The sequence below is a fragment of the Triticum aestivum genome, chromosome 1A, assembly GCF_018294505.1.
Source record: "Triticum aestivum cultivar Chinese Spring chromosome 1A, IWGSC CS RefSeq v2.1, whole genome shotgun sequence".
Classification (NCBI taxonomy): domain Eukaryota; kingdom Viridiplantae; phylum Streptophyta; class Magnoliopsida; order Poales; family Poaceae; genus Triticum; species Triticum aestivum.
Window position 1 is genome coordinate 596614634 of NC_057794.1, and position 144179 is coordinate 596758812.

At 43.9% G+C, this 144179-nt stretch overlaps 3 protein-coding genes and 1 pseudogene across 3 annotated transcripts; 1 reads left to right on the forward strand and 3 right to left on the reverse strand.

The window, feature by feature from the left end:
• Positions 1-33529: 33529 nt before the first annotated feature.
• Positions 33530-37568, forward strand: LOC123071094 (UDP-glucose 4-epimerase 1). The gene is made up of 9 exons (XM_044494574.1): positions 33530-33824; positions 34613-34662; positions 35162-35297; positions 35924-36025; positions 36149-36376; positions 36540-36624; positions 36733-36815; positions 36920-37011; positions 37145-37568. The coding sequence occupies exons 1-9, from the start codon at positions 33630-33632 to the stop codon at positions 37236-37238; spliced, it is 1065 nt and encodes a 354-aa protein (XP_044350509.1). The 5' UTR covers positions 33530-33629; the 3' UTR covers positions 37239-37568.
• A 129-nt stretch (positions 37569-37697) lies between these two features.
• Positions 37698-38816, reverse strand: LOC123071105 (pathogenesis-related protein PRB1-3). Its single transcript, XM_044494585.1, has one exon. The coding sequence runs from the start codon at positions 38745-38747 to the stop codon at positions 38013-38015; it is 735 nt and encodes a 244-aa protein (XP_044350520.1). The 5' UTR covers positions 38748-38816; the 3' UTR covers positions 37698-38012.
• A 7042-nt stretch (positions 38817-45858) lies between these two features.
• Positions 45859-47124, reverse strand: LOC123060607 (two-component response regulator ORR42-like). Its single transcript, XM_044483420.1, has 4 exons — positions 47086-47124; positions 46515-46529; positions 46183-46389; positions 45859-46056 (listed from the first exon to the last, which is right to left on the reverse strand). Exons 1-4 carry the CDS (start codon positions 47122-47124, stop codon positions 45859-45861), a joined length of 459 nt encoding a protein of 152 aa, XP_044339355.1.
• Positions 47125-69750: 22626 nt separating this feature from the next.
• On the reverse strand, positions 69751-105038 carry LOC123060677 (60S ribosomal protein L13-3-like; annotated as a pseudogene).
• Positions 105039-144179: the final 39141 nt, after the last annotated feature.

A 144179-nucleotide genomic window follows, 5' to 3' on the forward strand; every position in this document is an offset into this window, starting at 1 on the left:
TCTCCTAACAAAGCTTTCAATGAGGAATTTGCCGCTCTCATGACCTCAAAGTTCGAGATGTCCTCCATGGGAGAGTTGAAGTTCTTTCTAGGGTTCAAAGTGAAGCAAAGAAGAGAAGGAACCTTCATCAATCAATCCAAATACACTCAAGACATGCTCAAGAGATTCAAGCTTAGTGACGTCAAGCCGGCCTCCACTCCAATGCCCACCAAGTGCCAACTTGACTTAGATCCCAATGGTAAAGTGGTGGATCAAAAGGTATATCGTTCCATGATTGGATCCTTGCTTTACCTTTGTGCATCTAGACCGAACATCATGTTGAGTGTGGGAATTTGTGCACGGTTTCAAGCCGCACCTAAGGAAAGTCACTTTGTGGCGGTCAAACGAATCTTTCGATATTTGGCTCATACCCCAAACTTTGGCTTATGGTACCCAAGAGGATCAAACTTCAAGCTTGTAGGGTACTCGGATTCCGATTGGGCGGGAGACAAAGTGGATAGGAAGTCCACTTCCGGAGGGTGCCAATTCCTTGGTTGCTCTTTGGTAAGTTGGTCTTCCAAAAAGCAAAGTTGTGTGTCTCTCTCGTCCACTAAGGCGGAGTATGTTGCCGCCGGTAGTTGTTGTGCACAACTTCTATGGATGAGGCAAACTTTAAAGGATTAAGGTGTCACTTGTGACAAAGTGCCTCTTTGGTGTGACAATGAAAGTGCCATCAAGATTTCTCTCAACCCAGTGCAACACTTCAAGACGAAGCATATTGAGATTCGGTATCACTTCATCCGGGATCACATTAGGCGAGGAGAGATCGAGCTCAACTATGTCAACACTCATGACAACCTTGCAGATATTTTCACGAAGCCCTTGGATGAAGCAAGATTTCGCGAGTTAAGGCATGAGCTAAATATCATTGATTCGAGCAATGTGGCTTGAACCCGTGCACACCCTACCACGCTCAATTTGGTGTCTAGTTTAGGTGTAGGCATGGACATAGGGGGAGTGTTGTTCTCTCAATGAACTCTCCCTCCCCCATTATGCATAAATTGATCAAGTCTTTCACTTTAGCCATTGTTGATGGCACTTGTGCTTAAAAGACGAGTTTTGGGCATGGGCCCAAGGTTAAAATCTTCGCGGTGCCATACCTTTTGAATCAAACATAGGTGGCCTCGGCCACCGCCCTCTTTTGAAGAGGTGTGTCTTGGTCGTTTGTTGGTGTTTTTTTTTCTCTTGCCGTTTTTGTCGTTTCGTCGAGCTAAAGCCGTGTCTGTTTAGTTATCGTGGCGTGCTGGGCGGTACTACCGTTGGTGGTGCGCGGTACTACCGCTTATAAGCGGTACTACCGCCCCCCAGCGCGGTACTACCGCTGAGGGACGGGACCAGGGGGTTAAGTCGGGGCAGGGGGAGGTTTCTTCTCCCCCATACCCATTCACTTCGCCCCTCTTTTCTCTTCCTCTCTCCAGCCTCCTCTCGCCGCGGGAGGGCTCCAAAGGATCTCCGTCTCCGGGGTGTCCCTCTCCATTTCCTTTGGTGGAGTCGATCCCCACCTCGTCCTCTTTCCATGGATGCCGGTATTGCCCCCGTTCTTTCTTTTGTTTTGTCTCTTTTTAGTTCTTGTTTCTTAGGGGCAATGGTGGTTGCATCTCTAGATTTTTGGCAAAATCTAGGCTTGAGTTGGTTGTACAAGGCAACTAGACTATCTCGATTAGAGTTTGGTACGGTAGTGCCGGATCTGACTGCGGTAGTAAGAGCCCGCTGTTTCACCGCCTCGTGCTATATGAAACTGTTGTTTCTCCGCCTCAAGCAGTACTACCACTCCTCTTGGAGCGGTACTACCGCTTGACCTAGAGTGGTACTACCGCTGAATGCCAATTTCCATCATTTTCCTGCCTTACCTTGATCTTTTTGTTGAGTTTGTTGGCTTATGCTCGTTCTTTCTGGTTGTTTTGCGTGTTCTTGTGTTTGGCTCCAGGTGATGACCGTTCCGAGCAGCAAGGTCACCGTATCAACCCCAGGCGTGCCACATCAAAACGTACCGCACCTCAGAGCCAGCCAGTGGTTCCTCGAGCACCCAACCGCCTCCAACAAGTGTATCTGCAAGTGTTCCTCCACCTCCTCAGCAATTGAAGCGAGCCGCCAAAAAGCCAAAAGGGAAGACTGTGACTGAGATGACCAACAAGGAGTTTTGGGAGAAGCGTCGCCGCAACACCTATGCGGTGGACCAAGAACCCACTTTGGTCAACCACCCGTTCTGGAACCGTTTTCAGTTTGCCATCTACTTTGATGTGATCAAGGCCAAGAAGAATCTTTTTGTTGATGTTCGCTACATTGACACTGATGCTATGGAGAAGGACCGGGAGTACTTTGGCGAAGCTCTTCAGATGTGCACTCAGCTGAACATTCTCAGGATCATGCAATTCAACAAGGATTTTGATGCGGATTTGGTGGCTCAATTCTATGCCACCGTCCATCTTGGGACGGATGTCGACAGGACTCTGACATGGATGACCAATGGCAAGCTGCTTTCTGTCAAGTGGAAGGCTTTCATGGAGTTACTTGATGTGGTGGATACCGGGCTTGAGACTCCTGTCGGTTTCCGTCCTCACCGCAATGCTACATCCACCCACAAGCAAGCCCTTTGGCCCTACTGCACTGTGAAGGTTCACCCAGTAACTGAGAAGAAGACCTATGAGCTGTCTCCGTATCTGGACATTCTTCATCGCATATTCCGTGAGACTCTCTTCCCTCGGATCGGGAATCTGGATATGGTCCACTCTTACCTCGTGGACATGCTCCTTTTCTGTCAGCATGAGAAGGAAGCAAGCACTGGAGAGAGCCTGGCTATCTCTCATGTCATGTGGTCTGAACTTCTATCTGCCGTGTCTGAGCGCAAGTGTCCTATCTATGGTCCATTCATCATGAGGCTCATTGAGAGGGCCTGGGCACAGACTTATCCCAGAGTGCTGCTAGAGACTGGAGACTTGGTTTCTCATGAGATCAAGCGTCTGAGGAAGAAGGACAACTGGACAGTGCCTCACACAGGGGGTCCATCTGCTACTGCTGCCACAGGGGGCCCGTCTGCTGCTGCTGCTGCCATGGGGACCGAGGGTGAGGCTGCTACCGATGCTCATGAGGAGGACTTTGGCCCCTCTAGTGCAGAATCGTCGTGGGCACAGAAGCTTAAGCGCAAGATGAAGAAGCTTTTCTACATGGAGTCCCATGGTCAGTACATGACTCATGTGGTGGAGAAGCATGCTAGGACGCGCCACAAGGAGCTCATGCGTCAGATGGGAGCAACAGTTGCCAGTGGGTCTGAGGGTCAGATCACTGAAGAGGAGGACTGGATTCATCATAATTGCCACTGGACCGACTCCGATGCCGAGCAGTTCTCGACCCACGACGAAGATGCAGAGATGTGATGTTCGAGATCTTCCTCCTCCCATCACCTAGAGTCGTAGTGTCACTCTTCACCCTTTTTGGTGTCTCACTGCCAAAGGGGAGAGAGTGTAGGGATTTGCTTCTTGTGTCGTGCTTTGAGTCGTCTTGTGTTTTCTTGTGTGTTCCTTCTTTGGTTTGGTTTGGTGTGAGTCCTAAGTTCTAGTCATATGGTGTAAGACATATGCTCCCTATCGCTACCTTATTACGTATGTCATTTCAGAGTACTGTAGTTTATTATGAGATGCATGCTTGTCCTGTCTATTCTCTTCTCTCATATATCTTGTGCTTAGTATTGTTGGACTATAAAATATAGGGGGAGTGTTGATCCGAATGTGTGTGCCGTGCCATCTCTTGGTGCACACATTCTGGGGGAGCCCGTCTATATTTTGTAGTTCTTAGCTTTCTTCGCTTTATTTCTTTTCCTTGCACAAATCCCTAGTTGTCATCAATCCACCAAAAAGGGGGAGATTGTTACGGCATATCTCACTCAAGGTAGTTTTGGTGATTGATGACAACATGTTTGCGGACTAATCTTGTTCTTTAAATTATTCAGAGATTCTCCCCTGGCACGAGACACCTTCTTCCCCTTGGAGTGTATTTCAAGACGATGTAGCTCTTTCATTTCTTTCTCGGTGGACTAGTTGCGTAGAGGGCACCGTACTATCAAGAGGGGGTCCGCTGGGGTTTTGCATGGGTGGAATCATCACGTACACAGCAGCTTCTCACCCTCCGAGCATTTCCTTTCCATTGAAGAGATCTCTCCTCTCTCTTCCTTGTCCTGGCTGGGTCAAAGCGGTAGTACCGCGCACCCAGCGGTAGTACCGCTGAGAAGCCACAAGCGGCAGTACCGCTCCGCAGCGATAGTACCGCCCGTGGCTCCACAGCAGTAGTACCGCTGGGGGCCTGGCACCTCCGCCTTGTCCTCAGCTTCTTTTAGAGATTTCTTCTCTCTCTCGCGCGCGCGCCCCAGCGGTAGTACTGCACTGCCTGCGGTACTACGGGCGAAGGGTCACAAGCGGCAGTACCGCTCCATAGCGGTACTACCGCCCTTGACCCCACTGCCGTAGTACCGCTGGGCAGTCTGGTTCCTACTGCCTGATTCGAGAGGTCATTTTCTCGTGTCGGGTTTTGCGGCACTAGTCACGGTTGTAGTGGCGGTAGTACCGTTCCAGGAGCGGTAGTACCGCCCTACCACCGCGGTAGTACCGCATTTGGGTCCGTTCCCTACTTGTCTCCCCAGCGCGGCATTACCGCTGGCTGGCGCGGCAGTACCGTTGTCCTGGCGGTAGTACCGCCCCATCTCAGCGGTAGTACCGCCCTGTGCGGGGCTGGTTGGTGGGGGCAACGGGATTGTTGCCCCCACTATAAAAGGGAGTCCCCTTCTTCCTTCTCACTAACCTCTTCCTCCCCCAAGCTCCATTTATTGCTCAAGCTCCATTAAATACTCCAAGCTTCATTTTTGCCCGATCTATCTCTCTAGCCAATCAAATTTGTTGATTTGCTCGGGAGTGGTTGAGAAGGCTCCGATCTACACTTCCACCAAGGGGTTTTCGATTCCCCCACTCATCCCTAGCGGATCTTGTTACTCTTGAGTGTTTGAGCACCCTAGACGGTTGAGGTCACCTCGGAGCCATATTCCATTGTGGTGAAGCTTCGTGGTCTTGTTGGGAGCCTCCGATTAAGTTGTGGAGATTGCCCCAACCTTGTTTGTAGAGGTTCGGTCGCCGCCTTCAAGGGCACCAATAGTGGAATCACGGCATCTCGCATTGTGTGAGGGCATGAGGAGAATATGGTGGCCCTAGTGGCTTCTTGGGGAGCATTGTGCCTCCACACCGCTCCAACGGAGACGTACTTCCCCTCAAAAGGAAGGAACTTCGGTAACACATCGTCGTCTTCACCGGATCCACTCTTGGTTATCTCTTACCTTTACTTGTGCAAGCTCTTTAGTGTTTCTACCCTTGCTTGCTTGTTGTTATTGCATCATATAGGTTGCTCACCTAGTTGCACATCTAGACAACCTAATTTGATGCAAAGTTTAATTTGGTAAAGAAAAGCTAAAAATTGGTAGTTGCCTATTCAACCCCCCCCCCTCTAGTCAACCATATCGATCCTTTCAACAGGCAATCCAAACTTCAAATGATATAAGTGAAGCACATGAAGCATTCTATAAAGCCGTACTCAAAAGATATAAGTGAAGTACATAGAGCATTCTATAAATCAACCAAGGACTATCTCATACCAGCATGGTGCATAAAATAAAACTGAAAACTAAATGCAAAAGACGCTCCAAGATTGCACATATCGCATGAACGAAACGAATCCGAAAACATACCGATACTTGTTGAAGAAAGAGGGGATGCCTTCTGGGGCATGCCCAAGCTTAGACGCTTGAGTCTCCTTGAATATTTACTTGGGGTGCCTCGGGCATCCCCAAGCTTGAGCTCTTTCCTCTCTTCCTTCTTCTCACATCGAGACCTTCTCGATCATCGAACACTTCATCCACACAAAATTTCAACAGAAAACTCTGTGAGATCCGTTAGTATAATAAAGCAAATCACTATTCTAAGTACTGTTGCAAACCAATTCATATTTTGTTTTTGCATTGTGTCTACTGTAATATAACTTTTTCATGGCTTAATCCACATATGTGAATTGATAGTTTCATCAAAACGAGCAAACTATGCATCAAAAAACAGAATCTGTCTAAAACAGAACAGTCTGTAATAATCTGAACATTCACCATACTTCTGGTACTTGAAAAATACTGCCAAAATTAGGAAAAATAAAAAATTTGTATAGAAATACAGTTCAAAAATAATCAGAACCATTTGACGTTCCAGCTATAAATGTAAGATCGTGCACTACAGCCAAAGTTTCTGTCCTGCACAGTACAAACCAACGAGCAAATGTAAACATCCTAAAGGCAAACCTTGGCACATTATTTTTATAAAACAATGGAATTGTACAAGAGGATAATTATTTTTGTTGAAAAGTTTATGTAATCAAGATTCACAAAGTTTCCGTGAGCATGAACAAAGTTCAAGGAGCTCTCCCACTTCAACAATGCTTGTCTTTCTCACTATCACTTTCCTTTTTGAAATTTTTTTGGGTTCCCCTCTTTATTTTTGTTGTTTTTAAACTATATAAAAGCACTAAACAGAAATAAATGACTCCCTAAAACTTCCGGGTTGTCTCCCTGGCAGCGCTTTCTTTAAAGCCATTAAGCTAGGCATATAGTCCTCAAGTAGTGAATCCACCCGGATCCCAAGGTATATCAAAGCCAATTTTAATTAACAATGATTTATAATTTAGTAGTGAGCACAAAGTAACATATATCATGCAACAACGAAGTCTAACTCTCTTCCTATGCATCGGCATGTCATCATAGAACAATTCATGCACACAAAGTAAAGGCCAATGCATAGTATAAACAGTTTCTTGCAATTTTTATAGTGTGGGAAACATAGAGAGGTGGAGATATAGTTCCTCTCTCATAATAATTGCAAGTAGGAGCAGCAAACACATGCATATTATATCTATCAAAATCATCATGTGTAACGGTAAAAGGCAACCCATCAATATAATCCTTAATAAGTGCAAACTTCTCCGATATAGTGTAGTTGGGAGAATTCAAAAAGATAATAGGACTATCAGGCGTGGGTGCAATAGCAACAATTTCATGTTTAACATAAGGAACTATAGAAAGTTCATCTCCATAAGCATAATTCATATTGGCATCTTGGCCACAAGCATATCAAGCATCATCAAAAAAGGATATTTCAAGAGTATCAACGGGATCATAACAATCATCATAGCAATCATCCTTCGGTAAGCATGAAGGGAAATTAAACAATGTATGAGTTGAAGAGTTACTCTCATTAGAAGGTGGGCACGGATAGCTAATCCGCTCTTCCTCCTTTTGTTCTTCGCTCTCCTCCTCATCTTTTTCATCCAATGAGCTCACAGTTTCATCAATTTCTTCTTCCATAGACTCCTGCAAAATATTAGTCTCTTCTTGGACAGCGGGGTAGTCCTCAATATATGGTTCAACATAGGCATTAGAAGCATAATTATCATAGCAATATTTAAGTATGGCAAAATTTTCAGATTTGTAAAGAGTAGCATCATATGTTTCAATCAAAGAAGCAATTTCATAAGCACCCTTAAAAGCAACAAATTCTTCAATTTGTTGAACATCATAGTAACTATAAACACCCTTAGCATACGAAGATACGATTCCATTATCACTAAACTCACATTGATAGGGAAGGTGTTTCTTAGGGTTTTCAGAACAACAAGTAATATCATATTTCGCATAAATTCCAAGCATAGCATTGCAAACGATGAATTTGACCCAGTAAAATTTTCCCTTTTTCAGATATTCGGTGTCGCACATAATAAGCATGCTCATCTAAAGATTTTCCCTCAACTAAGCTAGTTGGGGTTTCAGCACGAGCACATAGGGATCGAAGATGATCCAAGTAATAAGCTTCAGTAGTGTGATAGATTTTGAGTGGTTCTTAAACCATTGGTTTAGTAGGTATAACTAATTTTTTTTGGTATTTTGCGTTTCCTACCCATAACTAAAGATAGAAAACAACTAAGAACAGCAGATAAAAATTACTTAGTGATAAAGCAAACAAGCACACACGAGAATATTCACCCCACGCTATTGCTCCCCGGCAACGGCGCCAGAAAAAGGTCTTGATAACTCACAAGTATAGGGGATCGCAACAGTTTACGATAAGTAAGAGTGTCGAACCCAACGAGGAGCTAAAGGCAGAACAAATATTCCCTCAAGTTCTATCGACCACCGATACAACTCTACGCACGCTTGACGTTCGCTTTACCTAGAACAAGTATGCAACTAGAAGTACTTTGTAGGTGTTTTTGGATAGGTTTGCAAGATAATAAAGATTACGTAAATAAAAAGTAGGGGCTGTTTAGGTAAAGACACAACTAAATTAGTTTTAGTAAAGAGCTTTTTGTTACGAGAAAGTTATTTGTCCCTAGGCAATCGATAACTAGACCGGTAATCATTATTGAAATTTTATTTGAGGGAGAGGCATAAGCTAACATACTTTCTCTACTTGGATCATATGCACTTATGATTGGAACTCTAGCAAGCATCCGCAACTACTAAAGATCATTAAGGTAAAACTCAACCATAGCATTAAAGTATCAAGTCCTCTTTATCCCATACGCAACAACCCCCTTACCCGCGTTTGTGTTTCAGTCACTCACGCAACCCACTATAAGCGAATCATGAACGTATTGCAACACCCTACAGCAGGGATCCCTCATGCTTGCGCGACACGGAGAGCACCATAGGACAGCACCAATAATAAAACATGCAACTCAAACCAATCATGATCATCAAATAACCATTAGGACAAAATGGATCTACTCAAACATCATAGGATAGCCATACATCATTGGGAAATAATATATAGCATTGAGCACCATGTTTAAGTAGAGATTACAACGGGTAAGAGAGAGGTTACACCGCTGCATAGAGGGGGGAAGAGTTGGTGATGATGGCGGTGAAGTTGTTGGTGAAGATTGCGGTGATGATGATGGCCCCCGGTGGCACTCCGGTGCCACCGGAAGCGAGGGGGAGAGAGCCCCCCTCCTTCTTCTTATTCTTGACCTCCTCCCTAGATGGGAGAAGGGTTTTCCCTCTGGTACATGGCCTCCATGGCGTGGGAGGGGCGAGAGCCCCTCCGAGATTGGATTTGTCTACCTGTCTCTCTCTGTTTCTGCGTTCCCAGATTCTACCCTTTCATCGTTTCTTATATTCCCGGAGATCCCTAACTCCGATTGGGCTGAAATTTTAACACGATCTCTATCCGGATATTAGCTTTCATGCGGCGAAAGAAGGGCATCAACCGCCTTACGGGGTGGCCACGAGTATCAGGGGCGCGCCTGCCCCCCTGGGGCGTGCCCCCTGCCTCGTGGGCCCCTCGAGCATCGTCTCATGTTGATTTCACTTCCCAAAAATCACATATATTCCAAAAAAATCAACATCCGTTTTTATCCCGTTTGGACTCCGTTCAATATGGATTTTCTGCGAAACAAAAAACATGCAACAAACAGGAACTGGCACTGGGCACTGGATCAATATGTTAGTCCCAAAAATAGTATAAAAAGTTGCCAAAAGTATATGAAAGTTGTAGAATATTGGCATGGAACAATCAAAAATTATAGATACGACGGAGACATATCACTTAGCTAACAGTTTCTTAAGATCATCTCTATCATTACAAGCAAGAAAGTCTCTAGCAGTTTCTCATCCATAATATAACCCTCAGGTACAACAGGCAATTCATATCTAGGGGGAGAATCATAATATTCAGTTTCAATAATATCATCAGTTTTAGTAATTTCATTCTCTCTAACCCTAGCAAGTTGTTCATCAAGAAATTCACCTAATGGCACAGTATTATCAAGCAAAGAAGTAGCATCATCATAAGCATCATGCATAGCAGAAGTGGCATCATCAATAACATGTGACATATCGGAATCAATAGCAGGTGTAGGTGTCACAAGCTTACTTAAAACAGAAAGTGAATCGAGTGCAGAGCTAGATAGCAGTTCCTTACCTCCCCTCGTAGTAGAGGGAAAAATCTTGGTTCTTGTATCTTTCAAATTGCTCATAGTGATCAACAGATATAAATCCCAAGTGACTCAAAGAATAGAGCTATGATCCCCGGCAACGGCGCCAGAAAAAGGTCTTGATAGCCCACAAGTATAGGGCATCGCAATAGTTTTCGAGGGTAGAGTATTCAACCCAAATTTATTGATCGACACAAGGGGAGCCAAAGAATATTCTCAAGTATTAGCAGATGAATTGTAAATTCAACCACACCTGAAAGACTTCATATCTGCAACAAAGTAGTATGGAAGTAACGGTAACAGTGGCAACAGTAATAGTAGCAGTTTTGTAACAATCATAACAGTGGCAACGGAAAAGTAACGGAGCAAAGATCAATATGAAACGAACTCGTAGGCAATGGATCAATGATGGATAGTTATGTTGGATGGCATTCATCATGCAACAGTTATAACCTAGGGTGACACAAAAGTAGCTCCAATTCATCAATATAATGTAGGTATGTATTCTGAATATAGTCATACGTGCTTATGGAAAAGAACTTGCATGACATCTTTTGTCCTACCCTCCCATGGCAGCGAGGTCCTATTGGAAACTAAGGGATATTAAGGCCTCCTTTTAATAGAGTACTGGACCAAAGCATTAACACTTAGTGAATACATGAACTCCTCAAACTACAGTCATCACCAGGAAGTGTCCCGACTATTGTCACTCCGGGGTTGCCAAATAATAACACGTAGTAGGTGACTATAACTTGAAAGATAGGATCAAGAACACAAACATATTCATGAAGACATAATAGGTTCATATTTGAAATCATGGCACTCGGGCCCTAGTGACAAGCATTAAGCATAGCAAAGTCGTAGCAACACCAATCTTAGAACATAATGGATACTAGGGATCAAACCCTAACAAAACTAACTCGATTGCATAGTAAATCTCATCCAACCCATCACCGTCCAGCAAGCCTACGATGAAATTACTCACGCACGGCGGTGAGCATCATAAAATTGGTGAGGGAGGATGGTTGATGATGATGATGGCGACGATTTCCCCTCTCCAGAGCCCAAAAAGGACTCCAGATCTGCCCTCCCGAGGAAGAACATGAGGCGGCGGTGGTTCTGTATCGTAAAACGTGATGAATCCTTCTCTCTGATTTTTTTCTCCCCTAACGTGAATATATGGAGTTGGAATTAAGGTCGGTGGAGCCTCGCGGGACCCATAAGACCACAGGGTGCGCCCCAGGGGGGTGGGCGCGCCATCCACCCTTGCGGACAGGGTGTGGGTCCCCTCTTGTTGATTCTTTCTCCAATATTTTCTATTTATTCCAAAAATAATCTCCGTGAAGTTTCAGGTCATTCCGAGAATTATTATTTCTGCACAAAAATAACATCATGACAATTCTGCTGAAAACAGCGTCGGTCCGGGTTAGTTCCATTCAAATCGTGCAAGTTAGAGTCCAAAACAAGGGCAAAAGAGTTTGGAAAAGTAGATACGGTAGAGACGTATCAACTCCCCCAAGCTTAACCCATTGCTTGTCCTGAAGCAATTCAGTTGACAAACTGAAAGTGATAAAAGAAAAACTTTTACAAACTCTGTTTGATCGAGTTGTTGTAAATATGTAAAGCGAACTTTTAAGTTTTCAACAGAGATTATGAACTAACCATATTCACAATAACATTTAGGTCTCACATTTACTCATATCAATGGCATAGTTAACTAGCAAGCAATAATAATGAATCTCGGATGACAACACTTTTTCAAAACAATCATGATATGATATAACAATATGATATCTCGCTAGCCTTTTCTGAGACCGTAAAACATAAATGTAGAGCACCCCTGAAGATGAAGAACTGACTAGACATTGTAATTAATGGTAAAAGAGATCCAGTCACAGTCATACTCATTAATAACAAAGCATACAAATGACAGTGGTGCTCTCTAACTGGTGCTTTTTATAAAATGATCATGATTCATCAATAAAAGTAAATAGACGGGCCCTTCACAGAGGGAAGCAGATATTTGCCAAGGTGCCAGAGCTCGAGTTTTGAAATAGAGATAAATAATATTTTGAGCGATATGCTTTCATTGTCAACATAACAACCAAGAGATATCGGTATCTTCCATACTAGATACATTATAGGCGATGAAGACGTATCATTTCACATAGAGGAGTAGCCCGCCCGGGCCTGCCCATGCACTAGGGACCTCCTATATTGCGCTCTGCACGCCGGGAGAAGAAGCAACTCACATGTTTGGGCCGGCTCCATGTTCGGGAGGCCTGTATTTTAAATTCTGTTTTTCTTTTTTATTTTTATTTTATGTGTTCATTTTCTTCTACTTTAAATAATTTGGGACTTCAAAAAAGATCTGAAAGTAAAAACAAATGAGAATTTTGAAATAAAAGGTTTAAACATAATAGAATGTTTGTGGATATAAAACATGTTCGCGATCTTACAGAAAATGTTTGCTTATTTAAAAAATGTTCAAATTTTGAAAACAAATGGTCAGGAAATCAAAAAGTGTTGATGATTTTTTTAAAAGTTTGTGTATTAAAAATGCTAATGAAATTAAACAAATTTCGCCAATTCAAAAAATGTTCATGAATAAAAAAATATCCTAAAATTTTAAAAACTGTTCGTGCCTTATAAAATAATTTATTCCTTCATAAAATGTTCGTTGACTCAAAAAATGACCATGCATTTCAAAAAATGTTCGCTAAAGTACAAAAATGTTCGTGAATTTGAAAAGGTGTTCCACCAATTTTCTCGAACAATGTTCGTCCTTTCTAGAAATGTTCGCCGATTCAAAAAATTTGTTAGAAAATATTTTCACAATTTTTAAAAATGTTTGCAAATAGTATAAAAGTTCATAATTGCAAAACAATCTTGATTTTAGAAAAATGTTTAGAAATTTATAGAAGTGTTCATGAATTTGAAAAATGTTCATGATTTTGTATATGTTCATGAGTTTAAAAAAATGTCATGATTTGATGAAATTGAGAGTGATAGCATATCTCTGTGATGCAGCAAAATGTGATCATGACCATTGAAGATTATGATTTTTTTTCCTTCCATTGCAACGCACTGACCCTTTTGCTAGTAAGAAGAAAGCGAAAAAAAGAGGAAAGTGACAAAAAGAAGACTTGTGCCTGCGTGCGCTGTCGCCGCCATTGCAGCCAGAGCCACTGCGGTCATCTGCCATGGATTAAAAGCGGAGAGGAAAAGACGAATCGAAAAAAGGAGAGAACCGAGAGAGTGGAGTAGGCTGAGCGGACTGCAGTCCACGGTTCATTGAAGAGGACATATGTGGAGTTGGAGTCAGATAGGCTGACGAGACGGACGCGCCCAGGCCATCCCATATGAGAAGCGTCGGACAACCCAAACGTTTGAGAACGGTTTGAGTCGCCTGAATGAATCGGATTTTTATGACCGGTCACTGACCGATCAGCCGCCCGAACGTTTAAGATGGGTTTAAGGCCTCGGCTGTGCATGCTCTAGCGTACTTTTACTTTGGGCGTGGGTATATTATATATGCCGCCTCGTTCAATTAACCTGTTTCTTTTAATTTCTACCATGCATTGCGTGTATATTATATATGCCACCTCGTTCGATTAACCTGTTTCTTTTAATTTCTACCATGCATTGCGTGTAGAAAATAAGAAGACGACGTTGCGTGCGTGCGTGCGCCGGCCGTTGACAGAAATAAATTTCTGTGTGGAGTTAACGTACGAGTAGTAGCCAGTATGCAAGGTTCTCGACGGGTCGAACAAAGTTTGATTTGTTACCAACGTGGGAGACAAGTCAAGGGTCTCTTTGATTTAAAGGATTTTTATAGAATCTTTGAAGAATTAGAATCTTTAAAAAAAAATTCTACGTTGGTCGTTTGATTCGTAGGATTAAATCCTGTAGGATTTTTTTTCAAGGATTTATTTGTACTACATTTCACAGAAATTTTAATATCCACTCCAATCTCTTGAAAGAAATTCTTTGTTTTTCCCGTGACACAATCAAACAAACTCAAATCCTATATAGGGATCCAATGAACATACCATTCTAATCTTACGCTCTCTCCATTCCTATGTTTTTGCAATTCTATGAATCAAAGAGGCCCTAAATTAGCAAAGTGTCGGGTAGGGTGTCCGTGCCATGCATGCATCTCCATCCATCACCGTCGATCATGTCCGTCCTATCCTATCTAGGAGTAGTACTTCACCTGCGACTCCTGGTTGGCTCCTCGTCGTCTAGGGTCTAGACTTCTCTGCAACCTCTCTCTGGCGGCTTCGGCAGCCGGCCGGAGAGTCGGGAGAGAGAGGGATGGACGTTTCTCGTCTACATATCATGTGTCCGTACCGGACTTGCTATTAATCCTCCCTAGCTAGATTTTTTTTCTTTCGGAGTAACCCTAGCCAGAATTACAAAAGAGAAAATGTATGGGTGAGGCTTTTTGAAATTTTCCAAAATTTAAATAATGGATTTTAAGTTTTTTTAAAAAAATACACAAGTACGTATAGATGTGTACTAGACGATGACCGTCTACTACAATAAGTTTTGTCCGCCTCCGACAAAGGCGGGGTGATGACGGCAGCGCGCCTTCGGCTCGTTTCAGTGCTTGTAGTCGTCGTTAGATGGTCTATAGCTTAAGATGTATTTTTTATTATTTTGTGGGTTTGTTGTACTGCCATGATTGATAATGAATAGATCGAAAGTTTTCACTAAACAAGATGTGTTTAAGATTTCATCGTGAAAATATGTTTCGATGCGAGGTGTAAAATAAATCATGTATTTTTGTAGTGAATAATACATGTGGTACACATACATGGTTTTGTTATTTCTTTCTGCAAGTAGCTCGCATAATATAAAGGAAAGAAATAGCTGATGTGCACGTTTGAAGATACACTGTTTTTGATGGCTAGTACTATATCATTTTTCCTAGACAATTATAATTATAATTTGATATAAAAGGAGTTTTCTCTGTCTCTCACTCTCATTGGAACATGGCATTGACCGGCCAGCTGATTCAACGTGATAGTATTTAATTTTGAACATGGTTTGGACCGACGTGATGGATGTAACGTGTGGACGGTGCGCGGTATTAACTGAGTAGTATAGATAGAGATGGTAATAGCGATTTGGTGCGACAATTAAGCGAAGGCGACGGGTGGATGGATGGATATGTACACGAGCGGTGTCATCTCATGGCTCATCGATCGATCGTTATCTTGTGAAGAAGGAGAAAAGGTCATCTCATGCATGGTTCCATCGTACACACACATATATGGTCGGCGTCCACTACCGTTAATCAGCTGCGACATGTGACCGTGCCTGCGTGGCACAATGCTTGCTACTCATCTTCATCCAGGAGTAGCTGCTAGCTAGCTTAACGGTCGGTCGGTCGGTAATTCCAACCAACTTTGTAAATTTGTTACACGTGTGTGTCTGTGTGTGTGGCCTGATCCACTCCTAACCACTTTTCTATCTAGCTAGCTAATTCAAGTACAAGCAATTAACCGGTAACAAGCCTGGCCACTGCTAGCTCAGCACAATCTCACCGACCATGGCATGCAAATTAGTCTGTTTTCTTGTTTCGTTCTGCCTTTCCCTTTCAGGTTGGCCGAGTAACAAAGTTACTCAAGTCAAGGCCTCTCCCTTAACCCACACGTCCTTGATTAGACCTAGCTACTTGGGTTGACCCACTCCATCAATTTTGTTTCTCCTACACCTTGATTAGTATATAAACTTGCTGATGCGCCAACTTAACTTTACTAGATGAAACAATGCACGTTGCTGTGAAAATATGTTACTATATATTTCAATGAGATTTGGTTGTATGAAAAACATATAATTTGTTGTGTCATATATAGTTGTCAAATGTTTATTTAAGATAAATGACAAATATAATGGAAATTCGCATGCATGTTTGAATCTTAATTAAGATGCGCTTTCTTCTATTAACATGGGTTTGGTCTAACTATTCAGATATGGAAGATTCTACCACATGACACGTGTGGTTAGCAAACTACAAATTCACGTACGTAGGTATAGAAGATTCAACTTTTTACCCCCTATTTGCAAATTTGTGGCAGTGTGTAAATTTCGTTGCCATCTGTTACCGTGAAATTGAAAGGTTGTTATACGATTTTTCCATTTAGCACATGTATGAATGTCATACTAGCTCGAAACCTACATTAGTTGTGTGTGTTATACCTTCTCGTATATGCCTTCGTACCACTCAAAACAGCTCAACTTGCAATCAACCCAAACTCACTTGCCTAGTCATCTGTACCGGGTGGCAACTTTGAAAGGAGAGGAACGCCTGCATCTTTAAACACAAATTACTACGAGATTTAATTCGAATAAACACAGAATAAGTCATGACGGCAATAGCATAGTAGATAAATAGATCAAATTTAGGGCACAAACTTGAAACATGAATTCTACCACGACCTCGAACAGGAAAAACAAAATTGAGGAAGAGGTTGTCGCAGTCGGGGAAGAAGTCGTCGTTGGTGAAGTCCTCGCTGCCAGCAGTCGCGTAAGTGCGCTCCTCAAAAATCTGATTGCCCCTTTCCCGTACAGGATCACAAGAAGCAGGGTTCCGGAGGCCTGCAGACTTGCGTGGCGACGCAATGATCTGGAACGGTGGTGCGAAGCCATACGATGCGGCAACGGCTAGGGTAGACGTCTGCCTGACTATATAATGTGGGCCGGGTAGGTCATGGGAGTAAACCCCACGTCCGAGTCATGATCCAAAAGAATAAAAACGGTTCAGTAATTAACGTGTCCGTTAATTATTCCCGCAACACGCGTCATGGCGTGGCGACAGTCACATGTGTATATGAATAGACCAAGAGAATTTTAGTTGGGCTTCGGACCTAAGGCCCACTTGCAAATTCCAAACATAAAGCGAGCCCTCCCACGGCAATCCTCTATATCATCAATGAGGAGCTCAGACTCTGGTCCAATGCTGCCTCCTGACGAAGGAGATCTCTTCAAACCTACTCCCTCCGTTCCAAAATAGATGACCCAACTTTATACTAACTTTGTATAAAGTTGGATCATCTATTTTGGAACGGAGGGAGTACTACCGTAACATTATGTACATACCTACTTGCTAACTTGAACACTGTAACCTGGCCTTCTTGGCCTTTCTCTTAATGAAATGAAATCAGCGTCCGCTATTTTTCGTCAATAAAAAAAGGACTTGACTGGGGCATTTCAATGGTTTGGTCAAAATAGATCAACCCTCACGCTCCAGGCTTCGATCGACATTTCGAGCTCCAACCTCTTCAAGAAAATCAAAATCTTGGCATGCCTGCTCGTTACTGACCGCCTCAGTACCTGTATCGACCTCTTCGGAAAGAATTGCACCTACCGCCAGGGTCGGGTGTGCGAGGTACTCTGAAGATGAAGACGCGACTCACCTATTCGCCCTGAACTCTGTCGCCAACATCATAACAGAGGATGGCAGGGAGGAGAGGCGACGAGCCATTGTTGCTTGCTAGCTACTCTCTCCGTTCCAAATTACTCCCTCCGTTCGGAATTACTTGTCTTGGAAATGAATGTATCTAAAACTAAAATACATCTAGATACATTCATTTTTGCGACAAGTAATTCCGAACGGAGGGAGTACTCGTCATGGTTTTAATTCAAATTTGAACTAAAACCACGGCGAGTAATTTGGAATGGAGGGAGTAGATTCATATTGTGAGCTAGAGCTAGTTGTGCATCGGGCGGGAAGCGTGCCAGAGCCTTGTGGGTATACGCTAGCCGAGCTGGTTTACGCTTCCGGGTTAGCGTGCCAAATCGGCTTGATAGGTTGGCCTATTTCATCGTTATAATTACTAGGAATTTGATACTACACATTTTGGGATAAAATGTGGTGTTCAATTTTAAATATGGTACATTTATGTCACAAAATCTAGAAACAGTAGAGGGTGGAACAATGGAATTTTCTCTTGTCCCTTTTTTTCTATGAACAAAACCACTAGCCAAACAAATACACTCTCCCTTTCACAATGCGCCACGTCACACACATGTATAATTTTTGGAAAGTCACACTTCATCGCCATTAACCAATATTAATATCATTAGATACATTGTGAGACATATTTTATATTGTTTTTTTTGTAAACGTGATCAAACTTGAAAAAAAAAATATAGACCGTTGTATGATGTGAAACGGCGGGATTATTGTGGTCGGCAGCCAACTCCGGGGGGTGAGGCTGAGGCTGACAGCTGCCCGTGCCCGTGTGGCACTCCCTAAGTTAACGGTCGGCCGTTGGGTCGTTCCAACCTACTCCACTTTGTTACACGTGCGTCGTGCATCCACTTCTCTACGCGTCTCCTCCCATGCCTACGTACGACTACTCTTTTGACCAAGCTTAACTTGGTTGTTTCTTTCTGGTAGCTTTTGACTAGCTAAGCTACTTCCTCCGTTCGGAATTATTTGTCGCAGAAATAAATGTATCTAGATATATTTTAGTTCTAGATACATTCATATTCAAGACAAATAATTCCGAATGAAGGGAGTACTTGATTAAGCAGTAACACTGCTGGCGATGGCCACGATGCATGCGTGTCAATCCATCTCTTCCGTGCCATGGCAAAAAAGGGGGACACGACGGGGCATCACTTAGTCCACACGTACGTGCTCTAGTTTGCGTACGTACTCCGCGGGGTTTATTCAACCTCATTGTACTGTACTTTAGGTCAAAGTTTGATCATACATTTGAATAGTCGAAAATAAGTTATATGCCACAGAAATAATACTATTGGAAACTTCTTCTGAATATGAATCTATCAATATAACTTTCGTGTGACATATAACCTCTATTCTGATAATTTAATCTATGATCACAGTTCAACCAAAAATACGATGGGGACCAATAAATAAATCACGACGGGCAAGGTGAACTATCTATGACCCTCGCGTCGCCCCACGCCGGGTGACTCGAGGGGAACCCCAGCCGCCGCCCCTTCTCCCGGTCACCCCCGCGTCGCCGCTGCCGGAGGGCCGACCGGTGAAGCCGCGCCGGACCCAGTGATGGCCGTTCTCCTCCGCCCCCTCCCACTTTGCCCCACGCCCTTTTCCTCCACCGCTCCTCCAGGCTCATCCCCTGTCAGCTCTGGCAGCTTCCTCCGGCGGTGGGAGCGCCCTCCCCCGACGGTGTCTTCCTCGCCAGCCGCTAGAGTGACGGGTCTCCCTCCGGATGCGGCTCCCCCCTGCTGCGTTGGTCCCGCCTGCCTCATTTGGATCTGGGCTCAGGCCGGTGGTGGTGCTCTCCGGCCAGCTTGCCGTGGCGGCCGAGTGCGTCCTCCTTGCTGCGTCCACCCCCTACCCCGACCCCCACCACTCGTCCCTCTGTCGTCACCGGTCTCTGGTGGTCGCGCTTCAGCACCAGATCTGACCGGTTCAGATGGCCTCGTCAACCGGCTCCCCGTGCTCTCTTGTTGCGGCCTCACGCTAGCCACGGTGCACCTCGGCCTCGCCTTGTTCTGCATGCAGCGGCCCGGTGTGTTGTTGCTTCTTTGGCCCTCCGTTGCTCGCTTCACAGCTCATGGCTGCCTAGGGCTACGGTGGTGGTTGGCCGACTTGCTCCGGTTGCGAGGTGGAGGAGGCGCTGCCGGGTGAAAACTTCATCGACAATGACGGCTACAGCTGCCATTTTCCCTTCTTGAAGGCATCGAGTTTGGCATTGTTTCCCCCCCCCCCTCCCAAGCTTCTCAGATCCCGAGAGAAATCTCGGACCTCGGGTTCCCCCGTGTCAGATGGTGTCGACGTCTCTACGTCGTTTCCTCCTTGGGGCCATCTTCTTGGATTTCTTCTGCTTCGGGTGGACTCGCCCCTTGCTGCTTCATCTCCACCTCGGCTCTGATCCTGGCTGGCCATTGTTCTTGGCGACTCGAGTGGATCTTGCTTGGACATCCTGGGGTGGCCTCGACGACACGCTTCCCTTCGACCTCGGCGGTAGTACACCGATGTTGCGCCCTTCGGTCTCGGTGGCGCGTTGCCTTCTCGGCTTCGCTGGCGGCACACCGGTGCCGCCGCTCGAACTCGGCTATCCGACGCTCTTCATTCGCGCCAGTGATGCTTCTTGGTATGCTTCTACTTCGGTGTCTCCTTTCCGTCAGGCTTCGGCGTTTTTGCAAAAAAAATAATGTTGAAATAACATGGCTCATGACTCCTTGAGGCGTACGACATTATACCGTTGTATTCCTCGCCATAACCCAAATCTAGAGAGGAAACCCATCAATGATCATTGTCATGGCTAATAGTGCAGTCATCTGCTGGCTATAGGATGTTATCATGTCATCTACTATTACTAATCTAAGAGCCAACGTGTGTAGTAGTTAGGTACAAATAAGTACTACTCCATCCGTCCCATATTGTAAGACGTATTTTGACACTACACTAGTGTCAAAAAATGTCTTACATTGTAGGACAGAGGGAATGCTTTATTAACACATGACCCACCTCACATTCTCACAAAGCTTGTTGGAGCCCGTACTATAACTAGCTCTTAATCTATGAGCCACTTTTCATATGTGCTCTCCTTTTCAACTCAAAGGATAGTAATATTTAAACACTTCTAGCCCACTAATTACATAATGTTATTATACTTGCTTATTATACTTGCTTTTAGAGTCGGAAGATCTCGATCAGTTTGAGTTTATTAGTGCTTCTCGCATTTTGTGTCAAATTTTGGCCGTAATTTTAACTAATATAAAATCTACTATGTTTTATGTAGTCTAAATAGTACCATTAAACTTTTTTGAAATACAAATCCAATTTGACATATTGCCAGTTAAGCTTACGGTCAAATTTTGACCCAAAATACAAAGTCGGACTAGTAAAGCCGAACGAAAAATGTATTTTAACAAAAAATATTGACAACTCACGTGGATGCAGGTGATATAGGTAAGCCCGGGAGAAAGAGTGCTAGCTGAAAGAAAGAGCCCTCGTTCTAACCACCAGCCTTCAACTTGTGTGTAAAGGAACTAACGGTGCCACGACCTTTGTGTTTCAATTAATTTGAGGTGACATATTGCTACAAGAAAACAAAATTAAGAGATGCCATCACATCTCACACGTTGGACACGGCACATATCCATTCACGGTGCAAGGGACAAGACAAGGAGGAAAGAGATGGTTGGGTTGGTTGCCAGTTGCCACGTGGGGGGTGAATGTCCGTGTGATCCTGTAAGAAAATAAGTAGAAAACGGACAAGTGATCGCTCATGACACCACCACATGTGAATTTGATCGCATCAAAGGGGGTCGGGCAAGCTAGTTGTCTGCCTGTCTTTTTATTTTAGATTAGATAGCTACCCGCTTATTCTAAGCGGTGTCTAAATTTAGTACACAACTGGTGGTGTCATGGAGCGGAGGTATTACTATTTGTTTGTTTTTTCAAGAAAAAAGAAAAGATCAGTTTCTGAAGAAAAACAATAGGAGGTCTTCCCCGTGAGGCAGCGAGAGAAACACATGGACCGTAATGAATGAACAAATAGCGTTGAGAAACGCCATCCCGCCATGTATGTGTGGAGAGCAACCCAGGCGAGCAACAGTTTATATGTCACACATAGGCAGCAACAAAGAAAAAACAACAACGTGGCAAGCCTTTGTAAAAGCAGTCTAAAATTAGACAAAAATAACAAAGAAAGAAAGAATGGTGAATGAAATAAATACACCTCCCCAGATATTGAGAAGAGAGAAATATACTAAAGACGTCGTCAATGGGGGGTATCAAGTAATTATAAACCTTTAAAAGGGAAATCAAATCCTAGAATGTGGTGTTCGTTGATATTTGTGTAGCATATTTTGGCAATGGGAACAAATCACTGTGTTGATTGTGACTTCATTTTTTGTGGTGGAAAAGATATCTTGTATTACTCAGAAATTAAGGATTACAATCATGGTGTCTAAAGATGTCTAAGAAGTTCGGGTTGAGATGTACCAAAGGTCACCGTATAATGAATAGCAGTATTCTAACAACGTCTAATGCGAGTAATACAAGAATCATGCTCCTTCATGCCTTCTTTTATATCCTGAATAAGAAGGGCATATCTCGGTTTGTTTCTAATCTTGCTCTACACCACCGCGACGGCGTCCGAACAATCATACTCAATGTTAATATGAAGGTTACTCCACTGTAATGGCAAGAGACAATCCTTCTCTGAGAGCAAAAAACTTCAGCTTCAAATGCATCAACGCAAGAAAATAACTGCCGGCATGAACTGAAAATTACTCTACCCAAGTGGTCCCTCAAAACCATGTAGCTCCCTCAGAACCATCAAGAAAGGTACCATATATATTAAATTTGACAGTCCACAAATTAAAATATACTGAAAGAGGAATATTTAAGTTGTGCGTTGTATAAATGGCGATTTATATTGTACATACCATTGTATATATCCACAAGACGTGAGGATGTACTAGAGGAAGGAGGGTGACAAAATATTTGTCGCAGTGTAACCACACTGATTGGTTGGCTGAATTTGGTTGGGATCATCTAACTAACTGCGTGCGATGCAAAGAGAAAGGTTGAGGTGCCGATAATTTGCATAGTCCAAGTTTGCTTGGAGTAAAAGAATTTGTCAAGGGATGAAAGAAGGGAAAGCTGTCTATCATGCTTCAAAAAAGAAAATTAAGAAAGAAATAATATATTTTCTATTTTTTGGTCGTAATTAATTCCGTTGCACGATCGGGGCCCGTGAGTTCACTGTGCGGGAGAGGGCATGATATACGACGTCAATCAATGGATGCATGGATCAATTGTAGCAATGAAGGAAGGATGGAAAGATACGACCAATAAACCAAGACGAAGGAGGTACATAGTAGGAAAACTTGCAGGGTGGTAATGGATACATACGATATCTTGAAAACCCCATAGAAATAAATGGTACTCCAACTTTTGTTCGGTTTCATTCAACTACAAAACGGTTTGAATTGGGGAGCGTAGCACGTCACGTCTGTGGAGGCAAGGACCACCCACTATATGTTTTGCGGAAAACTCTCTGAGTGGTGGAGTAATTGGATGAAAGGTCCTCGAGCCGTGGGAGCCGATGTGCAATTTCTGACAGAGACCCATATTATCACATATTCTCACATAGGACTCGCAAACCCTCCCCTAACCCTTATCTCTTCGCCTCCTTGTCTCATATCATACTCACCAAGGCAAACGTGGGGAACGCCGATTTGGAGCTCGCTGACAGTGATCAAGGTGGCATGGAGCCAAGCCTGCGAAATCTATGGGAGTACCCTCCTGAGTACGGTATGTCGTGAATCCAGTACTCCTCCACTACAACCCCTTACGCTTTCATTAGCCTTTTGGCCAATGAGAGTTGTCAATGTTGCCCGTGTTTTAGAATGAAAAGTGATATTTTTCTTTTGCCGGAGTTGGACATACTAGAACATAGAAACTTACCCTATATTTCCATTTAGTCTGGTTTTGGCCTGTCCACGGAGCCACTGCAAGCGTGTAGTCAAGGATGAGCCACTCGGTTAACCTTGCATGCAGTTAGAAAAGGTCGAAGCCAAAAGAAACAAATCTAACATTCTTAAGAAGTTGCTCCCCACTTCTATCAATTCTCTCAACATGCACACTGTCTATATCATCATCATGCCACATCATCATCTAGTTTGCAAATTCTCTTAACATGTAGCTACTCAACTCAGCCATGCAGCCACATCATCCAAGCGTTTCCAGTCACCCTCTCCCTCGGTTTGCTTCCGGTGTTGACGAGCATATTCTCCCGGTTCTCATGCGTAGCAGCTTAAGATTCTTTAACAAAGGCAATAATATTTCTTGCATTGGTTAAGAAGACAATTCGTTACAAAGGAAGTATAAAATGGAAGATTGGAGGCATGAAGAATATTTACAAATTAGAAGAGTGGATGAAAGAAATTGTGTATGTAATGCCATATGCTTTAAGTTGTGGAGGCTAGCCATCCACATCTCTATGGAACTAAAGATCCTCCCGTTTCTTTTCATTCCTCAGGTGGCACCAACGTAGCATAACCAAAGCATGTAAGTCTTTTTTGCGAGGTGGCTAAAATGGCAATCGGCCCCTCAGTCCTCCACGTTGTTAGTCAGCAGAGAAGGAGCGAGATCAGCTGGGAAACTAAAAAAGCGCAAGGCGAAATCCCAAACTGCAGAAGGAACCGAGCAATGGTAGAAGAATATCACACATTTTTTAATTATTCATTCAGTTACCTCTGTCTCTGTACATTCTTATCAAAAACTGTGAGTGAAACACTTATCAGTATTGAACAAATATAATTCCATGGATGTGAGTTAAGTTCTACATACGTTGCTAGATCTATGAATATTTGGCCGACCATAGTAGGCAGACGCCGAGACGCGTACCATCATATTTTCATGTTCTTTTAGAAAATTAATACTTTCAGGTATCATGAATACCAAATATGTTATGAATTTCCAAAGCTCTGATGTACAGTCATTGTCATATGAAACTGGACCTTAATATTCTTCAACCATCATATGTCAAACAAGTCATCGGAAAATCCCACAACAACGCGCAGGGCATTGTCTAGTATAATAAGGTAGTCTCAATGCAAGGAGCTTAGAGGGTCACTTGTGATGGGATAGATGGGTGGATGTAAATATGTAACAGTCTGTGGATGATGTGCGGCAGTAGTAAATGATGACAATAGCAATTTGGTGGCGATATATGACAGAAAAAGATGGAGAGATAGCAACACATATATACAAACCTCTTTTTTTTTCGTGGGACAATATACAAACCTCTAAAGAGAACACAAAAGGAAATAAAATACGAAAGCACTCTATAGATTTTGCAAAAAGGGTCATTGCAACTAGACTTTACACGTTTGTGCATCTACTCTTGTACTCGTCTCTACGTAATACTCTACTGACCCTACCTTTTCCTCTAATTAATCAACCATTAATAACCTAGCTAATACTCTCTCTGTAAACTAATATAAGAATGTTTAGATCACTATTTTAATATTCTAAACACTTTTATATTAGTTTACGGAGGGAGTACTAAATAATCTTTCCTTGTGGTTTGACTTTGTTTCTTGTATCTTTAGTTATGGGTTTTGGCTGAGCACAAAGTAACCTGCACCTGCAGCAGACGTCAATCCATCTATGTTCCGTGTCCTGGTGAAAAAGGATACGTCCTCGCTTCATCCGCACACGTCCACTTACGTGCTCTACTACTTTTGCGTACGTATACGAGCTAGTTGACCGACCCGATCCATCTTATCTCCATCAATTATATATTTCCTGATGATCCCTTGATTACCACTTAATTTGCTTTCATTTTTATCAAGCTTCCGATACTCTCTCCTTTCTCGAGAATGAGAGCCAAATCTCTATATTTATTTTTAGACAATCCAATATTACAATGATATTTTTTCAGGAAAAAAACAACCAATCCATTCATAAAAAAAAAACTCTTAAGGTAGTACAAAGAACAATAAAAGTAAAAGTTACAGCAATATATGTAGACCACAAAGCAACGAGTACAAGCATTGAAGCGAGCTGAAGACGCTCCGTCGTCATCGCTCCTCCCTCATCGGAGGCAAACATTATTGTAGTTGACAGTTGGAAAGACGAAGGAAGGTAAAAGTTGGACAGCCGAGTGTGTCTCTCCCTCCTTCATCTCTCCTCCAAGGAAATACGGCTGGGCTTCCTGCCTTCCGTCAGCGGCGCCGCTGGTCTGCCATGTCTCCTATGGCCTTAGGGCCATGAGTGTACGGTGGATTCTGGCCCTTGCCGGCAGGAGGGCTTCGTTTTTAGGTGCTTTTTCAAGTTTTGTTAGGGTTTGTGTCCTGCTCAGGAAGGCGAGACAACGGCAGCTTGAAGATAGAATAAGGTTCTCTTCAACTAGCCTCCATCCCGGTGGTGCGTCTAGTATCGTCAGAGGGCGTGTGGTGGTGTGTCTCCGGCGGATCTCGCGGGATTCGGTCGGTGGTTGTCTTGATGGGTTTGTTCGGATCCTTTCGATCTAAACTTCTCTTCTTCGTGACGGTTGTTGTTCTGGTGCGTTGGCCCTATGGGATCATCTTAGTACGATGACTTCCTGACGGAGATTGAGGCTGGATGAAGGTCCTAATTTAGTGGTATATAGAAAAAAAATGGTAGGGTACAGAATTTGCTCCTCGTGCACAAAAAATATTCTTTTTTTGTAAATTGCAAAATTTATTCTATAGAAAACCTGCTCTACACGAATATGCCGAGATATTTTTTTGTGGGGAGGAGGAAAAAAATAAACGCTACACATGGACGGACACTGGTGTGAGAGAGAGACTCTTTCCGATGAAAGGGACGGAGGCTATGGGCTCTGGTAACGTGTAGTTAATACTGGAGTATATAAGAATATATAATGGGAAAGAAATCGTAGTCGATGGTGATATATATCCACAAGAGATGGATGTAGAGGACGGTGATTGAAGGGATGACGCGCGCGGTATATTCATTCACGAAGAGAGTGATATACTTATTGGAGATTTATATTGTCTTTGCGGAAGGAAGGATATCCATCACAAAGATTTTTCACTGAATTATTTTGACAGGGATCATGTAAATTCAGATTATGTGAAGTTGCATTCAAACAAAAAAGGCGGGCGCCTCCAACTCGTGTGTAAACCACAACACTTGTGTGTAAGAGTACATTTTTGAGTTGATATGAATAATAAGAGTGCTGAAATACACAGTCGCCTCCAACTCGGTGTGTAAACCACAAGGTGCCATCTCTTTGCTTTCCTATCATGTAGGTATAATATACTCCCTCTAATCCAAAAAACTAAAGCTGAACTAAAGTCACGACACTTATTTGAATCACACACAAACACGTTGGATGGTTGTGGATTGCCGACAGGGGCACATATTAACCATGGATATGGATTAGGATCGAAAGGGAAAAAAAGGAGGAAAGAGACGGGTGGATTGGTTGCCACGTGTGATTAGAAGAACGATCCATCCGTTTGAAGCCAAGAAAGATGAAAGAAAACGGACAAGTGATGAGCTGACACCATCACATTTGGTTGCATCAAATCAAATGTAGCCCGACCAGCTAGCCCTGCTGCCGGTCCTAATTTAGTACTCCCTCGTGGTACTGTAGAGAAAAAAAAAGAATGCAAGGTACAGATTTCCCTCGTGGTGTACAATTTTTTTGGCGGAAAATACAAAATTTTGGCCTACAGTTTCTATAGAAAAAAACAGCTCTACACATGTTCAGGGATTTTCCCACACAGAAAAAGAACACGCCGAGAGATTTCAATTTTTTTTTTGCGGGTGTGAGAGATTTCATTTGTGACAGAAGGAAGAAATAAACTATAAACTAGTCAATAAAAAAATACTAATGAGAGAGAGGAGATTTTTTTTAGGGTAACTAGGGATTTATTCAACGCTCAAGACATCCGGGATACAAGCAATGTCGGGTAAATTCCCTAGCCACACATGGCGACCCACCGAAAGAGACGCAGCTCCTTTAGCTATCGAATGGGCCTCAAAATTATTTTCTCTACGTTCAAAACGGAAAGAGACAGTATGAAAAGTGTTCCTACTCACAATAATTTCCTTTAGGATCGGAGCATAAACTGGTGCTGCAGTGTTGTTGATGTTCGAGATCACCTCAAGGCAGTCCGAGGCTATTACCAGATTATGAAGATTCAAATCCCGAGCAAGCGCTAGACCTTCACTGCATGCATGCGCCTCCAAACTTACTGGATCAATCAGGCCATCAAAAACCACAGCAGAAGCTCCTAAATACCTGCCTGTACTATCACGGCACACCGCCGCCGCTACTCCTTTCTCCCCAGGGATGAGATTCCACCATCACAATTCAGTTTGGCTTCGTTTTCTCCAGGTGGGAGCCACACCTTCACTCTAGGCACCCTAGACAGAGGAGGATTACCTCGCGAGGTACGAACAGTGGCAATGTCCAGATCCTCTAAGAATTGCCTTATGAAGCACACTGTGGAGAGTGGGCTCTGAAATTCATCCTCATGAATGGCTTTCCTCCGTGCCCACCATATCGCCCACATGGTGACCAGCACCCGGGCCACGTCCTCTTGACTTGTGGTTTCGAATAGCCAGAACAACCAGAGTCTTGCATCCTCACTTCGATTCGATATCACATGCTCCAGTAGTTCATCATCCCCCAACGCCCAGACACATCTAGCCATACGGCAGCTAAGTAGCGAGTGCCGCCATGTATCATTCTCTGCACCGCATATTGGACAGCTGGGATCATCCGCCATGTGCCTATCATGTCGAACTTGGCCCGTCGGGATCGATGTATGTGCCAGTCTCCAGACAAACACCCGCACTTTTGATGGTACTTTCACTTTCCAAAGTAGAGACCAAGACTTTTTCTCTGCTGCAAGATTAGAATGACCTGTTCTATGCTCCAACCAATCCTCCCGTTGGAACTTGATTGCAGAAAGCATTCTGTAGGCCGAGCGGACTGAGAAAATTCCCCGTTTATCATAGTGCCATGCCCAAAAATCGTCCTGAACCCGGGTGCTGAGGGGTATGTTGAGGATCACTTCGACGTCAGGAGCAATGAAGTGCTCATCGAGAACTTGCTTGTTCCATGTCCGCGTAGGAGGATTAATAAGCTCTGAGACAAAAGATGGAGGGTTTGTCGATCGAGCGCAAAGAGGTCGCAGATTATAGTCCCTCGGCATCCAATTATCGTGCCAGATATTAGTGTCTTGGCCCGACCCAGTTCTCTTAATTAGTCCCAGAGCAAGAACATCTCGCCCCTCCAAGAGGGAGCGCCAGACTTGGGAGGGCGCAAGACCTAGGTTGGCTTCCATCAGATCCCCTTCAGGGAAGTACTTCGCTTTGAGGACACGAGCGCTTAATGAATCAGGGTCATGCAATAGCCTCCATACTTGCCGCGCAAGCAGGGCTAGATTGAAAAGCTCCATGTCTCGAAATCCCAAACCACCCATGAATTTTGGTTTTGACATAGTTCTCCACGAGACCCATGCTGTTTTCCTCTGACCATTCTTGCAACCCCACCAAAACTTCCGAATGATTTTATTAATATGGTCACACAGCCCTCTCGGAAGTTTAAAGCATGCCATTGAGTAAGTTGGGATGGATTGGGCTACAGATTTTATAAGAACCTCTTTCCCTCTGCCTGATAAGCACTTCTCCATCCAACCTTGCACTTTCTTCCAAATTCGGTCCTTCAAAAACTTGAAAGAGCCCTCCTTTGCCCTGCCAACATCCGATGGCAGGCCCAGATACTTCTCTGACAAAGATTCAGTGTGGACACCCAGGGTGTTTTTAATGGTGTCGCGGGTAGAAGCAGATACACCCTTGCTGAAAAAAACTGACGATTTATCCATGTTAACCCGCTGGCCCGAAGCATTGCAGTAGGTCCTCAAGAGCTCATTTATACGTGCATCACTTAACTCATTTGCTTCAAAAAAGAGCAAACTGTCATCGGCAAATAGCAAGTGGTTCACCGGGGGGGCATTAGGTGCCACTGTTATGCCCCGCACTCCTCCTTCACCCTTTAACAGACAGGAGAGCCCTTCGGCTGCGATCAGAAAAAGATAGGGCGAAATAGGATCTCCTTGTCGCAACCCTCTGGTGGGCCTGAAACCATCCAAACTTGCACCGTTAAACAAAACAGGAAAAGAAACCGATGTAACACACCTCATGATTGTATCAGTGAAACGGTGACTAAACCCCATCCTGAGCATCACCGCCTTCAAATATGACCATTCCAACCGGTCGTAGGCCTTCATCATGTCCAGTTTTAGTGCACAAAACCTATTTCCCTTCACCCTCTTTGTTTTCATATAATGTAAACATTCATATGCTGTAATGAAATTATCCGTGATTAGACGCCCAGGGACAAAAGCGGACTGCTCTTCAGAGATGATCTCGGGGAGGATAGTTTTCAGCCTATTTGCTAAGACCTTTGAAGCAATCTTATAGATCACATTACAAAGGCTTATTGGCCGAAATTGTCCTAAAACTTTTGGACTTGCAATCTTGGGAATCAAAACGATGAACGTATTGTTAATCTCCTCCGGCGAATCTACTCCATCAAGCACTCTGATAATCATCCTTGTGACTTCGTCACCACATAAATCTCAGTGTTTCTGAAAAAAGTGTGCGGGAAAACCATCTGGCCCCGGGGCCTTAGTGGGGAACATCTGAAAGAGGGCATCCTTAACTTCCTCCTTACTGTAATTCTCATTCAATCTTGCGTTCATATTACCATCCACCCTTGTTGGGATATGTGACAAAACCTCCTCAATACCAACAGTACCTTCAGATGTATATAGATTGGAATAAAAGGCAGTTGCCATATTTGCCAACTCGTTCAGATCTGTACAGGTGGTTCCATCCTGCCGGTCTAGCTTTGTAATGCTGTTTTTAGCCCTCCTTGCACTCGCCTTTCTCTGAAAAAATTTGGTGTTGCTATCCCCCTCCGACAGCCAGGTGATGCGTGACCTCTATCTTGCCATAATTTCCTCCCTATAAGCAAGCTCTACCATGCGGTCCTCTATTCTCTTCTCCTCATCAGTAGGGCCGGATCTCAAGGGGTCCGCCTGAAGTGTGGCAAGTTCTTGTCTCAGAGAGCGTAGCTCATGTCGAACTGATCCAAAAGTGAATCTGTTCCAATGAGTCATAGCCCTTGACATGTTGTGAAGTTTTGTTGCCAGGTCAGAAACTGACGTTGCTGGACCATCACCATTCCATGTTGTCTCCACCAAACCTCTGAACCGATCATCTTGCTCCCAAGCACACTCATATCTGAACGGCTTTTTCAAGCCAAGGCGTATGTTTCCTTCATCAAGTTCATTTTTAAGAAGGATAGGGCTATGATCACTCTTGACCGCGGTCAGATGCTCAACACTTGCAAAAGGGAACATATTCGACCAACTAGGCGAAGCAAGAGCTCTGTCAAGACGTACCCTGCAGAAGTTACCTCCCGTCACCCTTTTCTCCCATGTCCAGTCTAGCCCTTTGTATCCAAGGTCGGCAAGGCCACAGACGTCAACTGCTTCTCTAAACACTTCAATTTGTGCACTGTCACGTGTGTTGGGACCCATCTGCTCCTCCTGACGCAAGATTTCATTGAAATCCCCGATGCATAGCCACGGAAGAGTGCTTTCTCCTCTCAATCTTTTCATAGTATCCCATGTTTTGTACCTCAAACTTCGATTAGCCTCACCATAAAAGCAGGTAAGGCGCCACTGCTCCCCACCTAGTACCGAGACCCAAGAGTCAATATGATTCTGAGAGAAATTTTTTATTACCAACTTCACTTCTGTCTTCCAAAAAATACATAAACCCCCACTACGCCCACTACTAGCTACTGCGAAACTACTCTGAAAACCTAAAGATGCCGCCAAACCTTCCACTCGATTCTTCGCAATCTGAGTCTCAACAATGCAAAGAACCGACGGCGCACTGGCCCCCACGAGTTCGCGGAGCTCATGTACTGTCGCTGGGTCGCCAATCCCGCGACAGTTCCAGCACAAAGTTCTCATCTGGTCCGGTGGTCCTCCTCGAGGGAGACCGCCTCATTTGTTTGAACTGCTTCATCCTCTGCTCCGTCCTGACGCCTCCTCTTCACAATGGGGTCCTTTTTCGGAGGGGATACCGTAGCTTTTGAACTTGTCGCTGGAGTAGCGCCTTCAATCATCATAACAGTCCCGGCAACCCGGCCAGCCAGATGGTTTAGTTGTTGCCCACGCACATTCAGGGTGCCGTCCACCTCGACCAACCTCTTCCTCGCTCCCCTGTCCACTCTTTCTCCTATACCATCTCCCTGGACCTCCACCTCCATCTGCTGCGCTCCAAAGGATGGCACCCCTGCTCCAGGGTCGGCTCTCCCCCTACCTCCCATCGAACCTCTACCACCTCTACCTCCTCTGTCTCCTCTTCCTGTATCCCTACCTCTCCCTCTACCACCTCCCTCTCCTCTACCTCGTCCCCCTCCACCCTGAACCACCGGTACCTCCGGCTCCCACAGTAGCCACTCTCCCCACTCGAAGGAGTTCGGATCGTGTATCCCATCTCCACACTCATCTGCAACATGACCCATCTTACCACAAGCAAAGCAAAAGTCCGGTAGCTTCTCATAGAAGACACTGTATCTTCTATACTCCTTCAGTGTTATTGGCACAAAACGGACAAGCGGAAAATTGACATCCACATAAACCCTCACACAGAGGGTGCTTGCTGGGTTGATCCTCCCCTCGTTGATGATCACGGTGAAGGGTGGATCACCAACCTTCGCTGCAACCTTCTCCGCTAGTTCTTTCCTCCTCGTGAGACCATCCGGTAACCCCTTCACCCTTGCCCAAACTGGAATTTTATTTAGGCTATAACCTTTGACATCCGAAAATCCATCATACTCCTGGATCACCACCGGTGCCCTTCTAAACAGCCATGGACCTCCCTCCATGATCCTTTTCCAATCCCCCAAGCAGTGGCACTGAACCAGAAACAAGTTAGGCCCTTTGATGTTGAACGTCACCCCTTGTGCCGCCGACCATGCATTACGCATCTGAGACAATAGCGCGGCATGACTAAAGGGTTTCGTAGTGTGGACTCGGAACAGGGCAAGCCAGCGAACATCCTTGATCAGATCTTCAACTTCCTCCGAGAAGTCCAGCTCTTCCTCCTCCCTTCCATGCAGTGTCATCCCCGCGAACTGGTCCTCCAGATCTGGATCGGGTCCGAGGTAATCCCCGAACTCTTCTTCGTCTACTTCAGCTTGGTTTCGGACGTCCTGCAATCTATAGCCAGACCCTTCCCTACGTCTATCTTCCTCCGCACCCGCTTCCTTTGCTGTTCCCGAACCACTCGGCCTCCCTGCCGCCGCCAAAGTTTCCGTCGTCGCCATCTCTCCCTCCTCGCCCCCTAACACCTGTTGCGATGGATCCGCCATGCACGCACGCGCGCGTGGCAGTAGAAGGTAGATCTCACCCGTGGCCGGGCAAGCCGATCCGCCGGTGAGGTTTTACGTGGACTCCGGTGCGTAGTCGCCGGAGGATAGGTGGAACCCTAGAAACCCTAGGGGAGTTGTTCAGAATTTATTATGAGATGGAGGTATATGAGAGAGAGGAGATGAGACTCTTTCAATGGGAAGAAAGGGATTGAGGTAGTAATAAATAGTACCATCCCCGCTCCTAAAAAAAATAATAAAAAAAATAGTACCATCCCCTAAAAAAAGGAGGAGTAGTAGTAAATAATGGGGAAAAAAATTTAATCACGGTCGATGGTGATGTATATCCACAAGAGATGGATGTGGAGGACGGTGATTGAAGGAATGAATGACGCGGGTGATTTTTATGATGATCCATGGCGGATGGTACACGTGTACGGCCCATATTGTAGCAGAGCAGAGCAGAGAGGAAGGAGGAGGATATGCCAAGGAACGTGGGCGGTGGAGGAATCAGGAATCGTCCCCTCCCCTGTCGACTCCTCCATATATATCCCACCCTGCGCTCGCTTTGCCTCCTCCCTGCAACTGCTCTTGTATCGCAAGGAGAACACCCCCCATATATATAAAACCAAAAGAAACAAGAGAGCAAGGAAGAAGAAGATGGTGTCTGCGGTGTTGAGGACGATCCTGGTGACCGGCGGCGCGGGGTACATCGGCAGCCACACCGTGCTGCAGCTGCTCCTGCAGGGCTTCCGCGTCCTCGTCGTCGACAGCCTCGACAACGCCTCCGAGGAGGCCATCCGCCGCGTCCGACAACTCGCCAACGCCCCGCAAAACAGCCTCGACTTCCGCAAGGTTCCCTCTCTGTTTGTTTTTTCTGTTGCTTCATTCAGTTTCCGTTCCGGTTCCGATTCCGATTCCTTCTCCGGCGGTCGCTTCATTCAGTTTCCGTTCCGATTCCGATTCCATCCTCCTTCTCCGGCGGTCCCGTCAACCGTGAATTGGTTCCCTTGCCCTCTCTCCATCCTATTCCTTCTCATAAGCAAGCAACTTCTTCTTCTTCTTCTTGTAACTGTAATTACTAGTAAGAAGATAGACACAAGTAGCTACAACTCTCTAGAAACAAGGAAAGAAAGAAAGAAAGAAAAAAGTCGATTCCTTATTTTTTTTCTTTGTTTCTTGGTGCATGCGACGCGTGCCGAGTCGTTGATTTTCCTTCCTTCCTTTCCGCCTCCGCCATGTGAGGGAAAAAACGCGTGTCTCCATCCACACAGGACACAGCCCAACTCCAATTGACCATCCTTCCTTCCTCCGTTGCTCTTTTCGAAACGGAGGCATAAGATTTGCCTCATCTACTTTCTCCATCCGGAAATACTTGTCATTGAAATGGATGTATTTAGATGTATTTTAGTTCTAGATACATTCATTTTCATCAATTTTGATGACAAGTATTTCCGGACGGAGGGAGTATTAAATAAGGAGGTTTTGATTGACCAAGGACGGATTCATTACGTACATGTGTCAGCCAAATTGGTTTCCTATAATTACTACAAATTTTCTTCTTCTATCAAATTATTGATGATTTATTTTATTTTGCTGCATACGTATAATGCAATAATATGTGCGTGCGTGCGTTGCTGCAGGTGGACCTTCGTGACAAGGAGGCGCTCGACCAAATCTTCTCCTCCCAAAGGTATCTTCTACTTTTTTCCGCAAAAAAGAAGTATCTTTTTTCGGCTTATTATTAATAATTAACTATAGTATATTATTGAGTCCACAAATGAAAGGTTGATTAGTCCGTCCGTCCGGCCGTCGTGCCAGCCAGCCAGCCGTATCTGCTGCTATACCAAATACGACTCTTTTTCTTTCTGCATCGTCGTCGTCGGTAGGTGTCATCTGCTACTAGTACAAGCCTCTCTGATTGATCCATCGATTCATGCCTCTCTCTCTCTCTCGCCCGAGCTGGGCTGGCTGGAAAGTTGTCTCTAGCAAGCAAGCCAAGCTATCTGCAGCTGGACCTGCCGGTTATGCTCTTCCATATTCGTTCCTTAATTCATTTTCTCCATGCATGCATTGGACGGACACTTGTCATCATCAACACCATATTAGCATAAGAAAATAGGCTTAATCAAGCTACGAGTGTTTGTTTTATTATGCTCATCGCTCATCATCTGGCTGGTCTGGTCGAGCAGGTTCGAGGCTGTGATCCACTTTGCCGGGCTGAAAGCCGTCGGGGAGAGCGTGGAGAAGCCCCTGCTTTACTACGACAACAACCTCATCGGCACCATCACCCTCCTCCAAGTCATGGCAGCACATGGATGCAAGAAGGTACCACATACCCGCCTTTTCTTTTTTCTTTTTTTTCCTTTTTGTATTTGTATTGTATTGTTGGGTCACTCTCTCTGTATGTATGTATGTATGTATGTAACAGTTGGCCTGTCTGTCTGAATAATGGACGGTGTGACCTAGGTTCAGGCCCATTGCTTGTTCTGCACTAGGCAATACTACAGCAATGGCCTTGGCATTCTCGACTAGAGTACAGCAATGGGAGGGACAGCTGGTCTTTGTTTACTCTCTCATCAAGCCTCAACAATAGACAGCATGCATGCTGGTGTGTGTAGGCTCAAGCAAACATCCCATTACACATTCCTACTTGTTCTGCAATAACCAATGATGCAAATACCTTGGCAGCATACTAGTTAGGCATTCCTTCATTATTGGGTTCAGATGCAGACAGTTTCATTACAGTTGGTTATCTGTTGGGTCTGAATAAGTTAGGCTTAAGGACGGCGCTACAGTGCACTGCAGGCCATATATGCTCTGTTCTGCAGCATCAATTAGTTATGCTGCTACCTTGGTGTATAAGCATATGATTAAGTACACCGAATCGAATGGTTGTCATCATCATCATCTGGTCTGGATGTTAATAAACTGCTTTCATTTCAACTCCACAGCTTGTCTTCTCATCATCAGCCACTGTGTACGGGTGGCCCAAGGAGGTGCCCTGCACCGAGGAGTTCCCGCTCTCGGCGACCAACCCTTACGGCAGAACAAAGGTACCACCCAGAGCCACTATGACTTGCTTTATGTTGCCTGTCAATGACAGATATTTCTCTTGCACAGCTGCTCACTAAGTACATTGTGTGTGTGTGTGTGTGTGTGTGTGTGTGTGTGTGCAGCTTGTCATTGAAGACATCTGCCGTGACCTCCAGCGCTCGGACCCTGACTGGAAGATCATACTGCTGAGGTACTTCAACCCAGTCGGCGCTCACCCGAGCGGCTACATCGGGGAAGACCCCCTTGGAGTCCCCAACAACCTGATGCCCTATGTCCAGCAAGTCGCTGTCGGGAGGCGGCCTGCGCTGACGGTTTATGGGACCGACTACAACAGCAAGGATGGAACAGGGGTATGTATGTGCAACATCCAACCCTTAACTAACTAACTAACCAACCAACTGATGAATCAATCAATCAATCATTCATTCATTCGTGCATAATTGAGAGCTAGCTAGAATCTCGCTTGCTGCCTCTAACTAACTAGTATTGGTATGCAACACATGATTATGGCAGGTACGTGACTACATCCATGTTGTTGACCTGGCTGACGGCCACATCGCCGCCTTGAGGAAGCTCTACGAAGATTCTGACAGAATAGGTGCGTGCCAACCATGAACATGACAGCTGACAATGATGAATGATCTTATACTTAACTGAAGAAGGGTTGTTGTTAACGGATGAATGAATGGTTTGCGCTTAATTGCAGGGTGCGAAGTGTACAATCTGGGCACTGGAAAGGGGACATCCGTGCTGGAGATGGTTGCCGCATTCGAGAAGGCTTGCGGAAAGGTAAACCAACTTTTTTACAGAAAGTAGTAGAATCATCATCTCACATGCATATGTTTATATGCTTTGCTTTGCTTTGCTGATACCAATACTGATAACTTTTACAGAAAATCCCTCTGGTTTATGCTGGAAGAAGAGCTGGAGATGCCGAGACTGTGTACGCTGCCACCGCCAAAGCAGAGAAGGAGCTCAAGTGGAAGTAAGTTACTCTTTGTTGTTTTGGTTGCTACTAAGTTGGATCTTTTCTCGAGAGTTTGGTTGTGATGGATGGTGTAACAATAACAATAACAAGGCAATAACAATAACAATGATGATGTGATGAACATGAACAGGGCCAAGTATGGGGTGGAGGAGATGTGCAGAGACCTGTGGAACTGGGCCAGCAAGAACCCCTACGGCTACGGATCCACCGACAACGGCCACTGATTAATAGACCCCAGAGCCAGTAGCAGTAGCATATATACACCACCATCCATCTATATATTTATCCACCACAGAGAGCAGAGAGAAGAAGAGGAAGACTACTACTGATGTGTATAGGGAGTGAGTGAGTGAGTCGGATCCATCAGTAGCTTATAATTAATTATATTGTTCGCGTTAGAAAGCTAATCATATCAATCTCCCTTATGGAGTAGAAGAAATAAGGTTGGTTCCCTTGCCTCATAGAAATATATATATATATATATATCTTGTCGCTCATGGAATAACTTACTTTACCTACTGATATAAATATATATGCTTGGTTCATTTTGTTGATTCTTGGTCTACCCTGAGTTGAATTGGCTGCCTCTACATATGGTCTCTGTGCTGAATGAACTCTGTTGCTGAATTATTGGTGATCTCTGTGCTGAATGAACTCTGTTGCTGAATTATTGGTGATCTCTGTGCTGAATGAACTCTGTTGCTGAATTATTGGTGATCTCTGTGCTGAATGAACTCTGTTGCTGAATTATTGGTGCGTGCTGGAACCATGAAATGTCTATCTTTTTGTCTTGTTGCTCAAGATGCACCGAGCATAGTTCATATTTGACGAGTAAATTAAGTAAAAAAAAGTCGAGTAAATTAAGAAGACAAGCTAGTCCGCTAATAAAAGAAAATGAAAACTTGAGGTGTAGTCCAGCCCAGCCCAGCCCAGCCCAGCCCAGCCCAATATGAAGAGGCAAATGGGCTACTACTGAATGAATTAACAAAAAGAAAGAATTAGGTGAGCGGCACCTCTCCCTTCCAGTTCCCGGGCGGGTCGTAGGAGCAGGTGATGAAGACGCCGCCGGCGAGGCACTCGGCCCGGCCGCAGCCGACGTACTTTGTGGTCCGCCAGACGATCTGGGTGAAGTGCTCGCAGACCTGGCCCGGGTGGCAGGCCTGCGCCCGCCAGTCGTAGAAGGAGGACTCGCTGGCCCAGTCGCCCACGGCCTCCACGGCCTTCCAGTCCCACCCGGTGCCCCAGAAGACGTTCTCGCCGTAGGGGGAACCCACCGAGTGCATCATCACGCAGTCGAACCGCCGCGCGTCCGACCACCGCCGCGCGTACCGCGCCAGCTTCTTGCTCCACCGCAGCGGCGGCACGCCGTACTTGGCCCGCACCTGGTTATGCGCGTCCAGGAACTCCGTCGTCATCGTCTTGTACCCGCCCCGCCCGCCGGTGAAGGACCGCAGCCCCTTCTTGGCAGCCTCCGCGAAGAAATCCGCGGCGTTACCGTCCGGCCATGAAGGCTTCTCCTTCTTGTCCTTCTTCTCCTTGTTGCCCGCCGGCGGAAGGTAATTGCCGTCTGGCCACGAAGGCGAGGAAGAAGACTGCTTGTCCTTGTGCTTGTTGCCCCCGAGGTGGTCGTGCGAGTGGAACAGGGCCGCCGCGATGTCGATGTGGACGGCGGCAAGCGCGTCCACCAGCGCCAGGAGAAGGAGGCCGAGGAGCACAACCCCGCCGGGCGCCATGAATGATGATATGATCTCCTTGCTTTGCTTTGGTTGCCTTGCTTGCTGCGCTTTGTCTCTCGTGGCCGGCCGTATGCAGTGGAATGGATCAAACTTACTTGTCTTAAACTTGCATGCTTTTTGGTACCAAAATTAGCCTGCCTTTTGCTGCCAAGCAACAAGCATGCATGCAGTACGTCCCCAGAATTGGATGCTGCCATGCACCACCCAGCCAAATCACTTCCTGTGAGCCCGGCAAACTAAGGACTTCCCAGGAGTTGACCGGTCAATCATCACATCACATGGGCGTCTTGTTTTTTTTTGGAACGAAGACGCTAGAAGCGTCCGGCTTTAAATTAATAAAGCCCTCAGGCATCAGGTTCGAACGGGATACAACTAAAGACAGAAACTTAAGAGTTCGGACCACGGCCGTCAGCTGAAACACTGCAGAGGTTCAAACGCGACGGCAATGTTACATCCAAAAACAGCAGCCATCTAGAAGTCTTAGCTAATCATGAAACTCCCACGCAATCTTCAAAAGCTTCAGCTGCTCGGCGGAGCTTGTCTTGCCAAATAATACTGGTTCATAGTACTGATTTCAAATAATTTACACTAAAGTTGGACATGCGCATACTGCACTAATTAATAACACTTTAATAGAGGCACCAAAGCTAAGCACGACACTTAAGCAAAGCTTGCTGCTAAACCAAAAGGGCCTCAATTTCTTCTTGTGCCTGAAGTTTCAGTCATTCTCGTCGAAGAGGAAGTCTTCATCGTCAAAGCGGCTTGCGCCGCAGTTGTCCTTGTTATCCTCAGATGGGCAGAAACCACGGAACACATCAAACTCAAAGCATTCAGACTCTGCATCATATGGATAGATGCCTATGGTCCAGATTGCATCAGTTGCAATCAAAGAAATTTGGGTGAGGTTCTCGGCTTCCTGACTGACACCATAGAAATCCCAGGTTACATCACTCACAACAGAAGATACCTCCTGAAGGTAGATAGTTGATAGCCATTTTCTCAATACGAGCTCGAGAATATTGTATGTCATCAACAAATGAACCCCATCCCCTGCTTAGGTCTCTGACTTGCCCATCCTTCTTCTCTAGTTTTGCCTTTAGGCACTTGATTTTGTTGTCCCTATCATCAATATTCCGCGAGAGTCATGTCATCTCGACTTTCATCTTCTTTACTTGTGGGCAACCGAACTCCACCTCCATGGTGCCCGCAAGATGCTCAAGATATTTAGTTGCAGCACTTTGCATAGGCTCCTCAATATTTGCAGCTGGATCGCCACGAACTCTTGTTGGATCTGAATTGCCAGAAATACATAGTGGCACCCACAAGGCACACGTATAGGTCTTGAACCTGGCCTCGGACAAGCCCATTTTAGCAAGAATGGCATTCAACATCGTCTTTGGGGTGACCTTGACGGTGTCCTTTGCCTTAAGGATATAGGATATAAGATAGTTAGTAGACTGAAGGTAACGTGTTGTGTGTATATGCCTGCTATCTAAGGGACATGCCAGTAAAAAGAACATATAAACAGGGAAAGAAATAGTGAAAGCATGAAATGAGGTTGAATGCTTAAACCATATGACCTTGTAAAACATAATGTACATTGTTATGCAAACTGCCAACGAGGAATTCCATGAAATATTACCAAGCAGTGAAGATACTATATAAATGAAGATACATACCACCATAATTAGCAAGAACTATGAAGAAAAAACTAGGGAGCACACTATTTTATCATCTACTACAAGTTGGATGACACTGGGCATCAAATATGAAGCAGAGAAATATGAAGTACATCCTTTGAAAAGCTAGGGAACACAACTTTGGTTCTATCATCTACTACAAGGTACAATAAGCTCAATTTAACCATCCATATGACTGATCCACGATTTTGTGGTGTCTTAAGCATGGAGAAAGTATTATGAATGCACCAATAGCTCAACTTAACCATCCATATGAGTGATCCATGATTTAGCAGTGTCTTAAGCATGAAGAAAGTATAATGAATGCACCAATAACCCAGGTCGTGCAGTAACATAAACTATAAAGCATATCAGACAGACTCATCGGCTTTTGCATACAAATTTGATTGAGCAAAAGGCTTGATATGGATAGCAGTTTCTGAAACACAAAGTAAAGAGCACATCGGTAATTGGCACATTTTGCCAAAGAATGAAACCTACAACGATTGTTGTTGGGAAAGACGTGAAAAATCTAAAGATACAACCAATAGATCCGAAGAAAATGCAATGTAGTATGATGAATATAGTGAGTTGTCCAAGCTATGTCATCCCATGTGGCTTTATCTGATTGTTCTTATTGTGCATGTTGTAGTTGCAGACCAAAACTAACAAAATTCGCAAATAGTGGCACCCAATGCATATACATAAGTGATGATCAAAGAACAACTGCTAGCTCCAAACAAGTCCTAACCAACATCATATAAAGTTACTATTCATTCAACAGAAAATGAGACATAATAAAGAGAGTATTTTCACCTAGGGCTTTCACCATCGATCTGGCCATGCTAATGTCGTCCGCACTGCCGCCATACCACCTTGACGTACCCCATAGACAAAAATGAAATGAACCAGTTAGTCAGATTAGGGTAGAAACATGAGTTGAAGTAGAGTGCAACTTCAGAATGTGATCATAAGCATGAATCGAAACCTGGTTACAGAAATAATTGTACGTGCCACGTACTATGAGCACCAGAAGCATGGTAATCTGACATTGAATAAGTGATACTAAAACAACACTAAACTTCAGACAATATAGTATACAATTAGAAGGTTGGTGACATAGCCTACTCTTATAATAATTATTCCATCCAAAATATTTGCAGCACACAATGCTTCTTGTAAGAAACATAAAACATACTATTAAAAAACATATGCTTGTAATAATTTAAATTGAACTATCAAACAGATTAAAGCGCAGAGATCAATTTCTTTCCATTCATATATCCAGTAGGAAATAAAACCAAGGTACAATCATCCAACACACAACACTTCGATCATTTACAAACCTTCTCACCTAAGAACCAATAACAATTCACCTTGCCTCCTGTTAACAAATACAACATAGTCAACATGTTAACCAGGGTGATTTATGTGTAGTTACACAAGCTTTAGGGCAATACTCACTTATACATGGATATATCAATGAATCTTCAACCAAAGCAATGCTGAAAACTTATTTGCAATCTTCCACAACATTGCCAAACATCTGAACATTTCCTCTTGTCAATCTAATAAACTACTAAAACCCATGACTGATACATCACTACCATATGAAAGGCAGTAGCGGGATTTGATGGTGCAGAAGATCTAGGTGTTGTAGAATTTTCAACAGAGAAACCAGTCATAGAAGATCCTAGCATAGCTAGTTGTTGATCCCATGTGGGCAGCAGATCGAGGTGGATGTCCCTCACGATATCGCCACCAGTCAGGGAGCCTCGTGTGGTAGTCTCCTGGCCCGCCTTCTCGGGTGAGCGATAGCCGCAACTATCAGTGGGCCCCGTGTTGGTCGCCTGGTCAGACACAGGCTCGACCCATTTGCGCATAACGCGGGGTGACTCATAGAGGCATGGGTCATCCAGACCAGTGGGCTCCATGTGGTCGGCCACAGACTCATCGATCACTGTGACCACCTCACTTGGCGCTGGTGCGATAGTCGTAGCGCGACTGGCGGCCAGATCTTTCTCGGATCGTGCGCTGCCAGGTCTGGTGCGATCGGCGGGATTCTCCTGTGATCTGGTGCTGGTTTCGTCATCTTCTGCACACATGAAATCATGAGTAGAATTTGCAATGTTTTCATTATTTTCAACGCAATTCTTTGAACTAGTCACTTGATTAGTCCCTTTTAATTCACCACGTGATCAAGATTCAACAAAGGATCAGATACGAGTGAAATTTCTGCACCGAGAAGGTTTCCTACATTGGGATGAAGTTTCACATAAGGAAGAATAGTTTCATAAGAAACAACTCCCGAAGAAATATAAATATGTTGTGTGGAGATTTCAAGACACTTGTATGCTTTGTGAAGATTACTGTAACCGATAAAGACACAATGAGTGGAACGGAATTCAATTTTTTGACAATTATATAGATGAAGATTAGGATAACAGGCACACCCAAATTTTTTTGAGGGAGTTGTAATATGGCTTTTGATCAAACAATCGTCCTAAGGAGTGGAATTGTCAATCACTTTGCTAGGTAAGCAGTTGATAAGATAAGTGACAGTAATAAAAGCTTCGTCCCAATATTGAAGAAGTATTGATGCATGCGCAAGAATGGAAAGTCCTACTTCAACAATGTGACGATGCTTCCATTCAGTTGAACCATTTGGTTGGTGTGCATGCATGCATGCATGACACATGATGCTCAATGCCTAAACTATGAAAAGAGTTGAGTTTCTCATACTATCCACCCTAGTCACTTTGCACTGTAATGGTTTTCTAATCGAAGTGTGGCTCCACAAAATTTTGGAATTCTTGAAAGACAGAAAATACTTTGGATTTGAACTTGAGTAAGTAAACTTACTATAAACATCGATAAAGCTAACATAGTATTTCTTTCTTTTAAAAGAATCTCGTGCATGACCCCATACACCACTAAAAATAAGTTATAAAGGAGCATGAAACACATTTTGGGACCTAGTATAGGAGAGCAGATGACTCTTGCCACATTGACAAGTGTCACAAACAAACTCTTTATTCTCACTACCTGACAATGGAAAATTGTCTTTATTCACTATTTAATCAACTATTATTGATAAAGGATGTCCTAATCTTTGATGACATCTTGCCAAGGAGGGCTTGACGACGACGTTTCTACTAAATGCTCCTGAAGTGATGGGGTAAAGTCCTCCAATGCATCTACCGTGATAGAGGAGCTCCCTCTTTGCCTGATCTTTTATGAGAAAATAATTGGGATGAGTTTTAAAGAAAACATTATTATAGTCTGTTAAACGAGACATGGATGCAAGATTTTTGTTGGCTTGTGGAACATGGAGAACATCTTTAATAGAAGGCCATATTTAGAAATAGGGGAACTAATAGTGGCTTGACTAATGTGATGAATGTTCATACTTCATCCGCTTGCGGTGGTGTGGACTTGGTCGTTGCCGAAATATTTCTCGTGGATGGCAAGCTTCTCAAGCTCGCTTGTGATGTGGTCGGTCTCCCCGGATTCGACGTACCACACGGTGTCTCCTTCTCGTCCCTGCTCCCTGAGTGCAGCAGCTACGTGGTGCTCATCAGGGACGTAGTTTTTTTCATAGCGGTGCCAACAATCCATGATCTCGTGATCTGGATTCTTGCAAAGATGGAACCAGCGCCTACTGTTGGAGGAGGAGGCGCTGAAGTTGTTGTCGTTGGAGCATATGTGCTAGTGTTCTTGCGCGGCCACGCCCACCGCAGTTGTCGCGGCCATGCCCTTGGTGACCGTGGTGACCACAGCCTCGACTGCCACCGCAGCCGCGAGACAATGCAGTGACTAAAGATTGTCTGGCATTTGTCCCTTGCAGAAGATTGATGCAGGCCTTGAAGCTCAACAGTTGGTTGTAGAGTTGTGGTGGGCACCAGCTCGACATGGGCGGCGAGAGCCGAGACCACTGAGTTGTACTCGAGGTCTAGGTCCTTGAACACATAGAAGGTGACCTCCTGGTCGGAAAGGGTGGCACTGGTGCTTGTCTCTTTGCTTAGGGCTTTGATCTTGCCAAGGTACTCGGGCGTACTCAAGTTTCCCTTCTGAAGATTGGCGAGAGCGATGCGCGTGTTCAGTGCTTGAGCTTGAGTTTGGGTAGCGAAGGTGGCATGAATCGTACTCTATACCTCAACCTACTGCATCTACAAAGTAACAACCTGCGCAAGAGCCTCTCGGGACAGAGACCCCATTATGCTGGTGGGCATACCAGATGTCGCACAGGCGAAGTTGACGACCTGCTCTTCCTTCCCATCCTTGATGATAATGATGGTGGCAGGCGGCGTCGAGGAAGTGGTCCATCTATATGCTCCCTTGATATGGGGTAGCACGATGGCCTTTCATAGGAGTAACTTTTTGTCCTCGTAATCTTCTCGGAAGGTGGAGGGCCGAGAGAGATGGCGGTGGAACTGGATGCTGGCGCAAAGGTGGAAGTGGAGGACTAGTAATCAAGGCGCTCATGTTGGTTGCGAGGGTGGATGCGGAGGAAGTTGTGGTGGTTCCTGGCTAGATTGGTTTTCTCTAGTAAGAAGGCTAGATGCGATTGAGAGGGAGAGGTATGATGATCATGTAAGTTTTCGAGGAAGCATACAACCCCGTAGGGCTGCGTGAGTTTATTTAATTTATAGGAACCAAGCCGTGGCTTACAAGGAAGACGATTGCTAGGATTCATCTCTACAAGTTCACAGGAACAGGAGGTTTGAAGGATAAGAAGCAATGGCGTTTTTCTCAGTACGTACCTTGGAAGTGACAAGATGGATCGTCAGTTTGGCTTTGGCGGATTCAAATAGAAATATGCTCCTATATGCGAAGAGGAAATAAGGAAAGACTTGGCTAGCTAGTTGGCTTGTGTGTGTACTCATATATACGTATAGGACAGTAGTACTAGTACGTAGCGGTGCGTATATAGGACGGGAGTAGGTGGCTGGCCTTGTGCATTGTGTGTACGTGATAGAGAGAATAGAAACAAACGATATCGGTTGATCCATCGCTGGCGTGTCTTTCTTACGTAAAGTTGCGAGCTAGCGATATCAAGTCGATCGTAGCTACGTACTGTACTCGCTCGATCCGAAACTTTGTTGATCGACAAAAGATATATAATTACGCATCGAGCCAATCCAGCAGGTACGTACGTACGTACGTACTGTGCACCAAATGTATGCATGTATGTAATAATACAACCATTGGCACGGTGTCAATTACTATCATCCGATCCAAATGACAATTTCGATAGTATATCATCCAAATGGTCTAATTATGTCGGTACTTCTTCTTCTTCTTCTTGCTAATCACGCCCGACCTTTAACATGATCTTGAAAGTAAAATGACAACACGACAGTAATATAGTGCATGCCAAAAGCTATGCATATGAGCTAGCTTTATGCATGTATTCCTCCATGGCTGGTTCAAGCAAGCGTCGCTAACTGTTCTAGCTTCTTATTGATGACCTCCTGAATCATAGGCCCCAGAGTCTCAGGCCTCACTGGTTTGGGCACGAAATCATCGGCGCCGGCGCTGATGAACGCCTCCATGGCATTATCATCATCAGACAGCCCCACGATCTTCACATCAGTGGCTCCCATAGCACGGATCTTCACAACTGCCTGTCAAGTAATTAACATGTACAAGAAATATTGAGTCGATGAGGTGACCATGCAATATATATGTGCTATGTTCAAGCAAAAAAAGGAAGAGAAAGAAATGGGAAATTAGCTAAAGTGCGTATGTACCTCCGGGCCGGTCATTATGGGCATGTCCCTATCACAAAAAACTATATCAAACGTGTTGCCCTCGAGGAACATGTCAACAGCTTCTTTCCCATTCTTCGCCAGAGTCATCTCGCAGTGAAACTGATTGCGCAGCATGGCGGAGACAACCATGCGTTGAACTGCCGTATCCTCAACAAGCAATGCCCTGAGGGAGGACGCCATGATCAGCTAGCTAAAACAACTGCAAAAAACAAACAGAATTTATGAAGAGATTAGTTATTTCTGATCCACATCTACTAGCTAATAGGAAGATAAGCACACGTTTCGTAGATCTCAGCTGCTGATATATATACAGTAACAGAACTGTTCTGCAAAATCAAGCATGCATGCAGAATAAGCTGAGATCAGAGGTATGCACACTTTTTTAATTAGTCTCTACTAGTAGATTATTATATGCTTTATCAGGCGAAGAGATGGAGATTTTTTTTCCCCTAGATTACATAGATGAGGACAAAAAGAACACGAAAAAACCCAGAAAGAAATGTTGTGCTTAATTTGGATCGATAGCAACAATGGCAGAGACTGTGCCACCCCATACTTGGATGGATAATTTCTCCACACACAAAAGGAATCTGCAACATGCATGGTATCTACATAGATCCATATGCATAGCTTCATGCCAACAACAACCAGTGCAACAATATACATACAGATCCAAATTATGAATCAGAAATATATTATTTGTGTGTTTAGGCAGCGCATCTAACAATCTCGATCTTGTGACAAGGGAGCCAAATTAAAAATAGTGCAACATCGTCGATGCAAAAAAAAGGTAAAGAGAGAGAGGCAGAAGAAACCAATTAAGAAAGGAACAGATACAATCATCAGAGTACGTAACTGCTGTTGCAAGAGGTACGCACGTACCACCTTCTTAATTGGTGTACCACTTCCTTCACCGGTCATGGAAAGATCAGAGAAAAGAAATTTGTATGCGAGGACAAAAAATAAGATCAAGAAAATAAGAAAGTTAACTCTTTCCCATGCTTATTTTGTCCTCATGAGGATGAGCACAAAAAGGCAAAGAAGGCAACAAAAGAAATGGCAAACACAGATGCATATACATGGCTGCAACAGCAACCAAAAATCCTGCGGCATAGATCAAAACCAATCAGGATGCACTAGCTTGTTTCAAATGTATATCGCCTCTAGCAAATTAATCTCTATCAACCTTGTCTGCGTGAATGGAGAGAAAACTAGTAGAAGATGCATGGCGAGAGAAGAAGAAGAAGAAGAAGAATGCAGAAACAGAGGGAGGAGAGTGGCTATGAACCTTAGTTAGAGCTTATGGTGTGGTGGAGGATGTATCTAGCTAGCTAGCTCTGTTGCCTGCAGCTTGGGGCTTTGGTGGTGGGGTGCACCTTGTACCCGGCCAAGATACAGGGGTATTTATATGGGTGGCCGGCCGTTCTCCACCGTCCATTCGTAACCACGTTCCTTCACACAGGCAAATATCGGTCTGACCCGCGCCGCTTTCTAATTCCGCCTGGAAAATTCAAATGTTTCGCTGGCGTATCTTTGGGATTAAATGATATGGAGTATCAAAGTATCTTCATGTTTCTGGAAAGAAGTTACCACTTGCCGCCGCTCTTCTGTTTACATGCATACAAGAGCAGAGATACGGTGGCGTCAAAGCTTGCCGATTATGGCACTACAAAACGGGATTGCTTAATTTGCAATCCACAATGTGCAGATGGCAGTTCATCTCGAGATCAAATAGATTGTGGTAATTCATTATTGGTTTAATTATGGCAGGAAAACCAGACGTATTTTGAACGTGCTGTCATAGAGATCCAGTCGTATATGGCATCCAGTGTATTCCAGGCTGGGCATTAATTAGGTAGCAAATACCATCGATTCGCCAGACTCAGTTTTCCTAATCAGTTTGCCATCTTTAACTGCATTCCTAATCTTTAGAATGTACTACTGAGCCCTTCAGTATAATCCCTCTAGATCTAGGACAAAATAAAACAAAAAAAAATCTTTAGAATGTAGTACTCTATTGAGGGCTCTGTCTTGTTCATCAATTATTTTGTTTCTCGTATCATACGAGTGGTCTCGGGAAAGTATGAATCTAGGCCCATGACTACCCGGGCTTCAACTCCGGTCTGGGACCCGAAAAAACAAATATGTGTATCTTCATAATATTATTATAAATTATAAAGTATAAAGTATATAGGCCTAAGCCCAAGGAGGATTAGCCTGGCCCAAGGTTTGCTCTAGGGTTGGCTTCGGCCATTGTGCCATCTCCCGATACAATAATCTTAATGTATTATCTAGGTGAGGTAACAAGGGATCAACAATAGTAGATAAATTAGAAAAAATGAAAACTTACTTCATCAGATCTTCTATGTGCTGTTCATCGAGCGCCATTTCCAAAGGGTCGGATAGTTTATTTCCTCTTAGATCCTAGAACCTTTCTTTCAAGATCTTAGATCTCGCCGGGGGAGATGCTACCGCCCATCCTATTGGGGGTAGGGAGTAATGATCAATTGAAAGAACAATTGGCGAAACAAGGCCAATGATATGACATAGATCGAGATGTTAATTGCAAGACATCATGGGTGGTGCCAATTCTAGTATGATATTTAGCATAGTGTGATGCCTCCGAACGATAGGAGCCATTCGCGTTGGTGGTGGTGCGGGGGGGGGGGGGGGGCTTGAGAGATTGGGTTTCACTGGAGGTTGTTGTGGCGGAAAATTAGGTTCGCAAAAGCCTATGAAGGATATGGATCATCTACGATACAGAGGTGCCATGCGCTAGCTTGCTATTGACAAGAATCTCAAGATGACCGGTATATATATTACCGAAGATGAGGGGTGGGGTAGAGATCACCCGAGGCCGTGGCGGCGGAAAATTAGGTTAACAAAACAACATGAGAGCATAGGAAGGAAAATGAGAAGGTATTAAATTGTATAGAACCAGCTCACTCATAGCCGGGCCGAGGAATATGTGATCGTGGGTTATTACATAAGGCTATGTTATGCTTAACTGCAGCTTAGGCCTAGTAATTTAGTGTTCTCGAAAGTAACAATCGGCCCAAAAAAAGTTTCTCATAGGGCTAGTTCTAAAAATGGCCTTGTATTCTTAATTTATTTGAGACGCTTGTTCGGCGTATCTGGTGCACCGGACCCTGGTTGCACATTCCAAAAAAAATCCGCAAAAATTAGTGCATTGACACAACGTCATTCGATGTTGTCATAAAATTTTATATCAAAATTCGAAACATTGCACGAGATACAAAAATGAGATATTTGACATCAATGCAATAATGGACCAATTGGATCTTCTTCCTTTTTGTTTTTTAACCTTAAAATCCTTGGATGTGCAAGGAAATAGTAGTATGTTAATTTGGATCCTTTGGTGCGAATTCCGACAATCGCCTCATAGTAAAAAAACATTAAGGGGTCTCAGTATTGCTCAGCCGAGAATTCTGAAGACTTGCACACTGGCATCACTTTATAGTTATTATTGTTTTAACATGCATCACTTTATAGTTAGCATGAACAAGTTAGCAATGGCTAAGGAATTTGAAATAATGTTTAGGATAAAGATACTCACACAAATGGGTTGCTGTTAGGCCTCTTTTCCATATCACTCGGTTCACAGAGATTTTTGTTAAATCTCAGTAGATTGTGTTTGATAACACTGGCCATCTTTTATTATTCTATTTTTAATTCTTAAATTAAGTAATAAAAATAGATAAATAAGTACAGAATAATATTCTTGTCTAATGCAAAGATTTTTCTTCACAATCATATCATTTAATTAGTGTGTGTTATCTCATTAAAAAAAGAAGAAAAAAACATCTATTGAGCTTGCCCTCGCTTGGACCAGATATGGTACGAGGAATTTCCCCCATGCTGAACAGGCCATGATTGATTTCCCGCAAAAAAAAAAAGAACAGGCCATGATTGAGTACAACAGGACGTAACAAGCAACACCCCCGGCATATGTAGCATATTGATATCTTAGACTCTCGGCATCCACACAATTGCTATATATGTGGCCAATTGCGATCACGGGAGCTCGTGACGTAGCACCGCTCGCCTCTGGTGCGGTAGTCTAGGCCGACCCTGTACTATAGATACCACACGATTTTTTCTCTTGGTGCTTTTTCTTATCAATTTTTCACTGTTTTATTAAGATTTTCTTGAAACTTTATTTTTTTTCCTTTTCCCTTTCCTTTTTTAATTCATTTCTGTTTCTTTCTTCGCTTACCTTTGTTTTTCCTTTAATTTCAATTTTTCCTTTTTATTCAATAGAATTCTACATTCTTCTACACATTGCAAATTTTTCGTACACAGTAGGAACTATTTTTTATACACATTTAACATTTTTCTAATACATGTTTAATCTTTTGTTTGAAATACATGTTTTGATCTAAATTCCTTCATACACATTTTATCTTTTTTGTATAGATCTTAAACACTTGTATAAAGTTTCACATTTTTCAGATACAAGGTTAAAATTATAGCAAATAAATGCTTTTGTAAATAAAAATGAATATGTGTTGAACCTTTCTCAAACACGCGTTGAAACCTTTTGCTTATGGAACAACACATTTTTCTAATAGGTGAACACTTTTTTACATTGCACAACATTTTTAAATGTCCCAAAAATACTTTTGAAACCTGTGAATATTATTTAAATATAACATAAATTTTATTTAATGATATGGAACTATTTGATGAATTACATGAACTTTTTACATAGTATAAACATACAAAAATATTCATGTATATATTTTTGAAACAACTGAATATTTTTTAATGTCACAAACATTTTTTAATGGCATCAACATTTTTCAAAATTTATGCTAACAAGTTACTGACACTGCGTTAACATTTTATCTTATTTGCATTGAACATTTTAAAAGCTTCTAATAAAGTTTACTAAATTATTTTTGGGAATATATGTATTTAGAATATCTCAAAATATGAAAATAAGAAACCAACAAAAATGTGAAGTTAACACTTCTGGCCCACCGCACTTAGGATCCTCCATAAGACGGGGCATACCTCTATCTCGCTCTAAGCAAGACTAAGAAACATCCTACCGCATTCCCGAACAAGTGCTCGCCTCTCGCGAAGCTATACGGGCCGTCACCAATTAGCAACGAGTCAGAGACTGTTCAGTTTGCGGAATTCTGCATGGTTTCAGAAGGGTTTCCTATGGTCTTTTCTATTTTTTCTGTTGTGTTTCTTGCTTTTTTGTTTTTCTTGTTCTTTTATCTTCTTGTTCTCAAAGACACATTAAGCATTTTTTTTAAAACACATTAAACAATTTGCACACACACGTTGATTATTTTTCTAATACACACAGCACATTTATTTAATACATGTTAAATATATTTCCAGATATATATTCAATTTTTTGGAGATATACATAAATTTCTAATGCATATTAGAAAATTAGATATATGTTGAACAGTTTTGAATGCGCATTGAACTTTTTTAATATATTTTAATAATTGCACAGTGCAATTTTTTTGAATGCGTTGTGTCCTTGCTGAAGGTGATGGATTGGAGCTTGGATTTGGGGATGACAGTCTAGAGTTCAACCCTGTGTTGGACTCGCCATCATCGATACATGTGTGGCGATACCTTGCTGAAGGCGTAGCCTCGGGGTTGTGTATTTTTTGTTTTGTTGTAGTCTTGTAACATAGGGCTAGTGGTTATCTGGTGAAGTAACTCTTGTGAGGCATGTGGCCTCGGGTTTTCTATTCGCTTTATTTTCAAGTCAATATTATTCGATAACTGAATTTTGCATTCTTAATAATATATGATTTGCATCGTCCTAATGCAGAGGCCGGGGGTTATCATCCTTTTGGATTAAAAAACATGATGCAAATTTTATAATACAATGCAAACATTTTTTTATACAAGGTGAACATTTTTCATATGTCACGAACATGTGTTCAACAGTTTGATGATTTTTAATTAAAATCATGAGCATCTTTAAATATTATTATGAATAATTTTGTAAATGTGTGAATATTATTCGATTGGCCTTAACATTTTCATAATGGTACAAACATTTTTCTTTAGATGCCACAAAAAACTCTTAAAATATTGATCATTTCTTTGAATGATTATTAAAAAATATTAATGGTATGAATAATTTCTTAATGAGCCTTTTTTAAATGGTAAACATTTACTTGAGTATTTATTTAAACAAATTTGAAATATATTTGTCATAACACTTCTAAAATAGAAAAAATAAAGTGTGCACACATAGAAATTGAAAAAAATTTATTAATACATTTTCTTGTAACTCTTGTGTAGATGCGCTTTGCTCGTTAGTTCTCGTTCACTGTTGGGCCTTGTTGAATACGGTGAACTTGTAGGCGAGGCAAGCATCTGCCTCGCTAAAAGCAAAACATAGGGCCACCCGCCTCAGTATCAGCAATGGATTTAATCCCAGGGTGGAACAATTTAATACACGTTGCATATCTTTTCACATAATTGTTCCAGAGCTTTTAAATATTGAAATTGCAATAGAAAGAAGGTGCAACTTGCCAGTACAAAATAATTTTAACCTGGATTTTTTAATTATAATGTACATCAAGAAATAAATACATAGCCCACATTTTTATAAATGTGCTAGTATCCATTCATTCGCATGAACTTCAAGTGACTAGAAGCAGGAACAAGTAAAAAGCACAAGACATGAACCAAGAAAATTACTCGAAGTTATAGAGTTTCTTTTCATGAAATTAAAACCCGCACTAGGTTTGAAAGAGGCCCGCTCTCCCATGCAAGTAAAGGATGTAAGTTGTGATAATTGAAAACAAAGGTAAAGATCATAGAAAGCTAACTTTCAAAAGCATAGAATATTTCGTGCACAATATGTTTTATCGACCAACATAGAACGAGTCATGATAATCACGAACATCAGTTTGGATCTAGAACGTTACATCTATATACGGGAACTAGCAAACACACAATTAATTGATGAGACATACAAGCTTTATGACTCATTGGGAAAATCTTGGTAGACCTACAACTTGTCGACAAAACTAAAAGTTTAGGATAGCGTGCACTTGTTACTTTGCATGAAATATATCACATGAACAATATCATCCATCAACGTAATTGGTGAAAATGGTAAATTGGACATATGAGGAGATAGCCTCTTTATCTTTGAAGTCACCGCATACTTGGGTATGAAAACCATACTTCTTCATGCCAATTCAATTGTGTTAAGACACTCGGAATCCACGAAAATTCTGGGGTTGATGACCCATAGGGTAACCATGACTTGATATATTAGAAAAAAGAGAAGACAACTAAGACGAAGACCTAATGTGTGTGTGTGGGGGGGGGGGGGGGGGGGGAGTAACTCAGTTGAGTAGTTGACCCAGATTCAACAACAAATCATATTGGTAAGGGCAAAAGAATTAATAAATGAATTGTGAAATAGTAGGCGATAAAATAGTTACACTGCGTTAATCTTTTGTCTTAGCCCTTAGGACTGATGACTGTTTTACAATTGCGGCAACAAAATAGTTACACTGCGTTAATGTTTTGTCTTATTTGCATGGAACATTTTTTAGTTTTTAAAGTAGGTGAAATAAATTATTTTTTGGAATATATATTTAGAATATCTTAAAACATAGTGAAATGAAGGAAAAAGGAAAAAGATGAGACGAACTAAATATGTAAATTAATACTACCGGGCTACCGCACATAGGATGCTCCCGAAGACAGGGCATATCTCTGTGTCGCTATAAGCGAGACAAAGACACGCCCAATTGCGTTCCCAATCCATGAACGCAGTGTAACTATTTTGTTGCTGCAATTGGTGAATTAATAAGACCTAGATGATAAAATTTTCTTAGCCCTTAGGACCGATGACTGTTTCACAAAAAATGTATGTTTTATGACTTAGTATGTGCAATACTGTACACATGATATCTTCGGATATTACGAAACAATCATTCTTTTGATAGTATGATTTGATTCTTACAAATCTTGGAACCTGCATATCTTGCATTAGAACTTGGCATCGTATACTATACGTGCACCGGTGGGTCGATGTACTTGGTGATATCACGGCCATACTGAAGGAAATATGCTCTAGAGGCAATAATAAAGTTACTATTTATTTCCTTATATCATGATAAATGTTTATTATTAATGTTAGAATTGTATTGACTGGAAACTTAGTATATGTGTGAATACATAGACAAACTAAGTGTCACTAGTATGCCTCTACTTGACTAGCTCGTTGAATCAAAGATGGTTAAGTTTCCTAACCATAGACATGAGTTGTCATTTGATTAACGGGATCACATCATTAGAGAATGATGTGATTGACTTGACCCATCCGTTAGCTTAGCACGATGATCGTTTAGTTTGTTGCTATTGCTTCCTCCATAACTTATACATGTTCCTATGATTATCACTACAAAAAAAGACACATCCGTGATATTTTGGACCGAGAGAAAAAAAATTCTGTCATACATATGACAGTTCTATGATGATAATTATGACAAAACCCAGTATCATCATAGATGTGGTGGGCTCCTACTTCTATGGAAAAAAATCATGACAGAAAATGGGATTTTCGTCCTGGGCGGGTCGGAGACGCAGCTGCATGACATTCTTTGGGCCGTCCATGACGGAAAAAACCGTGGTAGAAGCGAGGGGGAGGAAAATTTCGGGGAGTTCCCGGTTACGGTGGGAGGTCGGGGGCCGAGCGATGCGCGTTTCTCTCGTACACGTACGCGCGTGTGTGCGAGGCGTTGGCTCTAACTGAACCCGAGCGAGGCGTTGGGCTCTAACTAAACCCGAGCGGTTGCACTACAGGCTACGCGTTACTGAACCCGAGCAATCGATCGATGTCTGTTAACTGAACCCGATCGAGCGATTCCTTCGCTACTGCTGCTAACTGAAGCCGATAGATACTGCCTCTGGATGAACAGTGAGCCTTGCAGGGGGGTTTGGATGAACAGTTCCCGGTGGAGGTGGATGAACAGGACCCCGTGGTGTTGGCTCTGGATGAACAGGACCCCGATCGATCGAGCCGGTTGGGGCTGGTTGAACAGGACCCCGTGGAGGGCTGGATGAACAGGACCACCCCATGGAGGGCAGGATGAACAGTAGACGGTGGAGGGCAGAATGAACAGTGGCCCGTGGAGGGGTGGTTGAACAGGAGCCCGTGGAGAGGGCTGGTTGAACAGTAGCCGGTGGAGTAGCGCCCGATGGAGGCTGGATGAACAGGAGCCCGTGGATGAACAGTCGCAGGTGGAGGCTAGAGGAGGTCGACGGTGGATGAACAGTAGCTCGTGGAGGCTGGAGGGGGTCGACGGTGGAGATGAACAGTATCCCGTGGAGTCCCGTTTTGCGGTATGCCACACCCCTCCCGATCAACAGGACCCCCGTTTCGACCGTAGCGCTCCAACACAAGTCCGTTTCGTCCGTTTTGCGGTACGCCACACCCCTCCCGATCAACAGGACCCCCGTTTCGACCGTAGGAGGTCCGTTTCCTCCGTTTTGCAGTACGCCAGACCCCTCCCGATGAACAGGATCCCGTTTCGAACGTGCCCGGTCAAACACAAGGCCGTTTCCTTCGTTCTGTGGTATGCTAGGCTTCGTTTCCATCGTCTGTTCCGTCCAAGCCCTCCCAATGAACACGACGCATTCCGTTGCCTCCCCATGAACACGACGACGGCATTGTTTCTCCGTTTCGACCCAGCAATGTACACGAGCCCTGGCTGTACGTATGCGCGAGTAGGCGTTCGAGACTCTGCCCGTATGTACACATACGTGGCCGTATTTTCTTTCTTGCACCCTGGCCGCTGTACGTACGTGTACATGCTACGTGCGCGCCTCTACTACAACACGTGCGCGCCTCTACATCGACCAGTATGTACGTACACATTCGCGACCAGAATGGCAACGCTACGTACGCTTCGACCAGGTGGGTCCCGACTGTTAGGCACTTCCTTGCCTGCGAAGATGTAACTGGTGGGTCCCAGCAGTCAGGGGGCGAAATACAGTGGCCCGTCCGGTGGGTCCCAGCTATCAGGTGGAGGAATCATTATTTTCCGCGTAATAAGGAGGCACTTTCTTGCTGCGGCCGTGGACCCAGCTGTCAGCCTCTCCACGTACAGTCCACGTCCGATGAAAGTCGTTACTTGACCACGTTGACCACGTCGCGCCGAGAGCCCAGGGCGGTGGACGACGGCGAGGCCTAGGAAGGGGACGACACGGAGGCAGGGAAGACTCAGCAGTTGTTTCCCACGCGGAGGGGAGTACGATTGTATGAGGGTTTACTAGTTCATCTGCCATCGCCGGAGAATAACAGCAGGTGTGGGTGAGTAGAGGGATGGCTAGGCCAGCGATGGGAGTACGGTCAGGCGGTGAGGCCTGCGTGGCAGCACAGCCGGCCGCGAGGAGGAGGGAGCAGGCAGTCCCGCCGGCCCTTGTTTGAGCGGCTGGAGCAGGAAGAGCAGAGATTGAATAAGCACGACGGCCGTTGGATGGACATCCAATAGTCAGTGCTTATGTGTCAACCTTTTTTTTAGAAAAGCCTCAAATCTGTGGAAAACAGCATACAACCCATCTGCCATTATTTCTAATAATTTATAGCCCATTTGCTAATTCTTAAGGTTTTTTGGAGCCCATATTCTTTTTGTTAGCATTACAGCCCATATTGTGGCAATGGTTAAAAAATTATACGAAATTTTGCATATTTCGGTGCGGTCCGAACTGTTTTTAATCCCGAAATTTCGACTCACATTCAACCTGATTTTAAAAATAAATTTATATCAATATAAAATCCAACAAATTCTCCACGCATAAAAATTAATGTAATTTAAAATCTTGAAATGAAAAAAAAGGTATTTGAAACTAATTGCCGATTTGATGTGTTTTAAAAATGTACAACCCATTTCTCATTACTGATGGGCCATTTTCTCGGCCAGCCGAATGAAAGCTCTCCTTGTCTTAAAAGATTTGCAACCCAACAGGCCTAACAAAGCGACTTACTTGGCAAATCACAAAAAACTGTGTTGTGGCCGTGGACCCAGCTGTCAGCTTCTCCACGTACAGTACTCTTCCGATGGAAGTCGTTCCTTGACCACGTTGACCATGCCGCGCGGAGAGCACCATGGCGGTGGACGACGGCGAGGCCTAGGAAGGGAACGACGCGACAGTGGAAACCCGCACGGAGAGGACTATGAGGGTTCACTGGTTCGGCTGTGGTGTGAGGCTGCCGTCGCCGCAGGGCCTGGCCAGCAGTGGGAATAGTAGGGGGCGGTGAGGCCTCTGCGGCAGCACAGCCGGCCACGGGAGGCAGGAGCATGCGGCACGACCGGCGCTGCTTTGGGCGGCTGGAGCAAGAAGACCAGAGGTTGAAGAAGCACTACGGCCGTTGGATGGACATCATAAGGTCACTGGAGCTAGAATCGTTCGTATTGACTAAGTTGACAAAGTCCTTCGTCCTCGTGAACTTAGTAGGCCCACAAGTCAGCCTCCCAGCAAGGTGGGTCCCAGCTAGCCAGGGGAGTATTCATTTTTTTGTGCGTAATAAGGAGGCACTTCCGGTGGGTCCGAGCTGACAGTGGGGGGAACGTTTTTTCGTGAAATACGGTGGCCCGTCCGGTGGGTCCCAGCAGTCAGGGGGAAACGATTTTTTTCGCAAAATACTGGTGGCCCGTCCGGTGGGTCCCTGCTATCAGGTGGAGGAATCATTATTTTTCGCGTAATAAGATGGCACTTCCTTGCTGCCGTCATGGACCCAGCTGTCAGCCTCTCCACGTACAGTGCACGTCCAATGGAAGTCGTTCCTTCCACGTTGACCACGCCGCGCCGAGAGCACCAGGGCGGTGGACGACGGCGAGGCCTAGGAAGGGGACGACGCGAAGCCGGTGAAGACGCGACAGTGGATGCCCACGCGGAGAGGAGTATGAGGGTTCACTCGTTTGGCTGCGGTGTGAGGCTGCCGTCGTCCCAGGGCCTGGCCAACGGTGGGAATAGTAGGGGGCGATGAGGCCTCCACGGCAGCACAGCCGGCTACGAGAGGCAGGAGCAGGCGGCACGACCGGCGCTGCTTTGGACGGCTGGAGCAAGAAGACCAGAGGTTGAAGAAGCACTATGGCCGTTGGATGGACATCGTACGGTCACTGCAGCTAGAATCGTTTATATTGACTAAGTTGACAAAGTCCTTGGTACGTCAACTTAGTAGGCCCACAGGTCAGCTTCCGAAACGGTGCACCCCAAATGTCAGGGGGGGAATCATTTTTTGGGCGGGTGAACCTAGAATATCCGAGATTGAAGAAGAAGCACGTCATCCGTTGGATGGACATCCTACTGCCACTGCTGCTAGAACCGTGTGTTGACTATAAGTTGATAAAGCCTTGCATACGCGTCAACTCTGTTTTTTTAGGGGACGCGTCAACATAGTAAGGCCAGAAGTGTGTGGCAGAGAACTTATAGCCCATTTGAGATTTATAAGAATGTGTAGCCCATTTTTGAATTCTAATGGAATTTACTACAGCCCATTTACAGTTTGTTAAAAGTACAGTCCATTTCAACTAACCGTTCAAAACAGAATTCAATAAAATTTCCCACATTTTGATGGGATACGAAATATTTTTATCCCGAAATTTCTAGTCAGATTAAATACAATTTCAATACAAATTTATATTACGTAAAAATCCAACTAAACATTGTGCTCACAACAATTAATGAAATTAAAATTTTCAATATCTAAAAATAATATTTTATAAAGTAATCACGTGTTTGGTGCATTTTTTATAGTTACTGCCCAATTTTTATAATTACATCCTATTTATTATTCTTAAAGCCCATTTTCTTGTTAAGCCTAATGCATCCCTCCTAGAAAAGATTTATAGCCCAGCGGGGCGGAGAATAACAACTTGACCTTGCCTGGGTATTCCTAAAAAAATATAGCTGGGCTAGCCATTTTCAGCTTGAAAAAAATTAATATCTAGGCTGGATATCTGGCCTGGGCTAGACGGGCCATAGCCCGCACAGTTAATACCTGCAGCGATGTTTTCGTTGTTGTTCAGAGGAGAAAAATTAATATCTGGGCTAAATATCGAAAAACTCTGCAGTGCTCACATCTCAAAAACACAAATACTGCTCAAGCTGCTTGGTCCCAGCTGTCGACCGCTTCTTGTGCAATTCTCTCGTTTATTGACTAGTACTACATAGGTTGACAATGGTGTGGGACCGTGATGTCAGGAAACCAGGGGGAAGCAAAATAAATAACTCCAGCGAGCACTTCCACCTCTGCCTCGTTGTCTCCCGTGGAAACTCCTTTCCTCCTTTTTTTGCTCGAGCAAGGACCAATGCATGCAGCACGTCCATGCGGTTATTAGGCAAGAAATAAAAACGCTTGCATGCTATGAATTGCGATGGCCTGCATGGGTAGCTAATAAGGCATCCTCTTAACTGCTGTGATTAAATGTTGTGTTTAGAAGAGATAAATATTCTTCTTTTCCACCAATCTGCTTGCACCTAGGTCGTGATGCACCTTCTAATACGACTTATTCACCTAGACGGAGGGAGTATAGTTTTATACATATATACATAATAAGGAGGCACTTGCGTATGTAGACTATGGACCTGGTGGGTCCCCATTGTCATCCTCTCCAAGTAAAGTCATCTCCTCGCCCACGCGCGCTTTCCGCCCGAAATAGTCAGCGCCGCCCGCCCCGCTTCCTGGTGCAGGCGATTGCTCCGCCTTCAAACGACACAAGTGCCATCCGTCCATCCATCTGCCGCCCACATTAATGATACGCGGTTGCCGAGGCGGCTACTCCAGCGCCACACGTCCGTCCCTCCGTCTGACCCTCCTATATTACGTAGGTATATATAGGAGGAAGAAGTACGTCGGTGGAGCTTCGACGGGCCCACGAGGCAGGGGGCACGCCCTAGGGGGGGCGCCCTCCACCCTCGTGACCGCCTAGTGGCTTTCTTGACGGAGGGTCCAAGTCTCCTAGATCTTATCTGATGAGGAAATCACGTTTCCAAAGGTTTCATTCTGTTTGGACTCCGTTTGATATTTTGTTTCTTCGAAACACTGAAATAGGCAAAAAAAACAATTCTGGGTTGGGCCTCCGGTTAATAGGTTAGTCCCAAAAATAATATAAAAGTGGAAAATAAAGCCCAATATAGTCCAAAACAGTAGATAATATAGCATGGAGCAATCAAAAATTATAGATATGTTGGAGACGTATCAGTATTGAGATACCGATGATCGAATCTCGGGCAAGTAACATACCGATGACAAAGGGAACAACGTATGATGTTATGCGGTTTGAGCGATAAAGATCTTCGTAGAATATGTAGGAACCAATATGAGCATCCAGGTTCCGCTATTGGTTATTGACCGGAAGTGAGTCTCGGTCATGTCTACATAGTTCTCGAACCCGTAGGGTCCGCACGCTTAACGTCCGGTGACGATCGGTATTATGAGTTTATGTGTTTTGATGAACCGAAGGTTGTTCGGAGTCCCAGATGTGATCACGGGCATGAAGAGGAGTCTCGAAATGGTTGAGACATAAAGATTGATATATTGAAAGCCTATGTTTGGACATCGGAATGGTTCCGAGTGGTTCGGGCATTTTTCGAGAGTACCTGGAGGTTACCGGAACCCCCCGAAAGAAGTTATGGGCCTTATGGGCCATAAGAAGGAAGCACACCAGCCCATAAGGGGCTGGTGCGCCCCCCTTGGGCAGGAGGCCGAATTGGAATAGGTTTGGGGGGGGGGGGCTTTCCTTCTCTCCTACTCCTCCTTCCCTTCCTCTCCTACTCCAACAAAGGAAGGGGGGATCCTACTCCCGGTGGGAGTAGGGCTCCCCTAGGGCGCACCATAGAGAGGGTCGGCCCCTCCCCTCCTCCACTCCTTTATATACGGGGGAAGGGGGTACCCCGTGAACACACAAGTTGATCATTAATCTTTTAGCCGTGTGCGGTGCCCCCCTCCACGATAATCCACCTCGGTCATATCGTAGCGGTGCTTAGGCGAAGCCCTGTTGCGTAGCATCATCATCATCATCATCACGCCGTCGTGCTGACGAAACTCTTCCTCGACACTCTGCTGGATCGTGAGTTCATGGGACATCACCGAGCCGAACGTGTGCAGATCGCGGAGGTGTCGTACCTTCGGTGCTAGGATCGGTCGATCGTGAAGACGTACGACTACATCAACCGCGTTGTCATAACGCTTCCACTTATGGACTATGAGGGTACGTGGACAACACTCTTTCCTCTCGTTGCTATGCATCACCATGATCTTGCGTGTGCGTAGAATTTTTTTTGAAATTACCACATTCCCCAACACATACATATGTAGCTTGCGTGTGGACGATCGATGGAGATAGATGCATGCATACATTAGAACAATAAGAATAAAGAAAGAAGACTTGTATACGTGCTAGGTACATACGTGGTCGATCGACTCTGGCTGCAGGGAGGGTCATGCATGCATTCAACACGGACGGGGAGATCGACATCCAAGCTCGAACTAGAGGTGTAGGGGGGTAGTGCGCTCTCATCTCTCCTTCATGGGTTCTTGGAGTAAGCCTTTGCCTGGTGTTACGGGTCCCTTCATTGCTGAAGTTTTGGCCATGCGAGAAGGTGTGATATTTGCATAATTGAGGGGCTACTCGTATGTGGTAATGGAGGTTGATTGCCTATAGGTCGTGAACCTCTGGAACTCGCATCACAATCCCAGGTCGGTTGTGACGCCTATCTTCGATGAAATCAAGGGAAGAGCCATGGAGTTTGCTTCTTTTTCGGTTCGCACGTCAATAGGGAAGCCAATGTTGGGGCTGACCTATGTGCTAAACATGCTACTGCTTTATCAGTTTCAGATTGTTGGTTGGAGTCTGCTTCCTCCTTTATAGCTACAAGCCTTATAGTTGATTGTAACAGAATTTCTATTATGCAATAAAGATCCCTATTTCTAGTAAAAAAAAGCTCATGCATGCATGATAGGGGAGGGCGATCAATCAGTGGGCCGTCGTGTCGCTGCAATAAAACCCGTACTGGCCAACTTGCTCCTAAATGTCCTAGACAAGATGGTTAACATCTTTGTCTCAAAAAAAGGATGGTTAACATCTTTTTATACAAGTTTCAGACTTTTCAAATACACAGTTAACTTTATCAAATGTTTAACATATATTCAATTTGTTTTTAATATATATTAAACATTTTTCAACCACACATCGAAATATATTTTTATAGAAGGAAAACATTTTTTACTATGCAAAATTTTCTACGTTGCTTAAATGTTTTTTTATAAATGTCCTAAACGTATTTTCAAAACCCATATAATTTACATTAATTTGAATTGTACAAAACATTTTTAATGAAAACACATAGACATTTTTAATACTTTTTAATATCACACACATTTTTTAATGATATGAACACTTTTTCAAAAATTGCGGCAACAAAATAGTTACACTGCGTTAATGTTTTGTCTTATTTGCATGGAACATGTTTTAGTTTTTAAAGTAGTTTAAATAAAAAAAATTGGAATATATGTATTTAGAGTATCTTAAAACATAGTTAAGTGAAGAAAAAAGGAAAAGGATGAAACGAACTAAACTGGTATATTAATACTACCGGGCTACCGCACATAGGATGCTCCCGAAGACAAGGGATATCTCTGTGTAGCTATAAGCGAGACAAAGACACGCCCTATTGCGTTCCCGAACAAGCATTCTCCTTTGGCCATGCTATATGGACCGTTTCCAATTAGCAAGGAGGCAAACACTACCGTTTTGCGGAGTTCTACATGGTTTTGGAAAGGTTTAGTCTGGCTTTTTCTTTTTCATATATTTTTAACCAATTTAATGGTTTTATCAGTTTTTCATATTAGGTTTGTCTTATTTTACTAAAAATATATTTAACAAAAGATGCATGCTAAATAATCATTTTTCATGTTAAACATTTTTCACACACATCGATTACCTTTTGAATAATCATTGAACATTTATCTACTACTGCTAAATATATTTTCAGAGAGATGTTTAATATTTCGGACAAAATTAACTTATTAATACACACTAAAAAATCAAATATATGTTAAACATTTTTTAGTGCATGTTGCACATTATTTAATATATGTTGAACAACTTTATGTTACACAGTGATAAATTTATAATACATTACGAACATTTCCTTATACATGGTGAACATTTTGGTAAGTCGCGGACCTGTTTTCAGCAATTGAATGAACACTTCTTATAAATTTCATGAATTTTTTAAAATATTGTTATGACCAATTTTTTAAAGTTTGAATATTTCTTTATGGTCATACAAACATTATTTTCTAATGCTACAAACGTTTTTATTTAAATTCCGTGAACAGTTTTTCAAATGGTGAACATTTGTTTAAATAATAATTATTAGTTGTACGAACAATTCTGTAGGAAGCTTTCTCAAATGGTGAATATTTGATAAACTTTTTTAAAATATATGTGTTATAACACTTTTAAGAGAGAAAACAAAAAAAGAGTGGACAAGAAAATCGAAAATATTATGCATACGCTTTTAAAAAAAATTGTGCATAGATGTGTTATATACTCGCTAGCTCTCGTTCCCTGTTGGGCCTGGTCCAATAGAGTGAAGGTGTAGGCGAGGCGAGCATCTGCCTGGCTAAAAGCGAAACATAATGCCACCGACCTGAACATCTGCAACAGATTTGATCCCAGGGTACCACAATTTAATACAGGATGCGTATATCTTAGTACAGCTTTATAATATTTAAATTACAATAGAAAGGATCCACAACTTGAAGTGTGAAATAATTCTAACCTAGAAAATACATTTTTAATTGTAATATACTTTAAAATATACATAGTTAGCCCACATATTTCTAAATGTCCTAGTATCCATTCGTTCACATGAACTCCGGACCACTAGCAGTAGAGACAAGTAAAGATCACAAGAAATGAACTGAAAAAATTTAATCAAAGCAATAGAGATTCTTTTTATGAATTTACAACTCGCACTGGGCAAGAAAAAGGCTCAGTTCTGGTGGCCCACTGTCCCATGAAAAGTAAAGGATGGAATTTGGGATAAATGAAAAAAAACATAGAAGAATAATTTTTGAAAGCCTATAATTTTTTGTGCATACCATGTTTCGTGCACCAACACGGAAAGAATCATGATAATCACAAAAATATGTTTGTATCCAGAATATTGCAACTATATCCGGGAACTAGCACACACGCAATTAATTGATGAATAATACAAACTTTATGACTCATCGGCTAAATCTTTGTAGGTTGGCAACTTGTCGACAAAACTCTAAAGCTTAGGATAGCATGCACTCGTTACTTTGCACGATATATATAATGTGAATTATATCATATATCCACGTAATTGATGAAAATGGTAAATTGGACATATGAGATAGCCTCTTTGTCTTTGAAATCACCACTTACACTGGTATGAAAACCATAATTGTTCATACCAATTCAATTATGTTAGCACCCTCGGAATCCACATAAATTGTGGATTCAATGACTCATAGGGTAACCTTGCCCTGCTATATCTTTTCTACTTATAAATATTGGAGTTGGTGGTGAATTCACATGTGGGACTATATACAAATAAACAAATGCACTTTTACCCACATGTGGGACTAGCAACCATCTAAAAGATATAGAATAAATAAATATTACCTTTTCTCGGTGTCAGGCGTACCCAAATAAACAAATACACTGCTACCGTAATACGAGAACAATACTCTCATAAAAACACAGATTATAAATGCATATGACTCCAATTCAAAACCAAGGTCTTGACTTTAATTTCTCTGCCCAACCAATTCTTTCAGTTCTATATCATAGAGGAAGACATCGAACACATTGCAATTTCATTGTGGTCATATACGTTGTCCTCCTACCAAATCCACTATCTTGTGCGTTCAAATTACTCATGCCCATTCTCCTATGTTTTAAAAATTAAAATGCTAACTTACTGTGAATCTTGGAAAGGACCTACAATTGTCGCTTAAAAATCATCAATGTACAACATGCCATTTCATTATATTTACGCTCTATTTTAAGCATAAACCATGCAACAACAGTAATACGCTATCATCTTTTAATGATCTCCCGGGCCAGTGGTATCTCATCATCTTTTTTTATGGGTTTTTAGGAATGCACGAGCATTGTGTTAGTTAGAAAAAAGAGAGGACATCCAAGATGAAGACCTAGTCTGGGAGAACTACCTCAGTTGAGTAGTTGGCCCAGGTTCAAGATCAAATTATGTGGGCTAACATCAAAAGAAACAATAAATGAATTGTGAAATTGTAGGAGACCTAGGCGATAAAATTCTCTTAGATCTTAGGACTGATGACTGTTTACAAGGCAACGTATGTTTTATAACTTAGTATGTGTAGTACTGTACGTACAATATCTTTGGATAATACGAAATAATCATTCTTTTGACAGTACGATTTGGTTCTCATGAATCTTGGAACTTGCATATCATGCATATCTTGCATTAGAACTTGGCACCGGTGGGTGGACGTACTTGGTGGTATCACGGCCACACATATGTAGCTTGTCGTGTGGATGATAGATGGAGATAAATGAATGCATGCATGGGGAGAAGAAGAATAAAGAAAGAAAGACTTGTAGGGAGCGTGCATGCATGCATTATATGGGAGGACGATCAATCAGTGGGCTGCCATGTCCTTACATTATACTATCCCGTATTGGCCAACTTACTTGCTCCTAAATGTCCTCGACAGGATGGTTAACATTTTTATACAAGTTTCACATTTTTTAAATACATGGTTAATTTTATCAAATACATCTTTGTTTTTGTAAAAACAAACTGAATATATGTTAAACATTATTCAAACACACGTTGAAACATTTTTTCATTGAAGCAAAACATTTTTTTTAACCATGCCACATTTTTTTACATTGCATAAGCAGTTTTTAAATGTCCCGAACAAATTTTTGAAACCCATTCACATTTTTTACAATATAATGTAAATTTAATTGAATGTCAAAGCACATTTATTATGAATTACACAAACTTTTTAAATAGTTTAAACATTAAAGAAAATTCATGCGTGTTTAGAAAAGCTGAATACTTTTTAATGTCACACACATTTTTAAATGGTATCAACAGCTTGAAAAAATTGTGGTAACAAACTAGTTACACTACGTGAACGTTTCATCTTATTTGCATTGATTTTTTTTAGATTTCTTAAGTAGGTTAACTAAATTATTTTTTGGAATATATGTATTAGGAATAACTCAAAATATAGCGAAATGGAAAAAAACAAGGAAAAAGATGGAATGAACAAAACTGATAAATTAACACTACTACGCCGCCCCACATAGGATGCTCCCTAAGCCAGCGCATCTCTCTGTCCCGTTATATGCGAGACAAAGACATGCCCTATTGCGTTCCCGAACAAGCATTCGCCTCTGGCAATGCTATACAGACCGTTTCCCATTAGCAAGGAGGCAGACACTGCTCGATGCAGTTTTGCAGACTTTTGCATGGTTTTGGAAAGGTTTCGCCTGGCCTTTTTCCACTCATGCCTTTTTACCGTTTTAATTTTTTATCAGTTTGTTCGTATTAGGTTTGTCTTTTTTCTCTGTTGTGCTTCCCCCCATTTTTTACTTTTTCTTGTTCTCTTATTCTTCGTTTTCTAAAGGACACATTTTACATTTTGTTAAAACACGTTAAATATTTTTCACCTACACGTTGATTATCTTTTGAATGCACATTGAACATTTATTTACTACTCCCTTCTAAACTAATATAAGAGTATTTAGATTACTACTTTAATGATCTAAACGCTCTTATATTAGTTTACAGAGGGAGTAGATGTTAAATATATTTTTAGTAAAACGTGTGATATTTTTAGAATTTTTTTTAATCTGTGTTGACCACTGTTACACAGTGAATATTTATAATATATTACAAATATTTCTTTATACATGGTCAACTTTTTTCATATGTCACAAAATGTTTTGTGGAATTCAATTGATTTTTTTAATTTCATGAACATTTTTAAATATTTATGTGAACAATTCTCTAATGCTATGAGGATTTTTATTTAAATGCTACGACGTTTTTAAAAAATTATGAGCATTTCTTTGAATAATTATTAAAACAATTTAATGTATGAAAAAAATCTATTGGAAGCTTTGTTCTTAAATGATGAACATTTATTTGAATATTTAGCAAAACAGTTTTATGTATCTGTTATAACACTTCTATAATAGAAAAAAAGAGCCGAAAAAATTGAAAATATTATGCATGCATTTTTTAAACTTTTCTTTGAGGGGCATACATTTTCTTTAACTGTTTTATATGCTCGCTATCGCTTGTTCCGTGTTGGGCCTGGCCCAATAGAGTGAAGTTGTAGGCCAGGTGAGCGCCAAATTCTATTCGCCGCCTTAAGCGCCGAATACAGGCCATTTGGTACAGGGCGCACACCCCCCTGTACACTTGGTTTTATAGCGGGCCGGCCCATCTTGCTTTCCTGTTTCTTAAAAATTCCCCAAAAAAGGTGCTCCAGCCGCGACTTGAACCACGCCCGTTATTTTTGGTAGCCATCACAACAACCAGTTGAACCAGATAACCAAATGTGCTATCGTGGCTCTTTTTAGTTTCTTTGTATATTAACGCAGAAAAGGCAGTTGTTTTCCCTGTTTCATTTTCTATCTTTGTTTCTTTTCTCTTTCTTATTAAAATGAGTGAAATTTTTTAAAGGTGACCAAATTTTTGCAAAATCGGTGAACTTTTTTCAAGTTCGATGAACTTTTCTCAAATTCGATGAACTTTTTTCAAATGTGATGAACCTTTTTTCAAATTGATGAATTTTTTTCTCAAAGTTGATGAACTTTTTTCAATCTTGATGAACTTTTCGTCAAATTCGATGAACGTTTTTTGAAAATTAGTGAACTTTTTCGGAAAATCGTTGAATTTTTTTTGAAAATCGGTGAAATTTTTTCAAAGTCGATGAACTTTTTTTGAAAACCGATGAACTTTTTCAGTTTTATGAAATTTTGAATCTGTGAACGTTTTTCAATACATGATTTTTTTATAATTCGTGATTTTTTTAAATATGTGGACATTCAAAATTTGTTCATATTTCTTTTCAAAAGAAATCCCGTTTTTCTAAAAAGCGCGTATAAAGTTAGTTCTTAGAGGTTTCGTGTTGCAATCTATCAACAAGAGTTTAATAGGTCTATTGGTTGGCCACCAAGCGCTGGGGAGGACTTTCTCAAAAAAAAAAAGGCGCTGGGGAGGAGCTCTCCAGGTGAGCATCTGGCTCGTTAAATGCGAAATATAATGCCACCCGCCTCAACATCCGCAATTGAGTTAATCCCAGAGTACCACAATTTAATATAAGTTGCATATCTTTTAGTACAACTATTATAGAACTTTAAAATATTTAAATTTTAATAAAAATAATGTGCAACTTGTCAGTACAAAATAATTCTAACCTAGAAGATATAATTTTCACTATAATCTACATTAAAAAAATACTTAGCCCACATATTCCTAAATGTGCTAGTGTCTGTTCCTTCGCATGAACTTCAGGCCAGTAGCAGCAGGAACAAGAACAAAGGCACAAGACATGAACTGAAAAAATTTCTTGAAGCTATAGAGATTCTTTTTATGAAATTACAACTTGCACTGGGTAAGAAACAGGCTCGGTTCCGATGGCCCACTCTCCCATGCAAAGTAAAGGATGAAAAAATACAAAAACATAGAAGAATAAATTCCAAAGCATAGATTTTTTTCGTGCAAACGGAAGGAATCGTGATAATCACGAAAATCTGTTTGTATCTAGAACGTGGCAACTATCCAGGAGCTAGCACACACGCAATTAATTGATGAATAATACAAACTTTATGACTCATCGGAAAAATCTGTGTAGACCTACAACTTGTCGACAAAATTCTAAAAGTTTGGGATATCATGCACTCGTTATTTTGCACGAAATATACCAAGTGAACTATGTCATCCATCCATGTAACCGATAAAATGGTAAATTGGACATCTAAGGAATCACCTCTTACTTTGGTATCAAAACCAATTCAATTGTGTTAACACCCTCGGAATCCATGGAAATTGTGGAATCGATGACCCATATGGTAACCCTGCCCTGCTATATATATTAGAAAAAAGAGAGGAAATCCAAGACGAAGACCCAATGTGGGAGAAATAACTCACTTGAGTAAACTAGTAAGCTTGTACGTGCAACGCACATCTGGACTAACACAGATTATATCAAACATCCATACTTATAAATAATGCAACTTATATTGTTCTACAAAATATGAAAATGTCATCTATAAAATGAATAAATATATTATCTAAGATGATAAGTACCATCATTTTTGCAAAATATTCCTGGGATAACAACTTAATTATTTGAACTAAATTGTTTGACAATTTGCACATAAATAAAGAGTTGATTTGAATAGTGGGCAGAAAGGTCTATTCAGAAATCAAACAAGGTATCCTAGGCTCCAAGTTGTCATAAATATCCCATCACTTCTTCTCCTCTTTCTTCATGCGGGTAGCCATCTTCACCCAAGCTCCTAATTGGTGCCAGTTCATCCTCTCAACACGGAGCTTGCCATATACCTTGTACGCCTTCACGTCATCTACAGCCTTCACAACTTCGACCAAGTGCTTCTTGCTGCCGCGAGTGATGGTCGACTTGGATGGTCGTAGAAAGCTCATCTGGAGTAGAATCATCAGCCTTGGAACAAGAGAGCGGTTAAGCAGGTGCAAACATATGAACATATAAAATACAAAGAGAAAAAGAAATAGGCACCATACCGTGTACTTGCGAGCACAACTTGGGAAGATAACAAGCTTGGTCTTGTATCTTGAGCCTCTAGACATTAGACTGCATACCCCCTCAAGTGACATGTTCTTGCGGCACTGGTCCAAAGAAATGCCCATGGTCAGAACAAGCTTCTTTAAGATGCTCGCCGCCTTCACTTACAAGTTTATAAACATCGGCAGATGATAAAATAAAGTTCTATAATAACACCAGTTGCACAACGGATAACCCATCTAGCACCTGAACTTAAACTCATGCATCATGCGTTATTTGTAGATGGGGAGAACAAATAAAAGTTACAAAGACAACAGAAGTTTCATTAATGCAAAAAAAACTTTTCTGTAAATAACAAAAGTAGGTATGCCAGAAGTAGATGCAATGTTAGAACCATGGAATTTACTTTCTTATAGAGCACATTTAAAATTTTCCATGTCCAGTTAAAACCAATTACGGTATTTGATAATGCTACATTACTCTACGTCTATTCAAAGATGGAGGAACAAGAATAAAGAAACGAATAATCACCTTGAGCTTCTGAAAGGCTATATGTATGTGGCTATACTTGTTCTGGAGCTGCACTTGGCCAGGTGTCTAGGGAGCTAGCTGCCATTGCTGAAATGTTAGGTCTGTAAACCAGGCACACCCTCAGGTTGTTATCCATCTACGAGAATAAGATGTGTTGGGCTGTTATATTTCCTGATATTTTCTAAAGAGTTAAATACATCGGAGGTGCCTAAACTTGTCCTGTGCGGTCAGTTTGATGCCTAAAGTTGTAAATACATGAAACTGGTGCTCAAACTTGTCCGGTCGTGCAAATACGACGCCTTCATCCATATTCCAACGTACGTGCTGTCCGCGTGGCGTGCTAGTGCGGCAGTGGCCCATGTGCCCGCTCGTGAGGAATTATTTTATAGAAACCAAACTCGAATTTTATTTAATCATGCAAGAAAGTCTTGAAGTATAGGATATGCTAGATAGAAATAAAATGAAAAAAAACACAGAGGAGTTTCGAATGAGGCACCTCCTGGTCAACTACTGGCACGATCTAGCCATGCAGCTGAACTTTGCTTTCCATAAGAATGTTAGCAATAAAGCTATTGTAGACTGATTGACGCGTTTATCCATCATTTATTTTTTATTTATTATCACTGTTTATTTTTTATTTTTTCCAAGTTCATGTTTGGTTTTATGACACACAATTTTTCCCATATAAAAATACAATAATTACCAATATTAAATTACTTTGTATTTTCAAATCTTTTTTTCTTTTTGTGTGTATTTTGAAGAGGTGAAATGAACTTTTTCAGAATTTTATGTTGATTTAAATAGTTGAACCCATATTAAATACTATTGTGTAAATTCATATATCTTCATTCTGCACCAGAAGCACACACAATTATTGTGTATCTTCACTCTATTTCTAGAATACCCAATTATTAAAAGTTTGACAACTTTGTATTTTGTAAACTATTCAACATGTATTAAAAAATTATTTTCTAATAATATTAAATTCTACAATGTATCCAAACATGTCAACCATGTTTGTAGAAATATAAGGATATTCAAAACAATTTTAATAAGCGTTGAACATTTTCTAAAAACATGTTGAGCCTTTTGTAAAATACACATTGTCATTTTTAATGCATGGCAAATATTTTTCAAAAACACTTATAATTTGTTAATACATGTGAAAACTTTTCCAAAAACATGTTGAACATTTTTCAAATGCACTAAAACTTTCTTCTAAGTTTATGGCAGTTTGTACTTGTTTTCAAACATTTATTTTTTAAAATAGTAAAAAATTATAACCACGAACTTGAAAAAGTAAAAATAAAACTTGTGTGGACCTATACGAGCGCCATATGGAAACAAAATCGCTTGAAGAGGTACATAGCGACCACAACGGATTTTTGGAGCACCGTGGCCACTGAGCACTTTTTTTTGAAAGGGTAAAAACCACCACTTAAAAGTTACCATTTATTTATTTATTTGACAAAAACATATGCATGTGCTATAAGTAACTGTCAAATTTCGTCTGAAATGATGTTATATTATACTCTGAAATAAAGACAAAAATCCGGCGAAAAAGAGAGCTGATTTTTGCATGTATTTGTCTTTTTCTTATCTCTCACATACAAGCACAGATTTTGATGAAAATTCACACGATGTATTACACTTCTATATGTGCACATATAAAAAAATTCAGAATTTTTTGCACTGTAAAAATCCGTTTCTTTGAAGTTCAAAAAACGGGCACAATATGCCCGTGTTGCAAAGTTACAAAAAAGGCGAGATCACAGAGGCAAGCGCCCCCTTTATATTTTTATAGAAGAATTACCTTTTGCATAACAACGCAATATGTACAGTTCAACTTCTTGATTGCCTATTCAACAGAGTTTGGCGTGGACTCACACATTTTCTTTAGTTTTTGTCGGTCATACGCTTATACTGACATGGGTTTTTCCTACGTGATTAAATTAAACATGAGGAGTTTCCTGCAAAAACAATCTCAAGCACAGGCCACCCAGCACGTTCCCCGCTCTCTGCAACTGACATGTGGGGTTATCACACCACGTGGGCAGAGCATACGCCCAGATACAGAAGGTGGCACCGTATTTGCACAGCCGGACAAGTTTAAGCACCAATTTCGTGTATTTTGCAACTTTAGGCACTAAACTGACCGTGCAGAACAAGTTGAGGCACCCCTAGTGTATTTACCTCTTTTCTAAACCTGTATTGATAGTGGAATTGTCTATAGCACTAAAAATTGGCGCAATTGAAGGGAAACTGTGACGTAGTTCTGGATAGAAACATATGACGTGACAAGGTTAGTAAAATCCAGATTATCAAACAACAAATCCAGGTTAAATTGTTGATAGGCTATATGGCAGAGGTGCATACAAATTGAGGTTAAATTGCATTGATAAGCGGTAAAAGAAAAACATGAAAAGGATCAAGGAAACAAATATGCATCAAAGGTAAAATGGAACTACAAGCATTTTAAACTGCACAAACCCCACTATCACCCTTCTGTTAGGGAAGAATCACATGAATCAACACATAGTATCTACTAACTTCATTTCACATGATACATCGTGCAACCATAGCTTGATGATTAAAATATGTCTACACCTATAGAAATTATTATCACCTTACAACCATCGACATGATAATCTACAGCAGGAATTCGACCGCAGTAACAAGTACATCCTCGATCCTCAGGCCATATTTCAGTAGCAAGACCACCACTTTATAACAAGAATTTCACCCAGTGGAACCAAAATTTCATAAAAGCCTAGTATCTTCCCATCTGGTATATTCTCCCACTGAAACACAACAAATGAGCAAGCTATGTAAATCAGCACCAAGGATAGCCAGTGGATCATACAAAAAATTCTAGGCCCCATTGACCAACACTATGTTCTAAAAGGCCCTATGTTGTAACTTTGATAAGAGAAGAGCATCTTACCATCCAATCCAAACACACTGAAACGGGAAAGAAAAAAAATCTAAATCTCAGCGAAGGGACTGGCAGCGGCTGCATTGTCGAGTCAAAAACTGCACAATGGAGTTAAAATTTATTAAGTGACTCACTCGTTACTTGGCTGCGAACAGAATTTATTACTCGACTCGCTCGTTTGTACAACCTCGTGGACTCATGGTGTTTGCGCAACACCTAGAACGAAGCACCTGCAACGGTGCTACACCTCTGTTCGACATCATAAACCAGCACAAGAACACAATGACATAATTCTTAATTCAGACTTTGTACGCAAGGGAGTCATGGTCTCATCGGTAACAAGATAAATATAGCAGGAGTCTCAAGAAGAGAGAAGAAAATACCACTATGTCCCCTTGATTCAGTTGAGCCACTTCACTTAAATCTTCAGTATCATCTTCTCGGTCACCATGGCCATCTCATGCATGGTACTTGGCGGCCACTGCACAGTGTGTCAACAAAGAAGGTTGGATATTCAGATGAAATCGTAGAAAAGGAAGCAGCATGGCCTCTGATGGTGATTGAAGTGCATCCTTGCGCACAAAACTAATCCACTTCCCACATAAATCACTGTTTCCAGTAAAATTGCATTGTGTATGAATATTCAAACATCTCATTGGAGGTGTCAAAGGAAGAGGGGTACTCTCTACTTACCTCTTCTACCGTCTGCATCATCTCCGTGCTCCTCCCTTCCTTCCCCCCCCTCTCGGTTGGCGCAAGGAACTGGAACGGGATGGGTGGCAACAACTTCTGTAGATCCAGATTCGCACTGTCGGAGAATAACATGCATTAGGCCGCTGGGAAGAAGAAGAGGACCGGGGGCGGCGAGGCGGAGGTCAAGCTGAGCGGCTCGGGCGGCTCCCGCGGTGACCTGCGGTGAAGGGTCTCCCGCGACGACCTTCGGCGAAGGGCGCGGTGCGTGGCGAGGCGGTGAACGGGGCAGCGAATGGATGCGGGAGGCGGCGAATGGCACGACGGGCGGCTGCCGAGGCGACGGCGGACTCCGGCGGCAGCTCCTGCGGCGAAGGGTGCGGCGCGCAGCGGGGCGGCGAACGACTGCGGGAGGGGCGAGAGGTCGTGCGGGGAAGTCGTGCGGGAGTGGGAGGAGTGCGTTGTTGGCTGAGTTTTTTATTTAACGACGCGGCAGGTTTAGCGATCGATGGATTATCAGGGGCTTCATCCGTGGTTGGTAGCGTTAAACACTGGAGGACTAAGGACCATTAGATCTTGATAATTGATGGGTATGATTGTTTGGATCTGCTCCTCTCTTCCTTTTATAGTAGATGGCATGGTGGATAATTAAAGCGTAAAACGCGTTTACTATGCTGGAGGGATGTAGACCATCAGATTGCAGGTTTCAATGGATAGGATGATCTGGTTCTCCGCCCTCTCTTTCTTTTATAATGGTAATAGATAGTAGATAAATAAATCCAAGACGATGACCCAGATTCTTTTGAAAACACCAAATTCTACGTGCTATCATCGAAAGAAACAATAAATAACTGGTAAAGCTATTTTCCTGCCGACTGGCCATTTGCAACAGATCCACACGACTTTATCGACGTTTGTTTTGCATCACACGGTTTCGCTTCTTCCGATTTTCTCTCGAGGCCGCGCTTCCCACGATTCCCTTCTCCCGATTTTCTCTCGCCCGCTCTCCTCTCGTGACGTAGACTGGTCGATTTTTTTCGTGAGAACCGAACCACGCCGCATGCATCTGCTAGTTGACGTTTTGCCTGCATTAAAAAAACTCCAGCACCAAGATTCGAACTGTGGTCTCCTGACCGCAGCAACGTGTGCATGCCATCATAACCAACTAATCCAACCATCATTACTTTCCAAAGGATGAAAACAAAACTATTTTAACCTACAAGAAGTTTAACTGATCGAGAAAGAGATTCACGGCCCAATACCGCTCTCGTCAATACGGACAGTCCTAACTTCAGGATAGTTAATGCAATGTCCAATCTTTTCTGCACTTAAGTAAACTATTTTACCAACTCATCTAGAGTTGATGACACCATGGTAATTTTGCCGGCCAGGGATACTCCCCGATCACTTTTGTGTGAATATCAGGGTAAGTCGCATATCACAGACCTAATAACTTGTATAATTCGGTCCTGATAAATTTGGTGTACGGGTGGGTGTTGATGAAATATGCCGCGATAACTCTGGTGTGAATATCATGGTAACTCATACATCAGAGACCTGATAACTTATGCAACCTGGTCCTGGCAATTTTGGCGAATAAAGGTGATGAAATATACCCCCGATAACTTTTTTGTGAATATCACGGTAACTGACACATCGCTGACCTGATAACTTATGTACCTAGGTCTTGATAAATTTGGCGACCGGGTGGAGGAAGGCACGTTGATGAAATACCCTCGGTTATTTTTTGTGCGAATGGCTTGATAACTCACACATCGCAAGCCTAATAATTTTTGGGGCAAAAAGATGTTGGAAACAAATCTTGATGCTAGTAGTTTCCATATTGTAGTTTTATAGCCTAAAAAATCATGCTAATGCTGAGAATTAAACTCAAGACTTCAATATTGAGATCTTAACACACTAGCCAACTCACCCACTATTTGGCTCCTAACAAGTTCAAATAAAACTAGGTGACTTCCCCGCGCGTTGCTGCGGGATTTTGAAGATTAATTTTGGATACATTCTATATGCATGAAATGATCTAAATCGAAAGCTATTATTTTCGGAAGTAATTCTATGTGAACAAAGAAATATGCATGTACGTTGGACTATTGGAGATGAAAAAATTAAATTGGGGTATGCATGTGCTACAAAATAGTTCTAGTGGATGATGATGTGCCACATTTGGTGATGTGGAGGGCTGCATGTTGAGAGAATTAGACTTAGTGGGGATCAACTATTTATGTATTATAGATACCACTTTTTTGACCATCCGGAGTGAAAAAGTTGTTAAAATATAACCCCGGTAACTTTTGTGTAAATAAGATGATAACTTACGTATAATTATCCTGATAACTTACATATAAACGCATTGATAACTTTTCTCCTTGGGCGAAAAGTTCTAGAAATATGTCCTAATAACCTTGTGCAAATAGCATGGTAGTTTACGCACCAGACACCCAATAACTTACATACAACACATTGAAAACTTTTTACCCATGTGAAAAACGTTACTGAAACATGTCCTGGTAACTTTTTTTTGTCGAAACATACCCCAGTGTGAACTTACCACTACCCCATGCTAAAGTTATAATGCTTCTCATGGTATAGTAATTAAGCTTCTCATATTATAGTTATCAGGCTTATCATAGTATAGTTATCATGTTGCTCAAGTCATAGTTATCATGCTGGTCATGCCAAAGTTACCAAGAAAAAAAATATTATCACTGAGATGACAGAAAAAAGGAAGGTTCAAATAACCTTGTTTATATACAATAAACAACAACCAAAGGTTGCTTAGTTGGTTATTGGGCTCAAAGTCTAATGAATAGACCTGGGTTCAAGACCCCTTTCTAGCACTTATATTTTATTTTTATATTGTGTAGCCAAAAACCAGAAAAACCACTAGCGATTTACTATTGGCGTATACAGTTTTCGAGAGAAGAAAAAAAATTTGGTGGAATCAAGCGTGCGGGTCGCGAGAGGAAGGTGGGCTAGGATCGTGTGGTTTGCTAAATGTCCAGTCTGACTGGACGTTAGCACAGTCCATAAATAAATTGTCAAATGGTAGGAGACTTAGGTGATAAAATTCTCTTAGCCCTTACGGGACGATGTCTTTGGATATTACGAAACAATCATTCTTTTAACGGTACAATTTGGTTCTCACGCATGTTGGAACTTGGATATCATGCATATCTTGCATTAGAACTTGGCACCGTATACTACTTATGTACGTGTACCGGTTGGTGTGCGTACTTGGTGTTATCACGGCCATACATATGTGGCTTGCGTGTGGGCGATTGATGGAGATAGATGAATGCACGCATTGAAAGAAGAAGAAGAATAAATAAATAAAGACTTGTGTGCACTACGTGCATGGTACGTCCGTGGGACCGTGGTAGATGGACGCTGGTTGTAGGTGCATGGACGCTGGTTGTAGGGCCGCCGCTATGTCGTTGCAATAAATCACGCACTGGCCAATTTTTTCTACGACATCTAACCACTCTTTATTGCATGGTAACCAACATAGCATCGTTTACAAGTAGGCTAACAATATCATCTGGTGGTCCTTCCATCCATGCATTACATAACCTACCTCTAGCTCGACTGGCTAACTCATGAGCCACAAGATTAGTTTCTCTAGGAGTATGCATGCTCGAAAATGACATGAGGAAAATCACATGCATATGATAGCAATCGTCAAAAAATGCCGATGGCGCTCCATAGGATCGCCCGCCATTAGTCATCGTCCCGATCACGTCGGTAACTTCCAGTCGGTTGCACCCCAGCATTGCAGCTGGATTTAGACCAAATTGTAAGGCCATTGCTTCTGCATGCCATGAGCGCAACTCCACACCACTAAAGTTTTCCATTTCCAACACCAGCAAATTTACCAGTTGAGTCCCTAAGAACAACTCCATAGGACCCTTGAAGCAAATCTGGATCAAAGAATCCATCTACATTTAACTTGACATAACCTCTTTTTGGTTTAACCCACCCTTGGCGCTTGATCTTTGCATTTGGGCTACTAGCTGCAGAGAAGTTAGCAACTAGCTAGAGCTCTTATAAATCCCGTACTGGCCAACTTACTTGCTCATAGTGGGGAGTAACTTAGACTGGTGTCACATGCATGACACTAGTCTAAGTTACTACCTTCATAATGTAAAGTAACATAATAGTAGTGTCATGGATGGCTTCATTTATTAACTTGTAGACTCATCTTGTCTTGAAAAACGCTATGTTACAATAACATATTATGTTACTACCTCACATTAAATACTTGCCACATAAGTAAAAATTTCTTTGAGTGCGCTATGTTAATAGCTAAGTTACTCCCACTATGACTAGCCTAAATGTTGTGGACAGGATATGAAGATAGTGCAAAGATAGGTGAGGGGATATGGCCTCATGCATTAAACTGTAGGACGGACGATGCGAGGGAGCGCGAGGCAACCGATACGGAGGACTGCGAACCACCCAGCGAGAGCGAGGCCACCACGTGGCCACAAGCCATGCATGCATATGCATGTGAGCCTGTGAATACTTTCCTAGTAGGCTGGTCATAGTGAGGAGTAACTTAGACTAGTGTCATATGCATGACACAAGTCTAAGTTACTATCTTTATAGTGCAAAGTAACGTAGTATTAATATCATATATGGCCTCATTTAATAGCTTGTAGACTCATGTTGTCTTGGAAAGCGTTATGTTACAGTAACATATTATGTTACTACTTTTCATTAACTATTTGCCACATAAGTAAAAAATTCTCGAGGTGCGCTATGTTACTATCTAAGTTACTCCCACTATGACTAGCCGTATAGAAGGAGTAGTACGTAGCGAGTGGCTGGCAAACACGAGGGCTAAAGCGGGCAGTGCGACGTGTTGAGCGGGAGGCGGTTCGGTTGTGGGTTGCCGTCCTGTGATGTACGTACCGTCACGTCCAACACACTTCCAGCCGGTCCGAGCTTGGCTAGCTCGTGTAGTCGAGAGATTCCTTCATTCCTTGCTTGGTCCATATGTACATCGGTACAAGTGTGCACATGCTAGCAGCAACACGTGTGCGCACTACTCTTGTTTTGCTAGCTAATGGCAACTTCATCAACACGTATATGGCAATATGACTATCCCGATCGACCAACTCCTTAACACGTCATTACAGTTTACATATGGGTGCTTGCTTTGCTTCATTTGCTGTTTCCATGGTAACTTCCATTCCATTTCCAAATTCCATGTAGCTAGCTGCTGAATGCGCGAGCGCGATGGCGACGGGAGAGACCGGACGGCGCCGGCGGGGCTAAGCTGGGTAGCTGAGCTGGGGCACGCAGGAAAAAGGTCCCCTAGTTCAGCTGGAAAGCGGAGGAGCAGTGATAAGTATCTGCCTGCCGACTGGCGATCACTCTACACCAATCAACTAATTAATTGCCGATCATTATCGGCCTGAGCCATCTGCATCTCCATCTCCTTGTTTTGTTGTCACGCTGTTGTTGGATGCTCTCCTCCCGCTGCTATCTAGCGTACGCGAACAAAACTTTCATAGAACAAAATTCAACGAAAGATCCCTCAAAAAAAAAAATCAACGAAAGAATGCTGTTTTGGATACTATCACAAAAGGATGTCGTTATGGATACTAACACGCTATTCAGATTTACCTTTCTTGACCACTATTGTCTTTACTATACTGGGAGTATATATAACACACGATATTTGAAGTATTCTCACTTTTTCAGACAAATCTGAACGCATGCTTTAATTTGTTTTTGACTTCAAACTGAGTCTCATGGGTCATTCATTTGTATTTGTGATATGGAGTAATAAGAGCAAGTACAATAGCAAGCTTATAACCCACTTATATGGCATTTTTGTTTATGTGGAGAAGACACAGCTGTAAAAAGTAAGGGGAGTGAGCTCTCACGCAAGACTCTAGTTATATACGTACTCCTATGCAAATACATTACGAAAAAGAAAGAGAGAAACTAGAAAAAGGTACTAAGGACATCTCCAATGGCAACCCTCAAATTTCCTCCCGCATCTGTCCGCGGGCAGGGAGGACCAGTCCGCGGACACGGATGCGAGAGGCAGCCATCCAACTATAGCCGCATATATTTTCACAACAACTCGAACCAACCGGATGAAATTCATTCAAACAAGGCCGGATTTCATATAAACATGACATATTTCATTACAAATACATCAAAGCGGTGCTAGGCAGGCTCTGGAGTATAATTAATAACTAATCTAAATGATCGCTGGCGCCCGTTCCCTGTGTACAACCATGAACCAAGATGAAAGGATCGATATAGTTGACTAGAGGGGGGGGGGGTGAATAGGCAACTAACAATTTTTTAACTTTTCTTTACCAAATTAAACTTAGCATCAAAGTAGGTTGTCTAGACATACAACTATGTGAGCAACCTATATGATGCAATACCAACAAGCACACAAGCAAGCAAGGGAAATAACACAAATACGCTTGCACAAGTAAAGGTACGAGATAACCAAGAGTGGAGCCGGTGGAGACGAGGATGTGTTACCGAAGTTCCTTCCTTTTGAAGGGAAGTACGTCTCCGTTGGAGCGGTGTGGAGGCACAATGCTCCCCAAGAAGCCACTAGTATTCTCCTCACACCCTCACACAATGTGAGATGCCATGATTCCACTATTGGTGCCCTTGGAGGCGGTGACTGAACCTTTACAAACAAGGTTGGGGCAATCTCCATAACTTAACCGGAGGCTCCCAACAACACCACGAAGCTTCACCACAATGAAATATGGCTCCGCAGTGGCCTCAACCGTCTAGGGTGCTCAAACACCCAAGAGTAACAAGCTAGGGATTAGTGAGGGAATCAAATTTCTCTTGGTGGAAGTGTAGATCGGGGCCTTCTCAACCAATCCCGAGCAAATCAACAAGTTTGATTGGCTAGGGAGAGAGATCGGGCAAAAATGGAGCTTGGAGCATTAATGGAGCTTTGCGGGAAGTGGTAAGTCAACGAGGAAGAAGAGGAACCCATTTTATACAAGGGGAAACAATCCAACCGTTACCCCCCAAAACAGCCCCGGAGAGGGTGATACTGCCGCAGGGGGCAGCGGTACTACCGCCCCCCCTCGTGGTACTGCCGTGCAGTCTGGGAGGGCTAAAGAAGGAGCAGGAAACAGGCCCAGTACGGTATTGCCGCGGTGGTAGGGCGGTACTACCGCTCTTGAGCGGTACTACCGCTCCTACTACCGCTGCTAAGTGCCGCACAACCCGACACGAGAGGCGACCCCCTCGAGTTGACACGGTAGGAGCCTGGTACTGCAGCGGTACTGCGGCTGAGGACCCACAAGCGGTACTACCGTTGGGTACCGCGGTACTACCGCTTGGACCAAAACAAGCTCATAACGCAGGGAAAGAGACCTCCATCGACGCGGGAAGGCTCAGAGAATGCGAAAAGGAAGTGTACGTGATGATTCCACCCTAGCCTTACCAAAGCGGACCCCTCTTGATAGTATGGTGACTCCTACGAGACAAGACCACCAAACTAGAAATGAAAGAGCTACACCGTCTTGAATAAAAACTCTGAGGGGAAAGAATCGTCTCGTGCGAGAGGATGAATCTCTGAAGAGCTCGAAGCATATGATTAGTCCACAAAAGTATTGTCATCAATCACCAAAACACCTTAGGGATAAATATGCCCTTACAATCTCCCCCTTTTTGGTGGATTGATGACAATACGAGATTTGCACAAAGGGGGAAAATATGACATAAGCAAACCCCACATCTCTAAAATATAGACGGGCTCCCCTAGATATGTGCTATCTTAGGAAAGTGCTTTGGGCGCAATGTATGCCGTCGTGATGAGCCCAAGACGGTGCCTTTCTCGAGACCAACCAAGTCCCACCATCTACTTGCCACCTCCTTTAGGCATTAAGGGTGGATGGTGTGTTGACAAGGGGTGTTCAGTTGGAGCTGCTGATCTTTCGAGGTGACCGGCATGATCTTTCGAGGTGACCGGCATCGGTCGACACATGGCGATGTTGCTCAGTTTAGGACAGGCTCTTTTGCGTTGCAGTTGTAATGTCAGTGGTGGCTATCTTCGGACTAGCCATGATGTGGAGTTCATACTACACTCGTTGTTCGCAATGAGTTGTAGTCTTCTTATACTTGATATTCCGCCTTCTATCAAACAATGGTACGCACTTGCGTCCTCTTGAAAAAAATATATTACAAAGAATGTTATTATAATTTACATCAACACAAAAAATACTTAGTCCACATCTTTGTAAATGTGCTCGTATCCCCTCCTTCGCGTGAACTTCCGATCACTTTTTTCACCTGAATTTTAGACCACTAGAGTTAGGAACAAGTAAAAATCATAAGACATGAACCCAAAAAAAATTACTCGAAGCTGTACAAATTTTTGTGTGTGTAAAATTCATCCCGCTCTAGGTTCGTAAGAGGCGGAGCTCCGATGGCCAGCTCCCCAATTATGGATGGAATTTAAGAAAAATGAAAAAAAACAAAAACATAGAAGAATAACTTTCCAAAGCCTGGAATTTTATGTACAAGCCATGTTTGAACGACCAACATAGAAAGAGTCATGATAACCACGAAAATCTGTTTGGATCTTGCAATTATATCCAGAAACCAGCACTCGCACAATTGATGAAAAGTACAAACTTTATGACTCGTCGGCGAAAATAATTCTAGACCTAAAACTTGTCAACAAAACTCTAAATGTTTTACTATAACTTGCACTCGTTAAATGTTTAGGATAATGCGCACTTGTTACTTTGCATGAAATATATCACATCAGCTATCATCCATCCACGTAATTGGTGAACATGGTAAATTGGACATCCCAGGGGATATCCATTTTTGTCTCCCCTACTTGGTATGAAAAACCATAGTTGTTCACAGAAATTCAAGTGCATCAAGACCCTCGGAATCCAGGGAAATTGTGGGATCAATGAACCATAGGGCAACCCCTCCTATATTTTTTTAAAAGCAAATCCAAGAGGAAGACCTAGTAGGGGAGAACATTGAATTCTGGGGGAAAAGGCCCAAAGAAACAATTAATGGAGGATGGGAAAGTATCTAGCTTGGATCAAAACTTGTCATAGTATAATGTTGGTGGACGTCGTACAGCTGCCGCCGAATCCTGGCCATACATATATAGCTTGCCGAGTCGATGATCGATGAAGAAGAAATGAACTAAGAAAGACTTGGGCTAAGTATGTACGTGGCAGGTCGACGCCGCTGGCTGCAGTGACGGCGCATGTTAGGGGAGGACGATCCATCACCATCAGTGTCGTTGCGATACCGTACCAAACTGGCCTACTTGCTTCATTGCTCGTAAACGACCTCGACATCATATGATATGAAGATAGATATCGTAAAGATAAATCAGGCGATCGATGGAGGACGGACGTTGCGAGGGAGCGAGAGGCAAAGCCAGAAATGGTAACCGATACGGACTGTGAACCACCCGGCGAGAGCGAAGCCACCACGTGGCCACATGCCATGCATGCAAGCATGCATGTGAGCCTGTGAAGTGTCGTAGTAGTACTGTAGTAGTGTACGATGGTAGAGTGGTACGTATTCCTAATATAAAACCGGCAGTGCTACGTGTTGAGCGGGAGATGCTGGTTCGGTTGTTGGCTGCCGTCCTGTGGCCTTGTACTGTAGTGTCACGTGGTGCAATAGTCCAGCCGGGATGGCCCACTACGTAGGAGTACCCGAAAGATTCCTTGTTGGTCCACGTACATACGTGTATGCATGTAACGCCCACACGTGTACGTAGTATATATACGTACTTGTTTTCGTAATGAAAAACACTAGCACTTGCCATGTCCTTGCATGTATGTAGTCAGCCATAAAGGCGTCAAGTGCGGCTGCTGCTAAGCAAGGGCATCTCCAGCCGCGCCCCCAACAGGTCCCCCCAGTCACCGGCGCCGAAAAAACGGTCCAGTCACGTCCCCAGGATGCCGAAAATCGTCGGTTCAGACATTTTTTCCGCCCGGCGGTTACAGGCCGAACCCGGCGCGCTGGGGAGCAGTTGGGGGCTCCGGCGTTAGGGAAAAGCACGCCTGGCCCACACCGATAGGGGAAAAGTCAAGGTTTTCTTCCCCCGACTCGCCTCGCACCCCCCGCACCCTCGGCCACCACTAGCTATATCCCGGCGACGGCCGCCGCCCTACTCCGGTAGATAGCCATTCCCCGCCGAAAAATAGCAGCGCTTCGCCGCGGCAGCCCCTCCCACAGCAGCTGGGCGTTTCCGGCCGCCGTTTGCGGCCGCGGAGGCGCGGTTTAACGGCGGGTACACGCCCACCGAGCGCAAGGTGTTCGGCGTTTTGCCTGTCTCGGCGATGGACTCGGATGAGGAGGAAGAGCTCGCCGCGCTGCTGGAGGAGGAAGCCGCGGCCGACGTCCAGGAAGAAGAGCATCTCATGGTGCTCGCCGCCCTCGCCCAGCTGCTGGCGAGCAATGAAAAGCCGCGGCGAGGTGGCTCGGCGCCGAGGCGGGTGAAAGCAAAGAACCAGCAACGTCTCCAAGGCTACTGCATGCTCTACTCCGACTACTTCGCCGATGCTCCACTTCATGGCGAGAGAACATTTCGGCGCCGTTATCAGATGAGCCGAAAGCTCTTCCTCAGGATTGTGAATTCCATCCGGGAGTTCGACAACTACTTCAAGTGCAAGATGGATTGCACTGGCGCTTTTGGATTCACCTCCATCCAGAAGTGCACGACAGCGATGAGGATGCTTGCATATGGAGCTCCCAGTGATTCACTCGACGACTATGGGCGCATGGCCGAGTCCACCAGCATAGAGTGTTTCTACAAGTTCTGTCGGGCAGTGGTGGCAGTGTTTGGGCCACAATACTTGAGAACACCCAATGCGGAAGACACTGCTCGGATCCTAGCCCAGAATGCAGCAAGAGGATTTCCTGGGATGCTTGGAAGCATCGACTGCATGCATTGGAAATGGAAGAACTGCCCATTTGGTTGGCAGGGATGTACAAAGGCGCTAAAGGCGGTTGCAGTGTGGTGCTTGAGGCGGTAGCCACACAGGACCTCTGGATTTGGCACTCCTTCTTTGGTATGCCAGGAACTCACAATGACATCAACGTGCTACAGTGCTCTCCTGTTTTTGCCAAGCTCGTTGAGGGCCATTCTCCTCCGGTGAACTTCGAGATCAATGGGCACCAATACAACAAGGGGTACTATCTAGCTGACGGCATCTATCCGAGATGGTCGACATTTGTGAAGACGATCTCAAACCCTGTGGCAGGAGGCAAGAACGCCTGGTTTGCGAAGCTTCATGAGGCTTGCAGGAAGGATGTCGAGTGGGCATTTGGTGTGCTCCAATCTCGATTTGCTGTTGTTCGGTACCCCGCTCAGACCTGGTCCAAAGATCAAATGTGGAAGATTATGACTTGCTGTGTCATCTTGCACAACATGATCATCGTGAGCGAGCAAGAAGACCCAGTGTTTGACACTGAACCATACTACAGGCAGGGTCCTCTAGCCGAAGTTGTCACCAGCTACCGGCAACTTGGACTGCCTATCTCAGTATGCGTCAGGAGATCCAAGACCCACAGGTGCATCATCAACTGTAGAAAGATCTGCTTGAGCACCTATGGAGGCTCAAAGGGGACGCCGTGTGATGAAATACGAGTTTTTATTTGTTGAACTATATAATTTGTATTGAACTATTTGTTGTTGTACTATTTTGTTGAAGTATTTGATTTTCCTGTGATGAAATATGTGATAAGAAATAATTGTGTTGATAATTGAACGCCGAGACACGGCGAAACCACGCCGAGTATGGGCCTATTCTCGCCCATATGGGCCCTTTATTCGCCGAAATTAGGCTGCAAAGTGGGCCAATTTCGTCACCTGGGGGCGAGCTGGGCGTGACGACTGGGCGCAAAACCGCCCCCAGCGCCGAGTGTATCACCGACTCGTCCCCAGGGGACGATTTTTATGCGTTCTGAGGGGGCCAACGGCTGGAGATGCCCTAACCATCCAGCTCCATTAGGCAGTGATACTATACTATATCTATATGTGACTGTCCCGATCGACTGGCTCGATCCCAACACGTCACTACGGATTGGTGCTGCCTGTCCGGCCTTGCTTTGCTTCATTTGCTGTTTCGATGGTGACTTCCGTTCCATTTCCATGTATGTACTGTAGCTAGCAGCTCAATGCATGCTGCCGGCAGGCAGGAAAGGTCGACTAGTTACGCTGGAAAGCGTACAAATTAAGTCAGGACGAATGATCAGTATCTCACTGCCCACTGGCGATCAGTGGACCGATCAATCAATCAATTAACTGTGGATCATAATCGGCCATCTCTATCTCCACTTTGTTTGTTGCCGCACCACATTGTTCTTGGATGCTCTCCTCCCACCGCTAGCTAGCTTATGCGATCGAGAGACAAATCATTACTCCCTCCGTTCCCATGAATAAAATGCATTTTGTTTTGTTAAGACAAGACTTTGAGCAATAATTACCTTCTAATATTTAGTTTATGTGATACAAAATCACTATTGTAAGTTGTAACACAAGTTTTATGTTATATAATCTTGTATCTTGTATTTATGCATACTAAGACGGCATTCTAGATTTACCTTTGTTGACCACTAATTTTGTTTAGTGTAGTGGGAGCACAAGTACAACACAAGCTATTCAGACTTTTGCTTTAAAAAAATGTTATTTAGACTTTTTGAGACATATCTGAACGTATGCTTTAAAATTTTGACTTGAGCTGTACGTGTCTAAATTAAGGGACATGCATTTGTATTTGTGATATGGGGTACGTAACAAAGGCGGGAAGGAGACGCAGACGGAAAAAGAAAGATGGAAGATACTAAATCAGGGACCAGCGTAACAGACCCAATGTAACTAGCTACTTCTTCCGTTTCAAAATAGATGACTTAACTTTATATTAACTTTAATACAAAGTTGATATAAAGTTAGGTCATCTATTTTGAGACGAAGAAAGTACTATATAGTATAGTACTAGAGTATTTGGTATGCACAAATGATTGACCCGTCCGGATCCGGCCGCAGGAATAAACCCACGGACACACACATAAGTACGGACTACGTACACTGATCGAGATTGATTTGATTAGTCCTCAAGCTACATAGCTAGCAAGCTAGAAAATAAAGAAGATCGAGCGACCAACCAATAATCCAAGCGAGATCAATCAATGATCGATGCCCTGCCGGCAGGGGTAGCCTTTTCCACACATGGTCATATGGTAAGAATCGTCATGTTGAAATAGACTTTCATTTCACTTTATATATAATAAAGTCATCCGGCCCAACGATACATGATTGCAAGGAAACTCTTCTAAAAACATATATCAAATAAAAAACAAAACAACAATGAACGCAACGCAATGCAACCAACGCTACAGCCTACACCTTGTTGCCGGGCATGAGCATACAAGCAGCCAAACGCTAGACAGATTCCCTCTGCGGCTGTCCACGAAGATGAACCCGCGTCGGGCTTACACATGCGTACACTAGAAAAGAGCGTTCGGGGTGGGCTTTTGTGCTTCGGGCTTGATTTTGAGCCAGTCTCGGGCCTGAAAACAAAGTCTTTTTTAAGTATCGGGCTTGAGAAAGGAAGGTCGGGCTTTTACAAGCTCGACCCAAAACCTGACCCGGCCAGACGATTGCCCATGTTTACTGCAGCCCAACGATCAGCTATGGTATGAAAAACCGTATGCACCAGCCAAGGCCTCCTCCAACCGGACACTTCACGCCGTTGTATGCCCCCGCCACCACCCGTCAAGGTCCTGCCAAGCTTGTCGGATCCCCTTCCTCGCTCCCACAGAGACGGAGACAACTGCAACCGGGAGGCCCCGCTGCCGTCATCGACAACATGAGCTTCACCGGCGGCATCCTTTGGTGTCGATGGGGAGGAAGGAGGAAAGAGGGTCGGGCTAGGGTTTGTGCGCCGCCTCCCCCGTTGTCAGAGGAGGCGACGTGTGACCAAACCCATTCGTCTGGATGCATATATGATTTATTTGGGAGCGGCTATTTAACATGTGCCCGTATGCCTGCTCCGTTTTCCTTCTCTGACATCATGAGCCACCTCTTCAACATTGGCCTAACCACTTGCCTCCGCCACCTACAACCGGCTCACCACTCCGCCCTATCCGAGCCGCCTCCTCCACTGGTCTGTCGTCACTCCCTGATCATCCCTCTAAGTGGCACCTACTTAGAGCATCTCCAACAGGCGTGCAACGCGCGACGCGCAAAAAATATCTTTACGGCGTTGAAATAGCCAGTTTTTACGCGGAGCTGAGCGCTGGCTCCAGCGTCCGTTGCAAAATATAGCGTGCGCGAGCCGCTCCAGTAGGCGCTGCAAAAAAACGGCTCACCCTCCCAGCATAAACAACATATGCACTTCAAACAAAACCAAAAAAATCAAACACATACAAATTAAATCAACAATAAATAGTTCAATTTTATTACAACTCAAACAAATAGCTCATCTTCCAATACAACAAATAGTTCAACAATACAACATCAAACATACAACATCGAACATACAAATCATCATGCATTTTGTCGACCATTCAAAAGTTATTAGAAACATGTAAAACATATAAAAATAGGAACACTGAAAAGTTATTAGAAACATGTAAAACATATGTCGAGGAAAAATAAACAAAACTTGAAAGAAAATTAGGATTTAAACCCTGATGGGCTGAAGATACCACAGTCCTTTTGACCATCCAACCACAGGTTGGTTCACTACAGGCGACTGTTGATAAGTAACAAGCCCGCTTAGGTAGCGATGATATGATATGACTGTCCCAACCCGTAGGGCACTACGGATAGGTGCTGGCACCACTGCACGGTTTGCTTTGATGCATATATGGTACTCCCTCCGTCCAATAATATAAAAGTGTTTTTAACACAACAGAGAAAGTAGTATAACTCGTAACGACTTTGATTAGTGCTCAATTTGTTTCTTCTTCCTCTGTCCGGTCTGGCTTAGCTTGCTCCATTTAGCTGAGGCGAACACCAAAGGTCGTCTAATTAAGGTCGACAGCGGACAAAGTGAGGACCCACTAGGTCACTAGTATCTGCCGCGGGCGCGATGGATGGACCGGACCAATAATGAATGGCGAATGATGAGTCATTATCGGCCATCTCCATCTCCATTTGTTTGTTGTCACATTGTTGTTGGATGCTCTTCTCTCTTCTCCTCTCCTCCATCGCCAGCTTCACCCTTCACTCACCATCACTACTTCACGTTCTACACCCTGACCATCAACTTCATTAAAATACCACACACATTAAAATATGGATTATTGCAGTAGTATGGACATGTAAATTGGCTTTAATCTTACTGTTGTATGACTTTATAAGATCTTATGTGAATAATTAATAAAATGGCTGCATGCATCGTTTAGATGCAGAGGCCGGGGTCCTCCTCCATTTCTAAAAAAAGTGGACATGTAAACTACAAAACATATCCATACATATGGTTTTCACATCTGCTCTCTTCTAAGTTCTATATTTTCCGAGAAAACATCTGTTTTTGCTAGTATTTCTTAGACGATCGAGCGAAACAATCATCTATGAGAGATGAAGGCTCTGTGCTGTGCGAGACAAAACTAGGACGTAAGCGTGAGAGCGAGTGACATATGAATGATTCCGCATACATCCAATACTAATTAATAGGGACCAGCAAGACGCAGGCAGAAGAAGAATAGACATGGCACGACACAAGGGCCCATCGTATGCTAATTGACCTGGCCAAGTTCATAACCACATATATACTAGCAATCCAACAAGTGAGGAATCAATTGATTGATTGATGCCCTGCCTCTGCCGGCAAACTACTCTATATGCATGCACTTGACCTGCTGCTCATGTGTTCAGTGTAACACGTCTTATATTCTGCTGCCTCACCTTAATTTTTTGTGCTGCATTTTTGTGGTCAGCAATTTTGGTTGCGTTGGGTATTGCGGCGGTGGACAATGATAGTCCATCTTATCCAACTCGTTTTAGTTTATTTTATCACTTATTTTACCAACTTATCTGTTGTCATATGGCTATATTTTTCTTTCTTTTTGTAATTATGCCTATATATTTCAGCAGCTGCATTTTAGCAAAGAGAGACAGACGTGTAGAATAGATTACCTCCGTCGACTCGACCTTAGGTTCGAGTTTTGACCTGTCTAGGCGTTGACATGTCAAAGACATGCACCTCTCCGGACCAATGTCAATTAAAAGTGTACCCTGTTCATACTCCCTCCGTCTTAAAATAAGTGTCTTAACTTTGTACTAGCTTTAGTATAAAGTTGTACTAAGGTTGAGACACTTATTTTAGGACGGAGTCACGGAGGGAATATTACCCATCCTCACCAAGTCACCATGGTTTTCACCCACGTTGCTAGCTGCCGCACTGTTAATCTAGGGATGTATGTTTACTACTCCGCTCATTTCCTTTTACTTTGCATATTAATTTATTATAAAATATATTTTTACAAAGCTTTGATTGTGTTTACAGAAAAATATCATAACTATAGTACCAACTAAATATTATATGAAAATATATTACATGATGAATCTAATCATACTTGTTTGGTATTGTGATTGTTGACATTTTTTCTATATGCTTGGTCAAATTTTAAAAAGTTTGACTTAAATCAAACCTAATATATGCAGGAAAAAAGAAACAGAAGGATCTTTCTCCCTTGTCGCAGCCCCTGCGGCCACACCCCAGCCAAACCATGGCCGCCAGACGACGCACCCCTCCCATCGCCGATAAAATCCCCACTATGAGCATAGGGGTGTGAATAAAGCTTAGAACTACCGAGGTGCAAATGAGAGTACACACAAGGACGGCACAGGTTCAGGCCATCAACGCCGAAGGTAATACCCTACTTCCTGTTGGTGTTCTCTCTTGCGTGTAATGTGGTTAAAGAAATGTTACGATCCCTTAGGCAGGTGCCCCATGTGTGGCTTATAAGACGAGACGGTGGCGGCTCCTTGAGATGGAATAAGATTCTCCCCGCCTAGCCTCCGTTCTGGTGGTGTGTCTAGCATTGTCGAAGGGCATGTGGAGGTGTGTCACCGGCGGATATGTCCTTGGTGGATTTGCTCGGATCTGGTCGTAGTTTGTCTACGTTTGTATGTCTTCAGGTTGGATTCTTCCGATCTACAGTACTCTTCATCGGCGAGAGGTTGTTGTACTGCTGCGCTTGTCCTATGGAGCCTTAACATATCGACTTCCCAACTGTCTATTACAATAAGTTTTGTTGGCCTACGACGAGGGAGGGGCGATGACGGCGGCGCACCTTTGACTCGCTTCGATGTTTGTAGTCGTTGCTAAATGGTCTATGGATCTGGATATAATTTTTATTATTTCTAGTGTTCGTTGTACTGCCAAGATTGAAGATAAATAGATCGAAAGTTTTCTTGCAAAAAAAAAGTAACAACATATTAAATTCCGGTTGTTTCTTGTCATTACAAGGTAGTAACTGACGTGATGCGTCATAGTTAGACCAGGTGCGAATACTTTTGTAAACGTGTGAATATTTTTAATAGTTATGAACATTTTCTAAATGGTAAAAATATTTTTCTTTGAATGTCATGAATATTTTCTATAGGTGGACATTCTATGAATATTTAGTAAAACACTTTTTAATGGTACAGACATTTTCTTTATGAACAAATTTTCATACGGTGAACATTTATTTGAATATTTGGTAAAACAGATCTTAAATATATTTGTTATAACACTTCTAAAATAGCAAAAAAACAAAAAGAGTGCGCAAAAAAAATCAAAAAACATGTTATGCATGCATTTTCTTTTGACTGTGCGTAGATGTGTTATGTTTGCTGACTGCCATTGCCTATTGGGCCTAGCCCAATACAGTGCAGTTGTTAACACCCCATGGAATCCATGGATGGATGACCCATACGGTGACCCCCCTCCAAAAAATACTATTCCCTCTATTCATTTTTGTAAGTCCTTTAGAACAGCTGAAATTAAACTGTTTTAGGTGTTGTCTTAAATGTGAAAGGTATTACAAAAGTGAACGGAGGGAGTATATCAGACCCCCCCTCCAAAAAACAAAAAGAGTGGGAGAACTAACTTAGTTGAGTAGTTGACCCAGGGACTTTTGAAAAACAACAGATTCTGCGGGTTAAACACCGAAAGAAACAATTAATGAATCCTCTTGGCACTTAGGACTGATGATATGTTTTGCAAGAAAACATACTAGTATGTTTTATGACACAGTATGCATACTGTACACACGTACAATATCTTTGGATATTACGAAACAATCATTCTTTTGACGGTACGATCTGGTTCTCACGCATGTTGCAACTTGCATATCATTCATATCTTGCATTAAAACTTGGCACGGTACCTAGTACGTCTACGTACATATGTGCACCGGCAACGGACGCACTTGGTGGAATCACGGCCATACATATGTAGGTTGCGTGTGGGCGATGGATGAAGATAGATGCATGCATGCATAGGAGGGAGACGAAGAAGAAGAAATATAGAAAGACTTGTGTACGTGCTAGGTACGTACGTGGCAGGTCGACGCTGGGTGCAGGTGCGGGGAGACTGCATGCATGCCATGTCATGTCAGGGGAGGACGATCGATGGATGAGTGGGCCGCCGTGTCGTTGCGATAAATCCTGTACTGCCCAACTTACTTGCTCTAAATGTCCTCGACAGGATATGAAGATGCTGTAAAGATAGATAGATAGATGAGGAGATGGATACATTTCATTGTAGGACGGACGTTGCGAGGGAGCGAGAGGCAAGCCAGAAATGGTAATTAACCGATACGGACTGCAAACCACCCAGCGAGGGCGAGGCCACATGCCATGCAGGCATGCATGCATGTGAACCTCTGAAGTGCCATCGTGGTGAGTACGTACTACGTAGCGACTGGCAAACACCACTGGGCACTGGCAGTGCTACGTGTTGAGCGGGAGACGGTTCTGTTGTTGGTTGCCGTCCTGTGGTCACGTCCAAGTCCAACACTTCCATCCTGGCCGAGCCTTGCTAGTTGGGGACAGTACTGGCTAGCTCCTGTGGCCACGGCCATGCCCCACTAGGCCACTACGCATACGTAGGAGTAGTCGAGACGAGAGATTCCTTCATTCCTTGCTTGGTCCATATGTACATCGGTACAAGCGTGCACATGCTAGCAGCAACACGTGTACGCACTACTCTTGTTTTGCTAATGACAATCACTAAGACTTGCATGGATCAGTCAGTCAGCGACGCATTCAGCCGGCTGCTGCTAATTAAGTGGTTAGCTCCATCGTTTAGTCAGTTATCGATATACTATCTCCATCCCACAATATAAGACGTTTTTGCAAGCTAGGCTCAGGGTAATATGACTGTCCATCCCAACGGGACAGTCATATTACAGTTTACAGATTAGGGCTGCTGGGCTGCCCGTCGGCCTTGCTATTTAGCTTCATTTGCTGTTTCGATTCGATGGTAACTTGCATTCCATTTTCATTCCAGCGGAGTAGCTAGCTAGCAGCTGAATGCATATGCATGATGGTGATGGCAGGAAAGGTCGCTTAGTTTAAGCCGGAAGGAAAGCGGAGGAGAGATAATAAGTATCTTCCTGCCGACTGGCGATGAGTGGACCGATCGATCAATCCATCAATCAATTAATTGTCGACCATTATCGGCCATCTCCATCTTCTACTATTTGTTTCTTGTCACATTGTTGTTGGACGCTCTCCTCCCATTACTATCTAGCTTACACGAGAGACAGATTAATTCAACAAGCACGAATGCATGAAGACGACGTGCGGGACGCATATGAATAACAGCTCGGCATCCAAACTCCAGCTACGGGACCAATTCAAACGATCCGAATGTGTTATGCATACCAAGACGGAACTCGAGATTTACCCTTCCGCGATCGACCACTCTTTTTGTTTTTGCACTATAGATAGTGGGAGTATAACACAAGATATCTAAAGTATTACTAGGACTTTTCTAGACAAATCTAAAAATGGGCTTTGAAATTTCGACTTAAGACGTAGTACGTGTCTAAAGGGACATGCATTCGTATTTGTGGTACGTAATAAAAAGGGCGGAAGGGAGACACAGACGGAATAAGAAAGATGGACGATACTAATTCAGGGACCAGCCTAATAGATCCAATTCAGGGACCAGAGTACGTCTTTGGTACACTATGCATGATTGACCCCCGACACACACAATGCAATGCAAGTACGGAACACGTACACCCAGATTATTGATTTGATTAGTCGTCAACCTAGCTAGCTAGCTAACTACAGGAAGAAAAAGAAAAAGATCGAGCGACCTACTACCAATAATCCAAGCGAGATCAATCGTCACTGATCGATGCCCTGCCGGCAGGGGTAGCCTAATTCCGGGCAAATACACACAGCCTCTTACGTGTGGCAATAAGATGCTCTACTCGGAACACTTTTTTTTTCCTCTATACTCAGAATACAACGTCCCATATTTTTTTCAAAACAGGCTTTTGTTCGGCTTTCGAAACAACATGAGATGACAACAAGTGGCGGGCGCACGCTCGCTCGTAAACTGAAAGACGGTCTGTCGTCCAAAGGCATTAGGATGGCTTGGCATTGCGAACCTTGATTGCTTCGGAAGAGCCCAAAGGTTGAGCTAGCTATGGCTGCAACGGAACGATCGTGATCGCGCTCCCGTGCGACATTTCTGATATGGCAATCTTCAGGGCCTCCACGGTCACCACCATTGGCGACAGACAAAAAGCGGCATTCTAGCATATGACAGCTATAGAATAGTGATGGAGTCCTTTGCCACCGCTGCCTAAGCCTTTTCACTTCGCAAACCGGAGGAACGGATTGGTGCATGACGAGCTTCTAAATGATAACTAGATTACAACTATGGCTAGGTTCAATAGGTCTAAACAGTTGTTCGAGTTCACTGACCTGGCTTCCATTTTCGCCTCCACGAATCTGAATCCGCTCACGCAGGCCTCCATTTCCAAGATTTGGAACCCAGGCGAGGAATACTCGTCCAGCTCGACCTACAGAGCGCAATTCATTGGCTCCTATACAAAGTTCTCATTCGACAAAGTCTGGAAGGCACATGCACAGCCAAAATGCGGGCTCTTCTCCTGGCTCTCGTCCTCCACAACAATGACGCAATGGTGTTCAGACTCCCCATCTTGTACACATGTCCCCTTTTTAATAAAAAATGCAGACCTCCTGCCAATTCCTCATACAACGCGTCATTGTTGAGGAGTCTGAAGGAACAGACAACGGATTTCACATGGAGGCCTGGCATCTGGGGGTGGGGGAGGTGGATCCACAACAAGGGCCCCAACATTGACATGACATGCATCACCATCGACGCTAGCGAGAAGAGCTTTCGCTCAGAACCCACCCACACCATGAGGAGGCACCTAGGCTAACAAGCCCACCCTTAGATGAAACCCACTGTGACCACCTCAAGGCCTCCATATCAAAATCTAGGCTCCGCCACTGCCGATGGTAGCGACCCTGCTAGAACTACACTTCGCAACGCTTGCTGCCAAAAAACCCACAATGCTGCTCGCTAGAGAGCTAACCGTGCAGCCGCCATCCGGACTGCCAGCCCAGCATCCAAGAACGGCCTCTTCACCACCTCAAGAATATGTGGCCATCACCCATCGGAGGGAAGCACAGGGTTATCCAACCTTCCATGAGAGCCTGCCTCAACACGGGCGGAGGTGGCCCAACGCCGTGCTCTGCACGTTGGAAATATGCCCTAGAGGCAATAATAAAATGGTTATTATTATATTTCCTTGTTCATGATAATTGTCTATTGTTCATGCTATAATTGTGTTATCCGGAAATCGTAATACATGTGTGAATACATAGACCACAACATGTCCCTAGTGAGCCTCTAGTTGACTAGCTCATTGATCAATAGATGGTTACGGCTTCCTAACCATGGACATTGGATGTCATTGATAACGGGATCACATCATTAGGAGAATGATGTGATGGACAAGACCCAATCCTAAGCAGAGCGCAAGATCGTGTAGTTCGTCTGCTAAAGCTTTTCTAATGTCAAGTATCTTTTCCTTAGACCATGAGATTGTGCAACTCCCGGATACTGTAGGAATACTTTGGGTGTGCCAAACGTCACAACGTAACTGTGTGACTATAAAGGTGCACTACGGGTATCTCCGAAAGTGTCTGTTGGGTTGGCACGAATTGAGACTGGGATTTGTCACTCCGTATGACAGAGAGATATCTCTGGGCCCACTTGGTAAGACATCATCATAATGAGCTCAATGTGACTAAGGGTTGGTCACGGGATGATGTGTTACGGAACGACTAAAGTGACTTGCCGGTAACGAGATTGAACGAGGTATTGGGATACCGACGACCGAATCTCGGGCAAGTAACGTACCGATTGACAAAGGGAATTGTATACGGGATTGCTTGAATCCTCGACATTGTTAGAATAAATCCGAGGCATACCGTTGATCATCCGAGAACCAAGCAATCACACGAGCACGACACCGAGATTTGTTAACGAGGTTCACCAATATGGCTACATCCCCGGGGCTTGACTATGGGCGCTCCTCCCCATGACACCACTACAATACCGCACCCGGTCGCCCTGGACACCGGCACATGTCGCCGGCTTCCCCCGCGTTCCGGTGCTATTATGTTGGCATAGGTTACATCGTGTGTCTACCCCCGCTATATATGAGAGGCCTAGGATACAAGTGTCCTATTAGGACACGACTCCACATCCTATGTAAACACAATACAACTCCTAGTCCAACTGTAACCTACCTTGTACACAATATTCGACACAACTCTAACAGACATCGTGGTTCATCCGATGAGATCATTGTGGAACATGTAGGAGTCTACATGGGTATCCAGATCCCGCTGTTGGTTATTGGCCGGAGAGTTGTCTCGGTCATGTCTGCATGGTTCCCGAACCCGTAGGGTCTACACACTTAAGGTTCGATGATGCTAGGGTTATTAGGAAGACTTGTATGTGATTACCGAATGTTGTTCGGAGTCTCGGATGAGACCCCGGACGTCACGAGGAGTTCCGGAATGGTCCAGAGGTGAAGATTTATATGTGGGAAGTTGTCATACGGTCACCGGAAAAGTTCAGGCGCATATCGGTATTATACCGGGGCCACCGGAGGGGTTCCGGGGGTCCATCGGGAGGGGCCACCTCTCTCGGAGGGCCTCATGGGCCGTAGAGGAAAGGGAACCAGCCCTTGGAGGGCTGGGCTCATCCCCCCCTTGGGCCCATGCGCCTAGGGTTGGGGGGAAACCCTAGAGGGGGCGCCCCCTTGCTTGGGGGGCAAGCCCCTTCCCTTGGCCGCCGCCCCCCCTCTAGATCTCATCTAGAGGGGGCCGACCCCCTTCCCCCTTCCCCTATAAATAGAGGGGCAAGGGGAGGGCTGCACACCACATCATAGGCGCAGCTCCTCCCCTCCCCAACACATCTCCTCCTCCGTTAAGAGCTTGGCGAAGCCCTGCCGGAGTACTGCTGCTCCACCACCACCACGCTGTCGTGCTGCTGTTGGAGCTCTCTTCCTCAACCTCTCCCTCCTCCTTCCTGGATCAAGGCGCGGGAGATGTCTCCTCTCCATACGTGTGTTGAACGCGGAGGTGCCGTCCGTTCGGCGCTAGGATCATCGGTGATTTCGATCACGACGAGTACGACTCTATCAACCCCGTTCTCTTGAACGCTTTCGGTCTCGATCTACAAGGGTATGTAGATGCACTCCTCTCCCTCTTGTTGTTAGATGACTCCATAGATTGATCTTGGTGATGCGTAGAATTTTTTTAAATTTCTACTACAATCCCCAACAGTGGCACCATGAGCTAGGTCTATGCGTAGTTTCTATGCACGAGTAGAACACAAGTTGTTGTGGGCGTCAATTTTGTCAATTTACTTGCCGTTACTAGTCTTATCTTGATTCGGCGACATCGTGCGATGAAGCGGCCCGGACCGACCTTACACGTACGCTTACGTGAGACTGGTTCCACCGACTGACATGCACTAGTTGCATAAGGTGGATAGCGGGTGTCTGTCTCTCCCACTTTAGTCGGATCGGATTCGATGAAAAGGGTCCTTATGAAGGGTAAATAGAAATTGGCATATCACGTTGTGGTTTGGGCGTAGGTAAGAAACGTTCTTGCTAGAAACCTATAGCAGCCACGTAAAAACTTGCAACAACAATTAGAGGACGCCTAACTTGTTTTTGCAGCATATGCCGCGTGATGTAATATGGCCAAAAGGATATGATGAATGATATATGTGATGTATGAGATTGATCATGTTCTTGTAATAGGAATCACGACTTGCATGTCGATGAGTATGACAACCGACAGGAGCCATAGGAGTTGTCTTAATTTATTTATGACCTGCGTGTCAACATAAATGTCATGTAATTACTTTACTTTATCGCTAACCGTTAGCCATAGTAGTAGAAGTAATAGTTGGCGAGACAACTTCATGAAGACACGATGATGGAGATCTTGATGATGGAGGTCATGGTGTCATGCCGGTGACGATGATGATGATGGCGCCCCGAAGATGGAGATCAAAAGGAGCAAAAATGATATTGGCCATATCATGTCACTATTTGATTGCATGTGATGTTTATCATGTTTTACATCTTATTTGCTTAGAACGACGGTAGCATAAATAAGATGATCCCTCGCAATAATTTCAAGAAAGTGTTCCCCCTAACTGTGCACCGTTGCTAAGGTCCGTTGTTCCAAAGCACCACGTGATGATCGGGTGTGATAGGTTCTAACATTCGCATACAACGGGTGTAAGCCAGATTTACACACGCAAAACACTTAGGTTGACTTGACGAGCCTAGCATGTACAGACATGGCCTCGGAACACGGAAGACCGAAAGGTCGAACATGAGTCGTATAGAAGATACGATCAACATGAAAATGTTCACCGATGATGACTAGTCCGTCTCACGTGATGATCGGACACGGCCTAGTTGACTCGGATCATGTATCACTTAGATGACTAGAGGGATGTCTATCTGAGTGGGAGTTCATTAAATAATTTGATTAGATGAACTTAATTATCATGAACATAGTCTAAAAATCTTTGCAATATGTCTTGTAGATCAAATGGCCCACGCTAATGTTGCCCTCAACTTCAACGCGTTTCTAGAGAAAACCAAGCTGAAAGACGATGGCAACAACTACACGGACTGGGTCCGTAACCTGAGGATTATCCTCATAGCTGCCAGAAAAGCATATGTCCTTGATGCACCGCTAGGTGAAGCACCTGTTTTCCCAGCAGAACAAGACGTTATGAACGCTTGGCAGACGCGTAGTGATGATTACTCCCTAGTTCAGTGCGGCATGCTTTACAGCTTAGAACCGGGGGCTCCAAAAGCGTTTTGAGCAACACGGAGCATATGAGATGTTCCAAGAACTGAAAATGGTTTTCCAAGCTCATGCCCGGGTCAAGAGATATGAAGTCTCCGATAAGTTCTACAGTTGTAAGATGGAGGAGAATAGTTCCGTCAGCGAGCACATACTCAAAATGTCTGGGTTGCACAACTGCTTGTCTCAGCTAGGAGTTAATCTCCCGGATGATGCGGTCGTTGATAGAATCCTTCAGTCGCTCCCACCTAGCTACAAGAGCTTTGTGATGAACTTCAATATGCAGGGGATGGAAAAGACCATTTCTGAGGTATATTCAATGCTGAAATCAGCGGAGGTGGAAATCAAAAAGGAACATCAAGTGTTGATGGTGAATAAAACCACTAAGTTCAAGAAAGGCAAGGGTAAAAAGAACTTCAAGAAGGATGACAAGGGAGTTGCCGCGTCCGGTAAGCAAGCTGCCAGGAAGAAGCCAAAGAATGGACCCAAGCCTGAGACTGAGTGCTTTTATTGCAAGGGAAACGGTCACTGGAAGCGGAACTGCCCCAAGTACTTAGTGGATAAGAAGGTCGGCAATGCCAAAGATATATGTGATATACATGTTATTGATGTGTACCTAACCAGCGCTCGTAATAGCTCCTAGGTATTTGATACCGGTGCAGTTGCTCATATTTGTAACTCAAAATAGGAACTGTGGAATAAATGGAGACTGGCGAAGGACGAGGTGACGATGCACGTCGGGAATGGTTCCAAGGTCGATGTGATCGCCGTCGGCACGCTACCTCTACATTTACCTACGGGATTAGTTTTAAACCTCAATAATTGTTATTTAGTACCAGCTTTGAGCATGAACATTGTATCTGGATCTCATTTAATGCGAGATGGCTACTCATTTAAATCTGAGAATAATGGTTGTTCTATTTATATGAGAGACATGTTTTATGGTCATGCCCCGCTGGTCAATGGTTTATTCTTATTTAATCTCCAATGTGATGTTACACATATTCATAGTGTGAATGCCAAAAGGTGTAAGGTTGATAATGATAGTTCCACATACTTGTGGCACTGCCGCCTTGGTCACATTGGTGTCAAACGCATGAAAAAACTCCATGCAGATGGACTTTTGGAGTCTCTTGATTATGAATCATTTGACACAAGAGAACCATGCCTTATGGGCAAAATGACCAAGACTCCGTTCTCCGAAACAATGGAGCGAGCAACCAACTTATTGGAAATCATACATACTGATGTGTGCGGTCCAATGAGTGTTGAGGCTCGCGGTGGCTATCGTTATGTTCTCACCCTCACTGATGACTTGAGTAGATATGGGTATGTCTACTTAATGAAACACAAGTCTGAGACCTTTGAAAAGTTCAAGGAATTTTAGAGTGAGGTTGAGAATCAACGTGACAGGAAAATCAAGTTCTTACGATCAGATCGTGGGGGAGAATATTTGAGTCACGAATTTGGCACGCACTTAAGGAAATGTGGAATAGTTTCACAACTCACGCCGCCTGGAACACCTCAGCGTAATGGTGTGTCCGAACGTCGTAATTGCACCCTATTGGATATGGTGCGATCTATGATGTCTCTTACCGATCTACCGCTATCATTTTGGGGTTATGCTATAGAGACTACCACATTCACTTTAAATAGGGCTCCATCGAAATCCATTGAGACAACACCGTATGAATTGTGGTTTGGTAAGAAACATAAGCTGTCGTTTCTGAAAGTTTGGGGATGCGATGCTTATGTCAAGAAACTTCAACCTGAAAAGCTCGAATCCAAATCGGAAAAATGCGTCTTCATAGGATACCCTAAAGAAACTATTGGGTATACCTTCTACCTCATATCCGAAGGCAAGATCTTTGTTGCCAAGAATGGATCCTTTCTAGAGAAAGAGTTTCTCTCGAAAGAAGTAAGTGGGAGGAAAGTAGAACTTGATGAAGTATTGCCTCTTGAACTGCAGAGTGGCGCAGCTCAAGAAAATGTTTCTGAGGTGCCTGCACCAGCTAGAGAGGAAGTTAATGCTGATGATCATGAAACTTCAGATCAAGTTGCTACTGAACTTCGTAGGTCCACAAGGACACGTTCCGCACCAGAGTGGTACGGCAACCCTGTCCTGGAAATCATGTTGTTAGACAATGGTGAACCTTCGAACTATGAAGAAGCAATGGCGGGCCCAGATTCCAACAAATGGCTGGAAGCCATGAAATTCGAGATGGGATCCATGTATGAAAACGAAGTATGTACTTTGACTAACTTGCTCGATGATCGGCGAGACATGGAAAATAAATGGATCTTTAAAAAGAAGACAGACGCGGATGGTAATGTGACCATCTATAAGGCTCAGCTTGTACACTAAGGGTTATCGACAAGTTCAAGGGGTTGACTACGATGAGACTTTCTCACCCGTAGCGTAGCTGAAGTCTGTCCGAATCATGTTAGCAATTGCCGCATTCTATGATTATGAGATATGGCAAATGGACGTCAAAACAGCATTACTTAATGGTTTCCTTAAGGAAGAATTGTATATGATGCAGCCGGAAGGTTTTCTCGATCCTAAGAATGCTGACAAGGTGTGCAAGCTCCAATGCTCAATCTATGGGCTGGTGCAAGCATCTCAGAGTTGGAACATTCGATTTGATGAGATGATCAAAGCGTTTGGGTTTACGCAGACTTATGGAGAAGTCTGTGTTTACAAGAAAGTGAGTAGGAGCTCTGTAGCATTTCTCATATTATATGTGGATGACATACTATTGATGGGAAATGATATAGAATTCTTGAAAAGCATAAAGGCCTACTTGAACAAGTGTTTTTCAATGAAGGACCTTGGAGAAGCTGCTTATATATTAGGCATCAAGATCTATAGAGATAGATCGAGACGCCTCATTAGTCTTTCATAAAGTACGTACCTTGACAAGATATTGAAGAAGTTCAATATGGATCAGTCCAAGAAGGGGTTCTTGCCTGTATTGCAAGGTGTGAGATTGAGCACGGCTCAATGCCCGACCACGGCAGAAGATAGAGAAAAGATGAGTGTTGTCCCCCATGCCTCGACCATAGGGTCTATTATGTATGCCATGCTGTTTATCAGACCTGATGTAAACCTTGCCGTAAATTTGGTAGGAAGGTAACAAAGTAATCCCGGTATGGAACACTGGACAGTGGTCAAGAATATCCTGAAGTACGTGAAGAGGACTAAGGATATGTTTCTCGTTTATGAAGGTGATGAAGAGCTCGTCGTAAAGGGTTACATGATGCTAGCTTCGACACAGATCTGGATGACTCTAAGTCACAAACCGGATACATGTATATTTTGAATGGTGGGGCAGTCAGCTGGTGCAGTTGCAAGAAAAGCGTCGTGGCGGGATCTACATGTGAAGTGGAGTACATGGCAGCCTCGGAGGCAGCACAAGAAGCAATCTGGATAAAGGAGTTCATTACCGACCTAGGAGTTATTCCCAATGCATCGGGCCTGATGACTCTCTTCTGTGACAACACTGGAGCTATTGCCCTTACCAAGGAGCCCAAGTTTCACAGGAAAACCAGGCATATCAAGCGTCGCTTCAACTCCATTCGTGAAAATATTCAAAATGGAGACATAGATATTTGTAAAGTGCATACGGACCTGAATGTCGCACATCCGTTGACTAAACCTCTTCCTCGAGCAAAACATGATCAACACCAGAACTCTATGGGTGTTCGATTCATCACAATGTAACTAGATTATTGACTCTAGTGCAAGTGGGAGACTGTTGGCAATATGCCCTAGAGGCAATAATAAAATGGTTATTATTATATTTCCTTGTTCATGATAATTGTCTATTGTTCATGCTATAATTGTGTTATTCGGAAATCATAATACATGTGTGAATACATAGACCACAACATGTCCCTAGTGAGCCTCTAGTTGACTAGCTCGTTGATCAATAGATGGTTACGGTTTCCTGACCATGGACATTGGATGTCATTGATAACGGGATCACATCATTAGGAGAATGATGTAATGGACAAGACCCAATCCTAAGCATAGCGCAAGATCATGTAGTTCGTCTGCTAAAGCTTTTCTAATGTCAAGTATCTTTTTCTTAGACCATGAGATTGTGCAACTCCCGGATACTGTAGGAATACTTGGAGGGCTGGGCTCATCCCCCCTTGGGCCACCTCTCTCGGAGGGCCTCATGGGCCGTAGAGGAAAGGGAACCAGCCCTTGGAGGGCTGGGCTCACCCCCCCCTTGGGCCCATGCGCCTAGGGTTGGGGGGGAAACCCTACAGGGGGCGCCCCCTTGCTTGGGGGGTAAGCCCCTCCCCTTGGCCGCCGCCCCCCCTCTAGATCTCATCTAGAGGGGGGCCGGCCCCTTCCCCTATAAATAGAGGGGCAAGGGGAGGGCTGCACACCACATCAAAGGCGTGGCCCCTCCCCTCCCCAACACATCTCCTCCTCCGTTAAGTGCTTGGCGAAGCCCTGCCGGAGTACTGCCGCTCCACCACCACCACGCTGTCGTGCTGCTGTTGGAGCTCTCTTCCTCAACCTCTCCCTCCTCCTTGCTGGATCAAGGCGCGGGAGACGTCTCCGCTCCGTACGTGTGTTGAACGCGGAGGTGCTGTCCGTTCGGCGCTAGGATCATCGGTGATTTGGATCACGACGAGTACGACTCTATAAACCCCGTTCTCTTGAACGCTTTCGCTCGCGATCTACAAGGTATGTAGATGCACTCCTCTCCCTCTCGTTGCTAGATGACTCCATAGATTGATCTTGATGATGCGTAGACATTTTTTAAATTTCTGCTACGATCCCCAACACTGCAGCCACCCTGGAATGACCGGAGTTGGACAATGACGGCACCCGGTCACCAACCAACACTGTCGGAGGAGAAGCCGTCCCAACCCACTCAATCTAGCCACTCTAGATCCAAGTGGGAGCTACCCACTGCAGCCCAATGACCAGCCACGACACGACCGCGACCGCACGTCAAGGCCTCCTCCGACCGAACACGTCATGCTGCCGACTACCCCCGCCACCACCCGTAGAGATCCAGCCATACTTGTTGGACCCCTCGCCCCCCTTCAAGCTTTTGCACAGAATGAAACAACCTCCATGGGAGGCCTTACCTCTGCGTTGAGCGCACGAGCTTCGTCGGTAGCGTTCTCCGGTGGTAGTGGGGAGGGAAAATGGAAGGGGGTCGTGCTAGGGTTCGTGTGCCATCATCCATGTCTCCAAAGGAGGCAACGCAAGGCCGAACCCTTTTGTTTGTGTGCATATGTGATTTTATTTGGGGGCGACTCTTTAACATATGCCCATATTCATGCTTCGTCTTCCTCCTCCGGCACCACAACTCACCCCTTCAACACTGACCTAACCACACGTCGCCTCCACACAAGGTCGGCTCATGGCCCGCCTCCTCCATCAGAACTTCACCAACCCCGACCATCCCTCTAAGCTGGGCCCACTTACAGAACCTCCACACGCGGCTAAATTTCGTGTTTTGGCCCTTTTCTAAAACCAATTGAAGATTTGACCCTAGTTTAAAAAAAATCGAGATCTGACCCTTTTGCTACCGCCAGGGACCATGGCGGTAGGGTGTAACAGCCTACCGCCAAGGTCTCTGGCGGTAGGGTTGCATGCCCTACCGCCAAAAACCTCCTAAGTATTGAACACAGTGCGTGCTCGTGCCTACTGCCAAGCACCTTGGCGATAGGGTTGTGCAGGCTACCGCCAGCCCGGTTGGCGGTAGCGATGTTACCTACCGCCAAAGTCCCTGGCGGTAGGCTGTTAGACCCTACCGTCATGGACTCTGGCGGTAGCAAAAGGGTCAGATTTCGAAAAAAATTTAAACTAGGGTCAAATCTCGAATAGATTTCAGAAAAAGGTCAAAACGCGAAAATTTGCCTCCACACGCCACACTCGAACCCGTAAATCTCTTTCCTCTTCCCTGCCGGCAATGGCACGATGTCCCATACTCATCAACGCCGCAACTCCCTCTCACCCTCGGGGCTACGCGTGGAGAATGTGATTGTTGTCTCACCCTCGGGTCCAACTTTGCTTTTACCAGCACCCGTCGGAAAACCGCTGGCAACACATACGCACGCGGCTGCACGTCTGTACGCTCGGAGTAGCTAGCTGCACCACAAATACTTGCAGTTGGTCAACGTGCGTGTAATAAGAACAAAAAATACCAACCCAACGTCCAACAAACAAACTAGTGCTAGTATGCCATACAATGCCTTATGTACGTGCATACGTATCACGTACGTATTATTGCGCGTAGCTACTTGCATGCGTTTTCATGGGCAGCTCCTAATCTCTTCGCCAATTAATCCTGACCATCGGATCTCCATCCAACAACAATCACGACCCTAGCTACGTATATATAGACTGCCTATAGCTCATGGTGCTTCGATCGGAAGAACAAGTTTGGCATAATTCCGTGTTCAAAAAGAAATGTTTGACATAATTCCACCATAATAAAGATACCCGGTCCGGCTACCTAAAGCTACCGGAATATGTAGGACAACAAATATGTACAAACACGCTAAACTATTTTTTTTTCCAAAAAAGAGGTTAACCCCTTGCCTCTGCATCAGAACGATGCATGCAGCCATCTTATTAAGAAGTAAAAGGCTCAACAAAGTTTTCATGCCTCAAAAAGATTAAAAAAAAGGCTCCCAAAGAGCGAAATAAACATGGAACATGATAGCCACAACTGGCAGAATAAAAATGGATAGGCAACTAAACATCTATCATATTACATGACCATCATCCAAACTGATTGAAGATAGTCCGTACTACCGTCTCCCACCGGATAGACCTAGTAACCATACGCTCCCTGGCATTTATCGGAGTGAGTAGCGACCACATAGGGAGCAGTGTAGTGGCCTGAAATATAACCTGCAAGAAATGAATAAGTGTTGTTCTCTTAAAAACCAAATCGTTTCTACAGTTCCATATTGCCCAAAATAAAGCACATACTCCTACGTTTGGCTGTTGCTGACGCAACTCCATTAAGCCACGTCCCAAATAACGTGTGTATATTAGTCGGAGGAGTAATATTAAGTGCTATGTGAACTAACCGCCATAAATTTTTTGCCATTAGGCAATCAAGAAAGAGGTGTTTGATAGATTCATCATGATCACAGAAGCTACATCTTCGAGACCCTGTCTGGTTTCGTTTTGTCAAATTGTCCTTAGTAAAAATAACTTGTTATGGACGAACCACATAAAGACTTTAATCTTTAAGGACACTTTAACATTCCGGATATGCACCGATCGCGGGATAGTGCCAGAGTTGACAATATCCAAATACATGGATTTTACCGAAAACATTCCATTCTTGGTTAGTTTCCAGTGTAGTTGGTCCGGCTTTTGAGAGAGCTGAACATCCATCAATCTTCTCACAAGATGGAGCCAAGCTTCCCAGCAGTTTCCCTCTAAAGTCCTCATGAAGTGAATATTGAGAGGATTGGACTGTAATGCTGTTGCCACGTAAGCATCTCTACGTTGAACAATATTATAAAGAGAAGGATATTGGATAGATAGAGGCGTCTCCCCTAACCATGTATCCTCCTAGTATCCGGTGGTAGTACCATTTCCAACGATAATTTTTGTCCTTTGGAAGAAGGTTCATTTCACACTCACCAGTCCTTTTCAAAATGGTGAATCGGTCGGTCTAACCATCACCTGGGATATGGTCTTAGAGTGGAGGTACTTATTACGCAGAATCTGGGCACATGTGGGATCGGTCTCTATAGATAGCTTAGAGCAACTCTAGCAGACACCGCAAAACACGCAAACCCGCAAAATTCCGGCGAGTATGCAGGCTCGGCCCATTTTTCCGGCCAAAACAGAGCCCGCATACTCGCCCGGCCCGCAAATTTGTTTGTCGCGGCCCGCAAACCGCAAGCCCCGACCGCTATAACTGCGGGTCCGCGACTCGTTTGCGGGTCCAAACCCTATCCCTCGCCGCCGCCGAGCCACACGATTCCCCTTCCCCTCTCCATATTTCTCGCCGCCGGCGACCACCGTCCCGCCTCCAGCCGCCATGTGGGGCCGAATGTGGAGCTCCGGACGCGGCTCCGACAGCAGATCCAGCGGCGAAAGGGACCCGGAGCGCGAGCGGCGCGTCCGGTCCGACGACGCGAGGAAGCGCGGGGCCCAGAAGTGCACCAACCACGGCCTGTCGCCGCCGGCGAGCTTCCAGGGGAGCGAGACAGCGGAGTACGACCGCCGACACGTGTCCTTCTCCTCCGCGAGGTCCTCGTACGCCTGGAGCTCCTCCTCCTCCGGTGCGGGCCTTCTCCCCGTGAAGAGGGAGTGGTCCGAGGACGAGGAGGATCCGGAGGACCTGGACGCGTTCCCCTTCGTCCCGTGAAGGAGGAGCCCGAGGAGCCCACTCCGTTCGGCCGCCGCGGAGTCATCGGGCCGGAAGACTAAGTCACGGACGTTGCGGCCGCCATCGCCGAGCGGAGCATGCGCGAGGAGGCAGAGCGCCGGCGCCACGCCGAGGAGCTCCAAGACCTCCAGTGGCGGTAGGCGGTTTCCGCCAATCTCACCGCCAAGGATAAGGCCGAGCAGTGGTGCCTGATGACCCACAAGTGTAGGGGATCTATCGTAGCCTTTTCGATAAGTAAAAGTGTCGAACCCAACGAGGAGCAGAAGGAAATGATAAGCGGTTTTCAGCAAGGTATTTGATAACCCACAAGTATAGGGGATCACAACAGTTTTCGAGGGTAGAGTATTCAACCCAAATTTATTGATTCGACACAACAGGAGCCAAAGAATATTCTTAAGTATTAGTAGCTGAGTTGTCAATTCAACCACACCTGGAAACTTAATATCTGTAGCAAGGTATTTCATAGCAAAGTAATATGATAGTAGTGGTAGCGATAGCAAAAGTAACGGTAGCAAAAGTAATATTTTGGGGTTTTATAGTGATGGTAACAGTAGCAGCGGAAAAGTAAATAAGCGAAGAACAATATATGGAAAACTCGTAGGCAATGGATCGGTGATGGAGAATTATGCCGGATGCGATCGATCATGTAACAGTCATAACATAGGGTGACACAGAACTAGCTCCATTTCATCAATGTAATGTAGGTATGTATTCCGAATATAGTCATACGTGCTTATAGAAAAGAACTTGCATGACATCTTTTGTCCTACCCTCCCGTTGCAGCGGGGTCCTAATGGAAACTAAGGGATATTAAGGCCTCCTTTTAATAGAGTACCGGACCAAAGCATTAACACATAGTGAATACATGAACTCCTCAAACTACGATCATCACCGGTAAGTATCCCGATTATTGTCACTTCAGGGTTAACGGGTCATAACACATAATAGGTGACTATAGACTTGCAAGATAGGATCAAGAACTCTCATATATTGATGAAAACATAATAGGTTCAGATCTGAAATCATGGCACTCGGGCCCTAGTGACAAGCATTAAGCATAACAAAGTCATAGCAACATCAATCTCAGAACATAGTGGATACTAGGGGATCAAACCCTAACAAAACTAGCTCAATTACATGATAAATCTCATCCAACCCATCACCGTCCAGCAAGCCTATGATGGAATTACTCATGCACGACGGTGAGCATCATGAAATTGGTGATGGAGGAAAGTTGATGATGACGATTGTGACGGATTCCCCTCTCCGGAGCCCCGAAAGGACTCCAGATCAGCCCTCCCGAGAGAGTTTAGGGCTTGGCGGCGGCTCCATATCGTAAAACGCGATGAATCATTTTCTCTGATTTTTTTTCTCCTCGGAAGTGAATATATGAAGTCAAGGTTGAGGTCAGTGGAGCATCAGGGGGCCCACGAGGCAGGAGGGCACGCCCCACCCTCGTGGACAGGATGTGGGCCCCCTGACGTGGATATTCCTTCCAGTATTTCTTATATATTCCAAAATAATTCTCCGTTGATTTTCAGGTCATTCCAAGAACTTTTATTTCTGCACAAAAATAACACTATGGCAATTCTGCTGAAAACAACGTCAGTCCGGGTTAGTTCCATTCAAATCATGCAAGTTAGAGTCCAAAACAAGGGCAAAAGTGTTTGGAAAAGTAGATACGATGGAGACGTATCAACTCCACCAAGCTTAAACCTTTGCTTGTCCTCAAGCAATTCAGTTGATAAACTGAAAGTGATAAAGAAAAACTTTTACAAACTCTGTGCTGTTGTTGTTGTAAATATGTAAAGCCAGCATTCAGGTTTTCAGCAAAGATTATGAACTAACCATATTCACAATAACACTTAGGTCTCATGTTTACTCATATCAATGGCATAATCAACTAGAGAGCAATAATAATAAATCTCGAATGACAACACTTTCTCAAAATAATCATGCTATGATATAAAACGATGGTACCTCGCTAGCTCTTTCTGAGACTGCAAAACATAAATGCAGAGTACCTTTAAAGATCAAGGACTGACTAGACATTGTAATTCATGGTAAAAGAGATCCAGTTAATTCATACTCAATGTAAACTAACAGTAATGGATGCAAATGACAACGGTGCTCTCCAACTGGTGCTTTTTAATAAGAGGATGATGACTCAACATAAAAGTAAATAGATAGGCCCTTCGCAGAGGAAAGCAGAGATTTGTAGAGGTGCCAGAGCTTGGTTTTGAAATAGATATGAATCATATTTTGAGCGTTATACTTTCATTGTCAACATAACAACCGAGAGATCTCGATATCTTCAATGCTACACACATTATAGGCGGTTCCCAAACAGAATGGTAAAGTTTATACTCCCCTCCACCAACAAGCATCAATCCATGGCTTGTCCGAAACAACGGGTGCCTCCAACTAACAACAATCTTGGGGAGTTTTGTTTGAAATTATTTTGATTTGATTTGCATAAAGCATGGGACTGGGCATCCCGGCGACCAGCCATTTTCTCGCGAGTGAGGAGCGGAGTCCACTCCTCTTGAGAATAACCCGCCTAGCATGGAAGATACAAACATCCCTAGTTGATACATGAGCTATTCGAGCATACAAAACAGAATGTTTATTTGAATGTTTAGAGTTTGGCACATACAAATTTACTTCGAACGGCAGGTAGATGCCGTATATAAGGAGGTATGGTGGACTCATATGGAATAACTTTGGGGTTTATGGAATTGGATGCACAAGCAGTATTCCCGCTTAGTACAAGTGAGGGCTAGAAAAAGACTGTGAAGCGACCAGCTAGAGAGCGACAACAGTCATGAACATGCATTAAAATTAATCAACACCGAATGCAAGCATGAGTAGGATATAATGCACCATGAACATAAATATCATAGAGACTATGTTGATTTTATTTCAACTACATGCATGAACATGTGCCAAGTCAAGCCACTCGAATCGTTCAAAGGAGGATACCACCCTATCATACCACATCACAACCATTTTAATAGCATATTGGCACGCAAGGTAAACCATTATAAGTTCCTAGGTAATTAAGCATGGCATAAGAAACTATAATCTCTAATTGTCATTGCAAATATGTTTCTTTCATAATAGGCTGAATCAGAAACGATGAACAAATCATATTTACAAAAACAAGAGACGTCGAGTTCATACCAGCTTTTTTCATCTCAATCAGTTCATCATATAATCATCATCATTGCCTTTCACTTGCACGACCGAATAGTCTGGATAATAATAATAGTGCATGTGCATTGGACTAAGCTGGAATCTGCAAGCATTCAATTCAAGAGATAAGACAAGGTAATATGGGCTCTTTGTTAGATCAACAATAATGCATATGAGAGCCATTCAACATTTTCATTATGGTCTTCTCCTCTCGACCCCCAAAGAACAAGAAAATAAATAAAACTATTTACACGGGAAAGCTCCCAACAAGCAAAATAAGAACGAGAAATCTTTTTGGGTTTTCTTTTTAATTACTACTACTATAGGCATGGAAAGTAAACTAACTAAAAGCTACAACTAATTTTTTTGGTTTTTTCTAAAGTTTATCAAACACACAAGGAGAAAGCATAAAATGGAAGTAAACTAGCATGGATGATACAATGAAAAAGTATGAGCACCGACAACTAGCATGAGTGTGTGAACAGGAATGCAATGTCGGTGAGAGATACATACTCCCCCAAGCTTAGGCTTTTGGCCTAAGTTGGTCTATGGCCACGGCTGGCCTGGCGGATATCCAAAGTAATAGTTGGGGTCGTACTGAGAAGGATCCCCCTGGTGCCACTGGTTGGCAATCTCCTCCGGATTCCACTGATAAACAGACTGTCGGTGAGGATCAAATTGTTGTTTCGCCTCTAGCTCTGTAGCTAGTGTGGGGTTTCGGTAAGCGTGAATGGCCTCCGACTGAACAAGGTACTTGCCTGCAGATAAGTCAAACAAGGAAGGAGCAGGCAAAGTAATAGTCTCAGGGTGATTTTTATCAAATATCAGCTTGTACTTAAGCATCTTTTCCTTATTCTTAACGATAAAATCATGTGCTACCATACTCTTATAGTCTAAAAAAACAGGAGGCAACAACTTCTCTTCCTTCTCATCATGTCTAATAGGTATGTTAAAATGTGCAGCGAGGCTCGAGGCGAAGATACCTCCCAAGATGGGGCCCTTAGTACGCTTAAGATTTAACCGCTTTGCAACAATAGCGCCCATACTAAATGTGTCAACACAAAACAAGGCATGGCACAAAATAACAATATCAGGGGCACTAAGGTTGCCACAGTTTCCGCGACCAATTAAGCATCTACTAGCAAATATTGCAAAGTAATGTAAAACAGGAAAATGAATGCTAGTAATTCTTGCATTGGAAACCTTCCTCGTTTCCCCTACAGCAATTGTATCAATAAACCTTTCCACATCGTCACGATGTGGTTCCTCTACACTGCCCTCAAAAGGGATCAAACAAACCCGACAAAAATCATGAAGTGACATCTCCTTATGCTCATCATATAAATAAAATTCCACCGCAGGTGGTGAGCTCCTAGCATGGAAATGAAAGTTTTGCACAAAGATATTAGTGAGTAAGAGATACTGTTCGCGTTGGTCGTGGAGGAAGGCGGTGAGGCCTGCATTCTCAGCCAATTCATAGAAATCATCATAAATCCCGGTTGCTCTCAAAAAATCATCACAAGGCCATTCATACGGACGGACCTCCGTGGTGCGAGCGAGATTATACTTGGGCTTCTTGTTCTCTTCACTTTGTTTATCCTTCGAGCTTCGGCTCGATGAGCCCCTCAAAAATCTCTTCATCTTTTTCTGAAATTTTCTGAAATTTTTAGCAACTCAAAATAAAAGTGAACCAAACTCAACAAAATTGATAGCAACTACTCCTACAAGTGCCTAGAGGCAATATCATGCATTAAAACTACTTTTGACCAAATAAATTTGACATGCAAGCTCAAGAACATGGTCACCTAAGCAGCAAAAAATTTCAATGAATAAAGCACTAGAAGAAAAACTAATTAGACCATTGGAGGAGTCACATACCAAAGAACAATCCCCCAAAGCAGTTTTGTGAATGGAGCTTTGAGCTAGGAGATCGAAAATAGCATCAAGATGAGCTAGAACTCGGGTCTGAGCTGGTTGGTGATTTTTTAGGAGGAAGTAGGAGTGTGTGGTGGCTGGAATAAGTGGAGGGGACCCATGTGGGGTCCATGAGGCAGGGGGCGCGCCCAGGGGGGTGGGCGCGCCGTCTACCCTTGTGGGCACGTGGCTGCTCTCCCTGCTGTGCTTTCAGTGCTAGATATTCTCAAATATTCTAGAAAAAATCACATTTAATTTTCAGGGCATTTGGAGAACTTTTATTTTCGGGGTATTTTTTATTGCTTGGATAATTCAGAAAACAGACAGAAAATACAATTTTTTCTTTATTTAATATAAATAACAGAAAGTAAAAGGAGGGTACAGAAAGTTGTGTTTTCTAAATTCATCCATCTCATGCTCATCAAAAGGAATCCACTAACAAGGTTTATCAGGTCTTGTTAACAAACTCATTTCGAATGACAAGAAACCGGAGAATTTTCGAATAACACTAGGTTACCTCAACGGGAATATGCACATCCCCAACAATAAGAATATCATATTTCTTCTTGACACTAGGAAGAGGAAATTCAAAACCTCCAATCGTGATTGTTGAAATTTTTCCAATAGAATTAATATTGTGGACTTGAGGTTGTTTCCTCGGAAAGTGTACCATATGCTCATTACCTTTAACATGAAAAGTGACATTGCCTTTGGTGCAATCAATAACAGCACATGCAGTATTGAAAAGGGGTCTTCCAAGAATAATAGACATACTATCGTCCTCGGGAATATCAAGAATAATAAAGTCCATTAAAATAGTAATGTTTGCAACCACAACAGGCACATCCTCACAAATACCGACAGGTACAGCAATTGATTTATCAGCCATTTGCAAAGACATTTTCAGTAGGTGTCAACTTATTCAAATCAAGTCTATGATATAAAGAGAGAGGCATAACACTAACACCGGCTCCAAGATCACATAAATCAGTTTTAACATGGTTTCTTTTAATGGAGCATGGTATAGTTCGTACTCCTGGATCTCCAAGTTTCTTTGGTATTCCACCCTTAAAAGTATAATTAGCAAGCATGGTGGAAATTTCAGCTTCCGGTATCTTTCTTTTATTAGTAACAATTTCCTTCATATATTTAGCATAAGGATTCATTTTAAGCATATCAGTCAAACGCATACGCAAAAAGATAGGTTTAATCATTTCAGCAAAGCGCTCAAAATCCTCATCATCCTTTTTCTTGGATGGTTTAGGAGGAAAAGGCATGGGTTTTTGAACCCATGGTTCTCTTTCTTTACCGTGCTTCCTAGCAGCAAAGTCTCTCTTATCATAACATTGATTCTTTGATTGTGGGTTATCAAGATCAACAGCAGGTTCAATCTCTACTTCATTGTCATTGCTAGGTTGAGCATCGACATGAACATCATCATTAACATTATCACTAGGTTCATGTTCCTTACCAGATTGTGTTTCAGCATCGGAGATAGAAATATTATTGGGATTCTCAGGTGTGTCAATAACAGGTTCACTAGAAGCATGCAAAGTCCTATCATTTTTCTTTTTCTTCCTCTTAGAAGGACTAGGTGCATCAATATTAATTCTCCGAGAATCTTTCTCAATTCTCTTACGATGACCCTCAGGATACAAAGGTTCCTGAGTCACTTTACCTCCTCTAGTTTCAACTATAATAGCAAAGTCATTATTTTTACTATCCAATTCATTGAGCAAATCATTCTGAGCTTTAAGTACTTGTTCTACTTGAGTGGTAACCATAGAAGCATGTTTACAAATAAGTTTAAGTTCACCTTTAACATTAGCCATATAATCACTCAAGTGTTCAATCATATAAGCATTATGTTTCAATTGTCTACCAACATAAGCATTAAAATCTTCTTGCTTAACCATAAAGTTATCAAATTCATCCAAACATTGGCTAGCAAACTTAGCAGGAGGGATTTCAGCTTTATCATATCTATAGAGAGAATTTACCTTTACTACCTGTGTCGGGTTATCGAGACCATGTGTTTCTTCAATAGGTGATGAATTAAGACCATGTATTTGTTCAACAGGAGGTAAATTCTTAACATCCTCAACTTTAATACCCTTTTCTTTCATAGATTTCTTTGCCTCTTGCATATCTTCAGGACTGAGAAATAGAATACCCCTCTTCTTTAGAGTTGGCTTAGGAGTTGGTTCAGGAAGTGTCCAATTATTACAATTCTTTCCCTGAAAACAACCAGCACAACTATCCAGGTAATCTTTGGAAGCATCGTATAGTCCATTATAAAAGATATCAAGTATTTCATTTTTCTTGAGAGGATGATTAGGCAAAGCATTAAGTAATTAGAGAAGCCTCCCCCAAGCTTGTGGGAGACTCCCTTGTTCAATTTGCACAAAATTATATTTTTCCCTTAAAGCAGCTTGTTTCTTATGAGCGGGGAAATATTTAGCAGAGAAGTAGTAAATCATATCCTGGGGACTACGCACACATCCAGGATCAAGAGAATTAAACCATATCTTAGCATCACCCTATAATGAGAACGTATATAATTTAAAGATATAATAATACTCCCTCCTTCCATCTATACAGGGCCTAAGTTTTGAATCTCTTGTACCAAGGCTGTTGCATAAAAAGAGGAGCAAATATTAGGAATAGTACTTGGCCAACCAAATCGCATGCAAGATTTTTTTTCTGGGCGCCGTGTAACCCGCTTTCTCCCTCTATTAATTGTTGGAAATATGCCCTAGAGGCAATAATAAATTGATTATTATTATTGTAGGATCTAGAAGTAGATGTGTCTAGAGGGGGGGGGTGATTAGACACTTAGTGCTAAAGTTGCAATTTTTAGGCTTTTTTGGTTTGAGTGGAGTTTTAAGCACAATTTCAACATACACAATACATATCAAGCAAGCATGCAAGAGTATATGAGCAGCGGAATGTAAAGCATGCAACTTGCAAGAATGTAAAGGGAAGGGTTTGGAGAATTCAAACACAATTGGAGACACGGATGTTTTTCCTGTGGTTCGGATAGGTGGTGCTATCCTACATCCACGTTGATGGAGACTTCAACCCATGAAGGGTAACGGTTGCGCGAGTCCACGGAGGGCTCCACCCACGAAGGGTAACAGTTGCGCGAGTCCACGGAGGGCTCCACCCACGAAGGGTCCACGGAGAAGCAACCACCCACAAAGGGTCCACGAAGTAGCAACCTTGTCTATCCCACCATGGCCATCGCCCACGAAGGACTTGCCTCACTAGCGGTAGATCTTCACGAAGTAGGCGATCTCCTTGCCCTTACAAACTCCTTGGTTCAACTCCACAATCTTGTCGGAGGCTCCCAAGTGATACCTAGCCAATCTAGGAGACACCACTCTCCAAGAAGTAACAAATGGTGTGTAGGTAATGAACTCCTTGCTCTTGTGCTTCAAATGATAGTCTCCCCAACACTCAACTCTCTCTCATAGGATTTGGATCTGGTGGAAAGAAGGTTTGAGTGGAAAGCAACTTGGGGAAGGCTAGAGATCAAGATTCATATGGTAGGAATGGAATATCTTGGTCTCAACACATGAGTAGGTAGTTCTCTCTCAGAACTAGGATGCTGGAAGTGTAGGCTTAGTCTGATGGCTCTCTCTACGAATGAAGAGGAGGTGGAGGGGTATATATAGCCTCCACACAAAATCCAACCGTTACACACAGTTTTCCAATCTTGGTGGGACCGAATCAACAAACTCGGTCGGACCGAAAAGGTAAACCTAGTGACCGTTAGAGATTTTCGGTGGGACTGACATGCAACTCGGTAGGAACGATATGGTTAGGGTTTGGGCATAATGTAATCTCGGTGAGACTGATTACACAAACTCGGTGAGACCGAATTTGGTAATTAGCTAACCAGAGAGTTGGTCAGGCAAACTCGGTGGGACCGATTTGCTCTTTCGGTGAGACCAAAAAGTTACAAAAAGGAAACACTGAATTTACATTGCAATCTCGGTGGGACCGATCCGCTTTTTCGGTGAGACCGAAAAGTTACGAAAGGGAAACAGAGAGTTTGCAATCCCATCTCGGTGAGACCGAGATCCCTATCGGTAGAACTGAATTGCTAGGGTTTGGCAGTGGCTTATGAGAAGTGAAACTCGGTGGCGCCGGATAGAAAGAATCGGTAGGTCCGTGTTTGGCTTTGGGTTTAGGTCATATGTGGAAGTGGGAAAGTAGCTGAGGATTTTGGAGCATATCATTAAGCACATGAAGCAAGAGGCTCATTAAGCAACACCTCATCCCTCCTTGATAGTATTGGCTTTTCCTAAAGACTCAATGTGATCTTGGATCACTAAAATGTAAAATGAAGAGTCTTGAGGTTGAAGCTTTAGCCAATCCTTTGTCCTTAGCATCTTGAAGGAGTTCCCACAACCTTTAGTCCATGCCATTCATTGTTGAACTTATCTGAAACATGCTAGATAGAAACATTAGTCCAACAAGAGATATGTTGTCATCAATTATCAAAACCAGCTAGGGAGCACTTATGCTTTCAATCTCCCCCTTTTTGGTAATTGATGGCAACATACATCAAAGCTTTAGATAAAGATATAAAGAACAGCAAGTAAAGCTTTGGAAGGACATGTAACAAGCATAGGCTCCCCCTACACGTATGCACTCATGTAAATATGAAATATAGAGGCATGTGAGAGCATAACCATGACAAAGTAGGCAATGTGTTACATGTATCTTGGCCATATGCATCAGAGCAAAAGATTATCAAGGAAAATACCTTCATGCTCATGAGTCCTTCTTGCAAACAGTATGTACATAAGCAAGAACTCCTCATACTCATGATTTTGATGCATATACTTACCTTGTGGTCTTGAGTTGGCTTAGGATGGAATGAACCTGCACAAACAAAGTTAGATAACATAGGTACACCCACTAGCCAGAGCAAACAAAAGAAACCACAAGAATACCAAGACTGGGATGACATGTAGAGAGTGAGTACAAGGTACCACATTGGATTCAACATGTCCCCAAGAATAAAGATATGCAATGAATTTGACTGATTTCTTTCCCTTAGGTGTCTTGCTCCCCCTGAATCTTACATGGGATATTGGGAGAAGATAGGGAACAGAAAATCATAGCTAAAAGATACAAATGAACATGTATTTCCCCCTAAAAAGACATGTGACATCACTCCTCTTGAACATCAAGCATCAAGCATCTGGGACATCTGGGATCCTTGAGTATTCTCTCCCCCTGGAGGTCTCTCTCTCCCCCTTAATACTTGGGATCCTTGAGTATTCTCTCCCCCTTAGTACTTTCTCCTTTGTAGGTGATAAGCTTTGATGTGATCTCTCTCTCCCCCTTTGACATCAATTTCCAAGAAGGTTTTTCCTGGAATCCGTCGAATAGGTTTGGTCCTAGAGATTCAGCACAAAGCAGTGAATAAAACTGTGATGCTTGTAGAGGACAAGATTCATTGAGTGGAGCTGGATCAGAAGAAATATAGAATATGTGGCAAACTGTTTTTCCTGTTGCGAAATCGGTGGCACCGAGTGGCATGTTTCGGTGGTACCGAAGGGATTCGGTTGGACCAAAAATGACAATTCGGTGAAACCGAGTTCATCACAGAGAAAACTCTTGTCACCTCAGCTCACTAGTCAAGTAAGATCTCACAAAGATTTGCAATGAATTAGCTGAAAGATTTGCAAGGAATTTGAATGCAGAAAATGCAGAACAAAAACAAAGAGAAAAGAGAAGAAACTTAAAGATCTAGATGAAGTTTTTTTTGAAAAAGAGAAAGAAGATAAACATGCATTAGACAAATGCAATAACTCAGAAAAGAACACAAGAGAACTTCATCTAGAGTTGGGCGGTGATATAGTCACCTATGTTAGAGTATATTGACTTAAGAGTCAAGTGAGAACACTTGATCATAGGTCATACTCATCGTTTAAGCTCAAAATGGGGTTACCATTTTTCGTTTAAGCATCTTGATGTATTCACATCTTGTTGAGTTGCTTTGACTCATGTCTTGGAGTAAAGCTTCTCTAAGATGGAATAACATACCTTGGGTGGTGGTGTGGTTCTTGCTCATGTAGTTGAACTTGTGTGGGTGCTCAAGGTTGATGTAGCTCATCAAGAGTTGGGAGCACCACTTGGAGTTTGAGTTCATCTACCTACATGGGTTAGTTCTTGCAAGGAAGAGCACTTGTGTATCCAAAAATGACAATCATGAAGCTCAACATAGAATTTGTCAAAGGATATGTTTGAATGGTTTTGTGCTTCCTTGTCTTCAACCACCATTGTGTAGAGTCTTGGTGATGTAGAGATTGCTCAAGATGTGAGTGATTCGCAATCTCATGGAATTAGATTCAACCAAGCACCTACATGGGTTAGACAACATGCAAGGAACAAATATATCCAAGACATAAGATAGTCATCATAAGAGATATATCATGGATTAGTCATAAGCTCATGTCTTGCATGTATCCAATGGAGTTTCTACTCCAAGTTCGAAGCATCAATGATGTTCAATTCTCCTCTCAACCTACAAAACACTTTCTCATCAAGAGGTTTAGTAAATATATCCGCTAATTGCTTATCGGTGCGAACATGCTTAAGATCAATGTCACCCTTAGCAACATGATCTCGAATGAAATGATGACGAACTTCAATATGCTTAGTTCGAGAATGCTGTACAGGATTGTGACCAATTTTGATAGCACTTTCATTGTCACAAAGTAGTGGAACATGTTTCACATAAATCCCATAACCTTTAAGGGTTTGGGTCATCCAAAGTAATTGAGCACAACATGAACCAGCGGCAATGTATTCCGCTTCGGCGGTGGATAAGGATACCGAGTTTTGTTTCTTGGAAGACCAAGACACAAGAGATCTACCAAGAAATTGACAAGTACCTGAAGTGGACTTTCTATCAACCTTGTCTCCGGCATAATCCGAGTCGGAATAGCCAACAAGATCAAAAGAAGACCTCTTAGGATACCAAATGCCAAAATTTGGTGTATGGATTAAATATCTCACTATCCTTTTCACAGCCTTAAGATGACATTCTTTAGGAGCAGCTTGATATCGTGCACACATGCACACACTTAGCATAATATCGGGGCGTGAAGCACATAGGTATAACAATGAACCAATCATAGAGCGATAAACCTTTTGATCAACCGGTTCACCATCTTTGGTCAAATCATTATGTCCACTAGTAGGCATGGGTGTAGACATACCTTTGCATTCTTGCATATTGAACTTCTTGAATAAGTCCTTGGTGTACTTTGTTTGAGAGACAAATGTACCTTCCTTAGTTTGCTTGATTTGCAAACCGAGAAAGAATTTGAGTTCACTCATCATAGACATCTCAAACTTCTCCGACATTAGCTTTCCAAACTTTTCACTAAAGAGAGGGTTAGTTGACCCAAATATGATATCATCAACATAAATTTGGCATACAAATAGTTCTCCATTAACCCTTTGAGTAAAAAGAGTAGAATCAATTTTACCAATTTCAAAACCACTTGTAGTAAGGAACTTGGTCAAGCATTTATACCATGCTCTAGGAGCTTGTTTAAGACCATAAAGAGCTTTGTGAAGTTTGTAAACATGATTTGGTTTCTTAGGATTGATAAAGCCGGGAGGTTGTTTGACATAAACTTCCTCCTCTATTTCACCATTTAGAAAAGCACTTTTAATGTCCATTTGGTACATGGTGATATTATGGTGATTAGCATAGGCAAGTAAGATGCGAATGGACTCAAGTCTAGTAACGGGAGCATATGTCTCACCATAGTCCATACCTTCGACTTGTGTGTACCCTTGGGCGATGAGATGTGCTTTGTTGCGAACCACTTGTGCATCTTCATCTTGCTTGTTGCGAAACACCCATTTTGTACCAATGATGTTGTGGTTGTTGTCGGGCTTCTCAACCAATGTCCAAACTTGGTTTCTCTCAAAATTGTGTAGCTCTTCATGCATAGCATTTATCCAATCCGGATCTTCCAATGCTTCTTCAACATTCATAGGTTCAATGCTAAAGATAAATGAATAGTTTTCACAAAAGTTAGCTAAACGAGTCTTTGAGCGAGTGATTCTCCCGGTTTGTATATCATTGAAGATTTGCTCGACGGGATGATCTTTGGCAATTCTTGCTCGAACTCGTGAGAGCTTTTGCTTGGGTCTTCGTTGAACATCTTCTTCATCTTGTTCTTCTTCTTGGCCTTCTTCATTGTTGATGTTGTCGTTCTCTTGTCATGGTGGAGAAGGAGGTTGTTGATGTTTGTCTTGATGTATTTCCTCGTTTTCTTCATCTTGGTGTGTCCCACTTGTGGATGCTTCCGTGTCGATTCTTGGTTCACCTTGTCGTGAAGTAGAAGCTTCCACTTGGACGAATGAAGTACTCTCCTTCACCTCCGTTGGACGAATTTTGCCAATGGACAAGTCTTGGATTGCTTCTGAAGGGTCTTTGTCTCCTACATCAATTGGCAATTGCTCTACTTGCGAGCCATTAGACTCATCAAACTTCACATCTACTGTCTCTTCAACCTTTCGGGTGTAATTGTTGTAGACACGGTAAGTGTGAGTGTTTGAGCCATAACCAAGTAGAAAACCTTCATGAGATTTAGAAGCAAACTTTGAACGACGATGCTTATCAAGAATGTAGCACTTTGAGCCGAATACTCGAAAGTATCCAACTTGGGGTTTGTTACCGGTGAGAAGCTCGTATGCCGTCTTGCCGAGTAGCTTGTGAAGATATAAGCGATTTGTTGCGTGACAAGCTGTCTCAACCGCTTCTGCCCAAAAGTGCTTCGGCGTCTTGTATTCATCAAGCATCGTTCTTGCCATTTCGATGAGCATCCGGTTCTTCCTCTCAACAACTCCATTTTGTTGAGGTGTGTACGTAGCCGAGAACTCATGTGAAATCCCTTCTTCGTCAAGAAAGGTGTCCACATTTGCGTTCTTGAACTCCGTTCCGTTGTCACTCCGAACCTTCTTGATCTTCACGTCAAACTGATTTTGGGTCTTCCTAGCGAAGTTTCTGAAGATCTTCTGGACCTGTGACTTGTCATTAAGAAAGAACACCCACGTAAATCTTGAAAAATCATCAACTATAACTAGACCAAAAGAATTTCCACCGAGACTCTTGTAGGCGTTGAGACCAAAAAGATCCATATGAAGTAGCTCGAGTGGCCTCCTTGTGGTCATGATGTTCTTCACGGGATGTCTTCCTCCAACCTGTTTACCTGCTTGACAAGCACTGCAAAGTCTATCCTTATCAAATATGACATCATTAACTCCAAGGATATGATTTCCTTTAATAAGCTTGTCAAGGTTTCTCATGCCAACGTGACCTAATCGTCTATGCCACAACCAACCTTTTCAGGATTTAGCAACAAAGCAAGTTTTAGGTTGTGCCTTTTTAGAGAAATCGACAATGTAAAGATCACCTCTATGCATACCCGTAAATACCATTTTATGATTGTCTCGATGAAATACTTGGCAATCTACCTCAGTAAATAGGACATTCAAACCAAAAGCAGCAAGTCTAGATACTGAAAGTAAGTTGTAGCTGAGAGATTCAATGAGCATGACATTTTGAATGGAACTATCATGTGAGATGGCCACCTTACCAAGGCCAACCACTTTACCCTTTGAATTATCACCAAAGGTGACATATTTCCGAGGGCCGTCATTTTCAGCAAGCTCACGGAACATCTCTTCATCTCCAGTCATATGACCAGTACATCCACTATCAAGAACCCATTCCTTTCCTCCTGACGCATATCCCTGAAGATTTGCCGTAAGACCAAAATGTCTCATTGCATCGTCAAGATCAAAGTCACTATCATCATCATCATCATGGTATCCATGTTCATCATGATCTTGTGACTCATGATTTCCTAGAGAGGGTAATTCATTAGATAAATGATCATCAAAGTGGTCACTTTTATGAATTCTTATAGCTTCGAATATAATATCACTAATGATTCCAACATCTCCTTTAGCATGCTTAAGATTGGTAAGTTCAAATAGACAATTACCAAAACTAGGATCACTAGAGTTCATCTTACTCAAGGCAATAGATTTATGGAGAATTTCATCCAAATTTTTCAAGGAATGATCGGGAAATCGTTCCTCAAGAAATTTCCATATAGTATAGGCACAATTAAGGGTAGGCAAACTAGCAATCAAATTTTTGGGCAATCCTCTAATGATGAGCTCAATAGTTCTAAGATTGAGAATCATGTCAATATCTTCATCTAGGGTAGGATGCAAAGGATCAATATGAGGTGCACAAGGACTAGCAATATACTTGTTAAAATGATATTGATTGAAGATTACAAGCATCTCATTTTTCCACTCATGAAAATACTCTCCATCAAGAATAGGCACTCTATGTCTAAGACTCCCTAAAGTAGACACATCCATCTTCCTCCAATGGTGATTAAACCAAGGCAATGGAGACCAAAGCTCTGATACCACTTGTAGGATCTAGAAGTAGATGTGTCTAGAGGGGGGGGGGGTGATTAGACACTTAGTGCTAAAGTTGCAATTTTTAGGCTTTTTCGGTTTGAGTGGAGTTTTAGGCACAATTTCAACATACACAATACATATCAAGCAAGCATGCAAGAGTATATGAGCAGCGGAATGTAAAGCATGCAACTTGCAAGAATGTAAAGGGAAGGGTTTGGAGAATTCAAATGCAATTGGAGACACAGATGTTTTTCCCGTGGTTCGGATAGGTGGTGCTATCCTACATCCACGTTGATGGAGACTTCAACCCACGAAGGGTAACGGTTGCGCGAGTCCACGGAGGGCTCCACCCATGAAGGGTAACGGTTGCGCGAGTCCATGGAGGGCTCCACCCACGAAGGGTCCACGAAGAAGCAACCACCCACAAAGGGTCCATGAAGTAGCAACCTTGTCTATCCCACCATGGCCATCGCCCACGAAGGACTTGCCTCACTAGTGGTAGATCTTCACGAAGTAGGCGATCTCCTTGCCCTTACAAACTCCTTGGTTCAACTCCACAATCTTGTCGGAGGCTCCCAAGTGACACCTAGCCAATCTAGGAGACACCACTCTCCAAGAAGTAACAAATGGTGTGTAGGTAATGAACTCCTTGCTCTTGTGCTTCAAATGATAGTCTCCCAACACTCAACTCTCTCTCATAGGATTTGGATCTGGTGGAAAGAAGGTTTGAGTGGAAAGCAACTTGGGGAACGCTAGAGATCAAGATTCATATGGTAGGAATGGAATATCTTGGTCTCAACACATGAGTAGGTAGTTCTCTCTCAGAACTAGGATGCTGGAAGTGTAGGCTTAGTCTGATGGCTCTCTCTACGAATGAAGAGGAGGTGGAGGGGTATATATAGCCTCCACACAAAATCCAACCGTTACACACAGTTTTGCAATCTCGGTGGGACCGAATCAACAAACTTGGTCGGACCAAAAAGGTAAACCTAGTGACCGTTAGAGATTTTCGGTGGGACTGACATGCAACTCGGTAGGACCGATATGGTTAGGGTTTGGGCATAACGTAATCTCGGTGAGACCGATTACACAAACTCGGTGAGACCGAATTTGGTAATTAGCTAACCAGAGAGTTGGTTAGGCAAACTCGGTGGGACCGATTTGCTCTTTTGGTGAGACCAAAAAGTTACAAAAAGGAAACACTGAATTTACATTGCAATCTCGGTGGGACCGATCCGCTTTTTCGGTGAGACCGAAAAGTTATAAAAGGGAAACAGAGAGTTTGCAATCCCATCTCGGTGAGACGGAGATCCCTATCGGTAGAACCGAATTGCTAGGGTTTGGCAGTGGCTTATTACAAGTGAAACTCGGTGGCGCCGGATAGAAAGAATCGGTAGGTCCGAGTTTGGCTTTGGGTTTAGGTCATATGTGGAAGTGGGAAAGTAGCTGAGGATTTTGGAGCATATCATTAAGCACATGAAGCAAGAGGCTCATTAAGCAACACCTCATCCCTCCTTGATAGTATTGGCTTTTCCTAAAGACTCAATGTGATCTTGGATCACTAAAATGTAAAATGAAGAGTCTTGAGCTTGAAGCTTTAGCCAATCCTTTGTCGTTAGCATCTTGAAGGAGTTCCCACAACCTTTAGTCCATGCCACTCCATTGTTGAACTTATCTGAAACATGCTAGATAGAAACATTAGTCCAACAAGAGATATGTTATCAAAACCACCTAGGGAGCACTTGTCCTTTCAATTATATTTCCTTGTTCATGGTAATTGTTTATTATCCATGCTAGAATTGTATTGATAGGAAACTCAGATACATGTGTGGATACAAAGACAACACCATGTCCCTAGTAAGCCTCTAGTTGACTAGCTCGTTGATCAATAGATGGTTACGGATTCCTGACCATGGACATTGGATGTCATTGATAACGGGATCACATCATTAGAAGAATGATGTGATGGACAAAGACCCAATCCTAAGCCTAGCACAAGATCATGTAGTTCATATGCTAAAGCTTTTCTAATGTCAAGTATCATTTCCTTAGACCATGAGATTGTGCAACTCCCGGATACCGTAGGAGTGCTTTGGGTGTGCCAAACGTCACAACGTAACTGGGTGGCTATAAAGGTACACTACAGGTATCTCCGAAAGTGTCTGTTGGGTTGGCATGAATCGAGACTGGGATTTGTCACTCCGTGTAAACGGAGAGGTATCTCTGGGCCCACTCGGTAGGACATCATCATAATGTGCACAATGTGATCAAGGAGTTGATCACGGGATGATGTGTTACGAAACGAGTAAAGAGACTTGCCGGTAACGAGATTGAACAAGGTATCGGGATACCGACAATCGAATCTCGGGCAAGTATTGTACCGCTAGACAAAGGGAATTGTATACGGGATTGATTAAGTCCTTGACATCGTGGTTCATCCGATGAGATCATCGTGGAACATGTGGGAGCCAACATGGGTATCCAGATCCCGCTGTTAGTTATTGACCGGAGAGTCATCTCGGTCATGTCTGCATGTCTCCCGAACCCGTAGGGTCTACACACTTAAGGTTCGGTGACGCTATGGTTGTAGGGATATGTATATGCAGTAACCCGAATGTTGTTCGGAGTCCCGGATGAGATCCCGGACGTCACGAGGAGTTCCAGAATGGTTCGGAGGTAAAGAATTATATATAGGAAGTGCTATTTCGGCCATCGGGACAAGTTTCGGGGTCACCGGTATTGTACCGGGACCACCGGAAGGGTCCCGGGGGTCCACCGGGTGGGGCCACCTGCCCCGGGGGGCCACATGGGCTGTAGGGGGTGCGCCTTGGCCTATATGGGCCAAGGGCACCAGACCCAAGAGGCCCATGCGCCAAGAGGTAAGGAAGGGAAGAGTCCCAAAGGGGGAAGGCACCTCCTAGGTGCCTTGGGGAGGAGGGATTCCTCCCTTGGCCGCCGCCCCCCTAGGAGATTGGATCTCCTAGGGCCGCCCCCCTAGGCTCCCTATATATAGTGGGGGAAGGAGGGCCTCTCTACCTACGCCTTTGATGCCTCCCTCTCCCTCTCCAACACATCCTCCTCCTCCATAGTGCTTGGCGAAGCCCTGCCGGAGTACTGCAGCTCCACCACCACCACGCCGTCGTGCTGCTGTTGGAGCCATCTTCCTCAACCACTCCTTTCCCCTTGCTGGATCAAGAAGAAGGAGACGTTACGCTGACCGTACGTGTGTTGAACGCGGAGGTGCCGTCCGTTCGGCGCTAGGATCATCGGTGATTTGGATCACGACGAGTACGACTCCATCAACCCCGTTCTCTTGAATGCTTCCGCGCGCGATCTACAAGGGTATGTAGATCCACTCCTCCCTCGTTGCTAGATGACTCCATAGATAGATCTTGGTGACACGTAGGAAAATTTTGAATTTATGCTACGTTCCCCAACATTAATCCCTCACATGCAACGTCCTTTCCCTCTTTTTCTGCATGAAACTCAACAATAAATCCTCCACGCCTTCATGCATTGGCCAAAAAATGAGCTCGCTCCTGCTAAGTTCATGGCTCTTTGCATGCATGCAAATAAATGTTGTCAGCATCGCATTTTCACTAGGAGGACTACGCACAACCTGCGAGGGGAATTAAGTGGGAGGCGCATTGGGTAGCTCGTTTGGCCTTCTATAGATGGAAAAATGAAATTTGGGGTTAGGCCTTATGTAGATGGAAGGAGGGAGTAGAGAGTTTTCTCATCATTAGTGAACAGGGTAGCTATATCATTTAATTTAGTAAGATGTGCCACAACAGTTTCAGATTCATAGCTATAGAAAGGATCAGATTCAACCAAAGTAATTAACTCAGGATCGACAGAGAAATCATAATCCTTATAAGTAATAAAGATAGGTGAAGTAGCATAAGCAGGATCATATTTCATTCTAGCATTCAGAGATTTTTCTTTCAGCTTAGCTAATAGTTTCTTAAGATCACTACTATCATTGCAAGCAAGAAAGTCTCTAGAAGTTTCTTCATCCATAACATAACCCCCAGGAACAACAGGCAATTCTAATCTAGGGGGAGAATCTTCATCATCACTTTCATCAATATTATCAGTTTCAATAATTTCATTCTCTCTAGCCCTAGCAAGTTGTTCATCAAGAAATTCACCAAGTGGCACAATAGTATCAAGCATAGAAGTAGTTTCATCATAAGTATCATGCATAGGAGAAGTGGCATCATCAATAACATGCGACATATCATAATTAATAGCAGAAGCAGGTCTAGGTGTCGCAAGCTTACTCAAAACAGAAGGTGAATCAAGTGCAGAGCTAGATGACAGTTCCTTACCTCCCCTCATAGTTGAGAGATAAATCTTGGTTCTTGGATCTTTCATGTTCTTCATAATGATAAGCAGATATAAATCCCAAGTGACTCAAACAATAGAGCTATGCTCCCCGGCAACGGCGCCAGAAAATAGTCTTGATAACCCGCAAGTATAGGGGATCGCAACCGTTTTCGAGGGTAGAGTACTCAATCCAAATTTATTGATTCGACACAAGGGGAGCCAAAGAATATTCTCAAGTATTAGCAGCTGAGTTGTCAATTCAACCACACTTGGAAACTTAATATCTGCATCAAGGTATTTAGTAGCAAAGTAATATGATAGTAGTGGTAACGGTGGTAAAAGGTAACGGTAGCAAAAGTAATATTTTCGTGTTTTATAGTGATGGTAACAGTAGCAGCGGGAAAGTAAATAAGTGAAGAACAATATATGAAAAGCTCGTAGGCAATGGATAGGTGATGGAGAATTATGTCAGATGCGATCGATCATGTAACAGTCATAACCTAGGGTGACACAGAACTAGCTCCAGTTCATCAATGTAATGTAGGCATGTATTCCGAATATAGTCATACGTGCTTATGGAAAAGAACTTGCATGACATATTTTTTCCTACCCTCCCGTGGCAACGGGGTCCTATTGGAAACTAAGGGATATTAAGGCCTCCTTTTAATAGAGTACCAGACCAGAGCATTAACACATAGTGAATACATGAACTCCTCAAACTACGGTCATCACCGGGAGTGGTCCCGACTATTGTCACTTCGGGGTTGCCGGATCATAACACATAGTAGGTGACTATAGACTTGCAAGATAGGATCAAGAACTTTCATATATTGATGAAAACATAATAGGTTCAGATCTGAAATCATCGCACTCGGGCCCTAGTGACAAGCATTAAGCATAGCAAAGTCATAGCAACATCAATCTCAGAACATAGTGGATACTAGGGATAAACCCTAACAAAACTAACTCGATTACATGATAAATCTCATCCAACCCATCACCGTCCAGAAGCTTACGATGGAATTACTCACACACGGTGGTGAGCATCATGAAATTGGTGATGGAGGAAGGTTGATGATGATGATGGCGACGGAGTCCCCTCTCCGGAGCCCTGAACGGACTCCAGATCAGCCCCCCGAGAGAGTTTAGGGCTTGGCGGTGGCTCTGTATCGTAAGACGTGATGAATCCTTCTCCCTGTTTTTTTTCTCCATGAAAGTGAATATATGGAGTCAAGGTTGAGGTCGGTGGTGTGTCAGGGGGCCCACGAGGCAGGGGGCGCGCCCAGGGAGTAGGGCGCGCCCCCACCCTCGTGGACAGGTGGAGGCCCCCCTGACGTGGATCTTCCTTCCATTATTTTTTATATATTCCAGAATAATTCTCCGTTGATTTTCATGTCATTCCGAAAACTTATATTTCTGTACAAAAGTAACACCATGGCAATTCTGCTGAAAACATCATCAGTCCGGGTTAGTTCCATTCAAATCATGCAAGTTAGAGTCCAAAACAAGGGCCAAAGTGTTTGGAAAAGTAGATATGACAGAGACGTATCAACTCCCCCAAGCTTAAACCTTTGCTTGTCCTCAAGCAATTCAGTTGATAAACTGAAAGTGATAAAGAAAAACTTTTACAAACTCTATTTGCTCTTGTTGTTTTAATATGTAAATCCAGCATTCAGGTTTTCAGCAAAGATTATGAACTAACCATATTCACAATCACACTTAGGTCTCATATTTACTCATATCAATGGCATAATCAACTAGCAAGCAATAATAATAAATCTCGGATGACAACACTTTCTCAAAACAATCATGCTATGATATAAAACGATGGTACCTCGCTAGCCCTTTCTGAGACTGCAAAACATAAATGCAGAGCACCTTTAAAGATCAAGAACTGACTTGATATTGTAATTCATGGTAAAAGAGATCCAATCAAGTCATACTCAATGTAAACTAACAGTAATGGATGCAAATGACAGTGGTGCTCTCCAACTGGTGCTTTTTAATAAGAGGATGATGACTCAACATAAAAGTAAATGGATAGGCCCTTCGCAGAGGGAAGCAGGGATTTATAGAGGTGCCAGAGCTCGGTTTTGAAATAGATATGAATAATATTTTGAGCGGTATACTTTCATTGTCAACATAACAACTGAGAGATCTCGATATCTTCCATGCTACACACATTATAGGCGGTTCCCCAAAAGAGTGGTAAAGTTTATACTCCCCCTCCACCAAGAAGCATCAATCCATGGCTTGCCCGAAACAACGGGTGCCTCCGACTAACAACAATCGTGGGGGAGTTTTGTTTGCAATTATTTTGATTTGATTTGCATAAAGTATGGGACTGGGCATCCCGGTGACCAACCATTTTCTCGTGAGTGAGGAGCGGAGTCCACTCCTCTTTGAGAATAACCCGCCTAGCATGGAAGATACAAACAACCCTAGTTGATACATGAGCTATTAGAGCATACAAAATAGAATGTTTATTTGAAGGTTTAGAGTTTGTGAGGGAGTCCTGGATTAAGGGGTGTTCGGGTAGCCGGACTATACCTTCAGCCGGACTCCAGGACTATGAAGATACAAGATTGAAGACTTCGTCCCATGTCCAGATGGGACTTTCCTTGGCGTGGAAGGCAAGCTTGGCGATGCGGATATTCAAGATCTCCTACCATTGTAACCGACTTTGTGTAACCCTAACCCTCTCCGGTGTCTATATAAACTGGAGGGTTTTAGTCCGTAGGACAACTTCATCATACGACAACCATACCATAGGCTAGCTTTTTGGGGTTTAGCCTCCTTGATCTCGTGGTAGATCTACTCTTGTACTACCCATATCATCAATATTAATCAAGCAGGACGTAGGGTTTTACCTCCATCAAGAGGGCCCGAACCTGGGTAAAACATCATCTTCCTTGCCTCCTGTTACCATCCGGCCTAGACGCACAGTTCGGGACCACCTACCCGAGATCCACCGGTTTTGACACCGACATTGGTGCTTTCATTGAGAGTTCCTCTGTGTCGTCGCTTTTAGGCCCGATGGCTCCTTCGATCATCAACAACGATGCATTCCAGGGTGAGACTTTTCTCCCCGGACAGATCTTCGTCTTCGGCAGCTTCGCACTGCGGGCCAATTCGCTTGGCCACCTTGAGCAGATCAAAAGCTACGCCCCTGGCCATCAGGTCAGGTTTGGAAGCCTAAATTACACGGCTGACATCCGCGGGGACTTGATCTTCAACGGATTCGAGCCACAACCAAATGCGCCGCACTGTTTCGATGGGCATGATATAGCTCTGCCGCCGAACAGCACCTTGGAGGCCGCACACGCATCGGTTCCGACCATTGATTCGGAGCCTACTGCGCCGATCGAGGATCTGCGGTTGGACGCTGCCTCAGGGGCTGCGATCTCAGAGGCGATCGAGCCGAACTCTAGCCCCGTACTCTGCATGGCCCGTGACTCCGAGGAGCCAGATTCCTCTCCGAACTCCGAGCCCCCCGCGCCCCTGCCGATCGAATCCGATTGGGCGCCGATAATGGAGTTCACCGCCGCGGACATCTTTCAGCACTCGCCCTTCGGCGACATCCTGAATTCTCTAAAGTCTCTGTCTTTATCAGGAGAGCCCTGGCCGGACTACGGTCAGCAAGGTTGGGACACGGACGATGAAGAAATTCAAAACCCACCCACCACCCACTTCTTAGCCACTATCGACGACTTAACCGACATGCTTGACTTCGACTCCGAAGACATCGACGGCATGGACGACGATGAAGGAGACGAACAAGAACCAGCACCTGTAGGGCGCTGGAAGGCCACCTCGTCATATGACATATATATGGTGGACACTCCACTACTAGGAAAAGGGCTATAGATAGGATTGACATTAATGGCGCACCAGAGAAGTAGTGCGCCACTACTATATACTAATGGCGCACCAGTTGGTGATGCGCCATTAGTGTGGAAGACACTAATGGCGCACCAGAAAACTGGTGCGCCACTAGTGATAATTGTTTTTTCACTTTTAGATACATATTAATGGCGCATCCTACCTCTGGTGCGCCATTACTAGTTCTAACTAGTAATGGCGCACCAGACATGGAGTGCGCCAGTACTGAATTTTTTTATTCTATTTTTTTGCAAAACTACTAATGGCGCACCGCCTCACAGTGCGCCATTACTAGTTTAAACTATTAATGGCGCACCCTGTAGAAGTGCGCCATTAGTATATATTTTGATATCATGAATATTTTTAAATATCATGGGCACTTTTTGATATCATGAATATTTTCAAATTTCATGGGCACTTTTTGAATTCATGAATATTTTTTCAAATTTGATGATATTTTTTCATATTCAATATGATAAAATATTGAATATTCATGAGGACACTCGATCTCGATCCCCCTCCATCTCGATCTCGATTCCCCCTCCATCTCCATCTCGATCTCGATCCCAACCGCGCCTCCTCTCCCCTCTTCATTTTTTAAAAAATAATAATAAAAAAGTGTAGACTACAATTGTTGTTAAACAACAATTATTACTATTTTTATAATAAAATATTAATGTTTCATATTCATATTCATTTTCTAAAAAAATATTACATGCAACAAAAAAATTACTTATGGCGCACCTCTGGCTGGTGCGCCATTGCTATATATAAAAAAAGATTACTAATGGCGCACCTCTGCCCGGTGCGCCATTGCTATGTAAAAAAAAGATTACTAATGGCGCACCGACCGCTGGTGCGCCATTAGTAAGATTCCCCTTAGCTAATTCCCTCCCTCTCGCCAGATCCCCTTCATCCCTCTCCCTCGCCCCCTAGCTAATTCCCCCCGCTGCCCCGACCCACGCCGCCGCCGACGACCCCCCGCACCCGCCCCCGCTCCACCGCCGCCGCCGACCCCCTGCACACCCTTCCCCGGCCCGCTCCACCGCGGCCGCCGACACCCCGCACCCTTCCCCGCTTTTTGATAATATTTTCAAATAACAAATTTGATGATATTTTCAAATAACAAATTTGATGATATTTTCAATTAAAAATAAAAAACAAATTTGATGATATTAAAAAAACAAATTTGATGATATTTGATGATATATTTTGTTCTAGTCCTCATGAAAATAACAAATTTGATAAAAAAACAAATTATTAGATGCAACAAGAAATAATGAAAAAAGAAGTTACTAATGGCGCACCAGAGGAGGGTGCGCCATTGCTATCAGAAAAAAAAGTTACTAATGACGCACCAGAGAATGGTGCGCCATTGCTATGAGTGTTTTTATGGCGCACCCCTCGACGGCGCGCCATTACTAACATTCCCCCCTCTATAGCTGGATACCCGGCCCTTCGCCCGATACCTCCTTCCCTCTCCCTCGCCAGATCCCCTTCCATCCCTCGCCACACCCGCTCCGGCTCCCCCGCGCCGTCGTCCCCGCTCCCCCGCGCCGCCGCCCCCGCGCCCCCAACCCGCGAAGCACGTGGCCACCGGCCTCCCCACGACCAACCGAGGCGCCCAGGAGGACCGCCATCGTCTTGCTCTTCGGCTACGAGGACCCGAACGAGCTCGGACGCCCTCGAGCCACCCCTTCGACACCGCCGCCGACCCCGACCCGACCCCTCCGGCGACTGGCCACGCCCGCCCAGGTACCTCTCCTCCTTCCTCCCTCTCCACCCTTCCTCCCCATTCCCTCCCTCCCTAGTTCTTCTTGCTATATGGATCAGAACATATGGAGCATTACTATTGCTATATGGAGCATTACTATTGTTCTTCTCTGAACCATTACCATTCCCTCCCTCCCTAGTTCTTCCTCCCCATTAATTTGCAGGATCAGAACAAGTTTGTAACGGGATGCTCTACAATGTTGATTAGGTGCATTACTATTGCTATATGGAGCAGCAATTTACTATTGCTATATGCTCTAGTTTGTATCAATGTGATTGTAGTTTTTCTTGTCGTCAAGTTTAGTTGATGTTTATTTAAATATAGCTTATATGATCAGCTACTCTATGTATGATTGTGGCTTGAAGGTTCTGGAAGAACGTTTTTCCTTCAAATTCTATCTGGTGGCATTGTCCTAGACTCCCTAGTTGTGTTGTTAATTGTGCTTCTATTAAAAGAATTGGGAGTTACTCACTGTACTAGAACTCTGTAGGTTGAATTTTGGTTAACTAATACTGACGTTATGAGAATGTAAGCACCTATTATTGCTACTGATATCATTGGATCATTGCTGCCTTTGTGCAATGCAGAACTGTTAAGAGTGATTTGGAGTTCAAGATTCTGTGAAGCTCTTTTGACATTTAAAACTCAGAACTGAAGGTACTTAATAAACTCAAAAGCATTGATGATAACTCTTGTTGCCTAGAAACAGAGGTAGTTTACATATTGCATTGCTGGTGTTTGTTTATGTTCAGAGTTTAAGCATGTGTAGTGTAGTGTAGTGTAGTGAGCTTGTTCTAGTGTAGTGAGGTCTGAACCATTGCACGATGTAGTGTAGTGTAGTGAGCTCTGAACCATGTTTAGTGTTGAGTACTTCAAGTTTACTGAACCTATTCATTTTTGTGGACTTAGTGAACATGATAAGACAAGCCAGATGCTCTATTTTTAATTAACAGTAATCCATGATCAGCAACAGTTTCTTTCACTAATTCTCAGTTAAAAGCAATCCATGATTTTTTTCAGCTAAAACTATTCATGATTTTTTGTTGGGTGACCTATTAGATCAGGAATGGAAGCTCACATAAGTTGAGCTTATTATTGTCCATATGAAAGCAGAGGACCATATCGTCTGTGGCCTTTTCATCCATATGAAAGTAGAGGCACATTGTGGTGCTAGTTTGCTGGGTTTTGTCTCCGACCATCGTGTCGTGATGATTTTGCAGGTACCCCGAGAGGCCCTTGAGTTTGCCGGAATGTCGATTAACTTCCGTTTCGGAAAATTCGAGTACTCCATATGTCTTATTTTCAGCAAAGGTCATGCTGAAATTTTCCGTGAATTTTAGCATGACTTTGCTAAAAATCGGACATATGGGGTACTTGCTACTAATGCATGGGCCGGGGTATCTTAGTACTTAATTAAGTAGGATCAACTGCCCTGCCATTCTTGCTGCATTAAACCATAGGTGGCAATAGAGCCAAGTGATTAGGCCCAACTTAGAATTCTCATTAGCATCGATAAACCCTAGATGATAAACCCAACATAGGTGGCAATAGAGCCAAGTGATTAGTGCCAAGTGATTAGGCCCAACCTAGGGTGCCTCGGCATCGATAAACCCTAAATGATGAAAACTTAACTTCGCTTCTATAGGGTGCCTCGGTGTCGATGAGAACCTAAATGATGTATGCTTAGGCTTTTAGGGTGCCTCGACGTCGACAAAACCTAAATGATGAAAGCTTAGGCTTTTAGGGTGCCTCGACGTCGACAAACCCTAAATGATAAAACTTGGCTTTTAGGGTGCCTCGGTGTCGATAAGAACCTAAATGATGAAAGCTTAGGCTTTTAGGGTGCCCAAGCGTCGACAAACCCTAAATGATAAAAGCTTAGCTTTTAGGATGCCTCGGTGTCGACAAACCCTAAATGATGTAGTTTTGAATTATGAACGTAGGATATGTCATCATCATCATCGGACGACGAAAGGGACGATGAAAGTCTCCCAGCGGAGTGCGACTGGTGCCACGACGATTGAGGTCTGTGCGACATGCCTCACCTGGACGATGATCGGTGCTTCAGCATTAAGCTCGAGGAGACCTTCGAAGTTGAAACGGTACACAATGACGACAAGTGTTATTTTCATAATTAAGCATGACTTCAACTATTTCAACGTGTAATTTTCATCTTTTACAATTCGAGTATAGCTTATCCCATGCCATGCAAGACGCTATGTCTTGGAGAGGATGGATTTTGAAGACCATGAAATTTCTGAAACAAAGAAAATTCACCTAAGGACTCATCATGATGTGGACTTTGAAGTAAATCTATATAATTCTGAGAGCGTAACCCATTTTGGTTGCAAAAATTGGGAAGCATTTTGCAAGATGTATGGTTTTGATGAGGGTATGCTTATCACCATGGATCTTGGTAATCCTGACATCAACCAAGACAATATGGACATTTGGGTCCTTGTTGATACGCCTCCAGTTCTACCGCTATGTGAGTTTCTCAAACATAGTTATTTGCTAATTTATATTGTTTATTTCAAAATAGTTGACAGCTTATTTCCATTGACAGCTTATTTTTATTGTTCAAAGAATGTGCGGGAGATGGTAGACAAAACCCACTACACCGATGGCTCCGAATTAACAACTTACAAGGAGAAAAATCATTTGGTCAGATTTTGTACTGACATTGAGAATTAGAATATCTACAATCAAACTCCTCAACATTATGGTAAATACGTGCCACTAGTGCATGTGTTCAACTACGATAACTACCATGGAGATACCCTGGTAAGATTTTTACTATTACGACATCCGTGCATCTTTTGCATACTTCTAAATCTAGTACATCATTGCTAACTACGAAGTTATTACTATGTTTTTCAACAGATAATCCCAGAGAATTGTGTGCCTCATATGATGTATCTGAAAGGTAGTGTTAATGTTTTGAACATACAGCCAGGTCATCCTACGAATCTCAACTTTCCATACGAGATTTCTAAAAGAAGTGGAGACATGAAAATCAAAGGATGGAAAAAATGTATGGACAGTCGTACGGAGCTTCTTGGAAGCAAAAGGAAGCGAAGCGCAAGAATTGGAGACAGGATGATCTCCATTCTTCATAATGGAGAGTTAGGGTCTATATTGTTTTATGCTATTTTAGCTTAAATAGGGTATTTAGGTCCTGCCTAATACTGATGATCATGTGCTAAGAACAATTAAGTAGGGTTGGTTCGAAGACTATCAAGATGATGATCGTATGACTTGTTATGAATAACGAGTAGAAGTTGTATGATGATGATTAGTAGGACTTGTTAGGATTAGTATTACTTCCGACAAACTCGATACTCGCTGTCTCGAGACTTGTAATGTTTTATCTTTGTTCGGTCTTTTGAATTCGGAGACTAATATGATGAATTGTATTCGGAGACTAATCTTCTATTGTATTCGATGAATCTGCTGTTGCTGTGTGCTACTGTCTATATTCTGTCAAATAATATATTTTGACATGTGCAAAAATTAGAAAAGTAAAAAAAATAAAACCTAATATTCATACTAATGGCACATCACTACAGAGTGCGCCATTAGTATGCCAAGTATACTAATGGCGCATCCATCCGCAGTGCGCCATTAGTGTGCCAAAGCACATGGTTAAATATAGCCCCTGGGAGGCACACTAATGGCGCATGGTGTTATATACTAATGGCGCACTGGATGGTGCGCCATTAGTATACCAGATACTAATGGCGCACCAGTGGTGCGCCATTAGTAAAAATTACTAGTGGTGTGCTACTAATGGCGCACCGGTGATGCGCCATTAGTAGGCAAAACCGGTGCGCCATTAGTAGGCCTTTTCCTAGTAGTGCTCCAAAGGATGGAGATGGCGATGGAACAGCGGGGGACGATACCTCCAAGAAACAGCCCAAGCGCCGGCATCAGCGGCGCCGCTCTAAATCCCGCCAAAGCAAAAACGGTGATTCCGGCACGGGAGATAATACTACTCCGGATAGCGCCGAAGAACACCCCCTCCAGCAAGATTCAGCACAGGAGGACAGAGAAGCCAGCCCTCACGAGAGGGCGGCGGACCAAGAGGTTGAGGACGATAATTATACACCTCCCTCCGAAGACGAGGCAAGCCTCGACGACAACGAGTTTGTCGTGCCAGAGGATCTCGCCAAACAAGAGCGTTTTAAATGCAGGCTTATGGACACGGCAAGCAGCCTCAAGAAAAAGCAGCAACAGCTTAGAGCTGATCAGGATTTGCTAGCTGACAGATGGACTGAAGTCCTTGCGGTCGAAGAGTATGAACTCGAACGCCCCTCGAAGAGTTACCCAAAGCGCAAGCTGCTACCCCGACTAGAGGAGGAAGCACCTACACCACCAGCGCAAGACATGGCCGACCGGCCACCTCGTGGCCGCGACAGAGAGGCCTCTGGGCCCTCCACTCAAGCCATGCCCCGACGCCACGTCAAGCATACTAAGGCACGGGAAAATGCGCCCGACCTGCGCGACATACTGGAGGACAAGGCAAGGCAAACAAGATCGATCTACGGATCGCACAGGCGCCCCACGACACGTGACGGTGATCGTCACTCCGGATGCAATAAATCCGGCCGGGCCGAACTCAACAGACAAAGCTCCTTCGAGATACGTCGTGATATAGCCCAATATAGAGGCGCCGCACACCCACTATGCTTCACAGATGAAGTAATGGATCATAAAATCCCTAAGGGCTTCAAACCCATAAACATCGAATCGTACGATGGCACAACAGATCCTGCGGTATGGATCGAGGATTATCTCCTTCATATCCACATGGCCCGCGGTGATGATCTACACGCCATCAAATACCTCCCACTCAAACTTAAGGGACCGGCCCGGCATTGGCTTAACAGCTTGCCAGCAGACTCAATCGGTTCTTGGGAGGACCTGGAAGCCACATTCCTTGACAACTTCCAGGGCACTTATGTGCGACCACCGGACGCCGATGACCTAAGCCACATAATTCAGCAGCCAGAGGAATCGGCCAGGCAATTCTGGACACGGTTGCTAACAAAGAAAAACCAGATAGTCGACTGTCCGGACGCAGAGGCCTTAGAGGTCTTCAAGCATAATATCCGTGACGAGTGGTTTTCCCGGCACCTGGGACAGGAAAAGCCAAAATCTATGGCAGCCCTCACGACACTCATGACCCGCTTTTGTGCGGGAGAAGACAGCTGGCTAGCTCGCAGCAACAATTTAACCAAGAACCCTGGTAATTCGAATACCAAGGACAAAAGTGACAGGTCACGTCGGAACAAACAAAAGCATCGCGTTAACAGTGACAACAACGAGGATACAGCAGTTAATGCCGGATTCCGAGGCTACAAATCCGGTCAACGGAAAAAGCCATTCAAAAGAAATACTCAGGGCCCGTCCAGTTTGGACCGAATACTCGACCACTTGTGCCAGATACATGGCACCCCCGAAAAGCCAGCCAATCACAGCAACAGGGATTGTTGGGTGTTCAAGCAGGCAGGCAAGTTAAGAGCCGAAAACAAAGACAAGGGGCTGCATAGCGACGACGAGGAGGAGCCCAGGCCGCCGAACAACAGTGGACAGAAGGGATTTCCCCCGCAAGTGAGGACGGTGAACATGATATACGCAACCCACATCCCCAAGAGGGAGCGGAAGCGTGCGTTATGGGACGTATATGCGATGGAGCCAGTCGCCCCAAAGTTCAACCCATGGTCCTCCTGCCCGATCACCTTTGATCGAAGGGACCATCCCACTAGCATCCGTCACGGCGGCTTCGCTGCATTGGTTCTAGACCCAATCATTGACGGATTTCATCTCACAAGAGTCCTCATGGACAGCGGCAGCAGCCTGGACCTGCTTTACCAGGATACAGTGCGAAAAATGGGCATAGATCCCTCAAGGATCAAGCCCACCAAAATGACCTTTAAAGGCGTCATACCAGGTGCAGAAGCCAACTGTACAGGCTAAGTCACACTGGAAGTGGTCTTCGGATCTCCGGATAACTTCCGAAGCGAGGAGTTAATCTTCGACATAGTCCCGTTCTGTAGTGGCTATCACGCACTGCTCGAGCGAACCACATTCGCAAAATTCAATGCGGTACCGCACTATGCATACCTCAAGCTCAAGATGCCAGGCCCTAGAGGAGTAATCATGGTCAATGGGAACACTGAACGCTCCCTCTGAACGGAGGAGCACACGGCAGCGCTCGCAGCAGAAGTACAAAGCAGCCTCTCTAGGTAGTTCTCCAGTTCGGCCTTTAAAAAGCCGGACACTGTCAAGTGCGCCCGGAGTACCCTACAACAAGACTGCCTGGCACGTTCTGAGCTAGCGTAGCAATGCGGCCCCAACCCTAGCCCTCGCGATATAGCGAAACCAGTACTTCGCGTACATAACTACGCTCTTGAAATACCATGGGCACAGGGGAAGGGGCACTATCACGGCACGCCTGAAATACGGCTTAAACCGCACCTGGGGCTGCCGGATTCCTTTTTTTTCTCTTACTCTCAGGACTCCATACTTCGGACGACCCATTTGGCATTTCAACTACCGCACAAACGATGCAAGATCCAGGAACGCAGACAAGCCACGCCGCATTATGGAACTTCCAGGTGGTCTCTATTGCAAGCAGTATACCTATTTTTTAATACAATTCCGCGGCCTGCCCCTGGCCAGGACATGTTAAATAGTCCAATTTCTTTTGCTTATCGCACTATTTGTATCGTTCCGCTTTCATAGCAACCTTTCTATAAACAATGCGTAGCTTTTTGTCTATTTTTTGCATTATCCTATTTATATATATATGTTTATCAATAACATGTTGCATTCGTACACTGCGGTACGGCAAAAATACGCCAGGGGCTTCAGTACCCATCAATATGGTGTGAGAAGTCCGTACACTTTCACAAGTGCGGCACCCCGAACTTATAGCACTATATGCATCGGCTCCGAATCATGGTTTGGGTCAATAGTTGGGTTTGCCCGGCTCCTATGTTTTGGTGCCTTACGTTCCACTATATCGGCTATGGTAGCACTAGGAGAACTACTGCGATTGTGCCCCAGTTGAGCTGGGCTGAGCACCTTAGTAGAGAAAGCTAAAACTGACAGTCATGATGAGGCGAGAGACCGGTCGCTGTTCGAGAGGTTTTTTGAGTCTTTAAAGAATTATGCCGCTTCGAGCGAGGAACCGGCTTTGTCCGGCCAAGGCGTGGATAGCACCCCGAACTCGGTCTTCCGAATACTAGGGGCTTCGCCGAAATTTAAAATTATAGAGTTCTATGGCTAAGTGAGAGTGTTCAAGCATTATAGTCCGATTGCCTTGTTCGTTGTGCTGAGCGCCTCCCTCGACGGACCCAATCATGGGAAAAAGAGCGCTCATGTTTATCCCGAACACCCCAACACTAGTGGCATGGGGGCAGAAGCCGACGACTGGCCATCTCTCAAGTTTTTGATAAACGGCCGCACAAAAACTAACATTTTAAATTCAAGCATTGCTTAGTGCATATGAACAAGTTTTCAGCGCACAGGATAACACGAGCGAGTTCATTCAAAAATTACATCCTTGGTGCATTCATCCGCCATAAGGCGGGCACCGGCCAGAACATCCTTGTAATAGTTCTCAGGCTTGCGATGCTCCTTTCCCGGCGGCGGCCCGTCCCACACAAGCTTCTCACCGTCCAGCTTACCCCAGTGCACCTTTGCACGGGCAAGGGCCCTACGGGCACCTTCGATGCAGACGGAGCGCTTGATGACCTCGAGCCTTGGACAAGCCTCCACCAGCCGCCGCACCAGTCCGAAGTAGCTCCCAGGCAGGGCCTCTCCAGGCCACAGCCGAACTATGAAGCCCTTCAGGGCCTGTTCGGCCGCCTTGTGGAGCTCGACCAGCTGCTTCAGCTGGTCGCTCAAGGGCACAGGGTGTCTGGCCTCAGCGTACTGAGACCAGAACACCTTCTCCGTGAAGCTGCCTTCCTCGGCTCGGTAGAATGTGGCAGCATCGGATATGCTGCGGGGAAGATCTGCGAATGCCCCTGGAGAGCTCCGGATTTGGGTAAGTAACAAGTAGTTTACTTTTATATGTCTTCTTTACATAGAGAATGCCTTAACCGCCGCTATCTTTTTCACCGCATCCAATTCCTGGAGGGCCTTCTGGGCTTCGGCCTTGGCAGATTTGGCACTTTTAAGGGCCGCAACAAGCTCGGACACTCGCGTCTTCGAGTCGAGCTCCAAACTCTCATGTTTTTTCATGAGAGCCTGAAGCTCTTGCTGCACCTCACCGACCCGCGCCTCAAATTTCTCCCGCTCGGTGCGCTCCGTGGCCGCTCTCTTCTTGGCCTCGGACAGCGCCTGCTTGAGGGTCGCCACCTCAGTTGTGGCCCTTACAATAAGGAATATACTCCTATCATTTTTTGCAATTGCGCCTTCTTATAGGCATTTTTTCTATAAGGTATCTCTTACCTTCTTTCTCCTCGAGCTGCCGTTTGGCAAGGCCGAGATCTTGCTCAGTCTGCTCGAGGCCCTGCTTCAGGGCATCCACCTCCGCAGTCAGTGCGGCGGTGGCCAGCAGCGAAGCCTGCATACGTATATTGACTCCTTTTTAGTTAGACTCCTGCGATATTTAATAGATCCTCTATTCGGCTTTTCTTTCTGAACGCCAAACAGAGCATCAGGGGCTACTGTCTATGCGGTATTATTTTTACATATTTCTACTTACCTCGAAGCCTGTTAGAAGGCTAGCACAAGCTTCAGTAAGTCCGCTTTTGGCAGACTGAACCTTCTGGACCACCGTACTCATGATAGTACAGTGCTCCTCGTTGATGGAGGCGCCCTTAAGCACCTCCAGCAGATTGTCCGGCGCCTCCGGTTGGACAGAGGACGCCGGCTCAATAGGCTTGCTCCTCTTGGCAGAAGTTCGCCTCCTGCGGTCCGGAACCGTTGATGATTCTGGCGCGGTGTTCGGCTTAAAGCCAGACTTGGAGCCCTAGGGGGGTCTTGTCCCCTTTACTCCTGGAGTCCGGGAGGTCGCCTCGCGGCTCCTCCTGGACCACCTCCTCTTGCCCCGGAGCTTGTCGCGACGTCACTTCGGCGTCATCCGCAGCACAGGGGGAGGCAGCGGGCGGAACTGAATTCACGTCCGATGAATCCAGGGAGCCGCTCAACGACTCGTCGAGCCCGTCCTTGGGCGGGCTACATGATTATATTCGACATCAGGGAAAGCTGTGCAACAAAAGGAATATCACGAGTTACTCTGGTATCTGAACACTTAAGATTTCGCCGGACGCTTGGCCCTTTCCGGCCACTCCTCTTCGTCCTCGTCGGCGTCGGGGGCGTAGTCCGGTGGAGGGGTTTTCCTCTTCTTGGACCCTTCGGCCCCCCTACTAGGGCAGCCTTCCTCTTCTTTCCTCCCCCCGCTGGAGGGGGAGAGGTTTCTTCTTCCTCCTCCTCGTCTTCACAGGAGGAGTGCGTCTCGGACTCGTCGGACTACGAGTCCAACACCACCATATGCCGGGAACTCTTTCGAGTCCTTGTGGCCTTCTTCTTCTTGGCCTTCTTCTCCGGCACCACATAAGGTGCCGGAACCAGCAGCTTCACTAGGAGAGCAGGGGCTGGGTCTTCGGGCAAGGGAGCCGGACAGTTAATCAGCCCGGACTTCGCCTGCCAATCTTGTCAAAGGTGAGGGAGTTTAGATCCCGCATAGAGTCAAACTATGAAGAAAACTTAACATCCTATAAAAGATGAAAATATTTTACCTCGCCAGCAGGACACTGCGAGCTGAATCCGCGGTCTTCAGAGGCGGATGTGGGAGCCTCGGCGCCTTTGGTTAGCCCCTTCCAGACATCTTCGTACGTCGTGTCAAAGAGCCTGCTTAGAGTTCGGTGCTGCGCCGGGTTGAACTCCCACAAATTGAAGCCCCGTTCGTGACACGGAAGGATCCGGCGGACGAGCATGGCCTGGACTACGTTGACAAGCTTGAGCTTCTTGTTCACCAGGGACTGGATGCATTTTTGCAGTCCGGTCACCTCTTCTTCGTCGCCCCACGACAAGCCCGTCTCCTTCGAGGACGTGAGCCGCGTAGGGGGTCCGGATCGGAATTCAGGGGCTGCGATCCACTTCGGATCGCGTGGCTCGGTGATGTAAAACCACCCTGACTGCCACCCCTTCAAGGTCTCCACAAAGGAGCCCTCGAGCCATAGGACCACTGGTAGAAAAAGGGCTTTTAGTCCCGGTTTGTAAGGGCCTTTAGTCCCGGTTTTGGAACCGGGACTAAAGTGTCGGTACTAATGCCCTGACCCTTTAGTCCCGGTTCAATCCAGAACTGGGACTAAAGGCCCTCCACGTGGCCGGTCCACCTTTAGTCCCAGTTGGTAACTCCAACCGGTACTAAAGTAAATTTTCTGATTTTTTTGAAATTTTTTTGAATTTTTTTTGAATTTTTTGAATTTTTTTTATTTTCAAATTTGTGAATTATTTTAACCTCTAATCTCTAATCACCCCTTATCACTGCTCAATTTAATCTCTAATCACCCCTCATCATTCCAAATCATCTAACTTCCCGAACGGTCACCCATCCTCTCACTACTCGAGCCTGAGCACGCTTAACT

Excerpts from the sequence above, each read along its gene's own strand:
- LOC123071094 (XM_044494574.1), top strand. The coding sequence starts at position 33,630 with ATGGTGTCTGCGGTGTTGAGGACGATCCTGGTGACCGGCGGCGCGGGG. Across the intron at positions 35,298-35,923 it reads CAGCACATGGATGCAAGAAG|CTTGTCTTCTCATCATCAGC; the intron begins GTACCACATACC and ends TCAACTCCACAG. Across the intron at positions 36,026-36,148 it reads ACCCTTACGGCAGAACAAAG|CTTGTCATTGAAGACATCTG; the intron begins GTACCACCCAGA and ends GTGTGTGTGCAG.
- LOC123071105 (XM_044494585.1), bottom strand. The coding sequence starts at position 38,747 with ATGGCGCCCGGCGGGGTTGTGCTCCTCGGCCTCCTTCTCCTGGCGCTG.
- LOC123060607 (XM_044483420.1), bottom strand. The coding sequence starts at position 47,124 with ATGACCGGTGAAGGAAGTGGTACACCAATTAAGAAGGTG. Across the intron at positions 46,057-46,182 it reads CCATAATGACCGGCCCGGAG|GCAGTTGTGAAGATCCGTGC; the intron begins GTACATACGCAC and ends ATTACTTGACAG.